Raw genomic sequence first — 123978 nt, 5'->3', positions numbered from 1 at the left:
TATAAGTTAAACAAACTCAACAAATATTTTGACCAAGTTCAAGGGTTTTCTGATTTCAACTCTCACATGACCCTACACAACTTGTTGAATAGGATTGAGCATAACCAACTTTTTGCCCATAATGTAAAACTATCACTAGAAAAGAGACCTGTTACACCCCTTTTCTTATTATAAACCAAAGTCAAAAAGTCAAAATACTTTATCCTTAAACTTCCAGCTGAATCTAAATAAACAGTGGCATTTTAAGCCTCTACGTTTGGCTAATATTTGGTCTAGCTGCACATTGCACAGCCCAAGAAATGTGACTAACTAAAAATAAATATCTGACATCGAGAGACATTTTATTTGAATGGAAATGACATCAGACTGTCTGCGAGGAATGCTCGCGTTTCTCCACGAGCAGGTTTTCGTGCTGCAGAAAGGATCAAGAAAACGGCAAGTGGTTGGCATGGCAACAGGAGTCAGGTGTGCCTGCACGTGTGTGTTGTCTGTGCACACAATTTGATCTTCATGCGTACAGACAATCCTCTATTTGTAAAACAGATGCATGGAAATAAGGTGATAGGGCGCGCATGCGTGTCAGGGTACACATGCATATATTGTGTTTAAGATTGAACTAGTGTTTCCTATAGTGGTGTTACACACAAGCACATAAGATACAATGAAAACAATTGCACCATCTTAAAGGGACAATGGCTGGAGGAAGGTGAAGGAAATGTGCGCAGATTGTGTGCAGATATGTGCCAAACCCCTCCAGATATGAAGGCGTTAATGTGCTCGTAAAGGGTTTGCATGGGGGAGGGGACCCCTGCACATCACTGAGTGTGTATGGATGCCTGGCGTGGGCTTCTCTCTCCTCCAACCCGCACAGCATCATCACCATCACTCGGTCCACGGCAACAGCCTCGTACGCACCATCATCCTCACCCTCCTCCTCCTCATCCTCCTCATCTACATCTCCGTCTGAAGGGGTTCCACATCGCAGGAATAAAGGTGAGCGTGATTGATAATTAGCTGTTAGCGGCTGATGTCGACTTATAGCGTCTTATGTTTTTTATTTTTTGGCATTAATGCATCCTCGGAAAAGACGATGGGCGTGATCTGCAACCGTTTGCTTCACACAGCAATTAAAGATCGATTTTGTGAACCGAGTTGAGGCCCTATAATCTAATCCAAGTCGTGACGAACTGTTGGCACCGTGATTTCTAAGAATGAACGCAGATGGCGGATGCAAGACAATTGCTGCTATTTATATTTTAATACGGTCGAATTTGTGGGCTGTATACATTGGCCTGTTAGCGACAAGGCCTTTTTTTCCTTCTTAACATCATTGATTTTCACTGGAGTGGAGGCTTAAATTGGCTCATATTTAATCAGACTTTTGAATTCCCATTCTTGCTATCCCTTCTGGGTAATTTCTGTTTCTTTAAAATAACAATCTTGTAAGTAAGACACTAAAAGAGCACAAATATGATCATTTTATAAAAAGGCATGCACGATTATATTGTTAGGCGAACGATTTGTGATAATAATGTCGTTATAAGGTTATCCTCAGGTGTCCAGATGAATCATTACGACGTTTCTCAATCGGATAGAAATCTCTCAGTGCTTTAAACTTGCATGCATGTCAAAGGATGGCTATCTGCTCTGATGGCCTCACTTAGGAAGTGGTAAGATGATGCTGATTGATTTTTGAATGGGGGAGAAAATAAGGACACAAAAACCAAAGGGTAGATTCAACCAGCTCCATCTTTGTCACCCTCTCCCTGCTCCTCGTCACTGACAGGGCTGTGTGTTGCAGGCTGCATGGGGCTGTGGAGATGCTGTCAACTTGACAACAGGGCAGACATGAAAAAAGTGGCTTTAAAGCGTTTATTCAGATCTGACTAGATAGTGCTGGCCTTTGCACTTTAGTGTCTTGCAAGAAGACATAACAAGGGTTTTTAGAAAGGTGCATTTGTAGGTTACCTGTTGCATAAAGGGTTCAGTACTTTGTATAGAGTCAGTCTATCTATCTATCTATCTATCTATCTATCTATCTATCTATCTATCTATCTATCTATCTATCTATCTATCTATCTATCTATCTATCTATCTATCTATTTATTTTTGCTAGTAGACATACAGAGAATGATGGTTTTAGCTTAAGTAGATTAAAGATATAGCTATAATTTCCATATTGTGCAAAAACGGACCTTTAATTTTATATCGGTTTGGCAGTGGTTTGAAATGGCAAGAAGTGTATGTCTTATATTTCTGTTTATATTTTTCGAGTCAATATTAACCTGGAAAAGGTGTAAATAATACACGTATCCTAATGATAATAGTAACACCTTTGCTTTTCTTATAGCAAACAGTCATGTATGCTGTGTGAAAGGCCCACCAGAGCTCTGTTTGTATGGAACAGTTATTACAGGCCTGTAAGTGCTTGAGTCTGAGTCATTATTAGGTTAGCGTCCGACAGTTTAGCCGGGCTGACCAGGCCTGTGGGCTGCTTTTGGTTTGTGCCAGTATATACCTTCATCATGCAGACAGAGAAGGATCTCTGATTACTGACGATGATGTTTGAATCGAATTTATCATAAACAAATCAAACTTTTGTGCATTGACCAAGATGCAGATGCTGAGTCTTTTAAATAAAACGAATGTTATCATGTATGCCTTTGCAGGAACTATAATTTGATTTTAAGTGAACCACTAAAGAGGTAAACAACAAACAAGCATCTGTTTGCAAAACCCAGGACTGTATCTGTCACTGAGGACATTGATTTTATGCATTCGGTATCTGTTTATGTTCATTTGGGGATTTCAACAACCTTAAGAGCAGTTATGTCATTCTGTATTGCTCATACTGCGTTTAAAAGGTTGATTCAAAATATTTTTTTGACCAAACATGCTTTCTGTTTATGTTTTATAGGTCCAAGAATATTGAAATAAATAGAAATATGATGGGACTCTTTCATCATTATGTTTTATACAGTGGGATTGTGTTGAGAAAAGCATTACAGTAGAGTTAAGACCATCATACCATGAGATGCCAAAACATTTCATAGGTTTATTTTGTGGATGACCCCTGACTTCAGTATTTATGAAATCCTGTTGCCGGCCCTGTGTATATACTTTATTCCTGGCAGACATTTCAAGCTCTGACCGCACATTATTACCTGTCAGACCTCATTTTTGAAACAGGGGTCAAAGTGAGCGTTGCACTGATGTCTCTCATTCTGTGTCTGTCTTTTCCCCGCACCGCAAAATCAAAATGAAATGTTGTTTTATTGCACGTCGACCCGTGGTTCACAGCGTCTTCATACAGCAGCATAAGGACGTGGGTATTGTCCGTGAACTACACAAGTCAGTGGCTTATTGTTTTTCAAAATGAGATGTGATAATGCAGCAGACAGTTAAAATGGACATCAGATTTCCGGCTTCTTTTTTCAATTTCAAGCCTCATTTGTTTTGCCACACAGCTCCTCTAAACCATCAGTTGTTCAGTTTTTGAATTAAGAAACAGCTTTATTCGATTAAGCCATGTAATATACTTTATTGGTTTTCTTAAACATTGTTAATGCAAGTCAAAATCTCTCATTTAAGTGCAGGATTCTGGAGCAGTCGTAAGCGTGCATTAGATTTGAGTCACAGTCACGTACTGTAGCTCTTATTCATTAAGGTCCTCACCAAGAGAAATCCATTAAAAATCACTCTGACCATTCAGGGCTTGATGTCTCGACCCGTTATTAACATCAGTGACTCAGCAGTAAACACATGCTGGGCAGATATGGAAATGGAACAGGTGTAGTCTGGGAATACGGCATCAAAGGCTGGTTAGGTGGTTTGGTTATCTCAATGAATAAAGAATAACCAGTTCAGAATCAGTTCAAAGAGAAGGACATGTCTGGACATTAATAGGCATAAACCACCCTCCTATATACAAGACAGAATGACACAAAACAACTACGAACAAAACCTTATTTCTCTTTCTTTTATTTTATTTGTGTTAGTTTTGCTTTTCTTTGCAGTCATTTTCTGTGTCTTTGTAGTAAGGTTGTGTCTCTTAGTATCCTTTTGCATGTCTTTGTACCTATCTTGCTTCTTTTTTTGGTAATTTTGTGTTTCTTTGTGTTGTTTGAAGAAATGCTACTTTATTTCAATAGAATAGCTTCCACAGGGATGCCTCATTTTGGTGGGCCTGGAAGATTAGCTCTGCCTCTTGTTCCCTCTACAAAAAGCCAATGTGATATTTCCATTAGGTTTTGGATTATTGCAGATAATACAAGTCTAAACAAGTCTAAACAAGTAACTTGTTTAGAACCCAAACCAAATGTCTGACACCTTAGTGAAACCCATTAAAAAGACATTTATTTTGAAATAAGGGTTTTGAGACTCATTCCTGAACCACCCTTTAGACACTTTTACTGAACCCATGGCCCATATAGCGATCTGTTCTTTGTAGTGGCGCACATGAAATGTGACGTTTCTAATGCCATGCCTGATAACAAAGCGCCTTTCATGAAACTACTACTACATTCCTGAATAAAAATGATATAAGGCTTTCCATTTTCTCCCCAGACATAAGAAGAGCCTGTGGTCAGTCCAGTGACTGACAACACTTCTTTGAGGTGTATCCTGAACACACTGAAGCTTCAGGTGGCCTCTCTCCTAAATCCTTGACCACTTTCATCTTCGGAACCTCTTTAAAATGGAGGACGGCTACCAAAACCGGACTGCCTTCATAAAAGGCGCCAAAGACATTGCCAAAGAAGTCAAGCGGCAAGCCTCCAAGAAGGTCGGCCGCTCAGTTGATCGAGTGACCGATGAGTACAGCAAGCGCTCCTACAGCCGGTTTGAAGAGGATGATGATGATGAATTCCCTCAGCAGGGAAGCCAGGACGGGGGTTATTACCGTGGAGACAGTCAGGCGGCCAACGACGACGACGGCGGCCACAGTGACTCCACAGAGGGTCACGATGAGGATGATGAGATCTATGAGGGCGAGTACCAAGGAATCCCCCGGGCTGAATCAGGCAAAGGCAGTCTGGCTGGAGGACCGGGCTCGGTGAGTGCCGGCGCTCAGCAGTTCAGAGATATCGGAGTGTCCGAGGCCGAGAGGAGGAAGGACCAGGAGGAGCTGGCTCAACAGTACGAGACCATTTTACAGGAGTGTGGTCACGGGAAGTTCCAGTGGACCCTGTACTTTGTGCTGGGGCTGGCACTCATGGCAGACGGCGTGGAGATCTTTGTGGTGGGGTTCGTCCTGCCCAGCGCTGAGAAGGACATGTGCCTGTCTGAACCCAACAAGAGCATGCTAGGTAAGACTCTTCTCCCTATGGTGTACAGGCTCTGGATTACATTTTTTGATGTTGCTCCAAGGCAGTCTATTTTTTTCTAAACCAACTTACTAATGAATATTGGCTGTGAATCCAAAGTGTTTTCCTCTGGTTTGTAAGCGCTTCATTGTTCTCCAAAAACTATTAAAAGCACATCAGCGAGCCAAACTGTTACACCTGGTAATTTGTGCAATGATTACCGTTAACATTAGCACAATGTACAACATCCTGCTACCAGGAAAACCTAGTACAGCACCGGAAAATAATCCTCAACAAATACAGTATTTACTCATGCTTGAGTAGTGTTTGCTAAAAACATTTATCTTCATGCTTTCAGTAGAGAACGGGCTTGTGTCTTAAAGACAGACTGAATTATTGTTGGATTTGGTGTTTTCATGAGATTTATTAACAATATAGTCGTAACGACTGATATTATAAGGAGGGGAGATTTGTATTACTCGCTATATTTGAACTGCTCTCTTGAGAGATCCTGAAAAGCATAACAGCAATAAGAAGCCACGGCAGACTTACATCTGTTGCTGTAATTGTTTCCTTTCCTCTGCTCTCCACAGGTCTGATTGTATATTTTGGAATGATGGTCGGGGCCTTCCTCTGGGGGGCTATGGCTGACCGGATAGGCCGTCGCCAGTCTCTTCTCATCTGTCTCTCTATCAACAGTGTCTTCTCCTTCTTCTCCTCCTTCGTCCAGGGCTACAGCACCTTTCTGTTCTGCCGACTCCTTTCGGGTGTTGGGTAAATTCAGAAATATTGTATTCATATTTTTTTATTCTGATGTGATCTTTCTGTTATGGAAGCCCATTTATGCCAATGTGACGAAAAAAGTCTCTTGATATAATGAATAAAGCTTATGAAGCTTATTATTTTTTACACACTACCTCACACTAACTAAGGACTTTTTTTCCCATCAAATTGGGAAAAGGTTTATTACAGACAGACACTTCACTGCTTCTTTCGATATATATATTTTTTAAACTAAAAGTTGCATATTGAGATGCTAGAATAATTTTCATTTGTAGTTGAATCAGCCCTTCTCCATTGTGATACACTAACCAAAACATATAAACCATAATACAGGTAACCAAAACGTGTGGCAGACAAGGGGTGAGCTGATACATACGACATGTGTTTCATCTCATACAAACTAAATGAACATCTTCCTTCTCATTACAAATGCTGTTAATCCTTCAACTTAAACCGTGTGTTTGAACTCTCAAACAACAAGACTGTTAAACTCAGATGTTTCTGATCTTTGTAGGATTGGTGGCTCTATTCCCATTGTCTTTTCCTACTACTCTGAGTTCCTGTCCCAAGAGAAACGTGGAGAGCACCTCAGTTGGCTCTGCATGTTCTGGATGATTGGCGGAATATACGCATCTGCCATGGCCTGGGCTATTATCCCACATTATGGTAAGTAAAATACTACTATACCACTCTCATATCTATCCATTACATAGGAGGTTATAACAAGTTAGCTTAACTTAGCACACTGCAGCAAGGAGGAAACATCTAGCCTGGCCCTGATCAAGTGTCACTAACTTGACCTTTTGACACATTTAAGCTTAGTTAAATTACTCAATATCAAGTTTGTTTGGGCTTCTCATTTTCTCTGAGCAATTATCAATGTTATTTTCTTTGGACATAGCTGTTTTAAGCCTTAATGCTAAGCTAATGTATCTGGCTGCTGATTTTAGCTTTATATGTGAGGACAAGGATGAGAGTGGTTTTCATTATATTATCTAGTTCCTAAATGTAGGTATTTGTGCAGTAAGGAAACTGTTGACAATTTGGCGCCTCAGTTTTAGTTGATAAAACCATGCAGGTTTAAGCTTTTTTGCCAGCAAGCATCTTTCTAGAAACGCTGCAATGCGGCTGACCTCTGACTACCCTGGAGGCAGGAAAAATAAGAACATAGTTCATTCAGTGTCACATGAAATTAAATATATTTCAGCCTCTGCCTTATAAAGACTTAGTGTTCAACCTTATCTGATGCACTTTACTCTGATTGTAAAGGGAAAGGTTTGACCTAATATTAGCAAATATCTTTTGTTTCCTTTTCAGGATGGAGTTTCCAGATGGGCTCGGCGTATCAGTTCCATAGCTGGCGTGTGTTTGTGTTAGTGTGCGCATTCCCAGCCGTCGCAGCTATCGCTGCCCTCAGTGCCATGCCAGAGAGCCCACGCTTCTACTTAGAGGTGAGCAGATGTGCTTATTGACCGTCTGACAGTATCATCTGGTTACCACAAATGTGAAATAACTTGAGTAAAGATAATTTATTCTTGTGTTGTTTAAATTAATGTGATTACTTTCATACAAATAACAGAAACAAATATATACAGTATGACGTTTATATTATGTATGTATGTATGTATGTATAACAGAACGGCAAACATGACGAAGGCTGGATGATTTTGAAGCAAGTTCACGACACAAACATGCGAGCAAAGGGACACCCAGAGAAAGTGTTTTCTGTGAGTATCCCTGACATTATTTTGTTTTATGCTTTTATGAGATATCCATCAGCAAAAGTAGACAGGTAAGTTAGAGAAGGAAGAGATTGGGAATAATGTACAAAAGGTCACTGATCATTGTTACTTGCTGCAGCTTTTACAACATAGTCTCCAGTGGACAGCTTGAAACATTTTCAGTCTTATGACTTACATCCAGCAGTGGAACAGTCAGTAGGGGCTTGGACTGGGAATCGTAGGGTTGCCGGTTCAAGTCCCCAAACAGACATTTAATATGGAAAGTGGACTGCTACTTGGAGAGGTCCCAGTTCACCTCCTAGGCCCTGCTGTGGTGCGCTGGAGCAAGGCACCGGACACCTCCAATCCCCCTTCCCCATTGCTCCCCGGGCGCTGCACGATAGCTGCCCACTGCTTCTAGTACTAGGATGGGTTCAATGCAGATGTGTGCGCTCTGCTGTGCGCATGTATGTGACTAATAAAGAGGTTTTCATCCTCCGATTCTACTTCTACTATCCTTACATCATATTCAAACAGGAACCTAGCTGTGATTTAATGTAATTTAAACATAGATTTTGCATTATAGAAATCTAAACAAATACTCAGGTGCAAATAAAAAGCTTCCTTTTTAATTAAAACAATATGATAAATAAGATCCAAAAACATCGTTTCCATGTTTCTTATTTACTTTTCAGTGTGTTGGCCTAAAGACAATTACACTCTTTAAAGAAAACAACAAGCAGACATTGTATTGTTAAATCCATAGCATTTTATAGAGGCGATATTTTAGCTGAACGATTCTTTAACACAGACAAAGGAACAGCTCCCAATTAAAATAACAACACAACTTTTCCACATCTCTGTCATCAAATCGTCCGGGCGTGAAGGAGGTCTGCACACAGTAAGGCTCATAATAAATCATTCATTCCTCTATAGCAGGGGTGTCCAAACTTTTTGCACCGAGGGCCACATACGGAAAAATATATGGAGAGCTGGGCCACTTATAGAGGTGAATATTGCCTCATAACTTAAGTAGTAAGTTAGCAAAACAAATCAAATGTAGGTGAATAATGCGCGATACTTGACAATGCTTTAAGGAAAAAACAGCCTACATCCCGTCTCTCTTTAGGGTTTCATTTATTTTGTTAGCAGCTCATTCCTTAAAACAGAAGCCTCAGATTGCTTAGAATAAGAGTAAATATGAAGGTTCAATTTCAAGCTTGTTATGGAAATAAGTTATTGGGCTTTTTTTTTATCAACTAAGATTTGTTAGAAAATGTTTTACATTTTGAATGACTGAAATGATTTGAAAATTGGGCTCATTAACACATGAATACTGTGTCATATATTTTAACATATATATTTGAGAAGTACAATATAAGATAGGCAAAAGTTTAATTTGTGGGCCATATTCCATTATACTTTTAGAATTTGCAGAGGGTCGATTCAAAATGGCTGTAGTTAGGACACCCCTGCTCTATAGCATGGCAATGTTTCAATCTGCAATATCATCTTTATACATTGTTTCCTGTCAAGGATATTTTTTTACTTTCACCTGAATATTTTAACCACACGTGCTAACACTTTTTCCCTTTTCACCAGGTTTTAAATCAATAATAAATGTGCAACAAGTTTTTAGTATAATCTGCTGGTAATGCATACTTATATCAGCTGATAAGACTATTATTTTTACATTTTAAATATATGTTCTCATTATCCTTTTTGTCTCACTGTGTTATCTGCCTGAGTTTTGTAATGGACAACTCAAAGCTGCAGGTGGAAGAAATGCCATTTGCTATTACAAAATGTTACATAATTCATTTTAATACATCTGGCTGAAGGACTTGCATCTCTGTTATCTAAGGTCACCACAATTAAGACAGTGAAACAGATGGATGAGTTGGTGGACACTGGCACAGACACTCCGGTCTGGCAGCGCTACAGGCTGAAGATCGTGAGCCTCTCCCATCAGGTCAGTGAAGAAGACGCAATGTTTTGCAGCCTGTTCTAAACCAAAACTGTAAACAAGTTTTAAAACATGACATAGAAAGACCCCTGAGATCAGTATGAGGCTGTGGCCTTTTGCAGCTTGGGGGTGGCTGTAAAAGGCATCGATGGAAACAAACAGTGTGGAGGAAGGCGTGGGTGGCAGCATGTCCAAGAGTAGCTAAAGGTTGAAGATGCCATCTTTCTCTTCTTAATTCGTTTTTGCTTCTTTAACCAAGGTCTGATTTTGTAAACTATTAAGACTTAACATTCACAAATGATTACATATTCAGACAAATTCACATTCAGACTTTCTTTTTTCCCTACATTTAAATGTAGTAACAATTTGTTGGATCTGTTACTAAATTACTTTTTCTTGTTTCGACTTGTGTTTTTATTGTGTTACATTATTGCAGCACAACTGCTTCAGGCAAAAAACTTTACCAGCAAGATTTTAATTTGCATTCAGCCTACGTTCTGCTACACGCCTACACCCTCGCATCTTTTCCTAAATCTACTACTGCACCACTTGCTTAATGCCTCCTGCAAAAAGTCTCAGCTCATAATGTTGAAGAAGTAACTATGTAGTTTTATATGGAAGCCAACACATATCATCAGAAGGGGTAAAACAATCCTGGCTTTGTTCAGATTTGACATTCAACTCATAAAGTTAATTATTCGCAAATTGAACATTACTGCTCGGGAATATCAGTTGAAATATAACCAAATTATCAGATTAAACTAAGATTATACACAATGTCTCTTCTGAGGGGTTTTAAATCTGGTCTCCTATGCTTTCTTTATCAAAAGTTGTGTGTTTTCCTCTTCACGTGTTGCAGATTAGGAACAACATCCTTGCCTGCTTCAGCCCAGAATATAAACGGACAACTTTCATGCTCATGGCTGTTTGGTTTACCATGTCTTTCAGGTAAAGTATAGACTATTAAAATATTTGGGGAAGCATGTTCACTTCCAAGGTTTATTTAATCTGTTATACTTAACATTTTGCAGCTACTACGGTCTGACTGTGTGGTTCCCAGACATGATCAAGTACATTCAGAGGCAGGAATATGACTCACGCACAAAAACCTTCACTAAGGAGCGAGTGGAGCACGTCACTTTTAACTTCACCCTGGAAAACCAAGTGCATCGCCAAGGACACTATTTCAATGACAAGTAAGTGTTTTGTTTTAGTTCAAGCATGGTGGATTCATCACATGTGAGATTTATGTTTAATGCTAATACATCAACAGTAAAGCACAACAATAAAACTGCAGAATAGAAAAGTTTAACCTGTGACGTGTTTGTTAGGTTCCTGAACCTGAAGATGAAGTCCATGGTGTTTGAAGACTCAGTGTTTGAGGAGTGCTACTTTGAGGACATCACCTCCACACACACCTTCTTCAGAAACTGCACCTTTGTTGCAAGTTTGTTCTACAACACAGGTGAATATTAACAGAATTGTATCAGTGAGTTCAATAGTCATGTGCACGAAGGTGTACAATAAGGGGGTTGAACAGGGGATTTTTGCTGTAAACAGCTTCTCCTGCATCTAAATAATATTCACGAGCAGAGACAGTTCAAGTCACTAAAACACTATTAAATGTGCTTTAGTGTTTTGGTGCATAACATTAACATAATCAAAAATAATGGAATACCCAAAAGCAAGATGTAAAATCAGGACATACATATATAAAAAAGAACATTTCAACAAGATGTGCAATATATGTCTGAAAAGAGCTGTACAGTTTTAAGAAGTGGTAGATTTGTGCAGAAATGTACAAAGGTGTCCAATAAATGTGCAAAGGCTAAGTATAAAAATATTATTTAACGAGATATAGCTCTAAAGATTTGCGTTAAAGACATTAACGGCTTCAGATCTAAAGAGGTAAATGTTTTTGTGTTGTTTCTCTAGCATCTTCCTTCATATTTTACAGCCTTTTTTAATAAATATTAGCAAAATATTAACAAGTGCCTCTTTGAAGTGATGTAAAACAGAGAAAAACACATCTCGTTATGTCAGTGCTCATTTGAATTTCATTGCAGGTTCACAGTAATGATCACTATTATGTTATTACACAGCTGCTGAGGAAAAACACAAATTGGTGTGTGTATGCATTTTAAGTGGTTTTACTGCCACCTGAAGTAAAAATAGAGACAAGATAAAACACAGATGTTCAGCAGAACTGTAGCCATGGAAACATTCTGTTGCCAGTATCCCTGGGTTACTGCAGCAGAACTGTTAACTTAGCACCGTAAACAAATCACAGAGTGACAGCAGAGTGAAGAGAACACAGACAGATGTAAGAACGTGTTCAATGGATAATTAGAACCAACCTTTCATCTAAGATACAACTTCAGATATCTTATTTGTGAATTATTTTTTATTTATTTTTGTCTTCTTTAATGTGCCTGTGTTTGCTGATGTCTTTCCGTAGTGATATCACAATGCAACACAACAGATTGTACGTGATAGGTTAATGGGCGGGACTTCTCTAAGTGGTTGACCAATCGCAACAGAGTCGGCCAGCTAACCAATCAGAGCAGACTGGGCTCTGGATCAGATAGAGGGTAAAAGGAGGTGCTGCAGCACAGGCAGTATGAGAAAAATAAAGACCTTATTGATCATTTAAGCATGGAAACATGTCGCAGTAGAGGAACTAAATACAAATATGAAACCTGAAAATGAACATATGTCCTTTTTAAGATGTTATATTCTTGAAAATCAGTTTTTTCTTATGATGTGAAAATAAGGGATATGATATCAATGCTTAATATATTCAAATAATGGCCAAAAAGGTGCATAGGTTTAAATGTCTGCTTATTATTTAACCAGGAAAAAAGTGTCATTAAGATTTAATTTGTTCTGAGACATAGAGCATAAAAAATTAACAATGTTGCAGACACAAATTATCATCATGAAAACAAGTCATCAATGCACTCAATCAAAACATCACCAGCCACATGTGCCTGCCTGCAAGTCATTTTAAATCCCTTTAAATTCATCCAAAAGAGACTCGACCAGGCAGATTTATATCATTTTGAAACTAAAAAAGAGGGTGCAGCAAACTTAAATACCCTTTCCCCCAATTCAGTGGTGGCTTTAGGGACATAAAGTAGCAATTACTCCTCGGAGCAACGATAAAAACTTTCCATCAGTTATAAAGGATGTTGATATAAAGGGGGAAATTGCCTTACAAATAAGAATATGTCAATGGTTATGAGTGGAAAACCTGTCCACCAACTCGAGCATACAAAGAACAATATTGTGCTTTCAGTCAACGTGTCAGATTGAGCCAGAGAAAACAGAGGAGCTGTTTCTTAAATCCCACAGAAACCGCCTCAGTAGCTTTTACAGCAGCAGCAGTGTCTTCTCATCCCTGAAGCCAACAATACATTCCTGTATGTTTATGTCATTCGGACAACTAAAACTTTATGATCATTCAGCACTCTTAAGCCTGACTGCCTTTAATAAAATGTTGGCTATTGGTCTGAGAGCAGTTTCAGCAGTGTCATCAAAACATCTATTAATGTGCTTTTGTGCAGCTGCAGGCAGCAAAGTCTAACCGCAGAATAAAGTTAAAGGCCTTGTTACCTCTTGTGACCTTTTCTGTTGTTCCCCCTGTTATTTTGTTATTTGTGTTTAATGGCTGCCTGGATGGGACTCTGATTAGAAACATCTGCTTACAGGGGGCTGGTTGTGTGGTAGTTTTGAAAATGTCCCAATTTCTTTTCCTGAGATTCGTTATTTTCAGAAAGGTCTCAGAAAGGACAAATACAATAAGAAGTTGTTCAAAAAATCATCGTGTAAAAAACAACATCAAAATGCTTTGTATGTCTATTAGACCTATGTTAAGTTTCATTGAGGAGTAAATCTGTATCTATCTCTGCCTTACAGCCTTTGCTATTTGCTCTCCTTATCTTTGGTTGATTTGACTTCTAGCATCTTCAAGAAGAAGATAAATTGTAAATAAAGTTGATTATATCTTATGTGTTTGTTAATTTACCCGGAAACCACGCAGAGGAGGCGTGAGCACGTTTTTCCAGCACTGAGGAGTATCTTCAATCCTTTGGTCAGGCTGCATACAAGCCTGACGTCCTTCGTAAATAAACCTGCATGAGGGGATTTAGCAATCATCAATGCTACTGTAAAACTGTAAAAGTTAAGGGTGCCAGAAATGTACTATATTTTTCCTCCTTTCTAACCTAATGTACACACTTCATTGGATTTTAAAAATATTTAAAAAATAAAACCCCAGTCATTATTGCTCATTCATTTACTTCTACGTCAATTAATTCCTTCATATATTTCACTTCTCTCTCTCTCCCTTTTCTCTTCCCTCAGATTTATTCAAGTACAGGTTTGTCGACTGTAAACTGGTCAACAGCACGTTCCTCCACAACAAAGAGGGCTGCATACTGGACTTCAGCGACGACTTCAACAATGCCTACATGATTTACTTTGTCAACTTCCTTGGCACGTTGGCGGTGTTGCCTGGCAACATCGTGTCGGCTCTATTAATGGACAAAATTGGGCGTTTAAGGATGCTGGGTAAGACAATCTAATCAATGCAGATAATTCAATTTAGGCTATACAGGCTATTAAACTTAATGTAATTCTGTCTCCTCTCTCTGTCTCTCTCTCATCAGCGGGATCCAGTGTCATATCTTGTGTCAGCTGTTTCTTCCTGATGTTCGGCAACAGTGAGTCGGGGATGATTGCCCTCTTGTGCCTGTTTGGTGGCATCAGCATAGCCTCGTGGAACGCCCTGGATGTGATCACAGTGGAGCTCTACCCCTCGGACAAAAGGTAACATGATTGATGATTTTTTTTTTCTTTTTTGATTTTCTGCTGTGAACTTGTGGCGATTCAGAAAGTGCCATTAGTGACTAAGTACATTTACTCTGCAGTTGCTCTTCTTTATGCTTCCAATCCCCTATTTTTTCGAGCAAGAACTCCACTACAGTGATTGGCCATTGTAATAATCCATTGAAATGAGACCTCTGATTGTCCAATTGAAACGGCCCTTCTGATTGGCCTATTTAAATGCCAGGGGGATTTGTGGAGCTGTGGATGTTTTTGCATTTTAATCTGAAAGAAAATGATAGTTCCAAATGTAATTCTTTGGTTTTCCCAGCTCGACTCAAGGGGTAGAAATCTAAGTCTGTCCACAGTTTAACACCAAATTTCAATAGAGATAAACCTTAATCAGGTTTTAGATTAGGTGGTAAACAGATTTTGTTACATTTGGAAAAAACCAGGCTAGCAGTCTGGCCTTGTTTCTACGCTTTATGCTATGCTAAGCTAAGCTAATGGCCTAAGCTACATCCTGTCATTTTAACTCTCTGAAAGTAAATAAGCGTATTTGTCCAAAAATATTTTGATATTTTTAAAGATTCCTTTTTTAAATTTAGTTTGTAAACTTTATTAGGTTTAATTATAATTGTACTAACCTAGATGAAAGCCTCTTAAGGGTTGGTATAAACCAGATATCCTAACTTGAGTGGCTCATAAAAAGGTACTATGAAGAAATTGTTACCTTAACTCAAAGATCTGTTTATACATTGTCATGTTCGTTCGTTCTCAGGTATCCTCAATGTGAAAAAGACTTAGTTTGCAATACAATTTACCTGAGAGTCTAGACTCTACTTTTAGTAAAATATGTTTTGATGAATCCCACTTTTTAATACTTGTTTTTTAGTAAGGTAAGATTGTGTTGAGCAGCTTCTCAATGTCGACATCGACTTTTTTTGGTCTGCTTACAGGGGGCTGTTTTTTTTTTTTGGTCTGATAAATGTTGTCTCCCCACTGCAACATGATATCTGGTGTGTAATGTCTTATATGTCAGCTATTATTACTATCTTTACCAGAGGAATCACAAAAATATATTGTAAATTGAAGATTTGGTGCTCATGTCAGTTCTTAAAGCGTCACTGTGATTGTGTTTCTCCCTCTCTTCCTGTTCAGGTGCACAGCGTTTGGCTTCTTGAACGCCCTCTGTAAACTAGCGGCGGTCCTGGGCATCAGCATCTTCCAGTCATTCGTCGGCATCACCAAGGCCGTACCCATCATATTCGCTGCAGGCGCCCTCGCTGCAGGTAGTTTCCTTGCAACAAAGCTGCCTGAAACACGAGGCCAAGTGTTGCAGTAAAACAAATGACCAGCAGTTAGCAGCAGAGCACAGCTGGAGTGTGTGTTTGACAACAAAGAGCCCGAACATCCCCGAGAGCTTCAGCGCTGCCTGTCACACACCAACAGAGCAGACTGACATCCCCATTGTAAGCCCAGAATCCTTTGAAACATGGATTACATCATTTAAAGTCTATATAACGATAAAGAGTAGAGCATGCAGATGTAGAAATACATTCCTATGTCATGATAACACTTCTAAATCTGTATGATAACACTTTCAGCTGAGGACAGAGATGTCAAACTCAGAGATGAGACTGTAGAAAAAAGCCATTCATGGGGAACGTGAAAAGATTTAGTCCATGAATGTGGTGGGCTTTCCAATATGAATGCAATGTTTTATTTTCCTGTCTGTCCTTGGCATCAGTGACTGGCTTTCAGTGCTGCTTTTTCATATCACTGCTTGTACAATTGACTCCACATTTCCAGTGAGGCTAATGCTTTGATAGACGTTTATTTTGGAAAGATCTCACAATGAATTTCAGGGTGAATATATTTTTCTCTAAAATGGCCCATGACCCTTGATCACTGCCATCTGAAACCAGAAGAGTTTTTACCAAATGATATAAAAACATTCCAGTTAGACTTCACTTAGTCAGATGTCCCTGCTTAAATCCAGTCTAGTCCTCTACTGAAAGGCAAACAGGTGAAAACGCATTTCACAGGATTCTTCGTTGTATATGGGAATGGTTTGCTCCGGCTCCTCTCATGTTTTTCCCTCCCTGTTGTTGAACCATGCAGCTGTGGCAGTGTGATGTCTGCAACACAGAAATGCATTTTGGTCAAGTGCTTGATGTTGACAGAAGATACTTTAGTGTAATTTTTGTAAATTAGTAGTGTGAGTATGCATGTGTGTCGTTATGAAAGTGTTTCATGTGTTTCAGTGCAGCCATGGAGAGCATATCTTACTGATCCAACAGCAGAATGTACGGAGCAGCAGTCACACATTCATTTATAGAAATTATATCAAATACAAGTCACGTAGTAGCTCAGGTGTGGTGAATGTTTAGGCCCACGTTTACAGCTGGTGTTATGTTTAAGCAACAATTCACCAATTTATTATGCTGGATAGTTCTCTTTTTAAACAAATGCTTTGATTTGCCTTACTATGAAAACAAGTCTTTGACGAGTGGAAAAGTTTGTTCCATGGAAACAGGAAATTTATTTTTTGCAGAACTTTTAACCACAACTCTTTTTAGTATGTCATAGTGAAAGCTCTTGAAAGTAACTTACGATGACCTTAATATGATTTTTTTTATCACTGTATCTGGTTGTTTTATCTTTTCCTGTATGACCTTAAACAAACATGCAGTATCTTTCCATAACTTGGGTTAAAGCCCCGAGGATTTATGATGAGGCTCCATTATTTTCATAAGCACAAATCAAACAGGATCAAAAAAAGACGTCTGAAGCCCTATTGATAATTTCATTTTAAGGGCTTCTGCTCCTGTTATTCCTTTTGCAGAATCCATATGTGCGACAAAAAGGGAAATTCCTAACTGTGTTCCTACATGATTCTGCCTAATCGAGAAGAACACAAAACGATAGCGTGACTTTGGTCTAAATGGACACAATTGCTCCAAAGTTAAGCTAACTGAGTACCATTATATATACATATCATTACTTAGTGGATCATTTCTCCAAAGGTGTACATCAACATGTGTGCTGACAATCAGTGAGTGTGTATGTAGGTGCTGCTGCCCAGTAGAGTATGTTGTTTGACCTAAAGACGTCCTCTGGATTGTGTGTGTGTGTGTGTGTGTGTGTGTGTGCGCGCATGTGTGCAAGTGTGCAAGTGTGCAAGTTCAGAATGTTTGAGGCTTTGGCATTGTCTGTTAGTGAAAAAACAAACACTTCATGAAAATAACAGATATTAGCTCAGCTATGGGAGTTTGTCTGACCTCTTGACCTGTATATGTGTGTGTGTGACTGTGTGTGTGTGTGTGTGTGTGTGTGTGTGTGTGTGTGTGACTGTGTGTGTGTGTGTGTCTGTGTGTGTGTGTGTGTGTGTGTGTGTGTGTGAGAGAGACACTATAACCTAATAATTCAACATTTTAAGTAAGTTTGACTGACTGCAGAAAGTCAGATGACAAGATGTATACCACTCTCAATTTAAGTATATGGGTAGTGAGGACGTGTTAGCTTAGCTTAGCATACAGACTTCTAACAGAGAGACAGCTATCTCACAAAGCCACACGTTGTAGTTTTTATACTTTATTCAAATGAAAGGGAAATGTTTATTCGTGAACAATTTAGTTTACGTCTAAATAAAGCTAAGCTACATATTTATTGTACAAGCATAAAAGCAGTATCAATTTTAACAAGTGTGTAGAAGCATTTCCTAAAGTGTCCAAATATTCCTTTAATGTGATCCAATCTAGAGGATGTGTGTATGTGATGACAAACGTGACCCGTCTTGTTCATGTTGGAGAGACTGTTAAGACCTGTCCTTCTGTTCATGTGTGTATTTATGTGTGTGTGTGTGTGTGTGTGTGTGTGTGTGTGTGTGTGTGTGTGTGTGTGTGTGTGTGTGTGTGTGTGTGTGTGTGTGTGTGTGTGTGTGTGTGTGTGTGTGTGTGTGTGTGTAAGCTGACTCTAAATCGTCTGTCACATATTTTTCTACTTTTTTCTGTTGCGATGTTTTCATCCCTGTGATGAATGCAGCTCAGTTGGGGACCATGAAAATATATTTACACTAAAGAGAAGAAAAAAACAACAATATATGCAGTGTAGAATTTAATGTGCTGTTCTTCATGATAGACTTGGGTGCTCTTTTGCTGATTGCAATTCAGTCTTTGAAAACAAACCCCATCAAAGATAGCCAGTCTAATAGATGTCTGTTCTCGGTTTAGAAATACGGAAAAGGATCAAATCTTAAACTAACAAAGACAACTTTGCCCTCTAATCCTTCTGTATTCAATCGTGACGCATGTTTGTATCGTATTGTCTCACTTCTTGGACGTCCTGTATGCCAGCTGTTTTTGTCCAAAGCAAGAACTAGTGTTTTCATTGTTGTATGATGACATAGATTTGTTGCTTGCAGTGATTGTTCTTAATCAAAGTGGGGTTAAAATTGATGAAACTTGAGTATGTGTTCTGAAAGTCAGTTAGTGGTGACTGTGCTCCTTGTTTACCTTGGACCCAGATAACTCTTTTTTAAAATAAATATATATATATATATATTTAAATATGCCTAAAGTTCAGCAGAGAATGCTTGTAACGTGCAATTCATCTTGTCAAGGAGGTACAAGATATGGCCGGAAAATGGCAATATGCTTGATGAGAAAAGAGCCAGAATAAGTCTAATTTGACATTAACTTGTTTGTCCATGTGAGTCCATTTAGAAAAGGGAAAGTTTGAACAATAACGTGGAGGCTTTCACTAATTCTGAGGAAACCAGATGTCCGTGTTGAATCCAAGAGGACCACCAAAAGATGTATCAACTCATCAAAAGAGCTCCCTATGTCAAATTGAAGCTCCCGTCCAAAATGTAAAAGTTTACTATTTAATGTTAATATGTGTAGAATTTGCATTCTATATAAATATATATATATGTATAAACTATCAAAAGGTTCACTGGTTGGAGTTTTAGCTATGACGGCAGTGATATGGGATGTGTTAGCAAACACCTGCCTAAAGACTTCCATTAATGATGGCGGTCTGATAAAAGGGGTGGAGGTCTTTTTATGGCATGGTTTGTTTCCTTAAGAGCACACGGATCAGTTCTGAATGAATCCTGAAAAAGAAGGGCCGACCCATGCCAGAAAACTCCTTCATCTGTAAAAGAACTGCAACAAACCTTCACTGTAGTTTGGACTTTTGGAATTTATGTTTGTGTTTTCTTTAGTTTGACTCTGAGCTGTTTATTAAATGATAGAAGTTCTACTCTAAATGTGAGTTAAATTCTGAAAAATCAATGTACTGTGTGTAGAAACTGTAGATGTTTGTACGTGCAAGTTTGGAATTTGTGGAACAAAAGATCAATGAAAACGATTCCAAAAAAGTTCAATATGACACAAAAATCTATCGTGTGTTGTCTTTGTGTTTTGTAAATGAAGACTGAAAATCTTGGTACATTCAGTTTTTATTACTTCTGGATATTGAGAATATTTTAGTGATACTGAAAAGGTGGTGTATTTATTTTACGTGAGAGTTGTTCATTATTCCAGGATTGGCCCTTTATCCAGTTCTTTGAAGATCATAATGGAAATAAAACTTGAAAGAAAACCCATTGTGAGTTTGCATTACACAGCATTAAATCAACTCATGTTTAAATCAGTAATACTTAAACTTCTGATGTCTGTAGGTAGTTGTACTTTTCCCTCTGATCCAGGAAAAGTTACATTGTCTTGACCAAGAAGACTTCAGTTGCTCCATCCACAGGAGCAAAAGGTTCCTGGTTTTATTGCAATGCTTACAATAATACAATTTCTGCATGCATGTCATGCACTGGCAAAGGAGACATGGCAAACATTTTATTGCCCTCCCCTCAGTCAAAAACAATAAGATTCATTTACCCAAGTCCTTTAAAGGGGCCCCCATTATGCCAATTTCATATTTGTGTTTTGTGCTTGCATGACATTTGTAAATACTATGTTGAAAAAGTGCTTTATTTTTTGCCCTTAAAAGGCAGCCTCTTTTCACTGAAACCAGAGCCCAGTCTGCTCTGATTGGCAAGCTGGCCAGCTCTGTAGCAATTGGTCAACCACTTAGAGATGCCCCTCCACTTAGCCCATCATGGTCAATGAGTTGGAGTGCGATCCAATAGAAACAGAAGTGTTAGTGATGTCACAGAAATAAACACAAACCCTTGACAGGAAAAGGCAACCCCCACCACCCCAAAAAAACCAAAACATAACAGGGCCCCTTTAAACTAAGCAAGAGGTTTGTACTTGTAGTCAAGCCTCTTGTTTATAACAGCCATTAATAAAGACCTTCAAATGTTACTGTTTGATGGGGGACAAATCCACAGAATTCGTGCTGTGCAGTGTCACATTTAAAAGTGTCAGCAACTCATATGGTTATTCAATCATCTAACAAATTAAATGTCTTAGTGTCCGCATTTGCTGTGAATTCTTGTAGGTTCATCTCAAAGAGTTTCAGGATCATCAACACACAACTGCAGGCATTGAAGTTGCAAATGAAAAAATATCCACAAGTTAAGGAGCAAACTGTTTATTAAAAATAATGTCCCAACCCCTGTTGAAAAATACACATTTAAATATCAGGCCATCTGCTGATCACATGATGGGGTAACAAGCATAGAGAGCGATGCCACACTGGTTACGTCTGTTGCGAGCCATCTTGATGTAGCCTTCATCTCCATAGGTTACACCCCAGCTACAATTTAAGAACATTTAGATAATAAAAAACAGAAATAAAGCGTTATAAATGTCTAAATTCCCATCCCACCACCACAACAATCTCCGACTCACCTATTCTTGACCAGCCAGTAGTCATGACCATTCTCAGTGCCATAGCCCACAGCCAGCACTCCATGGTTCACGTTGTGGGTGCAGGTGTGGTCCCTGTACACACCTGTAGGGTCACACAACAGGTAAAGACCATTAAACTCACAACTAAGATTTAACTTGTAATTTAATCGTTGTTAGGCATCTTCTCACCATGACGATAGAAGACAAACTTGGGCCTGGATGCGTCGATAGCTACAGAGATAGGGCCGATTTTGGCTAGAGCTATCTTCAGTGCAAACTCATCACCCTCCGGGATGAAGGCATAGCTTGAGCAGTTTGCAGCGCGATACTTTGGGTTATACTTGCAAGTACCACGCTGAAAAGAAAGCAATGTTCAGGGGAGTTACAGGAGGGTTACACCTTGAAGATTCAATACATTCATTGTCTAGGAAGCTCACCCAGCCGACGTAGGGGTAAGCTGCTTCAGAATCTATGCCTTGGTTTTTTATCACGTATTGGAAGGCGTTTGCCATGAAGCCACCATGGCACCCACGGTTTCCATACTTAAGGGAGCAATCCACCAGATTTTGAGGACTGAGGGACGTCAGAGCGCCGTTCTTCTTCTTGAGTTGCCCTTCCAGAGACCCAACAGCGCTGAAGGCCCAACAAGAGCCACAAGAACCCTTGGAGAGGAAAAAGTTGATTAAAAATGTGGGGCCGAATTGGCAAACTAGAAACAGAAATCTTAGTCCCACAGCCTGGAAATTCAAATTGTCAGAGCCATGTGGGACAGCGCATTTAAAGAAAGTAAAATACAATAAGTATATCTTTAAAAAAGGAGGGAAGCACACTAAAAAAGATAAATTCACAACAATGGTCAAATATATAATATTTAAAGCACAAACAGCTTAGTGTTAAGTACAGTACTTTTTTAAAGTCCTTGTGAATTATTCTTGACATCTTCCCTTCAAGAGGTTTTTCATCAAGGTCAAGGAAAAGTGGATATAATTTGTCCCCGTCTATTCAACATTAGTCTTTGTCTTAAACTACAGTTACAAAACCCAACCACGGCCCAATGTTCTGTTGATATGTACTGATGCTTTGATGTACCACTCACTTGCTGTTTGACCTCAGTTACCAGGCCTTCTTTCCTCCAGTCCAGTATTGGCGGTAGCGAAACATTGACCCCGATAGAGTTGGGGGAAGGAAGCCTGGTCAGGCCAGAGGGCACAACGGTGCCCATCAGAGTGCCTGTGATCTCCTCAGTGGTCTACAACAAAGATTTAAAGTAAGTTTCTATTGGATTCTACATCAGTTTGTATATTTGTCTAGATAGGACAAATATTTCAGAAAAAAAAAGACATGATTGTTTAATCCAATATTAGTTTACATACCAGGTCCCCTAAGTGGTTCATGGCCAGCTCATATGTGTGCAGGCCAAGGGAGGTTTCCAGGTTGTGTACATTAATCATTTCCAAGTTTCCTTCCCAGATATGCCTGCGCCCCAACTCCTCAATCTGGAAACACACCACATTAACTAAATGCGATACACGAGTAAAATGATCCAAAACTCAAGTAACCAAGAGGAGAAGGCTAATAAAAATATGTATTTTCCTTGTCAGAAAGAAAATGGTATTACAATTTTAGAATTCATGCAATACAAAAGGAGGTGACCACCTAAATTGGCTTTCATGCCTAAACCAACTCTGAATATTAAAGTCATCAAAACTAAACTGTTGTTTAAAGTAACTAAGTGGAGTCAACTTAAGACTTTAGTTTTACCTCGTGTTCATAGACTTTTTGATGCATCTTCTTCCATAACACCCAGTGTCGATCCAGTTCTGAACTAATAACGGCCGATGCATATCCACACACGATCGTGATAAGCAGGCTCCGAAACATCTCTGGATCTATAAAAATGTATTTGTCATCAAAACCGAAAACAAAATATATATATTTTTAAATAGATCAGCAGAATGAAGGCCTGGTTCGGGCTTTGATTAGACAGCTGCAGCAACTTTCGCTGATGCACCACCAGCTGATAGCAATCAACATTTAGAATCAGTTGAAATAAAAACATATAAACCCATGCGTAACGAAAGCGTATTTTCAAAGATACTTGTGCATGCATGTTATACTTAGTGAAAGTAACTTTCGAATAAGCCAAAAGTAGATGGAAGAAATGCTATTTAGCAAGCGATTTTCACATTGACTAGTAGGATATAAAAGTAGATTTCACTTGCAATATTGGTCTGTATAGTATGCAGTTATTCAAGCAAAACCACCACAGTAAGCACTGAAAATAAACGTCAGTCACTAACTGGATAGCAGAGACGTTAAAATAGGACCAACCTTAGGAGAGCACTGGTGAAAATGCAGGGTGAAGCTCAAGGGTTTTTATGAGCCACCATGCCCACTGAACACCTGCAGCTCATCACACCTGCAGTATGTAGTTTCTCCACTTGGAGGCAGCAAAAACAAAGGAACATAACACTGACACGTCATTGCCACAGATCATTGCCTATTTTAGGCTTTGAGAGAAGTTGTGAGCAATGCAGCTACAGGGCAGTATTTCGTTGATCTGGATTCGTGTTTATAATGAATGTGAGTCTAATCTTATTATTATTCTTGCTGTGAAGGAAGTATCTGCCCCTTTAGCTACAAAATGGTCTGACAATGTTTTCTAGCTGTTAGTTGCTGAGCAGAGTGATACTCCTTCTCTTTGTAGAGACTATGTAAAACCTGTGTTTTCACAAAATGCTCATCCAATTACCATAGGCCGACATGTTAGAAAATAATTAAAAGTCTAAGGAAGGACAGCAAGGGAAGGAAGATAAACGTGTCACAGAAAATCCAGCTGAACAACTTTATATTGACCACCAGAACCAATAAGAATACAGCAGAAGAAGTTTCTCACCCATGATTATTTTTTAAAAATACCTGTTTATTTAATAAAGAAATACTTTATCTAAATATGAATCCAACTCTTCCTACTACTAACAACATTAATAATATCTTCTACCCATGCCACCCATTTTGTTTATTACATTGATGTGAAGAGTTTGATTAAATTAACTAAGTTCACTGTAACACACTGAAGCAAAGCCAACATTTAAAAATGAACTTCAATAAACACTAGAGAACTTTTTCCTCAAAATGAACTTTAAGAAAGGAAACATTTTTATTATGTTATATCCACAAGTATTTTTTTTTTACTTTCAGGGTATCAGTGTCTGTGCTAAAAACAAAGAACAATGTCTCTGATATATAAAAAATATATAACATTTTCACAGCGTTGGGTAGACTGCAAAACTGGCAATACCACAGAGGTTGTTCTTGTTTCTTGCAATTCGAATGAAGCCTTCCTCTCCCCACGCAGTGCCCCAACTGCAAACACAAAAACATTCACATTTCATATTTACTATATGTCATACACTTCACATGTGGGATAAAAACAATTGTCAGATGAAATCCTGTGAAACTTTTTAGCCAGAACAGACCTGTTCTTCACGAGCCAGAAGTCTTGTCCTGCGGCTGTGCCGTAACCCACAACCAGCACCGCATGATTTATGAACTTTGGGTCGCAGTTTGGTACGTTATATAAACCTGAAACATGCATAAGGTTTATAAAAGTGGTTAAGAAATTGTAAAATCTCTCCGTCCAGCCACAAAATCTATATGGATATTGTAAAGATAAAACATTAAACATAACTAAACACATCAAATGGGTCTGTTAGCGTGAATAAAACATATTATTCATAACTGTTTAGAATAAATTAAAACAAATGATTGTTTATGACAAAACCGGACCAATACAATTATAAGACAGGACTTAACTCCTGAGAAACTTAATGCATAACATTTAATGTAAGTGCACCACAAAACTGTCTTTGTATCCCTTTAAATATCTAGTATAATTAAATATGAAAGTGATATCAATATTGTTTTGATGTCTTGTAACTGTACAGTTACAAAGTTGTTAGAAAAATGTTAGTTTTGTGAAGTATTCCAGAGTTGGATTGATAAATATTTCATTAGAGAAAACTATATTGAGCCGCAGAGTTGGGCCTTTTTAACAATTTCTAAGAAGAAGACTAGAAGTTGTGTAAAAGGGAAATATTGAAGTAAAAGGAAGTCATGCATTTTATTATTTAAATTAAAAAAAACATGAATAAAGAAAACATCTTCATAAGATAGAAAGAGCAAGACATGGCTGCAAAGCCTGATCTGTTTTTAGCAACCATATTATAAAATATAATGTATTTCATTAAATGTACATGAAGCCTCACCTCCTCTGTAGAAATGGAAAGATATCAGCCTGGCGTTCACTGCCACAGCGACCGGCCCCTCTGACGCCACTGCAGCCTGCAGAGCCCTCTCATCTCCCCCAGGGAGGATGTGGAAATCAGAGCAGTCGCCAGCCTTTCCTTTCACAGAATACCGACATTTCCCGTTCTATTTACGAAATATGTTAAGTATCATAATTTAATCAACCTGTTAAATATGTTGCATGTTTTGTTCTCTTAAAACCCTTTTATGGAAGTGTATCTTGATTTTTTTCTAAGGTTGAATATACATCAAATAACAAAACTGTGTATTAGGTATATTATGCATGCAGGGTGATTGCTATGCATGTATACAGCGTTAATATGAATCTTCAAATCTACATTTCTCATATCACCTCAGCTAAAAACAGAGCTGTTTTTTTCTGTATTCAACACATCTGTGAAAACACTAATCCAGCTCTGAAATATAATTATAATATATGTTTCATACATACAACAGACTTCATAAGTATTCAGGAAATATGTATGGCATGATGGTTTGTCTGTTTACCAGATATTCTCTCGATGGCGGGTTCATTTGGCAAGTAAACTGACAAATAACTAAAAATATGTGAAACAATTAAAAGAAACACAATAAAAAAGGACACAAACACAACATGCAAAATATAGAAAAAACTATGTTGGGGCAAAAATAATATAATATATCTAAATATATATATAACAACCTTGACAGTTAATTTAATACCTTGTGTTCGTAGGGGTAAGATTTCTCTGAGTCTACGCCTCGGTTGCGGATGACGTAGCGGAAGGATTTGGAGATGTATCCTCCTTTGCAGCCGTGGTTTCCATCGCTGGTGCTGCAGTCCACCAGGTTCTGTGGACTCAGGGGAACCAGGACCCCTGTTCTCCTCTTCATTTGACCCTCGAGAGCTCCCAGAGAGCTGAAGGCCCAGCAGGAACCGCACAACCCCTTCCAAAAAGAGAAATTATTGCCACTGGATGTTTATTAGCTCTTTATCACTCAATTTAAAATGGCTGATCTAAAATCACTGCTCACCTGGTTTCGGACCGGACTGACCAAGCCTTGCTTCCTCCAGTCGACACTATGCGGCATCGCTGAGTCTCTCGCTTCCTTTAAAGTGACATTTCTGAAATCATCCAGCTCCTCCAGCTTCAGGCCGTTCATCTTCTCATTGACTTCCTCGTCGGTCTTGAAAGAAAAGAGGGATGGTCCATATATGGCATGCACATACAGTACATTTTGTCATTACACGTTTAAGGACATATTGAAATAATATCAGCGTTCCTCAAATTCCTTTCCTGCCAAAAGTTTCTGTCCAAAGTTTTTGTGCTGTAACAGCTCCAAAGTATCCTCCACTCTCCCACCAAGGCCCTCTTTTGAAATATCTTTTGAAATCTCACAGATCTGCAAAGGAAGTTTATTTTTAAACGAAGCAAGCAATCATAGAACTAACCACAAGTTCCTCTGATTCAAGTTAACACTTCTGCCTTTCAGAAAAAGAGAACAAAACAGACCACAAACATTATGTCATTTTTATTTCAACTCATTTAAGCACCACACCGGGTCCAGCATCTCACTTCTCCCCCTTTTTATTTTTAGCTGTGCAGTCCTTCTGTAATGGAATTTCAGTGTAGTTTTTTCAGATCATCACAAGACCTCTGTAAAAACTGTAAGAACATTTTAGCTTTCCCCACATGCGCCGTTAAAGTCTTGAGCTTCAAAGTAAAAAATGTCTTTATTACCTCCTAACACAGCCTCATAAATGAGTCTTTTAGTTTTGACTCTACAAACCTTCATCAACCCTTCACTGAGCATTGATTATTCATGTTCTATAATGAATATAATATACAATATGATATAATAATATTGGTCCAGAATGAATGTCCAGATTGGCCCAGCCATACTGGGTTAAATTAATCAGATTGTATAAAGCGAGATTAGTGCTGTTCTATAGGTTAGGATTTAGTTCAGCCACGCAGGGTGCAGGTTTAATGTAGATTAACAGTGTTGGTCGGTGACATTAGTCTCGTGCCAGCAGATGTCAATGAGTGTGAACCAGCTTTAAAGTCCAGCAGAGAGACGAGTCAGTTAAGGGACATCATGTTCAGGGTAAAATATCTGCCTGTTTACTATCTCTGATCTCTGTGATAAATTCCTCTCTTCCTCCTCTGATAAATAATTACATGATCAACATGTTTGATGTTGAATATATTCAAAGTTGAAAGATACAAAGAGGTATTTTATGGTTGATTCAAGGCTACTTTAGTAGGTTATACATTCAATAATTGCTTGTTTATTTGCATTAGATACAATGGGATTAGGTGTTACTGACTTTCTCCAGACTCAGAGTCGAGACATTTCTGTTTTGTGATAAGTAGTTTACACAACCTGTTTTATGAGCATGAGACTGAGAACACAAACTGTTGAGCAGATTTCCTACCATGTCAGAGAGATGATTGAGTCCCATTGTGAAGCTTTGCTTTCCTGCTGAGGCTTCCTGGTTGTGTCTCAACACAAACAGCATGTTCTTCTCCCAAACCGCTCTCCTGAACTCCATCTCAGTCTGAAACCAAGACACAGACTAAATGATCTGATGATCTGTGAGTAAATATGTGTGTATGATTTTGACAATTTTACTGTACCTTATTATCATAAAACTTGCCATGTTCAATTTGCCATTCCTCCCACACTTTATTTAATGCAGACGAAGAATGGGTGAGGACCACAAATTGCAAAAGCAACACGGCACAAAATATATACATCCTGCAGAGGGAAAAACAAAAACAGTCACATTATAAGAGCAGATTAGGTTTTCAGGTTTTTGACTCTTAACGTCGCTTTGACTGCTGTATCAACAATCTGATGAGCTCTTTTCTGATATCTTATGCAATAAAAACATTAACATCTTAACTTTGACATATCATAGTTGTTGACGTGCACTGTGCTCATCTAGTCTAAAAAGAAGACAAACACAGTCACAACTTTAAAACAACCAGAGAGAATCTGGCGAGTTGTGTATAAATTTGAGTCAGGAAATGCAGCAGGATGTTTTTAGCAGACTTTTAAAAAGATTTCCTCACTAGAAAAGTTCAAATCAGTCTCACTGTAATATTTGAGCTTCTTTCTCAGCTAAACGTTTGTTCTTACACCATTAGCTCTGATATCTACTCAAAATATCAGTTAAACATTCTCAACGCATTACTAAGAAGAGTTTGCATTTACCTTGTTGCAGAATTATCAGCAGGGGAAAAAGTGCACAAACTGTTTGTAATGGACCAGAAAGCCTTTCTCCCTTTAGAAAGAGGAAGTATAGTTTCCTCCTAAACACTCTGTTCCTTGTTTTTTGCTCAGCGCATCTGCTCTCTAACTTGTCATGTGAATCTAATTTACAATCAGCTGCAGAGGCCCAAAATATCTGAAAAAACTAAATACAGACAGACTTCTGCAATAACCAGAGGTGGAAGCAATAAAAATAATAATAATATGACAATAATATATTATAATAATATGCAATTTAAAATAATTGATAAATTGATAGAAACTGTTTTATGGTTTCAACTATTCATCACCATATTCAGGTTCTTCATAATAACAACACATAGAATTGAGTTTGTCATTTACACATTTGAAAAACATACTATTTGGCAAAAAAAACATCAATAAAAAACACAATTGACATTTAGTTTGAACTGTCTCTGAACAAGAAACCATCAAGTCTCTTCACATTTGGACGTACTAGAGTTATTTATTGGGACTATAAGTGTATTTTGGGGAATTATTGCACTAGCCTAAAAATACTCTGACACTTTAGTACTCTAAAACAACTATGTGTCATTTTTTTGTGAAGATTTAATAAGACATAGTGTATTGATTTTTGAACTTGAACAATCTTTAGACAATTTTTGTTGCATGACAAAGCCAGGCTTTTTTCACTTCTTTCCTATGCTAAGCTAACTGGCAGTAGCCTAATGATGTGTTATCTATCTTCTGATGTGATAAAGAAAACTTGTGTATTATCCAAATTCCAAACTCTATTAAGATGCTGATCATAAATTTGGCAGAAAACGCTTGATGCAAATCATCTCTCCATCCCTTGTGTTTTTGTTATCTGTATACTGTACTCCCTCTAACAGAAAACGAGGGAATGACCTAGAGACCTCACAGCAGTCACCACCACAGGGAGCAGCAATGACTAAGCATCATAATGGTAAAAATACTTTGTGATATAGGAGCTTTAGGAGCTTTGATTTGGCCAAGGCTGTATTGCTTTCGTCACTGGTTTCCTCTTCCGATTTTGGACAGAGATTTCGCTGATGAACACAGATTCCCAAAGGTACCAGATGGTATGTGCCTGACTCAGCACCGGCTCTTCTTCTGTGGTGATAATGCACCTTTTGTTTCAAAACACATAATCATAATCCTGCAGCTGAGCAGAAACTCAGGCAAATCTAACTCTGATTTATCTAACGTTTATTCAATCTGGAGTGAATGTTTGCTAACTAACTAGCTATCAAACTAAGAAGTGGAGGTGTATCACAAATGTAAGAAACAATGTATTTTTGGGTTAAGTTTGACTCAACCCCACCTTCCAGCACTTTACAAATCAAACAGTTGTGTCTTCATCGAAAGGCTTTAATAGACCAGCAAGCTGAAAATAATTCTTTATTTCTAAGTGTCAGGGCTTGAATTCATTCCCATCTGGTGTTGGCGCCCAAATCTCTTCTTTTGGCTGACCTGTGTGCTACCTCCTGTCATCCAGTGCAGTGAGTTGGATGCAGCCCAGGAGCTAGTGTATATAATCCCCCAGCATGCACCTAGCACACACACACGTCCATGAGCCAGGTTTGTGTTGCCATGAGGACAGCGAAGCAACAGGGGAACAGAGCTGCAGCAACACGCTTCCTCCGGAGCTGAATAATTCAGAATGGGAGGATAAGGCTTTCTCGTTATGATATGTCTGTCTCTTTCTCTCACACTGCAGGCTTCATTTGGATGTATTTCTGAGGTGGAACTGACAAGACCAAAGAGATTAACCCTGTTCTGAGAGTTATCATTCTCTATGTGCATGTTCAAAGAGACGATAATAGAAAAGCATTTGCAAATACGCTATTGTGTTAAAATGGAGCATTCACAATGACAAGCCCTGCAGACTGAAGAGACGGTGAGTTACAATATTTGATTTTCTCACTCTTACATCACTTTAATCTCGGTTTTTGTGGACCGAGCTCTCTAAAATGTTAGCACCCAGTAAATAACAGTGATTTCACCTTCGCACACTGTTTTCACGCTCTAGCATGAACGCTCTCAGAGGAGTTCAGGAGGTGTCAGTCTCCATCACTCACTAATCTGGGGAGCTATAAAGTATTCCCCAGCTCTATACCCATAACGGTCTAAATAAAGTAAAAACTTCAAAATGATAATCCTAAACACAGAAAGACACTATTTTCTCACTCTATTGAATATAACATGTTTCTGAAAGGCAACAATCCAATGATTTAAAAGAAAAAATGTTTAAGACTCCTTGAAATACAAAAGTAAAATATAATTTTACAATACAATTCAAATAAAACAATGTATACACAAAATACTCTTTTGCCTCAGTGAACATGCTTACCTTTTTTTCATATTTTTTCTTATTATTTAAAAACACTTCTCTTTTGGCAAAACAATGTAGCTATGTATGTTAGAAATATTAGAATTATATATGCAGCTCTCTCTCTGTCCCTGTTGTCGCATGTTCTATAGTGTTGCCTTGTTTAATACAATATGACAACACCTCTGAGTTGGCATCACACTTTTTTTCCAACGCTCTCTTGGCAATCTAAATAACACATTTCAGTCAGTCACACATGTTGTTTGATAAACTGATTCTGTTGAAATGCTACCCAGCCTTCTTGTTTTTTTTGTTTTTTTTGTATTTGAGGAGATATTATGTAATTACTGATAGCTATTTTACTGTAATTGTCACTTTTATCCCAGTGGCAGTTACTGTAGTCTTCACGTGTTGTTATAAAACCAGTGGGACTGGACATCCTGTGCAGAAAATATTTTTGAATTTACTGCGCCCTAGTGGTGGATTTAATCACATAAAGAGAGAGCAATTTGTCACATAACTGGATCTGAGTATCAAGAAAATACTTCATAATGTAGAACCTAAAAATGTTAATAATCATTACTTTAGTACTATTTCTGTTTTGCAGAAAGCTGTTTCTCCCCATGTTTAATGATCACTGTCTCACTCTTTTATCAGCTGCCTCTCTCTCTCACATGCAGGACACCAGATGTTTGAGGCGATTGCTGTCCACCAATGGCTGGGCTGTGCAGCCCTCTTCCTGTTGGCAGCGGGGGTGGCCATCTCATCTGAAACCCGCCGGTCGTGTCCACAGCCCTGCCGCTGCAACTCCGTGCTGCAGGAGGTGAACTGCTCTGATGGACAACTCACTACAGTGCCCAACATTCTCCCACAAAATACTAAATTACTCAACTTAACACATAATAAGATCAAGTCTCTGGTGCCGCAGCAATTCCAGACTTTGACACAACTTTTAGACTTAGATTTGAGTGACAATATCATGGTTTTAATTGAGGTGGAAGCATTTCTCGGCTTGCAAAGTATAATAACTCTGCGTCTTGCTCGCAACCACCTAAAGATTATCCATGTTGGGGCATTTGATGGTTTGCCAAAACTCAAGTTACTGGACATAAGCAGCAATGAGATCCTTGTTTTTCTAGATTTCACTTTCCGCGACTTAACTGCCCTGCAGTTTATTATAGCAGCAGATAATGACTTAGTATTTATTTCTCATCGAGCTTTCACTGGCCTCACTAGTCTGCAAGAGCTGCGTCTCGATGGCTGCAACTTCACTGCTGTGCCGACAGAGGCGCTCTCTCAGCTTGGCGGGCTGAGGATTCTCCATTTTCACAGATTTGGCCTCACAACGCTGCCAAACTACGCTTTTCGTCAGCTAGAGCATCTCAAGGAACTTGTCATTTCCCATTGCTGTCTGGAGAATCTGTCAGGAAACAGTCTCTTTGGACTAAATCTTACATCCCTAACTCTTAGACACTGCAACCTCAGTGCTGTCCCCTACACCCCTTTGCATCATCTTGTATATCTTGTGTACCTCGACCTTTCTTTTAACCCAATCACATACATTCATGGGAACCTTTTTGGGGAGTTGCTCCGGCTCCAGGAGCTCCATTTGGTGGGGGGATCATTGCTGCGTATCGATATTGGAGCATTCAGAGATTTGGCTAATTTCAAACTTCTGAATGTATCCAGAAACCTTCTCACCACACTTGAGGCAGGAGCTTTCCATTCAGTGGACACCCTTAGAAATCTGGGACTAGACAACAACCCACTAACATGCGACTGCCGCCTGCTGTGGATGGTGAGAAGGCAACTATATCTGGAGTTTGGTGGAAATCCACCGAGTTGCAGAACCTCAGTGCAGTTGCAGGGTTGGTATTTTCTGGACTTTACTGGTGCTGAACTACCAGGTCTGCTCACATGTCGACAGCCTCGTATTCTGAACCGCAAACCTCAAGAAGTGAGAGTGGATCAAGGACACACAGTGGTGTTTTACTGCAATGCAGAGGGTGACCCTGTGCCATCTGTCACTTGGATAAGCCCACAGCTAAAACCTCTATCACCCATCGGCAGAATACGGGCTCTCTCTAATGGCTCGCTGGAGGTTCGCTATGCTCAACCTCAGGACAGTGGTGCTTATTTCTGTGTGGCATCTAACGCGGCAGGAAATGACAGCATGCCAGTCAGCCTTCATGTCCGAGCCTTTCCAGCATCTTCCAAAAAAACCCTACGTCTTAAAGGCTGGTTTTCCTTTCCGTCCGCCTCTCCAGGTGTGAGTGGAAACCAGAATATCCCATTTGATGTAAAGACGTTACTGGTAGCTGCAACTATTGGATTTCTTTCATTTTTCAGCTCTGTGAGCGTATGTTTCATCTTCATGCTCTTATGGAGTAAGAGTAAAGGGCAAATAAAGCACACAGCCACAATAGCATATGTGCCACGAAGTGCTCTGTCAAGTAGTAACGGAGGGAAAGGCAACTATATGGAGACAAGCAGGTTCACCATGAAACTAATATGAGTCACTAAAAGGTTTTCTATTGCTTGATTAGATTTATTTTAATTAATTTAATTTCAAAGCATGCAAATGTATTTCCAACACACACTGACTATTAATGAATTTGTATCAATGTAAGCTGTTAGCTAGAGCTGCAAAAGGGAAAAAAGACAAAGTAAAATGTGCTGGCATGATTCTAGATATTAATAAAAGTTTAAGTAACGCTTTAGGAACATCTAACCACATAATTTCCTCTCTGTCTCTACACAAACGCTTCACAAACCCTGAATGTAAACCAACCAAAGTAAGAAATATTTCATTACCATAATGCATTTGCTGTAGAGATGTTAATTATTCAGTTAATTGCATGTTGATTATATTGCTTTGGTTGATGTTTATGTATGGAAACAACCTACAAATGTTTGTTTTGTTCATCTGGTTTCCGAAGAACAAGTGAAATGGCGCTCTTTTAAACTGGAATAATTATGATCGTTGTCAGATGTACACAATACTTGCATCTACAGTATAGTGCATGCCATTCAAACTCCATTTGGTTATATATTGTGCTGGTATTCTAATATTGTCACATTTACTGCTGTAATCATTACTAATATATCTATATCCCACACATCTATTAAATAAGTATTTACATTTCCTAAATAAAGTACTTCATCATAATAAAAGTTGCATAAAATTATGCTGATTTCTTTGTGGTTATTCAATGTTTCTTGGTCATAGGAATCATCAAATGCATAAAGCATAGTGTTTGCTTTGTGAACCCCTAATAAGCAAAACATGGAAGAAATTATTTTTCTTCTATATTTTTGTTTAGTAAAACATGAGGGGTCTCCAGGTCACAAATCGCACCAACATAATATGAATAAAACATGAATATAGTCATTGATATTTCCAGAGTGTTCTTCTACGTTTATAAGAGGCAAATTCCTAAAGGGCTTATGCTATATGGGACGGCCAGGACCATCAACTACTGAAGGAGCTTCTGTCCTTAGGATGTCCCTATAGATGCAGGAGAACAAAGATACTATAGTATCCTCTCCTTGTGCTCATTTATCCTTAGTGCTTGTTTTTCAATCCTTATTTGCTTAATAGCATATGCACTTTGGCTGCTGTATGCATACTTTTATGAATTTCCATTTCCCAGTTTTAGCTCTACACTTTAATCTGTTGATGTGTCACTGATGTTGTCCTTTCAAACAGAATACATTATTTCTATTGACACCAAAGGGTAGCTGCGGCTGTCTAGGCTATAATCAAAGGGATGTTGGTTCGATCACTGGTCCCTGTTGTCTTCATGTCACAAGTGTCTTTGGCAGGTTACCAAATCCCAAATGGCTCTTCGGGGTTTTGAATGTTAATCCTTTCTAATAAAGTGTCAATTTGGGATTTAGCCTTTACCATCAGCATATGAATGTTGGAATTTGAGTGGTGTGTTAAGACTGGAAAAGTGCTCTGCAAACATAGGTATTTCAGCGTAATACTGTATTACTTTTTACATTTTTTTAAATATAAAATGGTGTTGAAACAAACCGATCACCAATACATAAATCACTGCCACGGTGAAGTTCATATAATGCTGTTGCTATGGCAATATATTACCTTTCTGCTGGTTCCATGACAACAGTATCTAACATCGTGTCATTGTAAATGTACCGCAGTCAAATTGTTCGGTCGATGAAATAAATAGATATAAAATAAAATATACGGTCAAATTATATAGAAACAAACGTACCAAGTGTATGCAATTGGGAGGGGTTCTTTTTTTAAATTTTTTTAACATAGCCCGGAAGTACATCAACTGCACCGGATATACTGGTTAGGCATTCCGAGCGGTTAGCGTTAGCTTTTCTTCTTAGCTTGTGTTACGAGATGTGAGTAATAAATAACACTTTTTAGGCATATTAGCGTGAAATAAAGCGTATTCATAACTCAAACAAATATGGGTACGAACAGATAACTGAGTAAGCCAGAGGTAAAAGCGGTCCCCCCAAAAACAGCCTACACCGATACCCGTCATCTCAACATTAGCTAGCTAGATACCCACAAGGGTCTGTTGCCATTGTTCAAACATCACAGCCATGACTCTCGCAGTGGACCGGGAGCAGAGGAAGACTGCGGGAAACCGCTTGTCAAAATTGCTGGATGCTGAAGAAGAGGATGATTTCTACAAGACCACGTATGGAGGCTTCAACGATGTAAGAAATCAACTGACTGGTACAGATTAAACCAGCTAACTGTAACACGTTAGCATCGCCTCTTAGCTAGCTTGGTCCCTCGACTAGCTGGTCATAATACACCGATGTATTACTTGTATCTACATTATCGCCCTAAATGCATGCACTGTCAGATAAATCATATGAGGCTGTTACTGTCGACAAAGGATTCAAGGTTGCAAGAAATGTATTTGGTGTTGGTTTGTTTAGATCTTAACGTTGACCATTCAAAATAACCCATACAATATACTACACGATTTCTTCAATTGTTAAACTTTTCATGTTCCCAAGCAACTTTTTGTATTTATTGTTTCTGTAGTGGGTCCAGTAGAAGTGACAGGCATATAAAAAGCCACATTTACTTTGTAAATAGTAGTGCCCAGCCACTAACATGATTTAAATAGGAAACCATTCTATTGATTGACTGGGCTAGCTAGGGTAGGATAGGTAGACACAGTAGGTACAGCTATAATTGAGGTGTGGAGGTGTATAATTGATATGTCTCATATTTAATCTTCTCTTGTTGATACATTTGGATGAATTCACCAATACACCCCAACAGACAACAGCACATATGATGCTGCGAATGTAACCTTAATCAATTACTCTCTTGAACAGTTTTATGATTTTAAAGACGTTATCTTTATGAACGTAGCATTTATTGCAAGCTGTTTTATAATTTCTAGCGTGACAATCCTAATAGACTGCCAACTCAGTGTAACATGTCCACAGCCTATATTTAAGAAGGTCATGACTCCAGCATGTGCTTTTCAGTGCTTCCTTAGACTGCAGGTTTGGGGGACTGGAACAAAACCCCATTACCTGTGTTTCTCATGTTTTGAGCAGGAATTGTCAAGTGTGCTTGAAGCCACAGTAGAAAGAGAAAATACAAAAAATCTCAAAGATGAAAGAAATGTATTTACGACCAATATGAAACACACCAAACGATGCTTCCACAAAGTGTGTCTGTAAATGATTCTTGTCATTAAATCCACCATGCAATGTGATTCATCCCAAACTGTGACCACGACTCCAGTATTTCCTGGCCGACTTAATCTTCACAGCTGACTAATTTGTGAAGGCTGTTTGAGGGTGCCAGCCTTTCCTGCGTCACACTCTTAAAGAGAGAAGAAAAGCTTTCGAGGTTTTAGGATTTATGTGTATCAAAAGATTATATGCTATTATTCAACATTCAAGTAACTTTATTTACATTTGAAGGCTGAGTGGTTTCTTCGATTTACAAACTTTTCTCGGTAATTTTCAGACAGATGCTGGATTAAGTGTCAACTTGTGTTGGGGGATTTGGCAGCAGCTGTTTCGGCTGTTCTGACGATCAGCTGGAGTTGACAAGAGAAGCTAGGAAAAAAAATCACAAACAAATCCTGCCTGAAACGCCTCAGACCTCTCTGCTGGCAATTTGACAAATCAGTGTGACCATGCTTGTGCATAAGCTTACATTTGAGGGCTAGTGTGACTAGGACTATTTTTATACTTTTGATTGATGTTGGTGTCTTTCATCACATTTTATTTGTGTGTTTTGTCATGATTTTCACACCATGATTAAATATCAGCGGGGTGTGTCCTATCTGTGCACTTGCACTACTTGGTATTCAAGAACAAATTATTTCTCTTCCTTAGATCTCCGTTGCTTGTATTGAAAATCTCAGACTAAATGCAGATTCCCATGACTGTTTTAAAACAAACTGCTGTTTAGTAACTACTTTAAAATACCCACTTTTTCTTCACCTTGTAAATACACTCCATGATGAGCCTGATGGCTGTATCACCTTGAGATTTGCTTGCTGTCAACACAGAAACATAGTGAGCCGCCTCTCTGAATGTGTTTTTGTTTTAGATCTGTGAGTTGTGTGTTTCTCAATAAAAAATAACCATGCTTGTTGTATAGGAGAGATTTTACCTCAGTAAATCTCATGGCTTTACACTACGCTTAGCCCACATGCATATCACAGATCCTCACTGAACTACACTTGCCTAATTGCTTCAAACTGGTGGCACATCCATTTTATTGTCATGATCAAATAATTAAACACAAGCTTCAAAAAAGAACTTGGGGAATTTGGTTTAAAAACTGACACCATGGTGTATTCTGAAGCTCATTTCATCTACAGGTAATCTATTTCAACATGTTTTATTCATTTTTCCAGGAATCAGGAGATGATGAGTATCATGGAGAACATTCAGACACAGAGGATGAGGTGGACAGCGACTTTGACATCGATGAGGGCGATGAGCCCGACAGCGACAAGGAGGATGACGCACCTCGGAGGAAAAGTCGAGTTGTTACTAAAGCATATAAGGTAGGAACAATCATTTCCGGAGGTATTAGACTTTGAATTAAGCTTTTATATTAATATGGGAATTAAATTATTTCATCTATTCTATTTTCATATGAGAGACATTTTATTAAAGTGACACTGCAGCTTGAAATGACCTGTTCTTATGACGTGCAAGTGTTTTCACTGACAGATTCTCAACATGAACAACGAAATTCATATATGACTTGAAATAGATCAGCAGTTGACAGGGTTTTTGTCTTTGTTTAATCCAAGGAACCAATAAAGGTGGCAAAACCCAAACCAAAAAAACCCTTGGAGGAACAGAAGAAAACAGAGAAAGTGAAAGTTGAGCTCAAAAGGAGGATCCCACCAGAGTTCCAAGACTTTGGTGAAAGTAAGATTGCAACAAACCCTCAACAAATGCCCACACACTTAATGATCCAAAAACACTTCACTAAAACTGTTTAACACGTAAACCATCACTTCATTAGCACACTCTGATTACATCACAACTGCACTGTTTCAGTATTTGAACATTATGAATAATTTCTTTAGCTGTGTATCATTCCTTAGCACGGAAGTCTGTGAGGCAGTCCACCAGTGAGCACACCCGAAAGACAAATCTGCGCCTACAAGAGCGTCAGGATGCCCCAAGGAGGCGGAGAGGTGCTCATCGGGACCGGCCCCTTACCCAGGAAGAACTGCTGGCCGAGGCCAAAATAACGGAAGAGATCAACATCCGATCTTTAGGTGAGAACATGTTATTTAAGTTAATCAAATGTAAAGATTTTTGGTCCCAAAAATGTTCTGTCTTGTGTAAAAGTACTTTATGTGTTTGTGATGACTAAAACAAACATGTCTGGCTCTGTTTATGCAACAACAACACATTTCAAATATTATTTCCTAGACAGATAAATAACAATATAAATGTTACTCTATAACATTTGAATCAAGCTTAAGGGTCCTGAAATATTCAGCCTGTTAGCAATACTTCCTTCTAACAGAACTTAGTCCTGTGTCATCTGCATAACCTTTTCATCACGGCTATATGATACACCAATGACCTTTCTGTTGATGATTACAGTATATATAGACATTTGAAATGCAAAACAGATGCCACCAACTGTATTTATAATATATGTGAATCAATGTAGTCCATCTGTGGGCAAATACATAAACATAATCTTAATGATTATTGATTTTTTTAACTAGTGATTATTATTGCTAAATAAGTTATGAACATGTGTACGAGTTGAAAAGAGTATGACCTTGTTCATTTTACTGTGTAGAGAACTATGAACGTCTGGAAGCAGACAAGAAGAAACAAGTCCACAAGAAGCGGCGATTTGAAGGACCGACCATCCGTTACCATTCCGTCCTGATGCCCCTCGTTTCTCATTCGGTCCTAAAAGAAGAAAACGTGGATGTTGAAGGGTACGTTTCATACGATCTACCTTCGAGACTTAAACTAATCAACCTTTTTTAGGTATCATTTTTTTTTTACACAGACCAAGAGTGTTTTTGTGTATTTTATAGTTGAATTATTTTAATTTATTTCTCATCTACCAAAGGTTGGATCAAGATGTCCCTCAGACTGCAACACAAAATCCCAGCACGCCATCCCAGCAGGCTGCCGGGGGCCTGTGTTCCCGTACTTATATAACATTCAGCACTGATGAAGCTTTCGAGGCGACCTTCCAACACAGCAGCCAGTCGAGTCCTCCGCTGCCCATCCAGGAGGTTTGTCCCGTTACCCACAAGGCCGCGCTGTACAGAGACCCGGTGACTGACATACCTTACGCTAACACACGAGCCTTCCGCATCATCCGAGAAGCGTACCGTAAATACGTGGCAGCTCATGGATTTCCAAACACTTCGGGTGGGGTGACGGGACTTGACTCCTCAGCAACAAAGAGCTCCCGCCAGAAAATGGTTGTCAAGCAGAGTGCTATGGCAACATAGCTTCATTCTGAAATAATTTACAAACAAAACAATTAGTTTAGGCACAATGACTCGATTTAATCACATGGAGTGAATCCCTGTTTTTACACAACGGTCTACATATAGTTTTATTTCATCCATACAACTTATGCTTGGCTCCAGTGTTTTTGCATTCAGCTATCAATGTGATTATTACATCAAAGTTGGTGAAACAATAGGAGTCAAACACCAATTTTCCAGTACTACTGTTGAGCATGAAATTACAAGAAGTAGAAGTTATTGAAAATCAAACATTACCACAACCAAGCAGGTGGTTTCAAGCAGCTTTCTTTCAAACTACAAACAACCGTATCTTATTTTTTGTACATTATCACCCCGATTGAATACAAATCTAGTATGAATAAAAACATCCCTGATTGCTTTAGATGTTGGTCTCATCTGCACGTTGGCAGATTATTGTTTTTTCTCTTAAACAAAATGCCTTTTTTACTGTCAATATATCTGGTCTCTACAAATGTACATATTTCTCCACAAAAATAAATGTTTGAAACATTTAAAAACTCATATTTACTGAATCTACGAACTCTGGTTTATAACGCATCAATCGCAGAAACAACGGATACACTGAAAAGACTCTCTTAGCATTCCTTTTTCATTTTCATTTAATGTTGTTTCACCCTGTAGTAATGATCTACAGCTTGCTTCACCACCCTCCATAATCACATTAAAACTAATTCCATCTCAAATGTCCTTCACAATCTGAAATCCACCCTGAATCTAACCACAGTGAGAATTGTGTCATTATCATGATATTAACCTTAGAATAAAAACATTTTGCTTTTGCTTTTTTAAGCTTTAATTTACAATTCAGACAATTGCCATTAGTGAAATTATTCAAATTGGGCCCAGGAGTTTCATTTACTGCGTGTATCTGGCAGGTCATTGTGAACATTTTAATTAATCAAAGCTGTTATTGCTCATTGCCAAATTTGAACAGACTCCATTGTCTCAATATGAAAGAGTATTGACAGAAAATCTTCCACTTCTTCTTAATGTTTACGTCTGAGTCACCCCCTCACTGTGTAGACAGAGGACAAGACATCTGATGAATGATAAAGCACATGACAATATAAAAACAACAGAATACATTTTTTGAAGAAGTTTGAACCAGCCGTTGAGCTATAATCAAAAGCTGTTATTTCTGGTCCTGGTAAATAACATAATACAAAATTCCAGTCTCAAGTACCCCCACAGACAATACTGCTCTGTTGATCCCTAGGACCTTGAAATGGTGTTTTCTATATTTATTCTCTCAGGGCAAAATCACAGAGCAACAGAGTCGCGCTGTACAAAACCGAGTGCTTGACTAGCATGGCACCTCTGACCCCTCACACATCGAAAAACCTCTCTCCCCTGCACAGCGCCGTGTAGCTTTTGGCTATCTCCACCAGTCTGTGTTACATAAAGCCCACTGGGGAACAACAATATTGTAAACATTTAGTCACCCTGGTTTCAAGGAAAAATATCAGCCTGACACATCCATAATAGTGAAGTGCCTGTAATGGCTTAACCAAAAACAAACAAATCAAATTACAAACAAAAAAAGAAGAAGAACCAGATAGCGAATCAGAGACACATCCATTGTCCAGGCCAAAATAACGTTTTTACTTTGCCTTTTTCCTGTGTTTTCAAAAACAGTACACAACTCTCTTGCCCTGGTAAAAAAACATATTCTCTTCTGGTGTCAAATCCCACCTACACCTTTCTCCAATAAATACCAAGATCACCTGTCCCATATCACCAAGCTGCCTTCAAAATAAAAGCATAAACATCTACTGTAATTCATTTAAGTACTGAAGCTGGACTTAATCTCTACGAAACAGCAATAAAACAAGTGTTTCACTATTAAATAATACAGATCATGAATAGATCCCACACTGCCCTTGAAACTCTTTTTGAGTTTCAGGTAGAAATCCAGCTGAGTCGTCCTTCGAATCAGTTCAGCCCTCAGCAGATGGTTCAGGCAGACATTTCACTTCTGAAGGAGCGGTCCCAAAATGCAGATCTGATGCCACTGCCAAGAGGATCATGTTGCACTCAAGCGGATCTTCTCCTGCTGTTCCTGAAAAGTCTGGATGATGTTGTGCCGAGCATTTTCGCTCTATAAGCATTCAGCCATGTCTTTGTTCTGTGTTCTTAGCAACCAGGCTGTTTACATTAAAAGGCTCAGGCTCCATTTCATGTTGTTTACCTGTCAGATCTTTGACTAAAGGGAAAAAAGAACTGACCTCGGCTAATGTTTTCGCTTCAAATGAATGGATGGATGAATGACCATTACAGTTACATTTATAGTTCACATATTTTTGATTAATAGTCTATCACAAAAATGTAAGTCACAACAATTCTAAAGATTTAATTAATCATTTTCATGCAAAAATGACTCTTGTTCCCACTGCTTTCGGTTATTATCCTTCAAATAATTGAATGTCTTTGTCTGCTGTTGAGAAAAACAAGCAATTTGATGATATTACATTGCCTTCTTGGGAATTTAGGCATATTCATTTGTTCAGTTTTTATACAGAAACAATTGCTGGAAAATAATATGATAATTTTTTGGTAATTGGATGACTCACTTCTTTTCTCCTTTCAACTCTTTAATTTTAAGGATTGGCTACTTTTCTTTGTTTCATTTTAAATTAACATCTGTGTTTTTTGGACTGCTGGCTGTATTATAAAAATATATTAGGTTGCAGTCAGAGTTGTCTCCCATGATGAAATCCTGTCTCTGCTTAAGTTTTGTGTTGGATGTTCTAATGAACAACACATTGTCAATAAGGGCCTTTTGAAATAAACCTTGCACGTGTGTAAAAAGTGAACAATAAAAGCTATTACTTATTAAACTTCTGAAAGGACTAATAATCCATAATACAACAGGCCTTCACACAGGCATGATACTTGATTTATGTCATCATGAATGCCACAGTGAGGGTTTTATCTCAAGTGGTGAGGCCATCGCTCCTACAACAAAGCAGGCTGACAACAGGGATAAAGATCAAACGTACTTCAGTCCTCAGGCAGTCTGATGGTTTCTGTCATGATATAAAAAATGGCGGTGAATCGCAGAGCAGAGGCGGACTGGCCATCTGGAAGCTTTCCTGGTGGGCCGTGCGACACCCGACCTTACTTGCTCTGTGTTTGTCATATGCTGAGTTGACGGTGACAGACTGATTGAATGGTGTATTAATCATGACAGCCGGCCAAACAAATTAACATCGAATGAGAGAAGACCAGACAAAGAAAACCCCCCTCACACTGACGTGACCAAACACTATGTATTATTTTGGTATTAGTGTTGCTCACAGCAGCCTACTGTGCTGCTTTGGCAGCTAAACGAGCAGTTTTGAGACAATAAAATGAATCCAGAATAGGATGAAAGGCCTGTGGAAGGATAAAGCTAAAAAAAGGAGTGGTGGGTGTAGCAAAGACACATCGTCGCCAATAATCTAGCAGCCTTTTACGGTTAAGATATATAATTAAGCACATATTGTTTGCATCCTTTCACAGTAAATCTAAATGTATTCAGCACAGTGTCATCTTCATTTGTTTGTTTTTTTTCAGGATATAGAGAGCAGGTTGCACAAAAAACCATGTCCAAAGGATTTGAATTGTAATGGTGTCACTTTACAACAGCAGGCATTTATTCAAGCCTTTTTAATTCTATCAACCTCAATACTTTGAAAGCAACTGCTGCCCACACACTGTGCCTCTTGCTTAGGCGAAGAAGAGAAAAAACAACAACACATTAAATCAGAAAATAACAAGCTATCCCTTAAAGCGATGATGATGAATTCAGTGTCAGGCTAAAGCCATCGTCTCTGATGGATAAACAGACAGATGTAACGTTTGCAGTCGAAAATATGTAATGTTTCAGAAGCATTTTAAAGCATTTCTAATGTCATCTGCAACAGAATACTGAAAGCTTTGTCTCCCACATACTGCACAGTGCATATGGTACCAATTGAACAGTTTTCAGAAACGGAAGAGAGGGAACTGCATTATCACTCGTTCTAGTGTGGTAGTTTCCATGGAGACGAGTGTAGGTGGTGTACTGTGCTGTACTCCTTCCTTGTCCTCTCCCCTCTTCTGTTGCCCACCCTCTCTGTTCTGCTATCTGCAACATCTGCGCAACTTTCATTCCTTCATATTCACTTAAATCTTATTGGTTCCTTTTTGCATTCTGCAGGATTTGCATCGTGCACATTCTCAGTTTCAACCACCTCTGCATGAAATGTTGGAATTAAGGACTGAAAAAGAGCAAGACACTGAAAGAAAGTCACATTTGGTTGAGAGTGTTTTAGGTTATTTTATTTGTGGAGTAAAACAGTTTATATGAGAATCTTATTGTTTTCTTTACATTATAGCATGTTCCTTACATTCAAAGATTGAGCCAAACTATTAAAATACAAATGAGTCACACAGGCTGGAACTTATCCTGTGTATTGGCTGTATTAAATCCCCTAATCCTTTCCTTGAATTGGCATTATTCCATAAATGTGTTTCTTGCTGACCGTCCAAGTTCTCCTGCATGCTTTGTCAATCGTTGCTTTTTGTAGACCAGCTATTCTTCCATCAGTTGCCATGGAGATGTATGTGTTTCTGTGTGTGAGTGAGGGTTGAGTGAAAGAGAGGGGATGTTTCATTTCCAGTTTATGTTTTTTCTTTTTGAAGACTGCATGTCCTGTCCCGTGTCCCAAGTAGGGTAGAGAATATATATAGTTTTTTTGGCTATTTCTGGCCATGTTGTTTGGAATTTTGCTCATAATTTACACCCTCTTGATTGTGTGCTATGGAGTAAATTTAAGGTGCAATTTTCCAGTGTTCGACATTCAGTACCATCACTGATGTTGTTCCCCACTGATGCTTATTTTTTGCTCTGGGCAGCTTGATCACATTTTTCATCCCAATAAAATGGTCATAGTAAAAACCTCCAACTTAGTTTAAACATATATTCAGTGACTATTTCACTGTCTCTAAACATGACTGTGAAAACAAACACATGGTTTGTCTGTTTAAAGAGATCAAACCTTTCAGAGTCATTTACCAGCCTCGTGTTTGTGAGTGTCATAAATAGAGAGAAATATCTGAGTTAAACCTTCTTTAAATATGATTTATGTAACACCCTCTTTATATATGCCCACGAAATGATCTATGACAAATTCAGGATTTGACAATTATCATTTACGTAACATGTTTACATAGCAGATATCACAAATAAAAAATGTTTTAAGCAGAACCGTCGCTGGAGCCTCCACATTTCTGCACCTCTATGGACAGTGTTTCTTGGACTCGCTGTCTGGAATGGATTTTTCAGTGAGCGCAAATAAAGTGATAACAAACTATTCAAATACAAATGAGTCACGCAGGCTGAAACTTATCCTGTGTATGGGCTTAAATAGTATCACTCAGTACCTTTAAGCATAGGTTCACCTTTTTAAAGTCAGTAACATGTCCATTTGTATATTGAGGAAGTTCTTTCCTCTTTGGGACGTGTAAACATATGTGAGGTCACAACGTCCTCAGTATTTGTCGTGGGCAAATATGTAGGAAATGTTACACTAGAGACTGTAACTAACAGAACATACCTCAACCCTTATATCTTGATAGTATTATCAAGATGCACTTCCCAGAAATAACATTTAAAAGCATGGCTGGATAGTTGGATAGGAGATACTCATTAGAACGTTAACATGGCAAAACCAATTTACAATAATGATATCAATACACAATGAGAAAGAATAAAATAATAATTCTGTCAGTGAAATCTATCTTTAACATTTAGCATTTCATCTATTTTTTGGCAAATGAATGCACTTCTTTGGGTGTTAGGAGATGAAGACAAAGCTAGAAGCGGATGAAACGGTATACATTTCATATTACATTATAGTAACCAGTTAAACATATCTGGCCTTGTGTTAACGCTGTATTTCTACTGGTTACTTTACGGCTGTTGCAAGAATAATAAAAGTATAGTTGCGTTTGTATAACTTTCCAGAAACCCTGTCCTATCCTTCAATAGTGAGCACTGAGAATGCTTCTAATTCACATGTCTGTAACACAAAACTGGACCTGATTGTACATCATGTCTCACTGTTACCTGAAGAAACACGCCCCCACCGATGCAACCCCCTTGTGTTGTTTTAAGGCAGGGTGGATATCAGTCTTCACGCCCACTATAAGTCTGGATATCTTCCTCTGCCTCTTAGGTTTTGATCATTTTTTCTGCCAGTATGAACAGCAGAAACAATTACAAGTATCAATAACTCTTTGATATAGGGACGTGAGTATTGTATTAAGATAATAAAAAAAGCCAAGCGGTCCTTTAATCTGTTTCTGTGGCCGATTTGAATGAACTTGAGTGGCCCCTGTGCTACAGCTAACCATTGCAGGATTAGTGTGCTAAGGGCATCATTCCTATGCTGAAATGTTAAAAATTAGTTTAGGAATATGCTTTTAATCTGCTGAAATAAAAAAAAGGTCCTAAAACTTTATTTTGATACAAGTTAGACACACAAGTAAGAACTTTTATCATACTGGTTGTGCTTAATGTAAACTACAAAACACAATTAAGCAAAGCATTTTCTGCACAGTATTGGGATCTTGCTACCAGAAATCCGTTGCACCAAAGACCAGCTGTCTCTGAACAAGATGTTTTTTGTCCATCAGTTTTTGCAGAAGTTCCCATATGCACCATTGCAGCTGCAGAGAGCACTGTCTTATTAAATCGTTGTTTACATGAAATATGATATGTTCTCGGTTTCTGTAAAAACACATCTAAAAAGAAGTTTATGGATGAGTTGGGTGTGCAAACTCGAGCCTCATTAGAAAGTGCAGCACCCTTACTTTTATGCATTAGACATTAAGCCCACTGCACATATGGCAGGAAGTAACTTAAATTAACTTTATTATACTCCTTAACATCTTTCCCACCGTAATTATCGGGCGCAGTGGGCGGCCGGCCGTCATCGGTCCGTTTTATTTTCGTTACAAACTCCAGAGATGGTAGGCTACAGCGCAGGGCGGACTCGAGCTGCCTTTGGAGGCGTTGGTTTCTGTTTCTGTCTATCTTACGCACTATCTCCGCCCTCCAGGGAGAGACTTCTCCATTTACTGACCACCTTTTTTCACGCACTGCCGTTAAATCAAAATTAGGTGTGACGGACTGCAAGAGAGCAAAGCACACGGCGTCAATTTAGCTCCGGATTCCCCCTCGTTAAACATTTCTGGATTATGGGGACGTCGTTATGCCACGCAGGGTAAACCTCAGCCGCTTTCCAAGATTAAATCACCCGAGCTAGAAGCAAGGAGCACGTCAAAAAAAATGAGCATGAATCAGATGATGCTGCACATCATCAGGACTCGCCTGTAAATACCTCTGGGATGTTTATTTTTGTGTTTTTGTGTTTTAATGCTCGCAGTGTGCAGTAGGTTTGTGTGCTACTCGGAGTTGGCACAGCCCGCAGGCATCACCTATAATAATTATTCCTCTTTTTTTTTATCGGCGTGATCTTATGTGCAGCGTGCGGTAGTAACCATGCAGAACCCGTGTCGCGTCTTTATCCTCGGTAGAGTGTTTTAACTGTAAATATAAGTGATATATTTTGAATTAATTGGCTCAGTGGATGGTTAGACCAAAACGCTTTAGTAGGACTTGGTATCATTCCGACAGATAAAGCGACAGGGGGTATTTGAAGTCACATGTGCCCAGGACAAACATTTAAGATGACAGAAACCGTCCTCAGAAGAGATTCTCTTTATTACCGAGGAAGCTGCATTGGGATCACATCTCAATTCCTGGATTGCAATAGAGTTGGAGGACAGGGAGCAGAGGAAGCAGAGAGGGAGGAGAAGCAGTGGAGAGCTGCTGAGCTGCACAACAGAGCTGATGGGCAAGCTTTGGCTTCAGTGATGGACTGAGCTGAAGGTGACGGACCCCCAGTGACAGCCGGCTTCACGCTTCCCCCCGCCCCCCCCCCCCAACCCCCAAGAGCCTTCACACTTCACCCAAAGCATGTATGGACACACTGCAGCATAGGTGAGAACAGCAGGAGCTGCCCACACATCGAATTGTCCTAATGATTGAAATACAACCATCTCTCACAGAGGACTACACCGGTCTTGTATTCGGAAACTCAGGTCTGCATAAACTGATTCTACCTTTGTCCCAAAAAGCAAGTACACCTGCAACCTCAGCCCCTTCCCAAGTGCCCTGAAAGCCCACCGGATTGTGTCTGCAACTTCAGATGTAACTAAGCCGTCAATATTTCTTCTCCAGGAAGTCCTGTGATACTGGGTGAGTGTTGTGTTCATTTGGGCAGAACCAAATATTTGTGACAGCTGGCTTATGAAGGCTCAATAATTGAGGTGTAGAAGCTGAGTATCATTCTGCAAAGGCAGCAGGGGCTAAACCAGCTGATAATGCTGAGGTGTTGGGTTCAGGGTCATGATGAGAATGTTTTTTAAGGTGAGGCGTTGAAGGCCAAATGACCTCCAATGACACAGTGATGAGTGCAGTTAAAGGGGGTTGTTGAGATTTTCACTGTACAACAAACTCAGAAATGATCATGACTTTATGGTATCAGTGACAATTACCCCTAAACATTAAGAACATCATTTTAAACCTGAAATGAAAAATATGCATGACATGATACAACTAAAGCATGTAGGTTGACATGTTAACATGTTATCATGCTCAATTATGAAAATAGAGAAAAATAACATTAGCCATGATCTTTAAAACCTGTGATCATTAACATTTAACACATTGTGTAGGTGTGTTGTGGTGTAGCCAGACTGCTTCTGTCTCTACCTTTACCTCACACTCACTTATGTCATATAGGGTAAATAAGCAAATGTACATAGTATCTCAAGTTTAATACAGCATCACAATCATATCAATACACCCCTTGTGGGACATGAGCACTCAGGCAAAACAAATTACATTTGCTTTATAACTTTACATACACCTGGTGCCATGGAAACATGTCTTTCAAGTTATTAAAAGGCCCAGTTGACAGTCTTTTAAACATTTAACCTAAAGCAAAATGAGCCTGATAATGTGGGCTTTTCTTGCTTCATTGGGAAGCCCCCACTACTTGCATTTGCTGAGGGATGTTTGGTAAGACAATTTATGGAGAGTTTTCACGTAGGAAGTTCTGATTATGCATCATTATCTTTGTGGATTATGAAGTCTTAATTATCACCTGCAAAATTAGCATAAGACATAAAATGCACTTCAGCGCTACTACTATTTAAGTCTAATAATGTGAGAGCAGTATTCAGGCTTATCAAAGCACATAGGAAACCTTTACTGAAAATGTAATACACTTTACTTGTCCTTTGGGGCAATTGGCAGAGGCACTGAGAGTAACATTATATTGGATGTTGGATGTTAGAAAAATGGAAGGATAAGCTGTAACATTATGATACTAGTAGCCTATTATACATAGATGCTAAAATAATGGATACCCATATTAATTTTCTAGTGAAATCACTGCAAAAAATATATACAACAAATATGTAAACATTTAATAGTAAGTTGCATTCCTAGTTTCAGTTTTTGCAAGAAGTGTCTAATTGGCACAAAACTGCTCTAAGTGTCACTGCCCAAAGATGAATTTTTATACATAATACCATTCCACAAAGTCAGCATGTGACACCCACACTTAAATATTATTCATTCATATAATTTATTGTCAATAGAGTATAGAGTACGTTTAATTGATTCCATCAGCCCCTCCCTTCCTAGGATGAAATCAGCAATAAGACCTGATTGATTGACGGATTAGATTTAGATTTTATTGATCCCTGTAGTTTGCAAATGAGCCATCTCACACATTGATACCTGCACGGTTGCTTGGATGTACATTATTAGATCTAAATGGCTGGGACCAATGCTTAAAAGCCTTGACCATTGCCATTGTAATCAATGCCAGTCAATTCAACGTTTTGTCAAAGTAAAAGTTAAAAAGACAGAATTTTGATTTAGCAGGAGTTATTTTAGCTTTCTCAAATGAGTTGACGATATTTGAGAAAAAGAGTCTCACTTTCCCTGGACAATGCACAATGTGTATTTTTGATCAAAAAGAACCACCTAACAGTGTTCCTCTCTCTCAGCTGGCAAACACAGATGAATGATGTAATTTTAGCACAGATATGAGTGGAGGCCCCTATCTTTACAGTCTATTATATTTCAGTGCAGGCTCTTGAATACTGCAAAAAAAAAACTATAATGCAGTGTGGAGAGAGAGAGAGAGAAAGAGAGAGAGAGAGGCTACAGTTAATGAAATGTCTGAGGCTGCACACTTGATAGAACGAGATAAGTCCGGCTCACTCTGAGTCATTGCCCCTCACAGGATTTCCTCGTCCTCCTCCATACGAAATGCCTATAAGAAAGGAACTCATCTTATAGGATCTCATAAATCTCCCAAAGGAATTATTTTCTTAGTTTAGCTGAAATAGCGAGGCGGGAGTCACGGACGTCTTGTAATATATCTCTGTTCCTCACGGAGAATATGGACTCCTTGCGTCTCTGCCAGAGTTGTCAGCTGAGAGCCTGACAGCCGGCAAAGAACTGAATCTACTATAACACCAAGTTTCCGTAATAATTCTGCTGCTCTTCAGCCATCTTCAGTGCAACGCATGGAGGGGGGTTTCACTTGCTGCCAAGGACAGAAAGGCTTTGTCAGTCTGTTTGTGAAAATGTTCCCTAAAAAAAAGTAGGTACTCCTGTCAGCGGGCTTCTGTCCTGCAATCTTCTCAAATTGTTTTTTTCTGCCTCAGGCCATGAATTTATTTGCCATACTCGTTTTTTCGAGCAAACCAACAGAGAGAAAACACAAGGTATTTTTACCCCTCTGTTAATTCTTCTCCATCCTGAGCCTCTCTTCTCTCTTCACACAGTCTAACAACGTACTGCATCATAATACTGCCCAACAGACCTCTCCTCATACTCACCTCCTTTTAATGTCCTGAGATATTTCAGATGTCCTTTAGGAGGAAATATATGCATATTGCTGAGTTGATAATCAGAGAACAATGATGAAAGACAGATTTCTAAGTAGCAATACTCATTAATTAATCATAGTAGCAGCTTGTGGTTAAGCAGCATGGCATTTAGTCTACGAGGTTATAAAGGGCAGCTATGATAGGTTAAACATTGCTGGTAATACAAGTTTATCATTTAATGTAGCCTGCAGTTTTTCTTTTGTGAGTATATAGACAAGCCCCAGGTTGTCCCTCCCATGTATTATCCTTGCATTTTTTCCCCCAGTGCTTCAGTTTTTATGTAAGACAATCCTTGCTGATGTTTGAGAAAACCCAGAGGGTCTTTTGACAATACTTACTGCCTTTTTAAAAAGTTTTTTCCAGAATCCCCAATGACTCAAATGTTCCACTTGCTACACGATAAATCAAAAGATATGGCTGGAAGTTACATTTCTCCTTGTTTGATTTAAACCATGTTTCATTCTTCTTTGTTCCTTCATTATTGGTCTATAACGATGCTTTCCTTTCTTTTTATTTACATGCATAACAACTTTTATTTTCCTTGTCTTTATTGTTTCAAGTGACTATGGGTCTATGAGTCTTAAAAACTAAAGAACAAACTTGTGTCTGTGCGATATAGCTGCATGGACACATCTTCAAAATCGTGGCTGCCGCATCAGAGTCAGTTTGGGTTGGTTGGTCAAGCGGAGGTTTGCTGTGGCGGACCTGGAGTTTTAACCCCAAGTGAGTCAGTCTAGAGGTCTACTTCTCTCTGCTGTCAACTGTACCTAACTTTAACAGTCTGTCGTGGTCCAGTGAGCTTTTTCTCTGTTATGTATGTTTATATATGTTCCCCAACTCGTTGTCTTCTCTGACATCTATTGACACCACTGTTGCAGTTGTTAAATTTAAGGTTTACTATGCACTGTAGCTGCGACATCCTCCTCTGCCATTACTTCTAGTCCTTTCAGCGTTATGAAGCTTTACAAATGTACCTCTATGTATTGAGGATTTGTTTTACCGCTCAATCCTCCATTCAGCCTCTGAGACCTGCTTTGTCACACTCCCAGAGTTTTATTTTGACATCCTCTAGGTTTGATAGCGCCATTTGCCTTTTACTCGGGCTTTGATACTCTCCGAGTCTCCCTCCTCTCTGCACTCGCTTAACTTCCCCAGATGAAAGCAGCCATTTATGCTCCCTACAGGGACAGGAAGAGAAATCATTCTCTGTTAGTTAGCACAGTGTGTAAAGCCGTTGTTTCATTTCACACTTTAAGACCTACGCAGGAATGTTTTTGAAGTGTTTGGAAGAAACAAACAAGATACAGTTCATATTTTACAGGGAAGACATAGTTGACAATCATCTCTTTTGAAAATGGTAAGAAAATTCAGAAGTATCTTAGTACAATCAGTGTTAAGAGCTCCAAATTGCTGCTTAAATTCATTTGCACAATTTGCAGCTGTTTAATTTGGCTCTGCTCATTTACAAGCACAGCAATAATGCTTCTAAATACAGTAGTAAAAATGAAGGTAGTTTGATGGAGAGCCATACACAAGCTGCAAACATGTTCCTATGGTAACTAGGCCACACTCCCCCTGGCTAGCTCACACACACGTACACACACACACACACACACACACACACACACACACACACACACACACACACACACACACACACACACACACACACACACACACACACACACACGTACACACACACACACACACACACACACACACACACACACACACACACACACACACACACACACACACACACACACACACACACACCCTCACGCAGGCAGAGGGACGAGCAGGAGAGAGACAGGAACACACGAGATGGAGAGCAAGTTCAGATTTTTTATTCTGGTTAATGTTCTTACGCCTTCCTGCAACTTGAAGGGTATTTACATTTTAAAATGTCTGCCTCTTTGCCTTGAGAAATTGTGGTTACATAGCAGGATGTTGAAAATCGCTTTCTTTCTGTTCCTCCGAAAATATCAAGCCGATCTCAGGTTCTTCCCGTGGCTCCCTCACACCCACACTGCCCCTTGCTTCCTCAACTCCTCCACCCACCGCTACTTCCAAATCCTGCATCTCTACCTCTTTTGTGCATTTTACATTTACCCGATTACGGTGCTGTTTCTAAACATAGCACCAGAGTGGCTCTGAGTCACGAGTGTCACTTGTCCCTTTTCTAGCTCAACTTTTCTCTGCATTAAACCTGGACAGAATTTCTAAAACATCCTTGGGTTGAAAATGCTTTACATTTTAATGCTTTTATTTTTGAAATAATTGTAGGACTCGCATTAATTGATTAAACTATAATGCTATAGTTTAATCAATTAAACTATAGCATTATATTAGTATTTTTAGTAGTATTATTATATTAGTAGCATAAACAATGCAGGTCTATTCACCTTACATTTAGACCTATTGCAAGACAACAGTTTACACCGTCTAGCCTCTGGTTCTGTCTGTGTGCACCTGTCTGTGTGCACATCTGCATGTCTTTCAACGTTTTTGTGAACACCCGCTCGCATTTTAACAGTGTCAAACCTCCCGGGGCGATGCTGCTGGCTTGTCAAAGAGCCATAAGGTTGATGCAGCGATGTTCAGCGTCTGTCAGTCATGCAGGCTGATGGTTTGGACAGCTGGCTGCTGATGAATGGCTCCTGAACACATTATGCACTGCGTCTGATTTTTCAATAGCTGTGAAGAAATTATGATTCATTTCAATCAGCTACAAATTGTACTTAAGTAAATGCACTAAGTAACTTTCCACCACTCCCTTTGACCCAGTGCACTTTGGCAATTAGCATATAGTTTCTTTAACTGGCACTTTTAAAGAGTTCATTCACCCAAATTAAAAAGATTTTTTAAAAAATTCTCAGTTTCTGCTTGTGCTATATCTATACACATTCTTTATGTTTTGAAGTTCGACTTAACACTCTGTTTTTAGCTCGATTATAGCACATGTTTGGATTGAAATGCAACATGCCATGATCCCAAATATGATAAACTTGCATTCATTTGAAAATATTTCCCTTCTTTTAATGGCAGAATTTGCTCTACTTGAAATAATGTGCATGATCACTGCAGCGTTAAATTAACACGTAGTTAAGATACCTTGACATAACGACGAGCTGTTGGAAAAATAACAAATACAGAGTCATAATTACCATATGGTTGTTGACATGAACAGTATTTACTGGTCGGAATATGGCAATTAAGGAGGCATCCATATGACATGAAGCGACATCTGCCCCGGCAGGCCTGTGTGTGAGTCACCAGAGGCTCCAGACCAGACAGACATAATGAGATCCTGTGTGCGTGTGATCTGTAACGGGAAACACTGTCACTCCGAGACAAAGTGGACAGTCTCAATAAAATGAAGATAACTTAATTTTCTGAGAAGGGTCAGCTCCCACCCTCAATGAATCACAAGACTCATAAAGAAGCCTCCCACTGGTGATGTAAAAACAAAACACCTGTCGGACAGCACAACGGCTCATTTAGTAGCATAAACAATGCAGATTCTTTGACATGTTTATTAGTAGCAGCATATAGTTTGAGTTTGGCATCTAGGCTCGGGCCTCATCACTCCACAGATTTACATAACATTGAGTGATGATTAGAATAAGAAGGAATGTAACTGATAGCAGAAACAATGAATTGTTCCTTGAACATGATTGGTCTTGACATAGCTGATGACCAATATATATATGATATAATATATGATATAAGGGCAGTATTGGTTGGGATATCGATCCGGCGATTTGCATTTGTTAAATCTCTCATTGTAGTTTCTGAAATGATTGTTTCTCATCGTTTGAAATGAAAGTTAGTGTTGTTTTCAATGAGTACATGATGAATCAATATCTGCTTTAAGATAGAGAAGAAGAAGAAACACAATTAAACTGTTTGTATTTCAGTTCGGGTTAGTGTCGTGGTCACTTGTCCCTTTGTATCTATTATATGTCTATAGCAAAACAAAATCAATCCTGGGAAAAAAGGTTTTTATTGAATTTATAATAATAAAGTCTCAAAATGTGTATTAATAGAGAGATATATACCAAAGGTTGAGTATGTTTCTCCAACTCCCACTCAGTCTTCCTCTTTCTGGCTTTCTCTCCCTCTGTATCACAGTTAGCTAGAGGCTGTTGCCACCCACACACTTCGTCCTGACAGCAATTTACATTCAGAATAGCCCATGTGAACACATCCATGTGTTATAATATGTCGAGTTTACTTAGATAATCACATGGGCAATCGGTTGCTTTTGTGGCAATGGTGTTAAAAATGTCCAATATGCTAAATATTCCCCCACATGTCTGTCATTGAATGAGAAATGTCAGGATTCAGCCCCTGCAGGAGAAGCTAAATAAAATAAAATCTTCCTCAGCTGAGGCAGATAGGTCTGATCAGTTCACTCACTTCACGGTTACCAGGAACACAGTGCTGTGAAGCTTGATACTTTGTGCCTTTCATCGTCTTTATAGTGCAGTTTTGTGCCAATCTTTTCTACAGTTTTAGTAGAAGCCGTTGGAGTTGTTTCCATGGATACCAAACAATTAGCTTGGATTCAGAATAGATCCTGGAGAGTCGCCTATTTACAGGCTTTGGGAACCAGAAATCATAGGACGACAGAGTGTCTTGTTCCTCTGTTGCAAAGGACGAGGAAAAGAATCCCAAAACAGCTCCTATTGTTAAAAGGGGTATTTCAACTTATTTTTTAACAACAAACAGATCGATCACAGCATTAAGAGACCAACCTATAGATGAATCTGAAATGTTATGTCTCTGAGCCACTGACCGCCAATAATGTTTTCATTGTGGATGTAATGTCACATCATGGAGGCTCTGCTGTCTCATCAAGCCTTAGGAAAAGCGCTGGCCTTTAGAGCCAATTTGACATAGAAGCTACAATTTTACGGTCCATCACTTGGTATCATTGGGCCCATAAACACTTTCTCTATAGACTTACAATGGGAAAGAGTTCTTTAAGCGTCATTTCACTATCGTGTATTACCTTTTGTCCAATACATTTAGGCAATGATGAGAAAAAATTCAAGTTGCCGGACAACTGAACCAACATTAATTCAACACGGCCGGGAAAGGCTCTACTGAACATGCTCTATTAGCCCAATGGATGCAGGCAATTTTAGGAAGATCCGGATATAGATAAATTCACTGGGTAACACCCCAATTTAAATTCACCTCTTCAATCTACTTGAAACAAAACATTTTCTAGGTAATAACCATGTTTTTTTTCTTCCAATATGCAAATAATTCAAAGCAAATACTGAAGCAGGTTTACTAATTGTGCCTGAATGTAGCGGGGAAGCTAACTAGCTAAGTAGGAAGATGACAGCCCCCATTTTTATTCCACCTCTAAACTCTGATTGCACATTTGTTTCCTCTAACAGCCTCCGATGGGTACGGTAGCAAACCTATTTGAATTGCTGAACAAATTGCACATGTGGGTGGCAATTCACAGGTCTGTAACCAGGCTAGCAAATAAGAAAACATTTCAAGAGGGAGGAATTTTAAACAAAATGTCCCATAAAAAAAATAATGTTTTCCTTAAACCCATCTTGCATTTATGTAGTTGCTTATATACCGTGGAGAGATAAGGATTTAGGAGTCTTGAAGATGTCCCTGAATTTACTAAGCCATCACACAGATAGGAAAGTATCAGATCTGATTCCCTAGATTACTGTCTATACTTTTATCGATCCATCATCATGTTCCAGTTTGCACAAGCCCAAACTTAGATGAGGATCATAAAGTTCAGGATGACTCATTGTTAATTCTTCCAACCGTATATATTTTAGGTGAATGTTTTATTCATAAATTCAGCATTCCTGACAGTTTCCACGTCATGTTATCAAGTGACTGCAGATCCATGCAGCCTGGTATCACCACTGGACCATAAGACACTCTTTAATTGAAAGGACTCGTTTTTTGCAATACCTTTCAAGCCGTGTGACCAAGACACTCTAAATCAACGCACTGTACGATGTATACTGGACAAGTGGCACACACCGGTTTTCTTTTTTATATTTTAACTTTTTTTATTTGAATGTGATTTATATATACAGTACTTCTCACAGGTTTTTGACTGGCAGTCGATGAATAGCCTCTGACTGTCACAGTGTTTTTCTTTGTGTTTTTTGGAGGCTGTGGCTGTCTGTGCTTGTTGCTGAGCTTTACTAACACCTCTCATTCTGCGCTGTTGATCTTCTGAAAGCTTATTTGTGATTATTATGTGTTTTTCATGTTTTTTTATATGCTGTGTGTGTGTGTGTGTGTGTGTGTGTGTGTGTGTGTGTGTGTGTGTGTGTGTGTGTGTGTGTGTGTGTGTGTGTGTGTGTGACCAAAGCCGCTGCAAGGAAAAAACTCAAACTATGAATAAGATAATATAGTAACTTTTCAAAATGATAACAAATGTCCCTCTAATGGAATAAACACCCCTTACAAACCTCATACAGGGTGGAGTATATGGTACGTAAACATTACAAAAATAATAATTAACTAACTTTACAAAAAGAATATAACAATTCAAGTTATTATTTCAAGAATCAACATTATAATGACATCAAGCTGTTAAGATGCAATATTGTACTAATGTGTTTCATTCCTTTGCGACTCATATAAAATGACACTTTGTGTAATTTTATTGTCATCATGACAGTTGTTTAATATTGTTCCTGGCCTGTTGTTTTAAATCTCACAAAGAGTGTCAGAGCACTTTGTAAATCAACACACCTTATTCGGTTTCATTTAAAGTTGAAGACAACAAATGTATCTTTGTTTAACTTGCTTATATTATTCATTTTGCAACAAATCTGGATACAATACTTACTTCAAGTCTGAAGCTGTTAGGAAATTTTGCTGAGGTTGAACACCTGCACTATTTGTCTACCATGTCTTTTTTATGCATTTATTGATCCCATTTTTCTTTCTTTTCTCATAGACCAATCTCGCAGGGCAAGTTTTGCCTCTGTAAGACAGTCGAGCATGGAGACGCCTCCCAATGCCACCCCGCAGCCCTTCAGACAGCCGGTGAGTATTTGAAAGTTGGTCACACTCTACTGATGCATACGTGTACTTTCTGCTCACGTAGAAAACATGTGAACATTGGCTTTTTGGCCCAGCCTGATATAAATACAGGAGCACAAAGCCAATGTGATGCTAGAGGGAGAGTTAACACTTTAATACGTGATTTTCATACGTTACGTTATAACTTAAATTGTGGATGTTTTTTGCAGTTTATTCTATCAGTTGTATATGTATTTTTTTTTACTATTTACTTATTATTTTTATGTTTTTCCCGTGTTGAAACTTCAGAGTTTTCTTAATCGGAGGCTGAAGGGCTCCATCAAGAGGGCCAAAAGTCAACCCAAACTGGACCGGACCAGCAGCTTCAGACAAATGATTTTACCCCGGTTTCGAAGTGCGGACCAAGAGAGGTAGGTAGCCTTTACTGTACAAAATGTCATATCTTCAAAAGTAAAACCAACCATTTTCTAATCGGTATAGCATGGGGTTGGGTGTTTGTATCATCAATAAATGTAATAAACCATTTAACAGCATACATTTTACTTACATTGGAGGAAAAGTACAGGTGTATACTATCTTTAATGATGTAGAATTCCCTGTTTATATGGCTAAAAGGGCTACTTAAATGAAACCGGGTTATTGTTAAGGTTAAGTTACATAAACTTTTCAAAATTTCAAAATGTCTCCTGTAAAAAAAAGTCTAATGCTAATGATCCCCAAACTTTTCATCTACGTCATATGAAATTGTCCCACATTTTTAAGTCCTTTAGGGGTTTGAATGGTTAAAAAAATGGTATCTTCAGCAAGCCATTTAGCAAATAATGTATAAAAATATAGAAGTGTCAACCATGTTTTAAAATATGAGACAGAGATTCATTTGTAGTTTGTGTGGTTGCTCCTCTTATCAATGCACAAAAGAGAAAACTACATCATTAAAACCTTATATGCAGTGGTTGTTGTTAGAATAACGTCATGCCTACATTGCTCATATAAATAGTATTTCTGTTTTATCTTCAGGATTCATAGCTTGCAGAGACTGTCATGACAGCTCTTTTTTTTCTTGTTTTTGTTTTCTGACATGAGGTCACATCCCAGGAGGTTCAGGCTTATGACCACAATCTTATGCAGTTCTCACACAACCCTGTCACGACGCACATATGGGAAATGTAAAGACGTAGAGAGGCAGAGGCAGAAAGTCAAAATGTAACGCTGACAGCACAATTTCCTCCAGCAGCTCTGGATGCAAAGTAGACATTTTCCGGAATGATGTGGATGTCCAGGGCTCAGAGAAGAGAAATGTGTCATGTAGCACAGGATATAAAAATATATTTTTAGAAAAATGAAGCACCAACGCAGAAGCCCAGTTCTCATTTTTGAATGTATTACATTATTAGAAATGTGTTCAGGGGAGGCAGCTGTGGGGGGTGTATTGGTAGCGTTATGGTGTTGGGGTTAAAGGGACTTTGTGCCTCCGTCAGAGTGTTTCACCCTCTAACCACACCCGTCAACGTGCTCCCACCGCTGCCTCAGACAGCTGCCTTCACAGCCTGCTTTGAGTTCTGCCCACACACGTTTAATTTCAAGGTTTCAAGGTTTCAAGGTTTCAATTTAATTCGCTCAGTACTGCTGCTAAGTTGACTTTGCTATAAACCCTCGGAGTCCAACTTCACACTAGCTTTCCAACCCAGCTGCTCTACCTCTGCTGCCAAATCGGCTCAGCGCTGGTCCTCAAACCAGACTATTTAACGCACCTCTGACCAACATCAAATCTGGCCTTGAATTAGTGCACCTCATTTCCTGGCATAATTAGCAGGTGTTTCTTCAAAGCCGCTGGTTTCTCTTTCTCTCTTATGTTCAAAGCCTGTGTTAATTACGAAGCATGCTAGCCCCAGCTTCTCAGTGCAAATATACTACACGTTTTCTGTTCACTCTTTTTAAATATTTAGAGAATATTGAAGGATATGTAAACATTTGGTGAAATAGACCTTTTCACAGAGTTAGATGAGAAGATGGTCATAATTACCTTTGATTTTTGGGGGAAGAAATAGAACTTTTGTGTCCCCATCTTTTTGCCACCTAATCACCTGCTGGGTGATCTGACAACTCTCAAAGAAATCATCTTTTCCTCCCTACCTTTTTTCAATTGGCCCTCTGTCCTTTTTCAGCCAAAGAGACAGATTTGGCTCATTTTTTCGTTTCCTTTTCCACCACTCCTAATTTTCCTGATAGAGCTGCCCCTTTTAAAGAAGGTTAACCAATGATCATCTACACTAAATTATTTCTGCAGATTGGCCCCACTGAACAGCTTACCTTTATCCCCATTTACATAGTGGGCAATACCAACATCACATCAACTGTTTTTTAATTCATGTGCAGTTCCAGGAGATGCCAGAAATGCCAGACAATACCCCTAACTGTAACACTGTACACTGATTTCCCAATGTGCAGCATGACTCACATGAGGCGAGTCAACAGACCAAACTGCAAACACAGGAACTGAAAATCTGGAAGTCTTAGCTTTCCTATGAAACTCATTATGAAAGGATCAGATCTCATAGACCATACTGAAGTGGCAGGAGTAAGGATTTCTGAGTGCTTTATTTTTTGTTATATGAAAACCTTCCTATATTGTTATCCAAACACCAAAAGGTTATTTTATAATAAAGAACCATATCTGAATCCTTCTCTCACCAGGACACGATTGATGCAGAGCTTCAAAGAATCCCACTCCCATGAATCCCTACTTTCTCCTAGCAGTGCTGCGGAGGCTTTGGACTTAGTTTTGGACGAAGATGCCATAATCAAACCTGTCCACTCAAGCATTTTAGGACAAGAGTACTGCTTTGAGGTGTGTTGTGTAACAATTTCTACTCTCCCTGGCTTTACCTGCCTGTAATGGACCCATCTTTTCTAGACTGATTGTAGATTTCTACAGCCAACCAACCACTATAAAGCCAGTTTTTGGCTCTCTCTGAATTGAATATATGGTTTTAAAGAATTAGTTCTAAAAGTTTTGTTAGATTAGTTTTAATAATTTGAATTTAAAAATAAATTATTTGGTTTGAGATTTTAAAGGTGAGAATTTGCAGTTCCTCCCTATTTGAATGCCTGAAAATCGACTATCTTTCTGTTATGGATAACACAAGCAATTTGAAGAGGTCATTAGTCAATACATTTCAGATTAAATTAAAAAAACGATCAACAAATGAATAGTGGAAATAGTTGTTAGCTGCAGTCATTAATACAATAATAATAATAATAATAATAATAATAATAATAATAATAATAATAATAATAATAATATAATGTAAGCACTAAATCTTTCTTTTGTCTGCAGGTGACCACCAATTCAGGGACAAAATGTTTTGCCTGTCGTTCAGCTTCAGAGAGAGACAAGTGGATTGAAAATCTGCAGCGAGCTGTCAAACCGAACAAGGTAGATTCTGTATTTCAACACAAAATCCAGATTGTAACATTGTGAACAGATGTAAATAAGGGCTGCTATAATGCAGTAACAGGACTCCTCGTTTCAATTCCAGGACAACAGCAGACGGGTGGATAATGTGCTCAAGTTGTGGATCATTGAAGCTCGAGACCTCCCGGCTAAGAAGCGCTACTATTGCGAGCTGTGTCTGGATGACATGCTGTACGCACGCACCACCAGCAAACCCCGGACCGACACCGTCTTCTGGGGCGAGCATTTTGAGTTCAACAATTTGCCTACCATTCGTAGCCTTCGTTTTCACCTCTACAAGGAAACTGACAAAAAAAGACGCAAGGTAAAGTCTTCTGTAATTTGTGTTGTTGTTATAGTCAGAGTTTCCAACTGTGACCAAAACCTTAGTCAACACTTCTTTTTTATTGTGTCCAAAAACATCCAAAATAATTTGTGGTTTACTTGGCTAATCTAGGAGAAAAGCACATATCTCGGCCTTGTCAGCATCCCCATCTCCAGCATCACGGGCAGGCAGTTTGTGGAGCAGTGGTACCCGGTCATACAGTCCAGTGTCTTGGCCAAAAGCGGTGGAGTTGGAAGTACCAAAGTGATCAACGCCTCAATACGTGTCAAGTCTCGCTACCAGACAATGAACATCCTCCCGATGGAGCTGTACAAGGAGTTTGCCGAGTACATCACCAACAACTACCGAACACTGTGTGCCGTCCTGGAGCCACTGCTGAGCGTGAAGAGCAAAGAGGAGGTGGCGTTCTCTCTGGTGCACATCCTGCAAAGCACAGGAAAGACAAAGGTAGGCGATTATTACTTGATTGCTGATTTTTATGACTTGTTGTGATCTTTAGGTTCCTTGCACTGGATGGAGCTTTAACTAAATGAAAATGATATCTCTTCTCAGGAGTTCCTGTCTGACATGGCCATGTGTGAGGTGGATCGATTCATGGACAGAGAGCACTTGATTTTTCGAGAGAACACGCTAGCTACGAAGGCTGTGGAAGAGTACCTCAAACTGATAGGTCACAGATACCTCAAAGATGCTATAGGTGAGGCAGCTGTTGAATAAGAAAGTGCATACCAGTCTGAATGAAATCTAAAGTGTGACTAACTAAATACGACACCTCCTTCCATATAGCACAATATGTGATTTTGTTAAATGTTGAGATTGTTTTCTACATTGGTGATTCTTTTGTGACCTTTTTGAAATTACTTTTATTTATTGTGAATGTCTTCTTTTATTCTGTCACAAAAATAATCAAATACATGTTATTGATGCACACAATCCAGTAGACTGTGTCTGATTCAAAGAAAGACATAACATATATTTGAGGTTTATATTTTATGTTTAAGTTGAAGATTAAAAACAGCAATTGGTTTACAAATTGGGACTTTTGTACAGTTTTATCCTTAACTTTTTGTATGTATTTTTGTAAACATTAAAGATGTGTGATCTACAATCTACAGGTGACTTTATCCGAGCCTTATACGAGTCTGAGGAGAACTGTGAGGTGGATCCCATGCGCGTCCCGCCATCTGTCCTCGCTGACCATCAAGCCAACCTTCGAATGTGCTCTGAGCTGTTACTCTGCAAGATCGTCAACTCCCTCTGGTAATAAGTGTTTCTCTGTTTTTAGGTGCCTTCTTGTAGGGTTCTAAAACCTGAAAACGCATATCTCTGTGTGGCGTCCATTTTAGTCCACATCAAAAGAAAATCTACAGTATTGCATGGCCCAGGTCCCAGTTTTCCTGAAGGCAGCACGATTGAAAAAAGGCCCCAACTTACTTTTTATTTAGTATTTTACGAACAACAAAATACAACTAATTTTTCCAAAAATATTTTTCCCTTTTTTGGTTATTTACAACAAAACTGAGAAATAAAACCAAAACCCCCCAACCAACACAATATCTCAGAAAATACACAAAGGAAACGCGAAATAAAGGATTCCTAGTGACAAATAAAAACAAAAATCTTTTATGTACAGTTTATTAAAATGTTTGCCCTTTATTTGTCTCTATAGTAACAACAGCTTTCCCAATGAAACCTCTGATGTTTAAACAGAAATAACTATATTTTACTTTGGTTTCATACTATTTGTTGATATTATATTATCAGTTATTATTGAGACAGTTAATAAAGAAATCATAAATATATCCCAGCTGGGTACGGTCGAGTAATTTCCTGTATAGTGTAGCCTCCTGACCTTGCTGAATTCCCGACAGCTTTGAATACATTACAGGGCTTGCTCTTGCCCTTCTCCTTGACAATGGGCTAATAAAACCATCTTCTTGTTTCAGCATATTTCCCAGAGAGCTGAAGGAAGTTTTTGCTTCTTGGAGAGCCCGATGTGCTGAGCGTGGTAGAGAGGATCTGGCAGACAGCCTCATCAGCTCCTCCCTGTTTCTTCGCTTCATGTGCCCAGCCATCATGTCCCCCTCCCTGTTCAACCTAATGCAGGAGTATCCCGCTGAGCGCACGTCCCGCACACTCACACTCATAGCCAAGGTGATGCAGAACCTGGCCAGCTTCAGCAAGTGAGTCCCCGTCACCGCCTGTCCTTTAACACCAACATACATTTGATTCAGTTTTCAACATCTATAAGGTGACGCTTGTGCGAGGTGGGATTCCTGTCACAGAGTAACATCCCGGAAATAGAGGCTTGCGGTTTTGACTGCGAGGGTATAAACTGTTACTCACACACAGTGGGCTCCAAGGCTTTTAGCGGTGTCACATTTGTCTCTACAGTCATCCTGTGCTTCGTACTGACATTTCTTTGAATACTAAAACAATTCTACTGACTCAAATTTGCACCTACTCTATAATTATGACTTCAAAATTTAGGTGGAGATTTTATATAACCAAAATGTTTTGAACTTTGCATACAAATCATGATAATCCAATGATGTAAAATACAACAGATTAAAAAAGCATCAGATGTAAATAATTTTCCATGCAAAATGGCTAAAGTAAACCTTTAAAATATGAAGAATTTCTGCTTTTCTGTCTTTGAAATCATACTACACTGAATATCTTTGGGTTTATGATGACACAAGGCATTTAAATACATCACAAAACGATGAATGTAGAAAATTATGGTCCAGAAATTTAAATAACCGATGGTTGCAGCCATGCATACAGCACACAATATGATATTTTATACATCCTTTCACTTGTATGGCTAAACCTTGAATATGTTTCCATCTTATTCTGCACCTTCATGTGTCCTGTCCTTCTTCTCTCTGCAGATTTGGACCCAAGGAGGAATACATGTATTTCATGAATGAGTTCCTGGAGATGGAGTGGGACTCCATGCAGCAATTTCTCTACGAGATTTCAAACATGGAGGCTGGAGGAAACGCTGGAGGGTTTGAGGGCTACATTGACCTCGGCAGAGAATTGTCCATGCTCCACAGCTTACTTTGGGAAGTCATGGGCCAGCTTAGCAAGGTAGGTGCAATAACACACTGGAACATTAAAATTAAACATTTAATATGATTTCTTTCTTTGACTAAAGATTGTAGAGAGAGGAGAGCTGGAAAATGAGTTTCTGCAGTTCTCTATCTATCATGCACAGGATGAATATTATTTGAACTCCATTAAAACTGAGGTGGAATTAATACTTTAATATTTAACTCTATTGCTTGCACTGTTAATTTATCAGAACTGTACTGTAGTATCATTAAATAAAAGTTTAAATAGGTTATGCCCGGCACTAAATTGTCTTAACATTTTTTGATTTTTTTAAATTGCTGCACTCTGTGTTCCATAAAAGACATATTCTGTGTTATATAAATGACATTGAATTGTATCAATGACTCATGAATCACATGATTCAAGTTTAGATGTAATTAAATTACTGTCAAAGAGCAGATTCATGTTTATATGATAACATGTAAAAATGTCTTAAGTGGAGAAATGTCACGAACAAGCATTTGACCTTGGAATATTTTCTACAGGGCTGCAGAAAAGTCAGATAATAGTTCTCCTGATACAATTTAGACACCCAAAATAGGGATATCTGCTTACGTAAAAAGCTCTCCATATCCTAAATGTAATATTTAAAAGCATGTGTTAGCAGGACAATAAATTAAACCATGTTTACCTTTTCCTCCTCACAGTTGAACAGCTAACACAATAAAATGTTTCTGGGTTCAGGAAAGGTTGGGTCCTTTTATACGACATATAAGCATCTGGATTTCCTTGATTTCTAAAACCTTTTCCTGCTGTAGGATGCTATTCTCAAACTCGGACCCCTACCCCGGCTGCTGAATGACATCAGCGTCGCCCTGAGGAACCCGCAGCTCCACATGCCTACAAATCACCAGCCGGACCGACCGAAGGACAGACTCTTCTCCCGGCCGTCTTTCAATCGTCTCATGTCCTCTGACTTCCAAAGCCTTATGATGCGTGACTTAAACAGGTATCCTCCCATGGTTTCCTTTGTGATGTATTTCTATCAACATTACTTCTGCTTATGAAATGGGATTTGCATGTCCTCAAAGAGTACAGAGCCAAGACTCTTTTAAATGTGAGCAGAGGATTGATCCCTGCTGTGACTTTCTCAAGATAATGTGCATGGACATTAGAAAGGAATAACAATTTCTCATTTGGTGCATAATTAACAGTAGCACACAAAAAAGGCCAAGAACATACAGTAAATTACACTTTAGTTGCTCAAAACATTCATATTTTTAGACTAATGCAAAAGCACCTCTTAAGGCTTTCTAAGTCATTAATCAATCAGTAATTGCCAGCACCATCTGTTCCCAGACTCTCTTACCCAAACCTCTTTCCTCTGTGTTTTAAATTCATGTCTGCACTGTGCAATTGTCATGAGACAGTTGCTCTAATTACAGCAAGACTGTTTGAATAAGAACTCTTTAAGTAAGAGAAAAAGACAGATTAATCTAGAGCACTTTTGGATTATATTATATCAAGCACTCGTCTGTTGGAACACAATCTGCAGCAGTAAACATGGAAATGAATGAGAGACTTAAATCAGCTGAATTCACACGTTAAAGGACGTAGGTTTCCACACATTTCAGAACATTATGCAACAATTTCATGCTACATCTTGCAAGGTTGTTGCACACATTTAAATCCAGTAAAATAGACCTGGTCATAAACTCAAATTGACAGAACTCTTTTGTGTCTCTCTGAGGTGAGAACAGCAAGTTTCTTTTTCATGTGAAAAGCTGCTTTATTCTTTAGAATAACATTCTCAGAAATCATCTTTGATTTAAGCTCTCACAATCTGCAACGTCTTGCAAGCAATGATGAAGCGCTGCAATGAGATATTGCCTCATATACTGCCCGGCCAAAAAAAAGGTCACAAGTCTGTGGGGGGCAGTGCTATGATCTGGGGTTGCTGCAGTTGGTCTGGTCTAGGATCAGCAACGTTATGTGCCCAAAGAATGCGGTCAGCTGACTACCTGAATATACTGAATGACCAGGTTATTCCATCAATGGATTTTCTCTTCCCTGATGGAACGGGCATGTTCCAAGATGACAATGCCAGGATCCATCGGGCTCAAATTGTGAAAGAGTGGTTCAGGGAGCATGAGACATCATTTTCACACATGGATTGGCCACCACAGAGTCCAGACCTGAACCCGATTGAGAATCTTTGGGATGTGCTGGAGAAGTCTTTGCGCAGTGGTACGATTCTCCCGTCATCAATACAAGATCTTAAGACAGAAATAAATGTTGTGACATTGCAGAAGCTTGTGGAACCGATGCTGCAGCAAATGTGTGCCATAATCAAAGCTGAAGGTGGTCCAACGAATATTAGAGTGTGTGACCTTTTGGCCAGGCAGTGTATTAAGTGGTCACACGCAAAAAAGTGGTTGAGAACATCTATCCTCCTGCTAACAGTCGTAAGTACATAGGTTAACGTTAAATGGTGTAATTCTAAACCCATCAGTTTGTAATGTCTTTCTGTGTATCTACAGTTCAATAGACATTTCTCGCCTGCCCTCCCCTACGACTGGAGTCTCAGCTGTAGAGTCCCTCTCGTCTAATCTGAACATGAGACGCCATGCCGAACGAGACCTCCGCTCGTCGAGGGAAGTGTTCTATGTGACCCGCCCACCACTGGCTAGATCCAGCCCCGCCTACTGCACCAGCAGCTCGGATATCACTGAACCGGACCCAAAGGTGTGTAGTATAGCATACAGTAGTTCTGTTAGATGATTTATTATCAACTCGAGGTAATCACTTAGGTTGTTGGCTCTCTTTGTTCCTGTTTGACTTGGAAGGCTGAGGGAGCTTTGATCCACCTAGAGATCATAATAACAGGTTTTTGGTGATGTGTTATTTAATCATCATTGTCAAGTCTTGCTTTCGATTTGATCAATTTATGCTTTTTTCAATGCAACTAATTTTCCTAAATAATGACATTAGGTGGTTGTTGCCTCACAAAGGAACTGGTCATTAATAAACAATGTTTAAAGTTCACGTGAAGTCACATAGCATTTTTCAACAACACAGGATAAAAAAGTAAAAAAATGAGTCAATGCTTTAAGGTTGAATTGAAAACAACAGAGAACATAATGTAAACATTCAAACAACAAGTAAAGTATCTATAATTGCATATACTGTAATTGTGGCTCTCCAAAGGAATCAATATAACTATGTATTTAAAACTAAAAATACCAAAATTGATTGCACATAACTGTACTGTGTTTTTATGTAAAACAAAATCAGTCCAAAATCCAGCTACGATGCATATTTATTGTTTCTCTCAGATCCATAGTGTAAATAAAAGTGTGTCCATGATGGACCTCCAGGACTCCCGTATGAACAGCATTTCCAACCTCAACTCTGTGGGAGACATGCTCACCTCCTCTCAAGCCTCCATCGCCGGCCTGGGCCACAGCTTCGGGAACCTCTGTGGTCCAATCCGGATGGGTGGGCATCTGCCGGCGGGCTCCGCGGGCTCTGCACTGAGGCTAAGCCAGATGGGCCACATAGGCGGGCCCACCGAATCAATCTCCCAACAGCAGCAGCAGGCAGCAGCGGCCATGCACTTCCCCCTGTCTTTCCAGAATCCGCTATTCCATCTGGCCGCCCAGAACTCCCCGGCTCAGGCTCAGCCTCACCCCCCTCCCCTCCTCCTCGCCCCAGAACCCGAGAACGGTCACCACGACTATGCACCGGCTTTTGGCAACAGTGCTTTCTCCCGCAGCGAGGACTTGTCCGCCCTGCGGTCACAGAGCAGTCTGGTGCAGCCCAGCATAGTCCACTCACACAGCTACAGCGATGATTTCACCCGGCAGAATCAGAGCAACGACTACGCCTGGCACCAGCTGTCACTGCAGGTGCAGGTAGGAAACTCTCACTTATCTTCACACTCTAAATATCGCAGAAAGACAGTCTGGAATGATATGCAACAGTCAGTCATCTAAAATGTATAATCAATATAGAAAGTAATAAGATTGATAATGATATGATATTTACTGCTATCAAAAAGTCTGCTACTATTCAAAAGATCAATGAACCAAGGATTGAGGTAAGACTTCCCATAAGGCACAATCAGTAACATTTACAAATGTACAAAAGAAACTAAAATATGATTTGACAAATACTTCTTCCTGACATTTAAATGAAAAATAACCTCTTTCTTTTAGTAAAGAACTAGCTAAGATAAAGATGTGAAAGATCTGTATAAATATTTCCACTTAGATATGGATTATTATTTCATTTGATATCATATCTAGTTTTACCCTTTTATCAGCTCTGGTGATTGCCATAAAGAAACCCTGACTGATAATATTTATAGATACAACACAACTCTCCTGTAGGAATTTATCATTTAGGGTTTTGTTGAAAGCTGTGTGCAGTGCAGTGTTATGTTACACCTTCCATAACTCCACAACATTTGAAAGGCAAACAGAGGAATGAAAGAGTCATCATAGACTGTAAACCAAACTCAGAAAGTCTTTATGCCAATTAAAGTAGTTAAAGAGTAAAATACCACTTCATCAGGAGAAACTCTGATGACGCTGGGCTGAAGCTGAATATGTCCAAGATGGTTTTGTGTTTTAAACAAAACGCCACTAGGGGGAGAACTTTCTGGCCTTTCTTTGTCCATGAACTCACCCTGATGATCCATTTTTTTGTTCAATTGATTCTGTTGCATGGATATCTAATTGCCTCTCTATCCAATTGTGTAGTTTAAAAACAAATTCAGATCTCATTGTTAGTGTTCAAACTGGACTGCCTGTGTTTTGTTTTGTTTGCTGGATACTGTCTGGTACCGTGTTCCTGGTTGATTGGCTTTCAGATATCTTACAGTATACACTCTGTGAATAGTACTGCATTGTGTAATAAATGCTGTTGCATACACAAAACCGGTAACCATTTAAAACTCTTGAAAAGCTACTTTTTGTTGTTGTTAGCTTTTGGTGTAGAAATAAGGTTAAACCCAATTATACCTGAATTCTCTTTATTTTATATTAAAATTCCTTTATTTTAAAACGTTATGTTTTTTTTCTATTGAGCAACAAACTCTCTGCATGATAGTTTAACACTTGATGTGTGTAAAGTAAAACCCAAAACTTTTAGGAGTTCCTTTAGTCCTATACATTAGTAGATCTTCGGGCTTATGTCACTTATTTTATCTACTATTTTCTTCATTAAAGAATTACTTTATTTCAATTCAGATGCAGTATTATCAACATCAAAGCTGAATTTAAGACGAAGACAGTCGCAGCCAAGATTTCATTTTAAATTTTTTCTTAAAAAATACCTGGATTGTTTTGATCTATTTCAAGCCAAATTACCATTTATTCTTAGTGTGATTTTAACACTGTGGTGAGCTACAGAAATGTCTTCATGGATCCAGTTTCACACTTGCAGTTAGATCCTGCTCGTCATTTAATTCACACTTAAGATGAAACGATGAGCTGACCAACAGTAACTTGACAATCAAATAATCAGTAATCTTTCATGCAATATGGTTTCCAGCCTCTCAAATATGTAGATTTTCTCACTTTCACATGTTTTATTATTTTAAACCCAAAATCTTATCATATTGGACTGAAGAAAGACTTGGAATACGTTTGTAGTCTTTTCTGACATAAACAGACAGCAGATAAATCAATAATACACATTATTGTTGTTGCACCCCTGAGTATCAGGTTACAGAACTAAGTAAGGACCAAAACAAAACAGCAAATTCCCTCACTAGAGCTATATGCAAATCTAACAGGGATTTATCCATTGATTTTGATAAATGCTTGTAATTCTGCAGACTACAAACTTAAGCAGGATTTCTCACTGGTCTGAACAGTGCAGGGTGCTAAACACCAAATATGCTGTGTGTCCTTGTTTCAACAGGCTGGAAAACTAGCTGTCTGTCAACATGGCAGTAAGGAGCATCGTAACTATTGAAATCATTATATCATACATACTTTTACCCTCTCTGCACTGAAGATACGATTCTTGAGAGTATAGCCTTGCAAGTAAAAATGGACTAACTTTTTTGAGTTATTTAATACATATATGCATTTACAATCTATACAATTAGTGTCAACGTTTCTTTTAAAAACATTAGTGCCCCCATTTTGAACATTAATTAAACTGTCACTTGCTTGATAAAGTTTAGTTAGGATAATTGTGTTTTTTGGAACAGCTTTAAGTTAATCGAAGGCAACTTTTTTAACCGTTGATGATGAACTCAGTGACTGCTGATCTATATCACACACTGGTGTATGAAAGCATCTCTGTGTAAAATCATAGTTTAATCATACAATCATGTAGTCTTGAGCTATTTCTGTCCTGCTGCGTGGGCCTTAATGGAACAAACATCACAAGCCTCCTTTTTATTAATACAGATGGCATGTCAGAACAGGACATTATCTATCCGTCTATCCATCACTACATGGCTCTATCTATACTGCCAGACAGCAAGCTACATTTATATTCATGCATTCTGCTGATTGTTCATTAATCACTAAATCATTTAGAGAAGACACATTTCTGCTAGTCCAGACCTCTTAGGTCCACTGGGACAGGCCTGTTTGTGTCCCCAGAATCAAAACAAAAAAACATCAGCTTTCAGTTTTTGTGCAACACATACTGTATCTGGAACAAACCCAGAAAACCTGATCTCTGCTCCATGGTGTTTAATGAAGGCTGTTTCTATTTGCATTTTATATCTTGCACTGCAATGTAACTACACCGCCATTTAAAAAAGTGCATAATATTTAACTGTTTTACAATCATTCATTTTGTTTCCTTTTTTACGTGTTGATGCAGTTTAATATCTTCAAAAAGCACTTTGAAAGGTCTACCTGTTCTTTTTTTTCTACCCATACAAGTCGTTGAGTGTAAAATATTTGTTGTTATTTGATTACTTCATTTGTAGAATAAATAGCCAGTTAAAGGTCTGCAGTGAATGTGCTAGTTGTCCCTGATACAAATCAAAAGGACAGCAATGAGTTCTGCTCTTTGGCTTTGTGTGTCTTTGGATTTAAATACCTGGGCACTTTAAAGTTGGATGTTTTCATGCTCTACAAAAAATGACCTTCAGTAAACAGTTGATCTATTTTCATCACTCTAGTCTCATTCCTCATTCTCTGCTCTCAGGAGTCTCTCCAGCAGCAGCACCTGATGGGATCTATTGTATCTCAGACACCCACAGGGACGGGTACCCCCGCCTCCCTGGCCACACCACCCACCACAGTTCACCCTGTCCGCCAGTCATCCATGGCTCCGCCACAACACCTCAAGTCCCAGCGGTCAATTAACACTCCAGTCACGGCCACACCCCCAAAAGTTCGCCCGCAAAGCAGGAACCTCCTTCTCGACTCTTCAGAAAGCAACTTCACCGGCAGTGGGCCAAAATTGCGCCATCCGCGGCAGCAACATCAGCAGCAGCAACATCAGCAGCAAAATGAGCATCAACAGCAGCTACATCAACAGCAGCAACAACAACTTCAACAGCAGCAACAACAACAGCAGCAACTTCAACAGCAACAACTACAACAGCAACAACTACAACAGCAACAACTGCAACAGCAACAACTACAGCAGCAACAACTACATCAGCAGCAGCAACAGCAGCAGCAGCAGCAGCAGCAACAGGAATCACTGACTGACAGTCCTGCTCCCGGACTGCCCTACCAGAATAGCTCTGCCAAAGAGAACCAGGGCCAGCAGGCAGCTGCAGAGGAATCAACAGACACTCCCACAAAAACCACCAAGAAGTCGCAACAGACACAACTGCAGCCGCCACAGCCGCATCTGCTCAAACCAGGCAATAAACAGGTCAATCTCACCATTACATTTACATGTTTTTGATGTATTTCTAAAATGAAGATCTGAAATTAAAGCCTAATTTACCTGTGATGTTTATGATCTCAGGGTTCTCAGTCTACTTTGACCACAACGGGCCTCAATGAACGGACAGTGGCCTGGGTGTCCAACATGCCACATCTCTCGGCTGACATTGAGAGCTTGCGGCCGGACCGTGAGGGTCAGCTGAAAGAGTACTCCAAGAGCATGGACGAGTCCCGACTAGAGAGGGTCAGTACATTTAATTTATTTATTACCAGCTGTTTTCTCTCTATTTATAGGTGACACAGTCAATCTGTTCTGCCCTGTAATAGTAAATATCAGAGCTATAACAAAATCATACATGAATTACATAATTGTGGCTGTTTTCTGGAATAAACAACTCCCACACACTTGCCTATTTTAGAAACACATGTATCTGCAGTACGTACTGCACAGCATTGAAATGTGTGAATGCACACATTAAATATGACTGTAGTCCCAATGCAGCTTTGTCTCGTCTTGTGCAGCTTATAAAGAAAGCTGCACAAAACAACGGTGTCTTTAGTAAAAAAATCACTCATCATATATCTCTGAAAACAGATGGTGACACGGGTGAATTGTTTTTAACATTTCAGGTAAAAGAGTATGAAGAAGAGATTCATTCCTTAAAGGAGCGTCTCAAGATGTCTCATCGCAAACTTGAAGAATATGAGCAGAGACTTGTGTCGCAGGAACAGCAGACAAGCAAGATTCTAATGCAGTACCAGAACCGCCTGGACGACAGTGAGCGGCGTCTAAAACAGCAGCAAGTGGAGAAGGACTCTCAAATCAAAGGCATCATCAACAGGTGACAAGGGTTCAGGTTGAACTACAGCTGGCAGAAATACGAGCTGTGATACAGCTAGACTTTCTCTATTGCAACACATTGGTCACACACACATTTGTACTTAATAAGGAAATATAATCAAAAAACAAGCTTTTCAGTAAAGTCACTTAAAGTGTAGCACTTTATTTATTGCAGCTGTATAAGCGCGTTTTGAAGTGGGGAAGGGCTTCATTATTTAGGTAATTTGTAGAAATGCCTCTATTTAAAGGAATGTTCTGGTCTGCTGAATACGTACTTTGACAAATCCATCAATGTTCAGTGAAGACAGAAACGGCCATATGTCCTGAAATTTAAGTTATTTATGAAATACGATCGTAGTAAATGTTTTTTCAGTTAATTGCAACTGATAGTTATTAATCAATTTGTACAGAAAGTACAATTTTCAACTCATTTGATTTGCTTTCTTGCTGGGAAGATACTGCTCTCATGTCTGTGCGTGAGTCATGAGGCTATTAGCATAGCTTAGGATAAAGACTGGGAACAGAGGTGAAAAGCTCCAACCTTTAATTCCAGACCAACTTCTTTCCAATCAAAGAAGCTAGCAGCAGTAGATCCAAACGTTTCTATATTTAATGAGAAAGTTAGCAACAAAAAGTGTTATTATGTATGAATTATTTCCATTCACATGACAATTGTATGGTGGTGAATTTTAATATAACTCACCCGTTTTGATTAGCTAGCCGTCTGCTCTGCTGCTTCACAATCGCCCGCTTCACCTTCACCAGTGATGCTCATTTTGGGATCAGGATTTAGATGTTGGGTTCTCTGCCGAAATGGCCACTGTTTGAGCCGCCCTCTTTGAGCTTCATAACAGCTTTTCAGAAAGCTATGGGTGACCATGTCCATATTTAAAAGAAAATGTTTATACATTCCTGACCTAAAGACCCAATCAACAGGCTCCATTGTGCTAGTACCTGTGTGTAGTCGAAAACTCCAGTACCTTTAACGCACAGACATGAAAGTGTTATTGATACTATCATTCAACTCTCACAGAGAAGGCATAAAAGCAAATCTCAAAAAATGTAGAACTAGACATTAAAGGGTAGTTAATTAGCAATACCAATAAAAAGTCATATCATTAAGGCTCATGCTTTCACATATAACTTTTCAAGAGATTGGTTTTATTGACTGTAGCCATGTGTACTTGTACTTACAACCCAATGAAATGCTTAGTGCATTACATTCAATTTACACTTTGTATAACTGGAGTATACAGAGCTCACATCTCATCTCATTTGGTTGAAAGTCTCCTTGAGTTGAAATGAACTTTTCCTCTGATTACAGACACAGCAGATAGGCGCACACTTAACTTTCCTGCACACACCCATTTCAAGTTGTGTATTTGAACAGCTGAATTTGAACTTCCCGAACTGTCCTGAAGGCAGGTCAGATTCAGCATCAGGAAACTCTGAGGATAGCTGAACACACCCAGAAAGATGTCAGGACCTTAATATCATCATATGGCCACGTAATCTTAGAGTAAATACGAAGAACACCGGCTTTGTAACTTTATTTTTGTCAACCGGTATGTTTCTGTCTATTTCCCTGTCGTCAGACTCATGGCTGTGGAAGATGAGCTGAGAGTGGGTGCCATTCCTGATATTAAGCCTCGAATCCTCACTGACCAGGTTTGTGCCTGTGTCTACATCTTTTATCATCCCTATTTGCTAAACCAGTCATGTCCTAAAACAGCTTGCATCATTCTTACATCACATTCAGCGCATTTGCCAAAGCCAGTGCAGGGGAAAAGTTTGCAGCTGTCATACACGTCACCTATTCCCATCTTTCTAAAGTACGTTCATGTCACATCTGAAATAACATTTCACCATTTTACTGCACATGCTTGAGTGGAGAGCATAAACAAGGATGCTTAAATTCCAGAGCTGGATGCAGCTTAAAGTTATGTGCAGAGATTAATGTATTTCTGGGAAGGAATAGCAAGTCTTCAACATTCAATAATACTTCCCACAAAAAAATATATTATTATACCTGAGAAGCATTCATCATCAGAAATCCTTGACTGTGACTCACCAGCTGCGTCACAGTGATTCTGCAGGGCTCAGCGTCGTGAATGCACCATGTGGGTTGGATTGTGACGAAGGTGAAGGGGCTGTGTGTGTGTGTGTGTGTGTGTGTGTGTGTGTGTGTGTGTGTGTGTGTGTGTGTGTGTGTGTGTGTGTGTGTGTGTGTGTGTGTGTGTGTGTGTGTGTGTGTGTGCGTGTGTGTGTGCGTGTGTGTGTCATGTTTATACTGAAATAAATTTAGCAGAACAACTGCTGTGATTGAAATACATCGTCACCTTATTTCATGGATCAATTTCAAAAGCAAGTGGAAATTCCCTCCTGAAAACTCAGACCATATATGGAAAAGTTTCTTCACTGCTCTTCACATTGTTTCTGTGACCTTTTAAACAAAAATGAGTGTGTGTGTGGAGCATGATGTCCAAACTTTGCTGCCCAAAGTGTGTAGTGAAGCAACATTGGTTTGTAAGCCGTATTTTTGGGCTCAAACTGTGGTCAAAGCTTTAAATCAAACTCATTTGAAGCATTTGGTATCATAGTCCAAGTATGTGTTGAGAAATGCTATTCCTTCAGATAGTGTCGGGAGACTGGATAATTACTGTGTGAATGTAAACTGCAGAAAAAAAACAATAATTCATGTTTAAAGGAATAAATCAACATTTGGTGACATATGTCGAAATTGCTTTCTTGCCAAGACTTATTCTGCTTCACAATGTACAAAGAAATGCCTCTGAAAGCTTGAGTCCATACTTGTAAACTTAATCTACCCCAATTTAATAAAGAAAGGGATGTTTTATCTTAAAAACACAGGTGAAAGAGCACGTTGTAAATAGTTAGGCATAAAGAATAAGGCAATTCAGTTTGTCTGTATTTAATTCAGATGATACATGACTTATGTGTGGTAAACTGGTTATGGTAAACAATCTCTGAAGTGTTCTCTACAAACCTATTTGGGACGGCTGCACTGCTGTGAGTTTCACATTGTGTACAATTAACAATGAAACATGTTAGTGTGGCGTCATGCACTAGCTTTGAGGTCGAAAATTGGAAATTTTATTTGGGGAAATCCCGGCTTAATATGAGAGGAGTGTCACCAATCTCATGTCTGCATGTTAAATATGTAGCTTGAACTAGAACTCTGTTAGCTTAGCATAAAGACCAGCTAGGGAGGGAAGGGATAAAAGCTAGCCTGGCTCTGTCCAAAGATGCAAATGTTTAGTACAAGAACTAAAATGGAAAACAACAACTTTTCTGTTTTTACGGGGTTATTTGTTGGACTATTTCTTGGCCATTGAAAGTAAGTTCTCCAGTCTCTGCTGGTTGCTCCTAGCCAAGAAAAACTCAGGAACACGACACCCTTTAAAATGGAAAACTGTTTTTTTTCACACTTCGGTTTTGGTATGGCTTAAACAAACAACTTTTAATGTGTTAATAATTAGCTTTCAGGTGCTGGTAAACAGATTTTCTTGCCTTTGGAAAGCAAAATAAGGCTAGCCGTTTTCCTGTTAGTAACTATGCTAGGCTAAGCTACATAGTGAATGTTACAGACATGAGTCCCATTTTGGAGAGTGCTCTTTTTATCTAACTCCAGGCAAGAAGGAAAATAAATGCGCTTCTAAAAATGTTGAACTATTCCTTTAAACCTGCGTCTTTGTTAAGCTGTTAATGGAGATAAACTGTTATTTCATCTGTTTTCTCCCCCTTCAATCTATCAACCAGGGTTATGGCCATCCAGGATCCTGACTGTCAATACCAAAGTGACCAGAGTTCATGATGGTCACTCGCGTGTAAGAAGACACATTCTACAGAAACCCTTGAAGAGAAGCCCTGCAGTGGATCCCGCAGGACCACTGGAGGCTTCATCTCACAACGTTCTTAAAAAACTTTGCACATATTCAAACTTTGCCTGTACCAGAACTTGACAATCAGTTTAGCAAGAGAACCAACGTGTGCAGTGAGTCGTCTGCACATTTTGACCGAAAGATAAGCCAATGCCACACCAATGGCAATACTGAACCTAATGAGTCTATTTATTTAAACCGGAGAGTGAGAAGAATTGTGTAACAATCTGGGAAGGAAGATGGATTTATGATTTTCCCCTCTACAAACAGCACACTCACTTCTCACTTAAGTGGCTGCAGACAAAATGTAAAAAGGCTTTAAGAAGCACAATATCCCCTAATGGTGACGACAAGCATGAAGTTAAATCAGTTTCATCTATATTCCTCGGATGCTGGGCCAAACAAAGATCAATATTACTATTTGATTATGATGAAATCATTTAGTAACATTTTCTCGCTGCAAAGGTGGTTATCATTATGATTTTCGCACCATTTTTGCATCCTTTATACTACAGCCATCCCATGTGAATAGATGCAAAACAAAACTTACAATCAATGAACTGCTTTAAATACAATCTAGACCTGATGTTGGTTACATTTTCCTTCGGTACACAGTGTAAAGCCTGAACTTTCAGTGTATAGAAAACGTATTTCTTAAAGTTATTAAACTTTATAAAAATTGAAACATTTACATAATCTGACATTATAATGTGTTCTGTTCACTTTGTATTAATAATATTAATCAGAATAAAAATATATATATATATGACATTTCGAAACAATGATACAAAGTGCTTCATAAAACACCTGACATGAGGGAAAACCATGTGAAAATGTAGGAAAATATTCAATCCATGATCTAAGGGCCTTTGCATTTCTACTTGGTATGCAATGCAATGCTATGAACAGGCGTCCTTTTTTTCTAAATGGAAGACTTGCTTGCTACTTCCACTTATGGTATAGGGCTGGGTATTGTTTAAAACATGAGTACCCTTACAGTAATACTGATACCAATAGAACACTAAATTTGATACCTTTTTTATACTTCATTCGATACCAACATGTGAATGGAAACGTTCAGTTACGTTAAAAAGCATTCCATTCCTTCTTTTTACACAAACACATTTTCATTAAGTTCAACAGTGATTCATGTGTTTTTTTTAGAATATAATTTATATTCCCAGTTTTTTCTTTCATAATAAAGACATGTGCATTTCAGGGCGCTTTACTGCCAACTCAGTAAAATACTCCGCTCGACTTCAACACACCACAGACTGGACGGGTACTAGCTATTGCAGTGGCCAGCCAATCACAATTCATATTTACTTGAAGCCTTGTGGTGCAAACACATATTTTTAACAAAAAGGATCAAATGCAGGCAACCCTAAAAGATGTTGAGAACAATACCCAGCCCTATTTAAAAATGTTCATGATAATATAGTCACATTGTATGAAGGTAGTCACAGCTGTTAGGGACCCAATCACATTAGGGACTCAACCCTAAAGCTGTGTTGTCACCAATCCGATAATGTGCATCAAACCTCGCATTCACATGTTTTTCTTTATTCAGATAAGAAATCCAGATTCAGATGGCAGGTTAATTCAGTTGTAAATGGGGGTCTGGATATGTCAGCCTCAGCTGCTTTAATTATTTGTATAATCTTTAATTGAAGTGCAATACTAAATCCATGGAGTGCCCCCTCCTCCTTTTAGGGAACACAAACTACACTTCATCTGTTTAACATGGTCTTTAAGAAATGTGATGTTATGAGAAATATCTGAAAGATTATAGTGACAGCTCATCTTTAGTTGACAGCTCCAAATGAATGTTTGTCTCATGGACCGTTGCATCTGAGAGACAATATGGGTCTAAAGCCTAAACTAACCAAGCGTCAAAAGTAATAAGTCAGCCTGAAAAATTGATAAAGTCATGGCCTTCATTTCTGCCATTTTCATGATTTGTTTTACAGCACTTTGTAACATTGGTTTGAAAAGTGCTGTAGAAATACATTTTTTAAATTACTATGATTATAAACATTACGTGCAACTGGAAACAAATCATATTATAGCAAGTAGTGAATTACTCATCTGTTGTGTTTAATGTTCTAAAGCATAGATGTGCAACAGTTCTGCATGTGCTTTTTAAATGCAAGGACGAGTAAGATGATTTGTTGTCAGATATTATTCTAATGTACAAAAAAAATTTGACATGGCTTTCTTATTGGAAGGCAACCTTTTTTATCCAGCCTGCTAACTCTTCTGTTTTTTTCAGAAGAGGGTGGCATTCAGCCTTTTGCATTATACAACATGAAAGTACTAAGAGTAATGACACGAAAACAAAAAGCAAAGCGACAGTGAAAACAACAGAACAATAAAGAGTTTCCACGCAGGGATATGTAGTATATGTGCATAGGATTTGACTGCCTTACAGTCTGTGCCACAGGGCCAAAAATAACAATGCCAATACAAAAAAAACGTGTAAACTTTGTATATTAAATGTCCTTTTTTGTAGTCAGGTGATGAATTAATAAGCAGTGTGTTGGTTTACTCTGTATGTTCAGAATAATTTATATTATACATTCATGGATTGATATAATTTATCTTAACCTCTTGCCTTTAAAAGACATTTTCTTTCAAGATAAATAGCATATGATACAAAGTTATATGTTTAGGTTACCAGAAATGTATAAAATAGCTTAATGTATATCTATTCTTATATGTAAAATGTATTCAAATCAAGGGTAGGCCTTCAGGCATGTTGAACTTGTGGTAAAAACAAATGATTATATTATAAACTCTTAATGCTGCAATCCTGAAACTACAGCGCTATGGTGTGACTGCGTTCATGGGATGAGAGCTAAATAATTTCTTAGCATAGCACATTTTTGTCCTGTGGAATAATAAGACAAATCCTTAAAGTATCTTGCCTATGTTTAGGAAATTAGCAGTGGTGCTTTCAACAATACTGGGTTGCAGTTTTAAGTAATCTTTAAACAAATGCATTTTATTTATTTGGCCTGCATTGCAATACAGTATTTTGAAATGTTATACTGCACTTCTGTTTGCATTTTATGAGAAGCTGCAATCATAATCTGAGAGATGTTTATAAAGACATACAAATCTATAATATGCCCATGTATTCTTATCTTTGTGTTAGCTGCAGTGGTACAGTGTGCTACCTCTGAAATCTTTATACCACAATCTGAGAGGATGCTTTATTCCATGTGGCTAATAAAACTTAGTTTATTTAAGAGACAGTGCTAACAGAAACTTTAAAGTTTATTTGCTGGTTGCTCGTTTATTTAGGATTTACTATATATAATGTTTGTCATCACAGAGCCATTTCTAAAGTTTGTCCTTACTATTGTATTTAAGTGCCGTTGCCATTACATTCATACACATTTGCTTTTAAAAAGAGGATGAGATTAATCATGTTCCTGGTATTTGTCTGACTCTCAGGTGTTACAAGGAACAAACATATTGCCAACAAGAACTTTGTATATGTGAAATGCCAAATGCACAATAGTATTGAGACACAATCTTTGACAAGTGATCATTAAATCAAAACACAATTAAAAAAGAACATGAAATAAGGGGTCTGTGCTGAGGTAACAATTATGCTTTTATTTAGCTTGGTTCCCGGCCCACATCTCATCCATATAAATAGTTGATTTTACACCTTCCCTTGTATTATTTGTTACATAAAAAGGGAACACAAGTTTGGTTTCTTGGCCCAAATGAAAAATGCGACAAATGCTCCAGTGTTATGAAGATTGGTGAGGAATATTATAGAAGTTACTGTCGAAGAAGTGCTTTATGTTTACAAATCATGAAATTTTAGAGGATGACTGAACCTTTGTTGACCCAGAGGAAAATAACTGCTGCTCCGCTGCAGCTAAAGCAGGACCTAATAAATGAAATGAGATATCTTGTATATTTTGAACAAGGGTATTTAACAGCTAACATATTTATGTTTCTAAAATGGATGTATATCATTATGGAATGAAACAAAGTATTTTTCTTGGCAGCTATTATTCTGCACAATTGATCTACTGTGTCACAAATATAGTTAGTGGGATTTCTGACTTGAATTGGGCCTACTGGATGTAATACCTTAATTTACTTGACATTTCTTTTGAAATAAGCCATGCCCCATGGATAAGCCATACCCTCCCGCCCCCTGATGTTGTATGGTGGATGTTTAATGTTGGTAGTTTTATTTATGATGGTAGTTATTGTATGTATGATTGCGCTTGTAATTATTATTATTAGTGTAAGTATATTTGATTGATATGATTTGTTTTGTTTGAACAAAGGGAATGTATTCATTTTTCAGGTGATTTTTCCGAGTGATTTAAATAAACTAATAAATCCCGAAACTGAAGACGTTTCATTTCAAGCACCCTATTGAGCTACTTGACTACAAGAATGGTTACATTACTGTATATCAGGTTTGTAATCATCTGTAATAACTCTAGGATGGATTATTATGGAAAAAATCCTATAAGGGTTTGAAGACTGGAAATGTTCACATGATGACACTCGTAGTCATGCAAACAGAAGCTTCTACAAGCGGTCATCCCTAACCTGACAGACCATTGTTAGGGAGGCACATTGAAGCAGTACCAAAGCAGTGAAATAATGAGGGAGAGTATTGAAATGGGACTGGATGATGAAAAGTCACGTTCAGAGGCCGCACAAAATGTTGGCTCATGGAACAGGCAAACATGGCATTTTTAAGAAATACTATACTATGAGATATTTCAACATTTTTAATAGGACTTTTCATATTGACTTTTTCATGCCAAAATAATGTTTAAAAAAAGTAGAATGCTATAAAAAAAGGTCACAGTTTAGTGTTGCATGAAGTCATAGGATAATACATACAAAAGTAATAGCATCATTAGGAATAGTCATAAAAACATCATTACATAGTATGCCATACAATGATGTTGCAGGTACCGACAGACAGGGAGACAGACTGACGTGGTAATATGTATGTATGTAAGCTTCTCTCTGTTTTAATGTTGAGAAACACCACCATCTTGTGGTGTACTTGGATCGCAAAAGGCAGAATAATCAGCAGATGAGGACGCTGCCATAATGTTGGACATTCTTCCGTTTTAATGTAAACAATACATACATTTAGAGGGATACAATTAGTTTTAAAGAAAAAAAGGAAAACTGCATACTTTCGATATTTTAAGTATTCAATCTGCTAATCCGTTACAACTAAATGCCTAATAGTGGTATTGCACCCTTGTCAAACACTTTATCACAACAGTATTGAAAACCATGTGCTTGAAATAACTGAACATACAGTGTAATAGCTATCCATTATAATAAGGATAATTCTTGTCGGTGTTCTGGGAGGCATACAAAAACACATTTAGTTATGGAAAGTTAAGTTTGGAAACTTTTTATTTAACAATTTCTTCTCAAACAAGTAAAACGAAATGTTGTCAAACCTGGACAACACAACCACACTCCAGACATATAGTGCAGCAACATTAACTAATGGAAGTAGAAATTAGAACATGAGGTATAATACAACACTGAGAAGAAGATGGAGGAGAAAATGAATACTATGCGATAACACATTTATACTGAATTAGAGAATGATTTTCTGTGAGTTTAAACTCTTAGTTTTCCCTGATCAAGACTGTGAAGTGGTGTAGCCTCAAGAGCTAAAGTGGGTTTATGAAGCAGCTTAATCACAACAAATCAGAAATATATATACTTTACATCCTCACAGGAAAACACAGGTCTTTCTGAAGCACACAGTAAGTACCCTCAAGGAAAACACTGTACGCTTGAAGAATTTTATCATTGGCTTTACATGGTGGACACCTCTGTTGGCAGCGCCGTCAGAGGGGCATAACTCTTTGAGTCGGTCACAATTGTCTCACTGTATATGTTATTGAGAGGGATGGCCAGCTGCCCAGTTTGATCCGACCTCTCCTCAGAATGAATGCCATAGGGCATCTTGGACATGATAGCCAGGCTCAACTTGAAGAGCACGTTATTGAGGGCCACACGGTACTCCTTCCTCACCAGACAGTAGATGACAGGGTTTAAGCAGCTGCTGATGAAAGCCAAGCAGTTGGCCAGGGGGAAAAAGTAAGTTTGAGCCAAATAAAATGAGGGGCTGATATCAACGATGTCAAGCTGGATCAAGGCACCCCAAAGTGAGAGGATGTTGTAGGGGAACCAGCAGGCGCAGAATGAGAGCACCACCACTGCCACAGACTTTGAAATATCAGCCTTTCGCCAAGAGTTGTTGCCCTTCAGATTATGCTCACAGAGGAAGCGCAGCAGGAGCAGGTATGAGGCGATGATAATGGCATAGGGCAACAGAAAACCCAGCACTACTTTCAGAAGCTGGTTGATCCCAAGCCAGGCTGTACCATCAGGGAAACGAAGCAGGCACGCTGTGTCATTGCCCACACTTGTAAGTTCTGCAAACACACCTCGGGGTGTCGCTGCTATGAGTGCTCCAGCCCAGATAAAAGCTGTGGCCACCCGAGAAGTGCAAGACCTACTGCATAGGGAGGCGCTGGGCTTGAGAGCAGTAGCCACAAAGCAGTACCGGGTCACACTCATTGCTGTGAGGAAAAAGCAACTTGCAAAGGCATTGAGTGCAGTGAATAAGGACACAGCCTTGCATGTGGCCAGGCCAAAGGGCCAGCTGTAGTCCATTGCAATGTCTACAGCCCAAAAAGGTAAGACCATGGAGAAGAGGAGTTGAGCCAAAGCTAGGTTGAACACAAAGAAGTTGATGATGCCTGTGGTGATGGTGTGAGTAGAGTACAGCAGGAACATCACAAGCAGGTTCCCCAAAACTCCTGCTGTAGCCACGACAAAGTACACCACAGAGATGACTATCCGTCCCCAGGAGGGATCATCATCAAAAATCTCCAGCCCAAAGTCGAGGCTTTTGTTGTAAAAAAACTGGTGGGAGTTATTACAGTAAAGGCCTCCAAGGCAACCATTCAGGATACTGTTGAAAACATCAAGTCTCTTTGAGTCAGTGTTTGACATTTTGCTTTCTTAAAGGCAATCCTGTTAATTGTTTAACTGCTTTAATTTGCAATTTTTAACCTCCTTTTGCAGTACCAAACTAAATATGTAAGTTCTGGTTGTCTGTTTATTAGCAGGCAGTCATCAATCCCTGCAAGGAAAGAGGAAATGATTATAACATAATAGGCGCTGCAGTTTATGAGCAAATAAGTACATTAGCCTTGTCAGATAAACAAATTAAGTGTTACCCACAGAGTTACATAATTTGATTTAGACCTCAAAGAATCGAACTTCTCTGAGAGGATAAAAAGATAAGGAGATTTAACTAATTGACCCTTTGATGTTGAAAAGCCTGTCAAGTCTTCCCCAGTCTATTTTTATCATGCGATAATATCTATCTATATATAATCTATACACTTTAACTGTATTTAAGCGTGTGACTATTTCTTCAAAGTATTGAATAAAAAAACAACAACAGTATACATGTTTGTTTTTCAGACATATTATATATATAATGCTTGAATCTACCACGTAAATTACACGTTGTCTCTCATTTAGCAGAAACACTTGAAATAAGAGTTTTAGATTTAATGTGTAATCACAAAACCCCCATTTGCTCTTGCACTTATTGATTCACATCCAAACAATAAAAATGTGAATTTAAGGATGTTAATCTGATTTGATCTTAGTAATCAGAGAATATATATTTAAAGAAAGATGTTTTTCTTACTCCTTTAATCACTAACATTTTATATTCTTTAAAGTTAATTCTTTACTGTAAATAAAGTGTTTTTTTTCATTTCTCTGCAGATGTTGAGTCAGTCAGTGTCTAACAGAACATTTAAAGTTTTTGTTTAAACCAAAACAGAATTTGACTTTTAACTTTGTGACTGAATAAAACAAAAACTATTGCTTGCAAAAGGCAAGGAAAATGTTTTTGCTACGTTATTGCTTCAGATTTCGATTCCAAATGTATTTATTTAACAATAACATTGCTGAATTCTCATGTCTGTACCATGTATGTCCTGGAAATGTGCACATATCACTTGGAAACCACCGAATCTGGTGCATGGTAACTCCTTTTCATTTAACACTTCACAGCTTAGTAACCAACAGAATACATTGTTTAAAGTTACAGAGAGAGAGAGCAGATCGTGATGTGATATGTTCTCTTTTTTAATAACTCTTTTGAAACATAAAACTGTAAACTAAGTATGATGATAGTAAGCAACTTAAAGATAAATATTCACATTAGCTGTGATATTTCTGTACATTTATTCTAAGATATTTGGATTAAAAAGAAATCTTACCTGGTTGGTATAAGGAGGTAAATCTTCGGGCTGAACCAGCTCTGCTGCCCAACATAGGATTATCATGAGGATGGAAAAAAACAACAATGTGGAAGGCTCCCACCCTGAAATCAGGCTCCACCCGATATTCTCTCTGCATATTCAGACCCGATGTCACATGCAATGGCAGTACAGAAACACAAAAACAGAGATATCTCGGGACCTAAGATTTTCATTGCCATAACTACACTGTAGCTACTGTGCATATGATAATAAAAACCTTGATATAGCAAATACTAAATTAAAAACTGTATTGGTCCTGACTCCTGAAAAAATAGTTTAGTGCTTAAATTTATTTTCCATTTCCTCTCCACATTATATCAGATGTTCAACTATTTGTACAATAAGAAGAAGTGATAAAAAACATTAATGTTTTTAAAAGAAAACAAACAATCCATTACGTTTGTATAACTTTCACACAGTTGTCTAGACAGAAGCTGACCTTTTAGACCTAACTTTCACAACTCTTGAAGGCATCATAATGTTAGAAAGCAATTGTGCAACATTTGTCTGCACATCCAACCTTTAATGTTCCTTAGAGGCACAACATAATTCAAATGCTTCCCTTTGTTGTACTTTGTCCCTACTTCCTTCTTCCTTACGGGAGCTCATACCTTCTGTTTAATGCAGGAGACATTAAGTGCTACTGTGGGGCTTGGTTTTTATGATTAATTTTAGTTTGGTATAACGTCCTTTGTACCATTGTTTTTTTTAAAGTGCCCCTTGATGACAAAATGAATAAGTAAGCCAATTGGATGCTTGTTTGTTTGTACTGTGGCTGCAGGTAACAATGTGCTTGTCATAAAAAGGCACTTCAACCTTGCAAGCAGGTGAAACGATGACAGGACTTTGACAGCAAATAAAAGTGTATCAAAGTAAATTTGTTATTTTTCTATTTATATCTGGGGCATTGCTTCATGATTAGATTGAGCAGCAGAGATGATTCTTCATTATACATTGTTGATAGTGGAAAGAACATCAGCAGTAAATGACTAAATTAGATTAGCTTGGAATAGGCGGAAGAGTGGAGAAGTTGATTAATGCTGGTCTTTCAACTGAGCCATCTTCATAAACTAGCTGAACAAAACATGTATTGTCCATGATTTCATTGGCAACAGTGTGATACAGAAACAATCCATTAATAACAACACAAATATGTTCCTGGGTTGCACAGATCTTTTGATTGGAAAAAGATCTGTGCATCTAATGCACAAACTGATGGATTAATTACTGCCTGATATCAACACAGAGATAAAGATCTGGTAAATGTACTCTTTTGGCATCCATATTGTTCAGCATGATCCTTTTAAACAGCTTTTTGCTAGATTCTTGAACACACATTCATTTTCATATTTTATTTTCAAGATATGGTTATAAACACACATCCTAAATGATAACTTTAAATGACAAAAAAAAACACTATTTCCCAGATAAAGACATGTAGAAAATTACAAAAGTCACCTAAAATGTTGAAAACATTAGCAGTCAGTGGTTTGAAAAAAAATCAGGATTTAGTTTTGCAGAAGAAAAAAAAAGTGGTGAGATGTATCTGTTCCAATGTTATAAATTAATTTCATTATAGAGTTCATGCTACACCACAATGGTGTGCCAGCTGAATGTACTGCAGTGATGAAGCTTTGTCGCCACCCTTTGTAAACATTTGAATACAACACTTAACTTTGCCAAAAGGAAGAGTTCTGAACAAGCTTCCTTCAGTATTTTCAGTCTGCTTTCTCTGAAAGTGAGCCCTCTGGTGACAAAGGCATTACTAACAACAAGCAGCAGCATTTACTTTACCATGTAAAGAGAAGGTGCTGTTTTAAAAATCATACATAAAAAAAGGACAACACAAAGCCTTTCTTTGAAAACTCTAGCAAAGCACAAACATTTCTAATACCAGGTGCATTCCTTTAGAAATCAATTACTTTCTGACCTCATCCTTTTGATTTGAACCCGTTTTTCCCATTTAAAACCCTAACAATGAATGGTCTTAATTGCCACAATGATATACCATTCATAAATCTAAGACATTAATGTGAGATTGGACCCCCCTGTGGCCCCCCTTCCGAAAGAAGAGACTAATACTAATGGTGATAATGCAAAAACTGTGCTTTAACTTGAGCTGAACTTGTTTTCATAAATGTCATTAATACAATTTAAGTTACTGACAAATTATGTTACTGAAACAAATATTATTTTATGTTTTTTCTGTGCTATGACAAAAATGTTGAAATCTTGGAAACTCTCTTTGTCTTTTAGTCATTAAAAGTGCCCTCTGATAGGCTAAATATTCCCAGTTTGGGATTAACAAAGTAATTCTTATAACTAGCCCCGCCAGTAAAACCGCCACTGGTAATATCACATACGGTTTGATTGAACTTTGTCCCCTGTATTTATGGTTGAGTGTGTTTAAAGAGGACCAGCGATTAGAGGCCATTCACGTGTTAATATTCTCGAGTAAACCAACGTTGATCTGAAGACAAGTGTCCCGCGCGCGCGCACTACTGGTCACCTTTCAGCTCAGTGTCAGCGCGCGCACGCAGAGATCACTCGCGCAGCTTGTTATTAACGTTAATAACGTTATCTCTCGCGTCACTCTTGTCCCCATCGCCGCCGCTGCGCAGGAGGACGGGAGGTCCAGGTGCACCGCTGCTGAGATTGAAAGACAGGGGAAGTTTTTTTAATCTAAAAGCGATGAACCCTCAGTTGACGACCTGATTTTGTCGACAAGTGTTCATCCTTCAAACAAAGATCGCCATCGTTTGTTTTTTTTTGATCGGTGATGGGATTCCTGTAGGAGCGACCTGCCGCCTAACGTTAACCTCAAGGTAAGAAGCAGGACGACGGGTAACTAACAAAAGATAGTGGGGGCGAACAGGGTGGGATGCTGGAGGGACTCAGTCCGCTTGTGGGTCCTCTGTTTGGGGGAGTTTGTGTGGGCGAAAGTTAAGTAAAACGGTTCGTTAGTGAGTCAGTAATATGGATGTCAGTTGTAGTAAAACACTCGGCCAAGTGTCCTCTGGCTCTCGTGTTGGAGCAGCTAGCGACAAGTCTCCCCCATCACCATTATCGGGCTATTATTACTATCTTTACTGCGGTTTGGCACAGCTGTGAACAGGCTGGCAGTGGACATTGTCAACGCACGCAAACTTGTGGTAAGTGAGTGCAAATGGGACAGACAACAAGGCTGCCATTGTACCAGATCAGCGGCGGATTAACGGAATTCCTTTTCTATGCACTGTCTCAATGGCCTCCAGTCTCTCTTTCTCGCCCTCTATTGCTTCTATGGGAATAATAACATCTTGATTTCGGGCTTTTTCCACCTCTGGCACTTGTTAGTAAGAGTCAAACTACACCCATCAGCCGGCAGTCACTAAACCAGAGATATCCAATTGATGCATTGTGAAACATGTGGAGGGTCCAGAGTTGGCCAGTAGGTTGTTGTAGTTATTGTGATCAGAGCATGTAACTAACAATATGATAAGTAAACTGGAGATCTGCTACTATCATATTGTGTTCCTTATTCATTAGTAGTCTGTATAAAAGTCAGAAATGAATGGGAATACCTGCCACAATTCTCCAAAGCCATAGGTGTCATTTTAACTTGCTAAATCTGACCAATAGCATTACATAGAAAGGCATTACATTTACAATGACATAACAGAAAAAAAGATAATAATGCTTGGTATTATTGCTTGATAAGTGTCTGCTAAAATGAACCAATTATCAAAATTGTTGGGAGGTAAAGTTTTTGTTAATCGAGTAATTGTTTCATAGTAAACAGCAGTGCAAGGTGATGCCAAATTCTTTATACCCAGGATGTATGTAGTTAATGAGCATGAGTGGGGTGAATATGTGTCAACTAGGTCTTCAGGGGGTTGTTTGTCTCTCCTGCTGTTGTCTCATGACTGATCATTAATGTTAGCACTGAAGGATCCCCTCCCACAGCCAATTGGACATGTTAGAGGTTGTAGCTCTTTTATGTTCTAGTACTCAAAGATAATAAAAACACACAGATTGCTCTATTTCTTAGTCCTCCAGCCCTCCCACCCTCCTTCTATACACTTGCACATCATCATGTAGCCTACCATCCCCAGCTCTCCCCCCTTCCCCCCCGTGTATGTGGCCAACCAACATGTGGGGAGGTAATCCCAGCTATTAGGGTAATCTCCTCAGCATGACGATCAATAGGGGAGGGTGTGCGACGACTACCAGACAAGAGTAGCGGGGGGACAAAATTTGTGGTAAAGAAAAATGATTTAATCATCTAGATTAGGTCAGGAGACTGGGGTCTGGTCAGGGGCTTGTTGCTGGAAGGGGGAGGGGTGCAGACAGGAAGATGTGAGGGGTAAGGCCATCTCCACTTTGGGCAGCTCCCTTGTGTGACAATGGGTTGAAACATTTTGTTCTCCTTAATCTGGAGTAAATGGAAACAACAAAAGGACAGCTTCAAATAGACAGTGCTAGACCCATATGGGACTACAACAGCAAACATTTGTATAAAACTACAAAAAATGTTTGCGCATGGACAGATTAGCCTATAGAAACATAAAGTCATAAACATAAATCCCACTGCTCGGCTTTGTTAACAGCATTTATTCTAACAACAACACATGCCACAAGGAATTGAGGAGATGACCGACCCCAATACATTACATTTTAGGTCTTTTAGCTCCTGTGCGGAACCTCAAGCAGAGGACATTGTAAAGAACCCCAGGAGAAATGGCCGATCAAAACAGGTCAAAGTCATTATGCTGTTGTTCCTGTGAATGCAGTGTGAGGTCGTTAAAACACAGCATGTGCCAGTGACTCACTTCCAAAATATCCATTTTCTCACCATGCTACACATTTGAAAGAGTTAGACATGCCAGTAAATAACAGCAATTATCAACTAAAAGTACATCATGACTTTTATGATCAAAAGGAAAGGTAAAATAAAAAAGGTGCATGCTCTGTACTTTATCATATCTCAAGCAGTAAGAATAACATTTAAATATAACAGCACAGTGTCTGCGCAGTATGTTATCCTGCTTCTAAAAATGGTCTGTGTGCATACGTGTGCACATTTTGCTGAGTGTGCATCTTCTTTTCTGATGTTGTAACAGAAGAGCTTACAGATGGAAAACATACTGGATTCAGTGCAACGTTAACATATGTTACCTGTCTCTCCCATGTTGTCTTTGTCTGTATGGGGTGTGTTGTTGAAAGGGGAGTCGAACATATTAAACAACCAAAGCTGACTTAACAGATGGGAATGGAATCACTTGTAAAATCTAATTTTAAAACAAGAAGGGAATTACTTTTGAATTGTTTTCAGTTTAAATACGTCAACTTAGGTATCCGGAAATGTTACTGGACATTTTTCTGTACGTAGCGGCATTTTATAGATCAAATCATTAAATCTTCAAATGCTGTGGCTAAAAAAATAACAGGTTGTAAATGTTAAAATGTGTGAATTCATTCTGTACCACTTCAATTGTTATTTCAAATACTTGGCTACTTGTTTGTATGAAGATCAGTGTAGTGTAATTGGCCTTTAGTAAGTTATTGCATTGGAATAATCCAGTGCAGCGTTCCTCTTTAACCGCAGCATTGAAATGGTTTTGTGATGAATCAGAAAGGTTCCTCGGTAAAAAAAAAAAGGACTTGCCTTTAAGTCTCCAGTGGAGGAACTGGAGTGCAAACGCTGGCAAACTGTCCAGATGGAAGATGGGAGGGATGAGTAAGGCGTTCACAGATCCCTTCTGTTTGGCCCCATTGAGACAGAGGGAGACGAGATTGGATGGGTCTGAGGGAGTCAGGTTACTTATCGGCCCATTCTACTCCAAAGGAGCGGTGGTGTAAAAGATGCAATACCCCCTATGGGAAACCTAATCCAGACCCTGCTGCCAGCTGTCATTCTTTTGCTCAAGGGTAAATCGCAGGTATCGCCTTACCCTTCAATCCTTACCTTAATCATAGCAGGAAATAGGAAATTGCACACTTGTGTTCTGTACTGCAACTCACATCTTTTATGTCATTTGAGAATCTTGATCTTATGCATTGATAAAGATCTGAACATCACAAAAGAGCAAATCCTAGTCAATTTCAGAACTTCTTACAAGGACCGGCTGTGGTAAGGATTTTGTTGTTTTTATTTAAAAACATCTAGCTAGTCTATCATTACGTTTTGGACTTTGACTGATATCAGTTCTATGATCTTATCTAAATCACAGAGGGAAAATGTAAACATTCAAATCCTTGACCTGACATTTCTAATGTTTTGTAGACCAAACAATATACGGACAAAAATTGCACATTAATAGATAATAAAAAAATAAGTGTTTTATACCTTATGGACAATAATGAGTTAGAATTGACAAGCTTCTTCTAAAGCCAAAATAAAGAACATGAGTCGAACTGAAGATGTCATCAGGATGTTAATCTTTAATTTGCTCTACTGAGAATAAATCAAGTGTCTCATTTTCCTGTTCAAACCACTAGATTATAGTTTATTACTCTAATCTTACTTTTCTCTAAAGAACATTGTGTGGCTATTTTAAGTTTTAGTTCTGTGTCAAGCTTTGGAGGAGGGCACTGTACCACCACGTCCTGTGAATTTAATCTATGTTAATCTGTTATGTTTTCTTTTGCGTTGGCAGCGTGATCTATACTTAAGTGCTTATTGAAATTAATTGCAGTGTTAATAACCTAATGCAAACCTACAGAGATATTAGATAAAACCCAGGGTGACTGAAGAAATGATCAAGAGAAAGATAGGAAGTGATAGAGAAACATAAAGGGAGACATTCAGAGCGAGTCTGAGCTGACCTTGCCATGATAATCTAATCCCTGTCGAGAGTGCTTTTTTTAGAGAGCAAGTTAATGCCAGCAGATTACACTCCAGTGTCTCCCACACTAGCCAATCCACACTGAAAAGAGAGTAGGCCCGTAGTGGATTCTCAGACCTACCATAGCAGATATATTAACATAAGTAATAGAAGCCAAAATTACAAGAGCATTCCTAAAATATCCCAGAAATCTCTTCATCTTTTCCGCTCTGCTTTCAGTCGCATTGTTCAGCTTGATGTCTGCATTTGGGCCAGCAGGACAATGCAGACATTTAAGTGTATTTTTTGAGAGTAACTATTCAAATTTCCACAACAGGTAAAATCTCTGCTCCGAATCTCTCTTCTCTTTGTCAGCCTCCTTCCCTGTGTGTGCTTAATAGCACTAAGGGGCATCCATGATAAAAGGCCACTCATTGAGCAGCTCATCTCATGCTATGAAGAGTAATCCCTGTATATGTTGTGTAACCGAGTGCAGAGTCGGACAAGGAGGGGGATGGGCACCGATGTGCGCAAGTTTGTCCGTGCTTGTGACTGTTGAGCTCATGGATGTGTAATCTCTTAGGTACATTAGGCTGTTTGCACACAGTAACGTGTTGATTCAGACAATTGACTCATTCCAGGAACTGTGTCGGTCTCAAATGTCTTCATTAACCGTTGGTACCAGGCTGTGCTGAGGATTATTAGCATGTGTCAGTCAAATTGTATTGTGCGTATCACACAAATACAACCCAGAACATTGTGTCTTACACTAGAGACATACTGTTCTTCCCGTGATCTAAAGGGCAATACTGTCATGACTGTGGTAGATGGTATTTTTGAACCTAAAAAGAAAGCTTGTTTGCTGACAGACTTGAATTTGGAGCATGCTAATGTGTGGTTGATAGTTATAAAACATGTCATCTGCAAGCACCTGGGCGTGTGTGTTTTGACTTCCCAACATCTGGAAGGAGACATATTTAATTGCATCAGCAGTAAGTCAGCATTTACTGCATACTTGCTCTAAAAGACAAGTGAGACGTAAAGAAACATATTTTACTCCTTCGCAGGAGCATTATTCTGTACAGGTGTTCAATACGGCTGACTGTTGGGTGTTGGACTTTATTTTTAGAAAAAGGTCCTGCATGACTATGAAGGTTGCTGAGGTGTTATCAGTCCTTTGTTTACAGTATAGTTTAATTTGCAAACTAGAAGTCAACAATTGCAATGACAGCTGTTCCAGAAAACTGAACATAATGGTAACATGATCCACTAAAATATAACTGCAGTGCTTTCAGTATGGAATATCTATTTTTGGGTGCACACCGTATAGGAAGCTGACTGTTTTTGTAATTTCATGTTGTGCATGATCACGTGCACACAGCCGATATTTGTCTTAGTTTTTTGGAAAGCTAAAAGAACTTAAAGATAAAAGGGAGAACAATCTTCCTCTCTTTGTAGACAGACAACATTTACAGCAAAGAAAACAATCTCAGTTGTGTAATAATTTGGTTTTTATGCTTAGTTGTGATTGCAGTTGATGAAAACAGACAGGATTATTGGACACAAAACGGTAGATGCGAGCTGAGGCTTAGCGAGTGACTATGGCTTTGAACACTAGCATAAGGACAGTCACATGCTATCTCCACTCAGGGGTATGTTGGCACAGGATTTTGCTGGTTGTAGAGAATATTTGGATGGCTTCAGCACACACACACACACACACACACACACACACACTCAGACAAGCACATAAACATGCATGCAATGGGGTTCACACATACCTGTTTTTATCAGTGTATAGTAGCCCAGATTTAGCAGTTATCAGCAATTAGGGGACATTTGAGGCTTTGTTGTAAAGTTAATTCAGGGAAAATGCTATTTTCAGATCCTGGCAGGAAATACACCCACAGATTTAGTGCAGCAACCAGGAAAACAAGCAGTGCTCACACAAACGACACACCGACAGTGGATATTTTCACACACACACACACACACACACACACACACACACACACACACACACACACACACACACACACACACACACACACACACACACACACACACACACACACACACACACACACACACACACCCACACATCCACACATACACACATACACATAACAGCACACAGGCTCTCAGCATCAGTGCCCTGACCATAGGGAGTTTGTGCTGAGCTGGTCGGGACGTCAGGATGAATCAATGCGAGGACAGCTGACTGGACATGCCTATTCATCTGCCAAAGAAAAGAGAGAGAAAAAGGGAGCGAGGGATTCTAAAAGAAATGAGTTAAGCCCCTGGAGCAACATGTTTGGCTATCTGCATTACTTAACAGATCCTCCAAAGGGCTTTTAGTGGTTCTGCGATGAAAGCAGAAAAGGTAGAAAACAGAGTGATGCACAGAGAGGGGAGGGGATAAGAAAATAGGACGGTTCAAATTATTTTATAGGATGTTGTTTGAAATGCACTTAACAAATTCTTGTTAAACATAAACACTACATAATTAAATTTTCTTTGATTGAGCAAAAGTAGGATCCTGCAGATGAAAATAAGTAGCACACACTAAGCACGTAGGCTGCTTTGACAAAGGCATAAGCTCATACTGTAGAGGCGGCTAACTCCACACTGATGGCCCGTTTATTCCCATCTGTTGCCCTCAGCTCTCTGACTTCATCCCCATTGTGGTACCTCATTACATTCGCCTTAACCCCTTAATTGCCACCCTTCAGTTTTCTTTGCACATCCTCCCCCTCTTGGAGACAGTGTGCCACATTGCCCGTGCACTAATCTGATGGCGTCTGCCTACAAAACACCTGCCATGTGCGTAAAAACCTCCTAAACTCCTCCCATACTCCGATAGGACACCCATTCCAGCGTGAGGGGATCAGCACACATGACCGCAGGCAGGCAGGCATGCATGCAGACAGATGCGACCGTGGATGCACGTACAGATAATTAGACAGACAACCTCATCCCCTGAAAATCATGACCTGAGTCTCCATCTCTTTTTTTGGCCATTATGCGTTATGTGCACCTAGTTTTTCCCCTTCACTCTCAGTGACTGACAAGACAAACAAGGGTCGCCTTTTGTCCTGCCTCTTTGCCTAGACAAGAATTTGAAGACAGTGATGTGCAGGCCCAGGCCTCTTTGCTTTAACAATAACTCTCTCGACCCCCCAATGAGGGGTGGAGGGCCAGACATGAGGCGATGTGACAGTTCTGGTGCGGCAGACACAATAGCAGGTTTTTTTTGCTGGCTATACGCCACCAAGTACTTTTTTTATACTAATTCGACCAAACTAATGGTCATGTTTGCAGAAGAAACATGTTTAACCACAGCTGCCTGGGCGAGGAACTAGTTTTTCAACCAATGTGATGTTCCAGTACCATTTTGTACTATTAGTGCCTTAAACATATAGGGTTTGTATCTTCCTGTCTAAAAGATAACGTTCGAGAAGAACAATAGGATTAAGAGATAAAGCCACATTGTCACGAGCAAGCCACAATTAGTGCTTATGTTTCTTCAGTCATTTAAAACTGAACTATCTGGAGAAATACCTTGTTACCTACCTAAAATCTTATGTAAGCACTAACTCCGGAATCAGAGCTGCATGTGCCTGTATGTGAGCTTTTGAAATGAAGTTTGTTGATAATGGATTATTGATCGTGAATTAGAGTGGACTGTGCCCTCAGGGTTCATCCTGGTTGGCCAGGAATGAATACATCTCTTCACGCATCACGTCACACACTCAATTTAGGCATAGGAAACCAAAGGACCGACACACACGCATGTTGAGACACTGACCCGCGCTCTAATAGGCAGAGACAGGCGTCGCTCATCCACGGAGGGACAAAGGTTGTTCTAAAATCTGTGATGCAAATTGCCTCAGTGTCTCTCAGTTCACACATACTGAGTGAAACCACCTTAACATATAGTGTCTTTCATTGTCAAACCAGTCTCTCTTTCCTGTGCACCTAAGCAAAGAGGAAACACAACATAATTTAGTTGGACACAATTTATTTTACCATTCTTCCAGCAGTAATTTGATTTAAATAACTACATTGTGTGTTTTACTCCAACATATTACAATCGAACGATTCAAATATTATCCACATTCCTTCCTTTTGACCTACAAAACTATTACTGGAGTAACTTAATATTTTAATCCAGCCTTTATTCCTTCTGTGTTGCATTCAGGGTTTACAGTAGAACATTTCCTTTAATTGATTTTCTTATGTATGCTGTATTTAAATGTAAGTGCTAAACACAACTGAACAGATTCCCTGTAATTCCGTTATACCAAGCCCAAGTAAAGTGGATAAAAGTATGCTTTATCTCAAGAGTTTTAGTAGTTTCAGTTTTTGGGAAATTGTATTCATCTAAAGCAATTAGGCCTGTCCATGTCATTTTCCACTACTTTTTAAAACAATAGTATTATATAAACACATCGCATATGTTGATGAATTTTTTTGATTTACCTTCTTTAATATCATTTGTAAATGTTGATCATAGGTGCAACTACCTAATTTAAACCTAAATTAAATGTGTTTTTCTTTTTATTTCTTAGGTAAACGGACAGTATGCAACTTGGAAAAGAACAGATCTTCAAAACAGGATGGACACTAAAGCTGGGATGTTTTGCAAGTTTGTAAATTGCCTATTCTGAGCACTCGCTAGATTTTGGAAGATACACTTTGCATAGTTAGAGGATTTTATTACACAGCCGTGGTTTTTGACATATGGCTACTCCAGGAAAAGTAATGGAGACAGAAAAAAGAGAGGATGTTTCACATAAACCTACAGCGAATAAAAAGGCAGAGACGGAGGAGGATGTGACCTCTGGCCACACCTGTGGGGTGTGTGGACGCAGCTTTCCTCTTCTCAGCTCTCTATCGCAGCACATGAGAAGACACACACGGGAGAAGCCGTACAAGTGTCCGTACTGTGAGCACAGGACGGCTCAGAAGGGCAGCCTGAAGGCCCACATCCGAAGCCATAAACTTGGCCTGTTCAGCCATAAACTCACTGTTGAAAAAGAGGGGGATGGAGATCAGGCGCAGAAAGTGAACGCAGAGACACCCGATCCTCCTAAGATTATCAGCACATCAGACAAAGCTGTCAATGGCAAAGTAAAGAAAAAAGGAACCAAGAAAAAAGTAAAGGCTAAGAATGGCGTTGAGGTTGCTGATGGGGATGATGACGGGTCCTGTACCTGCACCATCTGTGGCCAGTCTTTCCCTCAGATACTACTCCTTAAATCCCACATGAAAAGGCACCGCAGTGCTCAGGATCACGGTTGCCGGATTTGTGGACGCCGTTTCCGCCAAGCATGGTTCCTCCAAAGTCACATGCGCATTCACCGGGTCAAAGCCCAGCTAAGTGGCGGGAAAAGCAACGAGCTACCTGCCACCATCAATGGAGTTCCTCAGGACCAAGCGTTGCTGGCAAATGAAGAGTGCCTCTATGAGCTCTGTGCAGGCTGTGGTAACTTCTTCTTTGACCGCAAGACATTACGAACACATGAAAAGCTACATAAGCCGAACCACATCCGCACTCAGACACAAAATCCGCCACAGGAAAAAATTGAAACCTCCGAGCTGGACACTGCTAAGAGGCATTTTATGGAAAGCCTGAACCTCACATGTGCAGGACCAAAGGAAACGTCTGAGGAAAAGAGCCTGGGCGGGCGACTTCCTGAGCTGGATCCAGTTTGTAGTTACCAAGCGTGGCAGTTGGCCACAAGGGGACGACTTGTGGAGTCCACGGAGAAATGTCTGGGATGGCAGGAGAGGCTTGCAGATGCTGAGGTGGCATATGACACAGAAAAAGGAGAGTATGTACCACGGAAACAAGAGAAGAAAAGGAAGCAAATTGACAACTCCAGCACCAACATTAAGAAGATAAGAGGGGAGACAGGCGTTGATCACAGATCAAACAGCTTGGCTCACACTAAAGGTGGTGACAAGAGGATTTTGCAGAAAGACCGCATTCTGTTGAACGGACTGGGTCACGCGTTTTATGAGGCGTTGCAGACCAAGAAAGTAAAAGATGTTCACCTCACAAATAAACAGACCAACAGCACCAGGAACCAAAACCATGAGGGTAAGCAATGTACACCACACTGCAATGTGCAACAAGACAGTCGTTCAATATCCTTGAAAATGGTAATCAATCACAAGGCTTAGTTTGTGCTGAGGGCAGTGGCTTTGTACTGAATGTGGCTCCCTCGTTGTTTAAATGAAGTTATCAAAGGTTATGTTTGTGGACATGCAGATAAAGCTAACACTGTGGGTGTAAGTTAAGTTAAACCTACCATGTTTGTTTGTCCAATGTTGAACTGTGGAAAAGGGAGACACCTAGGGAATGTATTATTGAATTACAGCAACAGTAATGGCATTTTTTTGTCCAAAAAGTTTTAGCGAAAGCACACCCATTATGTTTCCTCTCCTACGTTTTTGAGGGTTATTTAAGATAATTATTACACTCGGGATAGCTGTACTAGGAGAGCAGGGGCCTTTTTCATAAGAGAAACCCTTTAAACTTGGAGACCAAAAGAAGAAGAATACTTGTTGTGGAGAATAAAAACTCTGCTTTTGCATGAGGTAACACATGTTACACAAGCCTATTGATAAATAGAAACAACACACAACAATTATATTTAAAACTGCTACTTAGAAGAGAGAGTACCTAAGCTGTTTGCCCACACTATTCATTAACGTGTGTTTAATCAGCACAAGATAATATATTTATTTAGCCAACAATGGCTGGAAGATAATTAATGTAAAACATTCATTCATTCAAAAGAAAGAAAGCACACAAACATCTACATATTTGTTAAAAGTGTATTTAAATGTGTCAAAAAGTGCAACCACACTGCAGAGCTATCATCAATGTCAGCATTGAAACAAAGATTTATACTTAGAGGTTTATTCAATCATGTACCTTAGTATGGTTTCTGTTGTCTGTCCTTAAGCAAGTTTAACTCCAATTGCCATATAGCTTTCAACTACAGTGCTTTTCTGGCTGATTGACTAGCTGCTAACGCCTCCATGCTTTATACATACTGTCACGCTTAATTCCTGTCCTTTACATTGCTTCCTCTGCTTTCTCCTACAGATAAGAAAACATATTTCTGCGAGCACTGTGATTTCCACACTTCCGACACCTCACTCCTCAGGTCTCACGTGCACATGCAGCACCAGGACTTCCTGGGTCCCTACAGCAAACACAGCACCATTTTGGACAACGTTACCCAGAGTGGTTCCAAAGCCTCAAGATACATGGACTACCTCAGAAACAGGAGTGTGCTGCTCAGTCAGCCATATTGGAACCCTTACACATGTCCGCCCGCCCCGGTGTCAGCAGAGTCCAATATTAAGACAGAAAAATCTAACAGTACTGAAGTCAAAGGACAGGGACATGCCTCTAATGATGCCGAAAGTCTCCTTAATCTGTCTTCATTACCTATAAGTGAAGGGGCAGGTATCGTAGATTATCCGATAAAGACGGAGGGCCTGGTGAGACATCAGTGCCCGTACTGCTCACACACCACCAATTACCCAGAAGTACTGTGGATCCACCAGCGGGTTGCACACAGGGTGGATAACAGCAGCTCCATGGCACCCAAGTGGGCACCCTGCAGTAACAGCCCCAAGAGTTTAAAGACAGGCACTTCCCAGTGGAGACGCACAGGGGCTCCACCGTTCCTCGAAGGCAAGGACTGCCCTGCTTTACCTGCTCCAAGAACTCAGCGCACACAACCTCCAGGTTTCACAGCCAACAGCAGCAGCAGCAGCAGCAGCAGCAGCAGCAAGCAATCAGCACCCAAAACCCAATCAGCCGTCCCAAAGTCCAAGCATCAGTCTAAGGACTCTGCAAATGGGACACAGTCTAGTGGGAAGACAGGACTCTTACCTCAAAAGAAGTCAGGAGAACATAAGCGGGCAGAGAAGGGGGGAAGTAAAAGTTCCAGCAGCCAAGCGACTTCATCCAGCAGCAAGAGTGCCCCGAGTGTCCATCCCACCAGCAGCCCCAAACACAGAAGCCACAGAGCAGCTGCGGAAGGAAACTTCCCACAGGAGGGTCTGGGTTTCATGTTGGCAAGAAATCATGGTGGGACTTCATCCAATGCAGAGCGACCCCATCCTCGAAGGCAGTCATGTGACTCGTCTTCAGGTCCAAAGGGTCAGGATCTGTGGGCTGCCATGAACATGTGGGGTCACAAAGCTTATTTAGAACCTCTCCGTTATGCTCAGGTAAAGAATGAATCAACAGGAGAAAGGCCAATGGACATTGATATTTTGAGTCTTCTGAAAAACTACAGTCCCCACGATCTGGCTGCTCTTTACCAGCACTGGGGGTTTGTTGACCCCAGGATCGATCCCCAAGGTAAGAGAAGCTTTGTTTTGTTGTTTAATTTACTATAAATGGGCAAATTAATACATGAATATATATTTATCAAGCTGTAAAGAGACATTACCGGGCTTTTTATGTTTACATACTCTTCTATACTTCTATTTTTAAAGCAATGATGCAGTTAAATGGAAATTATGGAAAAGAAGTCCACTCCACATCTGAAGCTCCCAAACAAGTAAGTTGTCTTTGCAGCGGCCACTGAGATCATAGTTTTGAAAAGAAAACATTTCCTAGTCTTTAGACAAACAAATAAAGTTATTTCATGGAATTGTATTTGAAATATTCATAATAAAGCATTGACTTTAAAAACAGACAGTCATTAGAAGTGAAAAATACCTTTAAAAATCAATTAAGGTATACAAGTCCTTCTCCCCCTCACACAGTATGTACAGTAAAGCCTCACTCAGTGTTTGTGTGTGCCAGTTCTCGTGTCAGCCCCTCGTCAGAGTCTGAATACACTCTGTCACTTCCAGGCACACGTGTCTGTGTTTATTTGAATATTTTCTTCCTGTGATGCTGTCAACTTCCGCAACTTGGCTGTCTCTTCCTGCTCGTTTCCATAAGAGATGCTGACAGGCAACAAATAATAAAAAGCAGTTGCCCCCTCAGGGTAAAACTTGCCCAGCATCTCCATATGTTGTGTCATCAGCCTGTCAGTCAGGCCCAGCCTGATGCTACCTTCAACCAGTCTTACTCTCCTCTATCCCCTAGAGTAAAATGTGGGCAACTTGTAAACATTAGAGACAGGCTGTGGCTCACTGTTTAGGGGAGAGGAATAACAAATGTGATTATATAATATGAAGAACACTCTGGGGGGAGGCAGTATTATAAGAACATATTTTGTGCTGAAATAACAAAAAGTTTTCAGAGACCATTTTATTTATTTAGTTTTTTATATTTCTTTGAGAAGAGAACATGTAGCTTCTTTATGTGCAGCTTCACATCACTAACACAAAACAATATCAGACATTTTATTATCAAGTGCAGAGGCACTAATGCATGCTGTACCAAGCTATATACGCAAACTGGTTTATGTAGTAATTTGTAAAGGACATTTACACTCAATGGACAACAAAAACAATGGAAAACAACAAGGCTGTGTCCAAACACAACTCACCATCCATTAAGATGAATTGTTTAATTGAGTTGGTTGTTATTATTCTTTTTACACTGAATAAAACAGCCAGTCTTGCAGAAATTACAAAACCACTATTGAATGTAACTTGGTCATTATAAATGGAATTTGCTAAGCATGTATTCAAATGTACTTTAAATATGGTGTGAAGATGGAAATAAAGAGTGCAATCCTAAACCTGCTTTAGCTTTACATTTTAAAGAAACAAACACACTTTATTAATTATTAAAATAACTACATGCAACATAAGTGATTGATCTAAACTGATAGCTCCCCTTGAAAATACATGTAGTTCTAGTTTTCGAGTGCCTGCTATGAACAAATGAAGCATTTTTTGTGGAAATTTGATTGTGGGCTTTTGGTTATGCACTGGCAGATCATTTATTGAATAGGCTGCATATACATTATTTACACACACACAGCCTCAGTGTTGATAGATCAAATCTAACCGGTGTGTCTCACATTTGTCTCCCTGCAGGTGAACAGCCGCTCCACTTCCTCCTCAGGGTCTCTCCATAAAGGAACGTGAAGATCCATCGTGTTCCTGTCGGCTCCCAGCCTGCACGATGCTGCTGAACAAAGAGGCCTGCTGTTCTTTAGAGGAACCAGCCATAACTCCTAAAAGGACAGATGCACTGGATAATGCACAATATATGCAAAACAATGAAGTGGACTATCATTTTGTAATACGGTTGTTTGATTTGAAGTGTTACGCATGTTTCTTTTGTTAAGAGTGTACATATGTTAGTTACCAAAACACACATGAAGATATGTTCTATGAAAATGAGGAACTGTTACAGCTTTGTGTAAATTAAACACTGTGAAGCTGCACTTGTTAAAAGGTAAAGAGGACATTATATTGGCTAAAGAACCACAGATATCTGCTGGGATAAAAACAATGAAAACACCAAATGTTAAATACCAGGGTGCCACTTTAACAATCAAAAGAACTTTAAACATGTGAGCTGTGACCTGAACATTTTACTGTACATCACTTTTACCTCTCTTTATATGTTTGCGTTTTTTCAAAGGAGTGTGTAAAATGTCTGTTTTTGGTTTAGAGTTAGCTCTGTATTTGTCTCAACTTTCAGAATATACAGCGGGGCACGTCAATGAAATCTTATGTCACTTCTTCAATCCACTTCCTGATCTGAGAGTGGACAGTTGTCATGCATTAATATGCTATGTAAAGGTATATTGCTGGTCAAATCTGAGTCATTATCCCACTGTAAGGCACTATTTGGTGCTTTTATTAGAGCTAAATCAGGCTTTAGCATCATTAGCTGAACACCCAACACACAATGACCACAAGTTAAACAGTTTTACAGCTGCAGATTATAACACTTAAACAAAACCAACAAAAACAAGGGTCTTGACCCCTTGTGTTTCAAATTCGTGACGGACGGCAGGGTCGATATCAATCACCATACATCAAATTCATGGCAAACCCATGGCTCAAACCTCAGATGCAGAACATTCAGCTCCAAGTAATGTGAAAAAAACAGAAATACAACACACTTGGAGCCATTGTCGTAGCAAATCTGTCAAAGTTTAAACAACAAAAGAGTGCGGATTAACAACAACACGTGGTGTCCTGCTTTATGATTCTACGTTTGACATTTATAGGCTTTAATTTGTCATTTCTTTCCTCCTATCGGTAAGATAGTGTTCACATCTGCACTTGTTTCACACTGTGCTCGTGATGTAGCAATTTAATGCTGTGATTTTTAGAAGTAGAAACTGGCAGACTTACATCGGCCAGTCAAACTACTGAAGAGACTGAAACACATTTTGTTTTCGACTATTTGAAATTCACCTCATTGTCAAAATAGTTTTCATGTGTTTTTGTTTGCAGATATGTTTAGTATGTTCATATTTTAGTTTGAGTATTCATCTCCCATAGAGAAATAGTCTATGCATTTGAAACAAATAGCCATCAATTTATGGATTCTTGGGAGCTCTTGAGAATACATGATTTATTTTTGACTTTGTTCTGTGTGGAAAACTGTTTTTGGATGGCTGTTGTAAATGATTGTTTTATTTAATGGTGTTTTTGTTGGCTAAGAGTGGACTTTTATCACTCCTAAGTACTTCATATTTGTAGTAACAAGAGAAAATGAAGAAAAAATAAACACCCTTGGGGTCAAAGAGGAGTGATGCTCCAGCAGGAGGCGTTATTGAGCGATCGTCAGGGAGCATTTTTTTATGCAAGCCCGAATTTTGATGCAAACCTACAGCCTAAACTTCAGTTTATTTGTGACTACAATATGTAAACATGTTTCATAGTTAATTATGTTGGTATCAGAATCTCTATTTTCACCAGTTCCACATTTTGTCTGACTGTTCGAATATACAAATAAAGTTGGTCAATGTAGATTTGTTATTATTACGATGATCATTATGCATATCTTTTACCAGGTGCCCTCTTTTTCATAACAGGGGATAAATATTGCTCTTATGGGGCACTTTGTACTTAATGAAAATCAACATGAGACACAATCATGCTAATAAATTCTACGTCAGTATATCTTTTATCCTCTCGCAAACTACCGTTCACCAGAAGTGACTAAATTATTTAATACTAATCTTTTAAAGACCATTTTCCAGCATATAAATGGATTACTTAATTATTACTTAAGTCTGGAAAGTTTCATTCCATTTGAGGGCTTGACATTTCTGAATTTGGACATTTAAGTGATCGTTTTGGTTATGCTAGGTTCAGGTGGATTTTGATCTGTAGTTAAATAATCATAATCATTTAAAAATATGGCCTTTTCCTTTGCTGCAGTTAACAGCTTCTACCAGTAGATGGTAGGCAATGTCAACAAATAGAGGAGCCATATAGAAGAAATGCTATGTTACAAATCCGACTCCTCATGATTTCTATTACTGGCTCTTCGTGGGACATACTACTCCAATTCTTCTAATCTTTTTAAACACCAAACCACAAAAATGTTGCACTGAGTTTTCTTCTATAAACTGCCCCCTTGTACGGATTGGCACGAACACAAAGCAGCAAATTATGGATGAGGCCTTTTTTCTCCATCAATAGACAGTAATTTGCCTGCAGGCGTACTGAGACATTATCACACATTGCATGTAAATCTTAAACTTAGTGAAACTAAATACAAAGGTCACTTTTACCAGAAGGGCATTTGAGTGTGTCTGTCAACATATGTGTAGCTGACCACATCTGATTCAAACCAAGAGGAGGAAATATGTTCTGTGAAAAAGGTTGTACTTGAAGCAACTGTTGTCTGGCATATCTAGCATGTGTGTCTGTATGTCCTTGTCACAACGTGTTTGTCAGTGGGTCGTGTTATATCTTGGTGCAGTGACAGCATCAGTTAGCTGCCTGAGAGACATCAGATATCATGTTCTCAGCGCCACAAGCAAGAGGGCTCAGAGTCGGTGCCGGCCACAGGCTCTGAGAGTGGATACTGTCAGCAGGCTCGGAGCAGGAGAAGAGCAGTGGCATATGTTCTCTGACAGAAAAACGCCCGACTGTTCTTCAGCAGAGAGGAGAGATGGACTGGTGGCCAATTGGAGTGACAGCTGTCAGGACAGACTGTGTGTGTGTGTGTGTGTGTGTGTGTGTGGGAGAGAGAGAGAGAATCAGTCTGAGCTTCAAACATTGCAAGTGAAGACATCATGTAAAGTGACTTTATTTTGGGACCTAGTCTTTACTTTTTTAACAGGGAGTTAGAATTAAGGTTAAGGAGATAACTCAGAATTATATGTCTAACTTCTTCAGACTGAATCCCATCAATTTAAAACAAACAAGGTATATATACAACAGAAAGAAATGTATTGTATTCACACACATGTACACATCCAATCATGATGTGAGCAGGTGATTGAAACATGCCTTAATAATCAATATGAATTGTTATGTCCTTGAATGTTGAAAAGACTTAAATTGATGTTGTCAGGATGCTTGTAAACATTGCACAGTAATGATCTGAAGCATGGGTAGGAAAAACCTCCTTTCATTGACTTTATTGTTTTTTCCTATTTGAAATTAATATTTTATTAAAAATTCAGCATTTAAAGATTAAAACGGACTCCCAATCAATGCAGCATTGTATCATAACGCTTGGAAAGTAGGATAGACCACTGTTTTTTGGACTTAAGTGATTTTCAACAATCTCATATGATTACTTTATTAATAATTTGGAATTATTTGCTATTGAAATGTTTTGTTTCTTTTAAAAAGCTTCAATGTCATGTGTAAAAGTGACTCCAAATCAATGCAACATTGTAATTCTACACTGGACACGTATGCCACAGCTCCTTTAATTGGATTTGTGTGTTTTTTTACATTATTTTAAAATCATAAAAACGTTTATTTATTCAGTTTATGGTTGAGTCTCATAAAAGTATGAACCCAGTCTTAGTAGTGCATGTTGTTAATTTTCCATGTCTGCAGTCTCAGTTTTTGATACTGATGTCCCACTGCGGCAGTAATGACTAGACAGCAGGCTGAAATACTGAGTGCAGCCTCTGACAGGTGGCCTCTGGTGATAAGGAGATTTCCCAGCAGTCACAGGAGGTGACAGGAAATGTTGTTTGTCGATTGTTAGAGCATGCCATGGTCAAAGATGTGATCCTAACTAAACCAGTGTATTGTATAACATACTACAGGATCCTTTTAATACAATCAACAACTAAATATTAAATCATTCATTTTCTAGAAGAAATAATTGGAAAATGTCAAATTGAAGGTAAATATAAGTTCAAGACGAGATATTTCATTTTATATTTGTTTCATATAAAAAATGCTTGTAAAGGTTCCATTGTCCTCAATAAGTGTATTCTCCATTCACCAAGACATTAAAGATGGTGGAAAAAGAAGTTTGTAGAGCATGGTTATGAACCTTGCTTTAAGAGCTGTGAAGATGAAGTGCGACCGTCCAGGTAGAGAGGGACATGCAGGAAGAAGAAGGCATATCCATCAGATTATCACACAGTAATGTCTTCCTGGTCTGGCTCCCAGCATCAGTGATTTATCAATGCAAAGCTAATAGCATCAATATGAATCTAACTAAAAATCAATATTTCATTACCTAATTGTTAGTGGGAATGAAGAAGGATGATTGTACGAGACAGCGTTTGAGAGCATCTGGAGTTCACAGAGACATCTGGAGGACAAACTCGGGCAGTAACCGCACTCTCAGTTACAACACACTTTTAAAGAAGACGGGGAAAAATCAATGGGCACAGCTTTAAGATGTTAACACACTCACAACAAACAGACACAATCCAATGATTTGTTGCATAATGCTACTGCAAGGTTGAAACCATGCTACAACCCTACATTTTATCACACACACACACACACACACACACACACACACACACACACACACACACACACACACACACACACACACACACACACACACACACACACACACACACACACACACACACACACACACACACACACACACACACACACACACACACACACACACACACACACACACACACACACACACACACACAGTGAAATGAGTGTGTTGGCAGTAGTCAATATCATGTAATTTTGAGACAACGATTCATCAAATAAATTCAAGTTTCATCCTCTGAGCTTCTTTGAAAGTTAAATTGATAATCACACCTTCACTTCCTAAAGCCTTCGCAAAACCGAATAAAGTTTTAGTTTTATCTTGTACAAGTTCACATGTGGCCTGATGATACACTGTTCTTATGTCATATATTATCTAACCTTCCAATTATTATTTCTATTTTGATGGTATTTTTAAAGTATTCTTTCATGACAAATTGCAAAAAAATCAAATGTATTAACTTGTTTGGATCTGTTTTGAATCATATTAAACTGGACATGATTGAGTTTTGAATTGACAAAACCAAACATTTAAACACATAAACTTCAACTTTACGAAACTAGGGTGGACACTAATTGTTATGAACTAAACAATAAATTGTTTAATTGAGACAATAATCAGCCTGTTAATCAATGATGGAATGAAATTGTCAATTGCAGCGCACTCGGGATTCAAGTACATCAATTGTTTGATAGAGTAGCAGCAGCATTGTGGTTCCCTAAAAATGACTCTTTAAAATGGGTTGGATATTAAACGAGACCAACACCAAGAGCCATTATTAGAATAGAAATAGAAATAAAATGGCTTAAAGCACCATGTTTAAATTGACCTTTTTATTATGCATACAAAGCTTTTACAATAATGATGTGTAGCCATAACTTGTTTACTCACGCACAGTGACTATCTGTCGCATGTGATTTCAGGAGGATTCATGATAACAGCAAGTTTGTGTCAATAAATGTGTTTCCTATTGTTTGTAGGCTGATTCGTATTTGTGTATTATACTTTTGATTCATGTTATTGTAATGTGTATTTTCAGACATTTTGGAGAAAAAAAAAATATTATCAAACAAGCTTTTGTCAACCCACCTGCAGTAACCCTGAGGATCCCCCAGGGGTCACGGACCCCCTGTCACAGACCCACCTTTAATGCATACTTATAGACTAAAGCAGGCAATCACCTGTATGTGTGATTTACTCAAATTAACTACAGTGGCTGTGTCGGCTTCATGGCAGTTATAGGACATGCTTGACGAAATGTAGATGATGTTAGTGATTTAAGAAGAACAGTAAAGAACGTCACTAGATATATACTTGAATGAATGAAAGATTGTACTGTATCTTTCGTAACATCGGGCAGTATGAAAACATTTTTTATAAGCAGATGAGATAGTGGTAGGCACAAAGATCTCTTCTATTAGCTCTGAATTTACCATTTTATTATCTTAACAACATTACCAAAGCATTTTGCCTTTATCTTAAACATACTGTCATGTGAAAGTGAGATGACAGTGAAATACAGAAGAGGGAATGTTTTAGATCTTCTTTACAAGCAGAAACCCTGCGGCAGCACACTAGATGATACAGTTTATCCATTATGTGTTGTATTGTACACCGTCGGTTGATTTCCTTGCAGAGTTTATTGTGTCTGCCCTCAAGCTCTTCTTCATGTTATTTCCCCAACATGTCAACATTAAATCAAATGTATGTTTTAACTTGACATAGTATTTTAATTATATCTCCTTTTATCTTTATGTTTTAAAACACACTGATCATATTCAGTCATAAGACCTATAAGTTTGTCAGTGAAAACACACATATATATACACATATTCAGATATATGTAATTACCAAAAGATCCACATCTATCTTTTCTTAAAGACATTTATGTGGCTTTTGTGAGTGGTAAGATAATACAAAGTAAAATAAGAGAGTAACACTCATGATGTAACCCGCAGTCTCAGTGACCTGAGGTGAGCTTAAACTGGTTTGGAAATTAATTTCATTTTGCTCTTGAACTGTGATGCTGTGTAATTCACCATCTTTCTACACATTACTTATTGTGCTGCCTTCAGCAGTTCCTGCAAAGGTAAGAAAATAGACCGGTTGCAATAAGTTCTTAGAGTCAGGGACAATAGAAAATTGAACAAGCGTGACATTGAGGCAAGCAGAATATTACTTTTGCGACAACGTTTCGAAACACATGCCAGAGAGTGAGAGAAAACTTATAACAAATATGTGCAAGAACAACATATTACATCTACACACAAACGTTGCACAAAAGGTTGATGAGCCTGTATGTAAACATAATGGAGCTTATTTTTACTCACACCTGGTGATTCTACTTTGCTGCTATATGCATGTTTTTAAGCTGTGACTATTTTGTCTTGTTGGAAGCAGAATTCTTAAAAATGACGAGGACGTGCTGACTTTCATTCTGCTGGCCTTGTATCCTGCCAGAAGCCCGGGAAATTCAACAGCTGGTCATTGCAATTTGGAGCACTCACATAAGACAAAGAGAATACATTCAGTGATTTTCATCTTTTTAAGTTTCATTAACCAGTCGATCAAAGAGCACAAGAGTTTGTTATCAGATATTATCAAACCTCCTAAAGCACTTCACATTTGTGGTTAGACACATTATGTCTAACCACAAATGTGGTTATCAGTTGGACATTAAAGGAACATAATACGTATGAAAAATAGCTGTGACAAAATAAACAGTAACCTTACTGTGGGTATTAACATTAGTGAGTTTGTCTGCATAACCTGAGACCTTGAAGGTATCACAGTCACACACTGCTGTTAAAGAGACAGAGCGGATATTACCTCGATGGAGGCAAAACAAATCTCTCAGCTAAAGGGATTATTTGTTATGTCAAAGATCTCATTGCACACAGACAGTTGTTAATGCTTTTGTAATTTATGAAATGGTTATTTACAGGCTCTGAATCAGAAGCACAGAGTGGAAAGGAGGGGTTTTGGTTTAATTGCTATAGAGCAAAGTACACGACAAGGCCCAGGGACTGGAAAGAAGCCAGATCCCTCCTCTGTCGGGCACTAATAACACATCACAGTGACAGAGATGCGCCTCCTCTCTACCTTGCTGTATCGATCTCCCATCTCGCTGTTAATAGTGCTGTTAAACACCAGCTCTTGGCTCTTTACCGTGTCCAAGCCCACTTAACAATAAAACTCCCTCTCTGCTCACCTTTTAAAATGCCTGAGAGGTAGCGAGACAGTCATGGGCAAAACCGTAGGCGGCAGTGTTACAGATTCACCTGCCTGCAGGATACAACATTCACATTTGTAGTCCTTTAAATATGTCTTAATTAGTATAACGTAAAAATGTGTTGAACGTATTCTTACTTACAGCAGATCCTGGTCCTGTTTAATTCATCTGCAGGAGACAAAATGGAAGATAGCAGAAGACAATCAGATGTGAATGGTCACATGACAGGATGTTCATGTATTGCAAATAATGAGTGTTTTGTACATCATGTAAGAAAATAATATATATATATATATATATATATATAGTTGAGTAATTTCAGAGGCGACCTGAGGTGTATCTGGGATGGATGGTTTGTGCATTTCAGCACAGAGAACTCTGTTGTGGTAATGCAGACAAATAATCTGAATGAGTAGCTTTAATTGACTTTAGACATGCTAGCAGCAAGGCTACATGCTAATTTCTGTTTGGCGCTCCAGTGTTCTGTGTCTGACTGAAATAACAACTGTAGGATGAGTTATGATGACATTTGTTATAAACATTTATGTAACTCTTATGTTTCCCTTTAACGCCACCATGAGGTAGATATTTGTATCTCACTAATACTTTGGTTAATGACCAAATACCTGCAACACCAATTATCATCACAGCAGCAGATTTACATTTTTTCAAAGTTCATCATCTCTGAAATATATCATCAGTGAATTTGTCCTCTGCATTTCCAAAGCTTATTTTCTGAACTCATTTTCAAGGCCCCGTCGTGTACATGCTATCTTCGTGTGTTTGTAAACTAGCTAAAAAGGCAGTCAGATATTGCAAAAAAGCAGGTCTTTAAAGAAGATATGGCTCCAATTATCTTATTGTGAGTTTAAAATCATCATTCACACAAACATCAAGTATCCCTGAAGAATGGCAAATGAAGATGTTCAAGCAGTGCATTAAGTAATTGCCGATGTGGGAAGAGATGGAGGAGTGCGTTTAAGGCAAACAATTGCTGCCGATGTAGAGCAGACGTCCAGGGGGAGTCCAAGTCTTTAGTCAAGGACTTGTGTTTTATTAGTTGAACGATATAAAACATGACAAAATGCCTACTCAAAGAGAATCAAAGATTCTCAACCCTTCCCACGGGGGGACTTCTATATAGGGCATGAGCTCCTCGCTTCTCTCTCTCTCTCTCTCCCCGCCTCTCTCCTGGGTTGTGTGTCGGCATCGCCTGAAACAGCCTCTAAAAATCTCCACTATCGACAAATAAGCACCAAGAGTATTTTAACAACATGTTCATCCAACACTGAAACAAACCTCCAGTGCTTTTGGTCTGTGTTGTTAAAGAAAATCTTACAGTGAATTTATTATTGTTCATTAAAATATAATATTTAAATGATTTCAACAACATTTTTGCAATTTCTCACAAGTTATTTGAATTTAATCTAAATTCTAGCTTTAATTAAATTAACTTCAGTTTAAATCCTTTCTTTCCGGTGCAACCTAACAAAGACGAGGTAAATTCAGAAGAAAGCAATTTCTCACAATTTGCCAACCTATTGTCACAAAAAAAACTCTGCATGGATCCGCCTTGAGCGCGCCGAGATTAGAAAGACAAAAACAGATACACTCTTATAGGGGGTGTACGTGTGTTTGTGCTTTGAAACTTATTTGTTAGCGTTTCAGCACAGTTCCTTTTAAGCAGAAAAAACAACATTTGAGTAACTAAACAGGAGCATAACTGCCATGTTTGTTGTTTTTGATTTCACTGACGCCTCGGGAAGGAGTTTCTAGCTTTGGTGGTGAGGCTTTGAAGAGAGTTTTCTTAAAAAGGTGAGCAATATTTTTTTTTCTTGTTTTGAAACAGCATCAGATTTTTTTGATCCTGCTCATATCACGTGTCAGGTGCACAAACAAAATAAGCTTACAGACATACTTAGATCAGAAAAATGCTAAGACAAAGTTGACAGAGTATACCACGTTACGTATACCACACTTTAGGATAAGAAATGTTTACTGCACATGGACCTGAGGAAGAGGTCAATGAAAACATGTTGTATTCATATCTATTTCACCGACTTTATACATATCTTCTAGCAGTGATGGTCCTCACTCCACAGAGATCAACAGCTTCAGCTCAGCCCTGACTTTTTCCCAGTTTAAGCTCACCGAAAGTCTGCAAAAGCAACAAAGTCAATCTTAATGTGTTAACCCATTTTGAAAAATCAGACAATGACAATCGGTGACTTTTCTTTTTCACCTTTATTTTTTCACTGAAAGACCATGGAAACAAATGTCTTGTGGTCGACCTGCTGCATTTCCAACCACCAGCTAAATTAAAGGTGAAATCTGCAAATCTAATCCAATAAATGCATTTTTAAGATTTAGTGAATCTATCGTAATGGTTCACTGTCCCTTCTGTGTGCATTCAAGTTATATCTGGTATACACACACAACCCCTTTAAAAATGAACAAAGTGGCTCTGCCCGATCTACACAACATTATTCCAGCCAATCAGCAGCAGCTCATGCTCATGCACAGAACAGGGGGAAAGCCAGGGGTGTGTTATGAGTAAACCTACGGGAGCTGGGGGGACGGAAAATCTTGAGGGTGTATTTGTTAGGGTGTTGAATTCAAATGTTAACCTTCTTTTTCTAGAATCTTCCATATGTAAGGCTGCAACTAATATTTATTTTTAATAATTAAATCTGAGGATGACTGACTTGATTAATTGTTCTGTCTAATAAGTGTCAGAAAATAATCAAATAGTAATGTTCTCTAATCTAAACCCCCAAAATATCAGTATGATGATATATAACAGAGAAAAGAAGGACATCTTCACATGTAAGAGTCTGAAAACAGATTTCTTTCATGACAAATTATAAACCGATTTAATAATTATGAAAAAAGATGGTGATTATTACATTTTTTAGACATTAGTTGGAATAAATACACAATTATTCAAAGTAGCTTGTTTGATTATTAAAAATGACACAAACTGTCTAGTTTCTTATGCATTTCCTATTGAACTAACTATGAAATGCTACTGAACATTCCCTATCCAGGCCGTGCACAATAAGGGTGTAAGGTCTGTTACTCATCACTGCGCTGAGTTCTGGCTGTGAAGCTCAGGTGCTGCGACTGTGTTCATGTAGTGTTACCAAATTATTCATAAACTCTGCTGAGTCTGCACTTCGCCTGAATGTGGACATTTTTCTCCTGAAATGTTCACCATAATAGCCCCATTCTGAATTATAGCTTTGCTGTAGGTGGCAATCATGTTGCCAAATTAGTCACCATAATTTAACAAAGAAAGATGGAAAGGACAGAAAACGACAACAAGAGTCTCTTTAACAAAAAAGAGCTTCAGCTGAGGCATCCGTGCACAGTATAAGAAACCTTAAACAGTTCCCTCCCTATGTCCAGATACTCTCTCAGTGCAACGGACAATCAATACAACCGGTTTAAACTGTGTTATATCAATCAATACTGAAGCTGTAGCAGCTGTAGATTATCTTTGTTTCTTTATCGAGTTCTTTGAAATGACTAAACTGAGAGAGATGGACGTTAAAGTGAAAGAAAGACTCGGCTACAGGACTCGTCATGCTCGTCATTTCAATGTTCCTGAAGGTCAATACCTCTGAAAGGCCGGGAGGCAAAGAAATATTCCCTGATGTTAGAGTGTAAATAAAAGAGAAGGATGGAGCAAGCATCACCATTATGTTGTAAAAACCCATGTTTGGGTTTACCCTGTAAGCTGTGAACATTGGATAAAATGAGATCAGATCACATGAATGAAATGCTGAAAGCTAGTTTCAGATTAATGACTTACTGTCAAGCATGTACAGTAATAAGTTTCACCATTAAACCACCAACTCGTGCCTAATAACCTTTCAGATCAGTGATGTACAAAACTCCTCATACTAAAGACATACATGTTGCTTATTCACATGACTTTATAGCCTGTGTCTAATTTTAAACATGAAAGTAACTTTTCTCTGCAGGTGGTTTGGAATTACTAATAAACACACAAACACAATTAATAATAAACACAAGATGAATGAAACAAATACATTTACTGTAATTGATATTCCTGCATACTGGAAAAACAAGTTTAAAAAAAGTTAAACAAAGCAAACTGTGTTAATTTTCCACTAATAAATATCTTTTGCAGTAAACTATAAATGTCATCCATCGAGTCATGCAGCTGTTATAGAGATAGATATGTTGACAAGTTGGGGACGGATGCTGAATAGTCAAAGAGTGTTATTGTTGTGCTGAATGGCTCGTAATACAAAGCATGCTGTATCCACTCCAGCCTCAGAGTCCTCCTCCATGACCCATAATGCTTTTATTTATATACCGGCCCTTCAAGCTCAGGATGTATTGGATGTACTGGGGTATGTTTGGTTTCAGGGTTTTCCCCTTTCCCAGCTACAAATCCTACTGCGTGTCAATGTTGTTTTGAGTGATAAAAACTGAATAAGGTTTTGGTTTTTTTAGTGAGTGTTTTTCAAACTGCCAGGTTTAGGGTTTTAAATACAGGCAGCTAAAATGTCAGCGTTACAGTAATTACAGAGAACAAAAGGATGGCAAAGGCGTGTATTGAAATGTTGAAGTCATTTTTAAGATGCGTCTTTTTCAGATATGATGAAATGCAAACAGTTGCAGCAAGATAGTCCCCGTCTCAACTTCCCCCTATTTCCCACGTACAAGTACTGATAATTATAAATCACTTCCATAAAAAAAACTCTTTAGCAATCCTTTTAGCACTGTAACATTTTCTTCAAAGCTTCAAAATTCAAACTGCTTTTGCTCCTTTGTGTTTGCTGTAGACCTATAAGGTGAAAAATAATGGGTATAAAGGCAGTTCCTTTGGGACTTTACATCAGTTTAAACCAGAATGATGTGTTACTTAATACACTTTATAGAATTTGTGCATGATTGTATAATATTTATGCAGTGTACCATCACTTATTGTACGTCAATGTCAATAGGAAACATCAGGTTTACGACCAAAAACTACAATCTTATAAATATCCTAAAAGGACATTACAAGTGCCTTCTGATCATATTTCAGGGCCTGTCCCACACATTAGAGCGTCTCTGAATGCAGCTACAGTTCCTGTTGGTCACCAGCAGAGGTTGATAAAGGTCATGCATGCTTTCATGTCCTGTGGAGCACATAGTGATACAGTGCTAAACATATTAAGGTAATGTGATATTTACAATCTGTTGTGTGTCCTGCACTGCTTACAATCTCTCTCCAGCTTCCCTTCAATTGTCTCCAGTTTAATTGCTTTACTGCCCCCTGAATTCCCCTTCTCTGCTTTCTGTTTCTCTCTCTCTCTCTTTGTCTGTTTTTCCTTTCCTCTTACACACACACACACACTGAAACACACACATTTCCTCTGGCCCGGAGTCAGGCAGGGCAGCTGCAAAAGGCCTCACCAATGCGGGCTGACGAGAAGTGACAGCTCTCTGTATCACTCCCTGGCACTGACAACTGACAGATGGATACCACTCACCCACACTGCAGGGGGAGAGGGAGAGGAAGGGAAGGAATCAGAGGTCGAGGAAAGGGGAAAGCGCCAAGGAGGATGATTCTCCGGCATTATTTTCTTTTCGTGGGGCTGTTGTGTGATTGAGCGCTTGGTTGAATAACAAGCTAGTGTCAGGCCAACCTGAAGCTCTTTTCTCTCAACAGACACAATCATAACCAATTGCACACACACACACACACACACACACTATGTACTCGACACTGTACGTGAAAGATAAACCAACAACATCCTAATACATCTAAATAATAATAAATCTTATTTACTTTCATTTTTCTACACCTTACTTTTTAGATTATCAGTAAAACAAACTGTATAAAAACATACACAGGATTTAAGATTTATATACATTATTGAACATAGTAGGAATAATAAAATGTATTCACATATAACATAACAATATGGATTATGTAACTCCTTATTACCAACAACCTAGTCACTGAAGAAAAGATAAACAACATTCATGTCATAATTAATGATCTATTTGTGTTTAGAGTTTTAATCATGGCTTTAAAAGTAACTCGAGGTGATGAGCACATTGCTGGATCTCCTCGCTGAATATAAGTTATTCATTGTTCTAAAGCAAGGTATGAAATTGAAAGTGACATTCCCATTCTTCAGGATTTATTCTTTTAGGTATGTGCGCTTATTTATATAAACGCTCTTTGTTTTCTTGATCACTTACATGCCAGATGCTTTAACACGCTGTCACTGACGTGTTTACGGTGCTTGATTGATGCCAACACATTCAACTTGTGAATGTGGAGATGTTTACAGTTCTGACAGGATGATGATCCATCAGAGCGTAATGTCTGTTCTCTTTCAACAACAAAATCATTTTGCATGTGAAATGGGCTGAAGTAGGAGTATGTTATTATTTTGTGTTAATTTTCCAAGGTAATGCGGCTTACATAATCAACAAAGTGTTAATACATCCACCTGAATCAAAGAGTAGAATAAACACATTTGCAGCTGGCTAGAGAAGATCTTTCTGCTCTGCTGTTGACAAATGCTGATGGGCTTGTTGGCTTGCCCCTCTTTTTCAGACATTGCCAATAATGTGAACTCAAAATGGAGTCAGGATAATGGAAGTAAAGCCTTTCCCACAAAGCGTCTGTATCACCATGCCTCAACAGTTCAAGCCCAGTGGTGTCACACTTTAGCTGGTCGTTGATGGAAATAAAAAGCAGCCGTCTACACAACCGTCCAAACAACTCCATCTGAGCTGCAGAGGGCAACAACATGCTGAAAATATTAGATTACACAATTTTCCTTTGGCAGATACTTTTGTATAGACACGCACATTCATTCAAACACACCCTGAACAATTCAGGAATCAGTGTCTTTCTCAAAGGCTCTTTGACATAAACAGAAGAGGACATTAGGAATTGTGATTCATCACTTGCTTAACAAACTAAGCTGCAGCCACCACAGTTTTACATTTAAGTTTCAAGTAAAAACCGAAGGAAAAGGAAATAAAACTGAATAATGAAAAAGTAGAACAGGAAAAATATTATTAAAACTAATGGATGAACAGAATCATTTACTTTTCAGGCAACACTGCCACCATTTCCTATTTACACTGCATACATTGTGAATATTTGTATACTTGATGACTTTCTAACATTTTACAGATTGAACAACAAATGAGAAATAATCAGCCAAATAATTGGTATTAAAAACATGAGTAACTTTCCGGCCTAGTGTGGTTTGCTATTATTGTTTTACTATGTACTGTAGAAATTCAGACGTAGGCAGCTAAAATGTTTATTCTATTTATTGCAACTCAATATGAACCTGGTGAGATGTTGAGCTGTCCTTGAAGGATTACAGAAAGGCCTCCAGTATCCTGAGGACTAAGCGAGGTAAAAGTCTTAAATTCTATTATGAAAAAACCCAATGTTGATTAGCAAATGTTTTAGTAAGGTCATTAACTGTAATTATGCGTTGGCCTGGTTTATATTCCCGGTTAAAAAATGTAAAAGGAAATGTTGCATGACATTGATCATGTTGCAGGCATTCAGTACGAATGTAGAAGAATACTTAACATGACATGGGTAAAAAGAAAATCAAGCCGTTTTTTCAACAGTTTGAGAAAAATAATACAGTGTGTGCCAGCAGACTCGAAACTTATTGCCTCAGCCGCAAAACAAATCTATTTTCACCTCAGTTGTTTGGCTTGGTCGTATTCACATGAGAATCAATAGCCAGGTGGTGATTGTGGTGCCGACTGACTCAACTGCGCAGAAAAGTGGAGAGTGAGAAATGGGGGAGATGAAAGGAAGTATTGTGGCAGTAAAGGAAACCCCTGCGGAATAACGCTAAGCAGACACAAATCAAAATGGACAGTGAGACTGTGCATGACAACAGCAGACACTTGTGCCTCAGTAATATGAATATTAACTCCTGCTTTGTGCACTGTAAAATCTATCTCAAAAAGGAACACTTTTCCCAGAACAACAGAACATTAAATTAAAAGTCTTCTCTCCAATCCGTCACTGTGACTGCCTTAAACCACCTTCTACACTCACTGAAGCCACACTGGGAGAAGTTGGCATTCAAGTGCAACATGCTCAGATTTGATTTTAAGTTGGCACACACTAAGCATCCACACTGAGTCTGATTGAACTAATAAGCTCATGCCTGAAACCTTAAGTGACACTCTAAAACAGCAACAGTGTCAAGTCCCAAATGGGCGACGCCACACCAAGGCGATGATGACACGAGTATTGTATATAGGAGGTGAAGAGTATGGTAATGTTGTCAGTGCACCCCGAGGCCTCACAGCCATCATACAGCAAAACAAGAAGCTCCGCGGCACGGTGTCTCGTTACTGGCTGGCACATATTCTGTCAGTCTTCCTAATGCCAGTCTGCTTCTCTGATTACTTCCTCTCCACTTCCTGCATCCCTCACAGATGGCTTGACCTTTTGTAATTACATAAAATTACATTTATTTTTTGCTCTTTCTGCAGAGTAATGCTCACAAACATGAAAACTTGTGATCATGATAGCTGGAGTCTCATGTGATCATCATAACTTAGGTCTCTCATGAGCGTGATTGCTAGCGTGTTGATAGCTGAAGGCAGCTTGTTTTCTTGGAGTGAACAGAGTCTGATGAGTTTGATTCTCAGCCAGTCGACTTAAAGAGGCAGGAGACTCTGCTGCTGATTGGAAAACCCAGGAATATGTAACATGTACTCATATAACGCTGTGTTTCTGCTCGTGTATCAATGACAGAGTTGTGCTCTTTTGCCGATCGTTTCTTCGAACGACAAAAAGACATACATCATCTGTATGTGAGCTTCAAAATTACCTATTTCTCTGATCCCGTCGACTGGAGGACTTCATTTGTCTGTGCCTTGGAAAATGCTTAAAAATTATGGTTTGAAAATTTAGATTGCTTTATGATCATTTACAGGCATGTTTTTCTCTCTCCCTGAAAGCAGAAAACGATAAATTGTTTGCATGATTTTTTCTTTAAAGTGAAAATGTATAAAAAAAATAATCCCAAATGACTTCCAAACTAAATTACCATAAACATATGCCCTATTCCATTGGTCATGTAAGTGTCTGAATAAAAACTTTTGTTTAAAACCGTTAAACTAGATGGGTCTGCATATAATAAATACATAATACCAAACTAATCTAGGTTTTGGTGTCTGTAATTTTACATTATGAAACACTGTATTACTACTACAGTTTACTCTACAGTTTACTCTGCAAAAGCCAATGATTTCTGGTTGGCAGTATCAGTTGTAACTTTACCTCTCCGCTAGTTAGTGACCGTGGTGAAAGGACATGCAACTCGTAGTGGAAACACTGAATTCAACATTAACTTTTATAACAAAAGTCCATTGAATGTGCATCAGTTAAATTGCCCATTCCTGTTGCATAAGGTCAGAAGCTGCACAGATACCGATCCCAACCTCTCACTAATCCACCATTTGACTAATGTACACTCAGTGAAGAAGATAATATTCAACGTATGGTAATTGAGCTACTTCATCTCCCACTACGTCTCCACCAAAACACTTCGTTTACCATTTGCTGTAATATTGTACCTTTACATTTTCAGTCTCTAAAATAAATCCCTCCCATGCACACACAGGAACCCAGAAGAAATCTGCCATGAAACTTAATCACAAAAGGTCATGTTGGCGAGAGAGGAACAGATTAAATTAGCATAGTATTAGATATGGAAAATGATTTCTGTCAAATCAAACTGTAGCACAATTATAATATGTTAATTACTTATTTCATTACGGAAGTTGATTGCAGTTCACAGATGAAATCATGCGGGCAAAGACACCTGGAAAGAGGTGATGAAGATTTAAACCCGTCCCTCGTTTCCTCCTCGCTTCCTCGTCATCGTGTCTCATCTATTCTCGCTTATACGCATTAATTGCCTGAACGTGCCACACAAAAATGCTTCATAGGGCGCAGGACTTCTCATTTGTTCATCAAAGGGAAGATGATGAGTAGTGTGAGATCATATGACCTACCCACAATGCTCCTCAGGGTACAGAGGAGCAGAAGTGTAAGGCAGCCAATGAAAACATGGGAAAAATGGCATCATTTTCCTTTGAGCACGCTGAATAAACAAGATCAGATTTAACCAATTACTTTTATAATAACATGAAATTGATTGCAATAGCAGAAATGATGATCCGTGTTTGTGACTTTAAAGCCTTCAAACAGTTACCGGGCAGTTGCCAACTACTTTTATCTCAAAAATATTGAAGAAACATTAAAAAAATATGAGGATTGTTGACATCTACATTGTTTGGTTGTTTATTGAGGGGACTGACTTTAAATTTCACAAGTAGTTTGCGGTGGTTAGGGTGCAAGAGATTGATTGAAATGGCCATTAAAGATATAAACTGCAAGTATATAAAGAAAGCTTTAAATGAGTGAACGACTGACAGCTTCAGTTTCACAGGTTAATGCCATCTTCCAACTGAGCAGTACAACTCAGTAATACAGATTTATAATGTCCAACGTTTTTATTTGTACGTAATATTAACCTCTTAACTCTCTACAAATACAGAAAGTTTGGCACTGCAGAGTTTTAAAGAGTGACCATAACAAAACATTGAATATGTCCTTTAATACAAAAAATCAACTACAAAGCTGCCATGTGGTTGTTACCCAAATAAAGGACCTCACACTATAGGAAATATACGGTTTGCTAAATGGGAATACATTACACAATCTGACCTGGTAAAGTTGGCACATCAATGATGCAGTAGATTATTCTGAAACTAATAAACTACAAATAAGCATCAGATGACCATTAGTTCAAACTGTAAGCTTAACATTGGACATGAGCGCAGCAGCATGAGGCAGAGATCAGGGCTCATCAGTTATGGATGCATCTATGATTATGAATAATAATAAAGCAGGCTGACATGTATAACCCACGCTTTGAGTTTACATTTTTATCAAATGCTTCACTTAATATCAATTGGAGGAAATACGTTTCATCAAGAAAGTAGGGCACCACAATATATATGGTTTTTAACTGTCGAGTTGCAATGTTGTCATGTCCGATAGAAACATGGCCAACAAAAGCTATATTGCATTTTGTGTTAAAGTTGAAAGAGAGTTTCAGTAGAAAATATGTAACCATTATTTTTCCTTTGATTTACTTTGGCAGCAGCAGAACCACATTATTGCACAGTTTCCTGAAATTATGCAGGGATACACAGTTACACATGTAAGAGTTTCCAAAGGAACCAATATAACAAGAAAGAAATCCCAGAAAACCATAATAATATTTGCATTCCCAAATAAATTAAAGGTAGAGTACTGAAGCCATAGCAAACTCCAAAACAACAACAGGTTAGGAGGATTTATGTCACTTATTAACCCAAATTAACTTCAAAAACTCAATTCCAAATATTCAAATGTCAGTTTCCATTTTCACTGAAACAAACCAAGGCCCTGAAAGCAACACCGTGCAAGTAACACATGACAATAAAAAGAAAATTACAAAAGTTGACAAGGAAATAATTAGAAGGAAAATATTGCAAATATTTTGTATATAAAGGCAAAATACACAGCAGATTACAGAGTGAGAAGTTCAGAGCCCATCAGCAATTCAGATGCCCTATAGCTTCAGGTTAGCATATAGCATACAAAACATCTGAACAAAGCCAAGACAAACACTCACACAAGCAGCAAACACTTACCTTGGAGAACTGAAGAGTAAACCCCAAGTGATGATCTGAAGTCATTGCTAGTCAAATTTAGAATAACTGGATTGAAAAACCCCACTTCCGGTTTGTAGCCTCAGTTGATTTCAAAACCAGTAGCAAGCAGGACTTTTTCCTTCACAAAGAAATCGTGGGGTGAAATGTGTTCATATTGTGTTGATATTTTTAGACGTGACATCTGAACAGAAGCTACAAGAGTTCTCAGCAGTTTTGCAGCTGATTTAGCACACCTGATGGATCATAGGTGAGCAGCACTGGAAAACAGTGGGCGGGGCTTTGAAGGGTTTTATAGAGGGTGCGCTTGATAAACTGCATGGTGCAGCCAGGTGAGTTGGTAGAAGAGCACTTGATTTAAAACGTGAAACTGTTCTGAATACTGAATAAACTGGATTCAGGTGTGGTATCATTGATCTTGTGTAAGTACATTGGGCTACCGATTCAATTCAAACAGTCACTCAAAAAGAAATCTTACCTTTAGGTTATTTAAGTAGCTGTTTGAGAGTTTTTATGTTAGATTTTCCCCAATGTTGTGTGACATTGTGGTAACGCACATTTTTTACATTATAGGCCAGTATGGACACATGATGCTAAGTTGCATGACTGTGTTTTTCTATGTAGTCTGCTTATTATATCTGTTTGGCAAAGTCCATCAGGATTTGTAATCCACACACACCACCAAATCTTGAGCTATAACTCATTCTACAAAGCCTTCATATTTTTCCAAATTGGATACATTTCTGGCATAATTTATTATCTAATCAGTGGGCAGAAAAGTTTAAGCTGATCTGAAACCTCTTTGCCTGATTGAAAGACTGACACGTCTTGTGTGAGTTACTGAAAGGCTGAAATACTCTGCGATGATGGCAACGCTAAATGACAGTCTTGCCTCTGACAAGTGGCAAATGGAGAGGATTACCATGAGCCAATGAGCTACAGAATGAATGTATGTTCAAACCTCATTTGAAGTGGCATCTGTGACATTGCCATGCCAATTTAGAGAGAATTCAATCTGCCGGCATCAACTGTGAAAAAATGTGATTGGACTTGTGAAGAG

General features: G+C 38.8%; 8 protein-coding genes and 1 long non-coding RNA gene across 17 annotated transcripts; 5 read left to right on the top strand and 4 right to left on the bottom strand.

Moving 5' to 3' along the window:
• Nucleotides 1–789: 789 nt before the first annotated feature.
• Nucleotides 790–20212, top strand: LOC134875443 (synaptic vesicle glycoprotein 2A-like). Of its 2 annotated transcripts, XR_010167195.1 has the most exons (14): nt 790–993; nt 4567–5306; nt 5897–6077; nt 6601–6752; nt 7404–7537; nt 7724–7813; nt 9672–9779; nt 10633–10721; nt 10805–10969; nt 11105–11238; nt 14139–14345; nt 14444–14603; nt 15762–19250; nt 19285–20212. XR_010167195.1 is itself a non-coding variant. In XM_063900023.1 (13 exons), the coding sequence occupies exons 2-13, from the start codon at nt 4697–4699 to the stop codon at nt 15943–15945; spliced, it is 2214 nt and encodes a 737-aa protein (XP_063756093.1). In that variant the 5' UTR covers nt 790–993; nt 4567–4696; the 3' UTR covers nt 15946–20212. The 2 variants fall into 2 exon arrangements, 1 of the variants encoding a protein (XP_063756093.1); XM_063900023.1 differs by having other exon boundaries at nt 15762–20212.
• Nucleotides 20213–21142: 930 nt separating this feature from the next.
• LOC134874961 (cathepsin S-like) lies at nt 21143–23342 on the bottom strand. Its single transcript, XM_063899272.1, has 7 exons — nt 23180–23342; nt 22792–22914; nt 22515–22667; nt 21856–22080; nt 21608–21773; nt 21419–21521; nt 21143–21323 (listed from the first exon to the last, which is right to left on the bottom strand). Exons 1-7 carry the CDS (start codon nt 23297–23299, stop codon nt 21224–21226), a joined length of 990 nt encoding a protein of 329 aa, XP_063755342.1. The 5' UTR covers nt 23300–23342; the 3' UTR covers nt 21143–21223.
• A 978-nt stretch (nt 23343–24320) lies between these two features.
• ctss1 (cathepsin S, ortholog 1) lies at nt 24321–29035 on the bottom strand. 2 transcript variants are annotated; one of them, XM_063899270.1, is made up of 8 exons: nt 28928–29035; nt 28348–28468; nt 28146–28268; nt 26741–26893; nt 26429–26653; nt 25687–25852; nt 24898–25003; nt 24321–24784 (listed from the first exon to the last, which is right to left on the bottom strand). In XM_063899270.1, the coding sequence occupies exons 2-8, from the start codon at nt 28465–28467 to the stop codon at nt 24685–24687; spliced, it is 993 nt and encodes a 330-aa protein (XP_063755340.1). In that variant the 5' UTR covers nt 28468; nt 28928–29035; the 3' UTR covers nt 24321–24684. The 2 variants fall into 2 exon arrangements, with proteins under 2 accessions (XP_063755340.1, XP_063755341.1); XM_063899271.1 differs by lacking the exon at nt 28928–29035 and having other exon boundaries at nt 28368–28468.
• A 1512-nt stretch (nt 29036–30547) lies between these two features.
• Nucleotides 30548–34486, top strand: LOC134874584 (leucine-rich repeat and immunoglobulin-like domain-containing nogo receptor-interacting protein 1). The gene is made up of 2 exons (XM_063898640.1): nt 30548–30866; nt 31979–34486. The coding sequence occupies exon 2, from the start codon at nt 31987–31989 to the stop codon at nt 33811–33813; it is 1827 nt and encodes a 608-aa protein (XP_063754710.1). The 5' UTR covers nt 30548–30866; nt 31979–31986; the 3' UTR covers nt 33814–34486.
• A 1122-nt stretch (nt 34487–35608) lies between these two features.
• Nucleotides 35609–43093, top strand: vps72a (vacuolar protein sorting 72 homolog a). 2 transcript variants are annotated; one of them, XM_063899973.1, is made up of 6 exons: nt 35609–36002; nt 38186–38338; nt 38591–38711; nt 38891–39067; nt 39607–39751; nt 39889–43093. In XM_063899973.1, exons 1-6 carry the CDS (start codon nt 35886–35888, stop codon nt 40277–40279), a joined length of 1104 nt encoding a protein of 367 aa, XP_063756043.1. In that variant the 5' UTR covers nt 35609–35885; the 3' UTR covers nt 40280–43093. The 2 variants fall into 2 exon arrangements, with proteins under 2 accessions (XP_063756043.1, XP_063756042.1); XM_063899972.1 differs by having other exon boundaries at nt 38873–39067.
• Nucleotides 43094–51945: 8852 nt separating this feature from the next.
• On the top strand, nt 51946–82218 carry LOC134875527 (ras/Rap GTPase-activating protein SynGAP-like). The gene is made up of 19 exons (XM_063900144.1): nt 51946–52045; nt 58287–58375; nt 58661–58782; nt 61067–61220; nt 61710–61808; nt 61891–62151; nt 62284–62619; nt 62725–62869; nt 63288–63432; nt 64119–64355; nt 65067–65268; nt 66051–66241; nt 67773–67977; nt 68568–69146; nt 72412–73092; nt 73189–73350; nt 73737–73948; nt 75543–75615; nt 77728–82218. Exons 1-19 carry the CDS (start codon nt 51946–51948, stop codon nt 77749–77751), a joined length of 4017 nt encoding a protein of 1338 aa, XP_063756214.1. The 3' UTR covers nt 77752–82218.
• Nucleotides 82219–82702: 484 nt separating this feature from the next.
• Nucleotides 82703–86248, bottom strand: LOC134875174 (relaxin-3 receptor 1-like). Its single transcript, XM_063899636.1, has 2 exons — nt 86180–86248; nt 82703–85020 (listed from the first exon to the last, which is right to left on the bottom strand). The coding sequence occupies exon 2, from the start codon at nt 84888–84890 to the stop codon at nt 83685–83687; it is 1206 nt and encodes a 401-aa protein (XP_063755706.1). The 5' UTR covers nt 84891–85020; nt 86180–86248; the 3' UTR covers nt 82703–83684.
• Nucleotides 86249–88823: 2575 nt separating this feature from the next.
• On the top strand, nt 88824–106168 carry LOC134874539 (zinc finger protein 516-like). 4 transcript variants are annotated; one of them, XM_063898578.1, is made up of 5 exons: nt 88824–89046; nt 97599–99133; nt 100148–101419; nt 101557–101621; nt 103060–106168. In XM_063898578.1, exons 2-5 carry the CDS (start codon nt 97771–97773, stop codon nt 103108–103110), a joined length of 2751 nt encoding a protein of 916 aa, XP_063754648.1. In that variant the 5' UTR covers nt 88824–89046; nt 97599–97770; the 3' UTR covers nt 103111–106168. The 4 variants fall into 4 exon arrangements, with proteins under 4 accessions (XP_063754648.1, XP_063754651.1, XP_063754649.1 ...); XM_063898579.1 differs by lacking the exon at nt 88824–89046 and adding an exon at nt 89206–89373; XM_063898580.1 differs by lacking the exon at nt 88824–89046 and adding an exon at nt 92026–92142.
• On the bottom strand, nt 102479–123119 carry LOC134874540 (uncharacterized). Of its 3 annotated transcripts, none has more exons than XR_010167085.1 (4): nt 122901–123119; nt 111306–111332; nt 111144–111217; nt 102479–103199 (listed from the first exon to the last, which is right to left on the bottom strand). It is a non-coding gene; the product is annotated as an uncharacterized LOC134874540 (long non-coding RNA). The 3 variants fall into 3 exon arrangements; XR_010167087.1 differs by lacking the exon at nt 102479–103199 and adding an exon at nt 107647–107768; XR_010167086.1 differs by lacking the exon at nt 102479–103199 and adding an exon at nt 110159–110434.
• Nucleotides 123120–123978: the final 859 nt, after the last annotated feature.

Source organism: Eleginops maclovinus, chromosome 13 (genome assembly GCF_036324505.1).
Source record: "Eleginops maclovinus isolate JMC-PN-2008 ecotype Puerto Natales chromosome 13, JC_Emac_rtc_rv5, whole genome shotgun sequence".
Lineage (NCBI taxonomy): Eukaryota > Metazoa > Chordata > Actinopteri > Perciformes > Eleginopidae > Eleginops > Eleginops maclovinus.
Note: the sequence above shows the minus strand (reverse complement) of the source record. Positions and strands in the feature narration are given on the sequence as shown.

Bases quoted from the DNA above. Each gene is read 5' to 3' on its own strand.
- LOC134875527 (XM_063900144.1), top strand. From the start codon at position 51,946: ATGGACACATCTTCAAAATCGTGGCTGCCGCATCAGAGTCAGTTTGGG. The intron at 61,809-61,890 runs GTAGATTCTGTA...ATGCAGTAACAG, and splicing joins GAGCTGTCAAACCGAACAAG to GACTCCTCGTTTCAATTCCA. The intron at 65,269-66,050 runs GTAGGTGCAATA...TTCCTGCTGTAG, and splicing joins TCATGGGCCAGCTTAGCAAG to GATGCTATTCTCAAACTCGG.
- ctss1 (XM_063899270.1), bottom strand. From the start codon at position 28,467: ATGTATATATTTTGTGCCGTGTTGCTTTTGCAATTTGTGGTCCTCACC. The intron at 25,853-26,428 runs GTATTAAATTAA...TTTCGTAAATAG, and splicing joins CTTACCCCTACGAACACAAG to AACGGGAAATGTCGGTATTC. The intron at 25,004-25,686 runs GTGAGGCTTCAT...TGCATGTTTCAG, and splicing joins TTTCCATTTCTACAGAGGAG to GTTTATATAACGTACCAAAC.
- vps72a (XM_063899972.1), top strand. From the start codon at position 35,886: ATGACTCTCGCAGTGGACCGGGAGCAGAGGAAGACTGCGGGAAACCGC. The intron at 36,003-38,185 runs GTAAGAAATCAA...TCATTTTTCCAG, and splicing joins CGTATGGAGGCTTCAACGAT to GAATCAGGAGATGATGAGTA. The intron at 39,752-39,888 runs GTACGTTTCATA...CATCTACCAAAG, and splicing joins GAAAACGTGGATGTTGAAGG to GTTGGATCAAGATGTCCCTC.
- LOC134874539 (XM_063898578.1), top strand. From the start codon at position 97,771: ATGGCTACTCCAGGAAAAGTAATGGAGACAGAAAAAAGAGAGGATGTT. The intron at 101,420-101,556 runs GTAAGAGAAGCT...CTATTTTTAAAG, and splicing joins CCCCAGGATCGATCCCCAAG to CAATGATGCAGTTAAATGGA. The intron at 101,622-103,059 runs GTAAGTTGTCTT...GTCTCCCTGCAG, and splicing joins CATCTGAAGCTCCCAAACAA to GTGAACAGCCGCTCCACTTC.
- LOC134875443 (XM_063900023.1), top strand. From the start codon at position 4,697: ATGGAGGACGGCTACCAAAACCGGACTGCCTTCATAAAAGGCGCCAAA. The intron at 7,814-9,671 runs GTGAGTATCCCT...CTGTTATCTAAG, and splicing joins ACCCAGAGAAAGTGTTTTCT to GTCACCACAATTAAGACAGT. The intron at 10,722-10,804 runs GTAAAGTATAGA...AACATTTTGCAG, and splicing joins TGGTTTACCATGTCTTTCAG to CTACTACGGTCTGACTGTGT.
- LOC134874961 (XM_063899272.1), bottom strand. From the start codon at position 23,299: ATGTTTCGGAGCCTGCTTATCACGATCGTGTGTGGATATGCATCGGCC. The intron at 22,915-23,179 runs GTAAAACTAAAG...GTGTGTTTCCAG, and splicing joins AAAAAGTCTATGAACACGAG to ATTGAGGAGTTGGGGCGCAG. The intron at 21,522-21,607 runs GTGAGAAGATGC...GTGACCCTACAG, and splicing joins GTTTGTCTTCTATCGTCATG to GTGTGTACAGGGACCACACC.
- LOC134875174 (XM_063899636.1), bottom strand. From the start codon at position 84,890: ATGTCAAACACTGACTCAAAGAGACTTGATGTTTTCAACAGTATCCTG.
- LOC134874584 (XM_063898640.1), top strand. From the start codon at position 31,987: ATGTTTGAGGCGATTGCTGTCCACCAATGGCTGGGCTGTGCAGCCCTC.